This window comes from Panulirus ornatus, chromosome 7, assembly GCF_036320965.1.
Source record: "Panulirus ornatus isolate Po-2019 chromosome 7, ASM3632096v1, whole genome shotgun sequence".
Taxonomy (NCBI): domain Eukaryota; kingdom Metazoa; phylum Arthropoda; class Malacostraca; order Decapoda; family Palinuridae; genus Panulirus; species Panulirus ornatus.
This window is the reverse complement of record NC_092230.1, coordinates 43,412,685-43,556,863: the sequence shown is the minus strand read 5'-3', so window position 1 is coordinate 43,556,863 and position 144,179 is coordinate 43,412,685. Positions and strand designations below refer to the sequence as shown.

General features: G+C 37.8%; 5 protein-coding genes across 11 annotated transcripts in view; 2 read left to right on the top strand and 3 right to left on the bottom strand.

The window, feature by feature from the left end:
- LOC139749573 (protein FAM151B) overlaps positions 1–3,117 on the bottom strand; it is a 14,266-nt gene extending 11,149 nt beyond the window's left edge. The window contains exons 1-2 of one of the 4 annotated variants that reach the window (XM_071663636.1): positions 2,992–3,117; positions 317–468 (exon numbers count right to left, since the gene is read on the bottom strand). In XM_071663636.1, coding sequence (XP_071519737.1) covers positions 317–468; positions 2,992–3,005 — 166 coding nt within the window. In that variant the 5' untranslated portion in view covers positions 3,006–3,117. Of the gene's footprint in view, positions 1–316; positions 469–1,369; positions 1,411–1,948; positions 2,107–2,991 lie in introns of those variants that run through there. The other 3 variants (XM_071663633.1, XM_071663635.1, XM_071663634.1) reach the window with 3 other exon arrangements.
- Positions 3,118–33,349: 30,232 nt separating this feature from the next.
- Positions 33,350–74,416, bottom strand: LOC139749572 (cartilage acidic protein 1-like). 4 transcript variants are annotated; one of them, XM_071663630.1, is made up of 14 exons: positions 74,315–74,416; positions 72,924–73,009; positions 69,674–69,766; positions 66,421–66,641; positions 65,186–65,285; positions 60,806–60,951; positions 58,205–58,342; positions 55,749–55,900; positions 45,497–45,580; positions 43,758–43,896; positions 41,842–41,948; positions 39,476–39,663; positions 35,466–35,602; positions 33,350–34,031 (listed from the first exon to the last, which is right to left on the bottom strand). In XM_071663630.1, exons 2-13 carry the CDS (start codon positions 72,953–72,955, stop codon positions 35,509–35,511), a joined length of 1,494 nt encoding a protein of 497 aa, XP_071519731.1. In that variant the 5' UTR covers positions 72,956–73,009; positions 74,315–74,416; the 3' UTR covers positions 33,350–34,031; positions 35,466–35,508. The 4 variants fall into 4 exon arrangements, with proteins under 4 accessions (XP_071519731.1, XP_071519733.1, XP_071519730.1 ...); XM_071663632.1 differs by having other exon boundaries at positions 39,476–39,660; positions 74,315–74,378; XM_071663629.1 differs by having other exon boundaries at positions 74,221–74,375.
- Positions 74,417–80,675: 6,259 nt separating this feature from the next.
- Positions 80,676–88,719, bottom strand: LOC139749571 (xylose isomerase-like). Its single transcript, XM_071663627.1, has 5 exons — positions 88,438–88,719; positions 86,004–86,145; positions 85,137–85,823; positions 84,743–84,913; positions 80,676–83,358 (listed from the first exon to the last, which is right to left on the bottom strand). Exons 1-5 carry the CDS (start codon positions 88,596–88,598, stop codon positions 83,188–83,190), a joined length of 1,332 nt encoding a protein of 443 aa, XP_071519728.1. The 5' UTR covers positions 88,599–88,719; the 3' UTR covers positions 80,676–83,187.
- Positions 88,720–104,020: 15,301 nt separating this feature from the next.
- On the top strand, positions 104,021–111,534 carry LOC139749570 (uncharacterized). Its single transcript, XM_071663626.1, has 5 exons — positions 104,021–104,273; positions 107,508–107,649; positions 107,770–108,456; positions 109,274–109,444; positions 109,769–111,534. Exons 1-5 carry the CDS (start codon positions 104,113–104,115, stop codon positions 109,940–109,942), a joined length of 1,335 nt encoding a protein of 444 aa, XP_071519727.1. The 5' UTR covers positions 104,021–104,112; the 3' UTR covers positions 109,943–111,534.
- Positions 111,535–117,137: 5,603 nt separating this feature from the next.
- Positions 117,138–129,570, top strand: mus201 (rad2 superfamily protein mus201). Its single transcript, XM_071663600.1, has 2 exons — positions 117,138–117,211; positions 120,343–129,570. Exon 2 carries the CDS (start codon positions 120,525–120,527, stop codon positions 124,605–124,607), a length of 4,083 nt encoding a protein of 1,360 aa, XP_071519701.1. The 5' UTR covers positions 117,138–117,211; positions 120,343–120,524; the 3' UTR covers positions 124,608–129,570.
- The last annotated feature ends 14,609 nt before the right edge of the window (positions 129,571–144,179 follow it).

Genomic DNA, 144,179 nt, shown 5'->3' with positions numbered 1-144,179 from the left:
TTCTCCTGCATGTTCAGGCGCTTTACAGATATCACAAAGAGAGAAGAGCACAGTTTATGTCAACGATACCACATTTGCCAATTTCTGCTAACAATGTGCCTGTGTGAATGTTACCAATAGAGTTATTACTTACATATCCTTACGAGTATTTTTTTCATAAAGGAATAAGAGGATAATGACAATTACTGCATCAACACATAATGTAGAAAAAAAATCAGTATCAAGACATACAAGAAAGCAACACTGTCCACTCTAGCCTTTATGTAAATATAATCATATATACAAATGTTCTGCCTACTTGTCTGTTATACCATACCTATCATTTTCTCCAAGAGCTCCTTTCTGTTGACAGCATGACCCGATTTGACCTTACTTAAGTCATCACCAACTTCGGGGAAGAAGTCCACGACATCTACAATTTCTCCCTTCATACTTGCAGTAGCCACAATCAAACTTGCAACTGTAAAACTGTAAACATTATGTCAACAACACATCTTAAAGAAACATACCACAATTTACACTGAAAATGGTACGAATGCAACAACTGTAAAAGAAAAAGTCTGTTAAATATACCAGGAAAAGTGTGTGATAATGTTAATCAATTGACTAACAGAAGTGATTGAATGCTGAATAAGTGAGAAGCAAGGGGGTTATAGGAAAGGTAATGGATGTTTGGATCAGATTTTTGCAGTGGGAATGATCATAGAAAAGTATATAGGAATGGGTAAGAAGCTGTTTGAAGTTTTTAGGGACCTGGAAAATGTGTACAACAGCGTTGAATTAAATGCATGCTAAACATAAACTTATATGTCAGTTTGGAAGATCAAGAGAATTATTCCTCTTATATCTGAACAAATTCGTAAAGAAGTCAAGTGCAAGATGTTCAGAAAATGTCAAAGCTGTATACTACAATCTTACCGTGTAAACAGTAGGTAGAAATTAGAAAAAAAATATAGAACCTATGAGGACCTCACCTACCTTCCCTAACAATCCATAGATTCATTATTTCCCCAAATTACAGCTTTATATAATTCACAATTACATATGGTTCCATTGACATTAGATACCTAAAACTCAGAACAGCTCAATATACAACTTAGGTGTTCCTGAACTTTGCAAGTGGTGACACCAAGAGCAGGAAATGGTCTTAGACGAGCAAAAGTGTGAGGAATTCACCACTTTGCTGAAAATCTTCCTGCCATAAAAAGGAGACCACATTACCCTGCTCCTTTGTGAAGTATACAGTCCAGCGAGCTGGAGAGCCCCATACAATAGTTCCCGGCCGAGATACATGACTGTATCTCATGAGAGTTATGGTAACCACCCAATACTGATGTAATACCATAAAGAACACCTAAGAAGACTTTACCTTTCGTAATGCTCGAATATTTCCATTTTGTTCACATATAAACTACTCCCATTAAGTCAAATAATTTGCTACGGTGTTGCCTGTAAGGATGGAAACTGATAAATTTCTTATTTATTTGGATAGATGTTACTAGTTCCAAGATAAAACTAAGGTGGAAACATCAGATAACACATTTTCAAGCCACTCTCAAGGAAATGTCCACTTGAACCTTATGTAACAAGCAGTTTATGATGATGCGAGTCCTTATGGATTTTCCATCCGTGACACGCCTTCTTACACGTAATATGTTCATTAACAAGTCGTTTATCCACGTTTCACTGACACCTAACAAGTGTAGACATGTACGAACAGACGTAATTAAGTTTCTGAAATACAACAGCACTAGTGGTGGTGCCCCATTAGGGACCATCAGTGATCTAACAATGTCTTCTCCTATGACAAGGAAGAAGTGGCACCTGTCACGTCCCTAATTACCCCACACCATGTTCCTCTACCCCCACACACACAATATATGCCACACAACAAGTGTCATATCTTCAAGAATGAACACCTGTCACAATGGACAATACAGAGTCGTACCTACATGTTGGTGAACGTGCGTCGCAACATGGACGTGACGTGACGCCCACTATGGCCACACCCAGACCGCCGCCCACCCTTAACACCCACCCATCCTTATTGACCTCAATTTAACCATTGCCTCTATCCTCATGAGATTAATAACCCATTAAATTTCTATATATCACAGTGATGTTAAAATACATCAGTTCCTCGACTGTATTGATGGTTTCCGACATCTCGCCCAAATTATGAGGTTAGAGAGAATTTAAGAACTAATGTGATACAGAATTGAATTTTAGAGATGATGTCAACATATTTTAAAACTTCTTCCTTAAGTATATCACTATCTAATTACAGTACCGGCTACCACGCACCGGACACAAGTTATGCTATATATATACATGAATCATCAGAGGATGAAAGTTATATCCTCATGTGGTAATACTGTTTCTTTGTTTACATTTTCTGACAGAAAACGTCGTATGTATTCATGGTAAACTTAGTTTAGTCTCAGGAAAAGTTCTCTTCAGCAGTATATAGTCAAAAGGTGATTTAGAAAAGACATATAAAAGATTAAAAAGTTAAAACCACTTCACAGTTAGTCTTTGAGGTTATTGGGTAAAGTCGTATCGTTGCTGATGATTTCAATTTGCTTAAAATTCCATCGGTTTACAGTATTCCACTTTTACAGATAATCTTGCCAAGTAAACGCATATATATATATATATATATATATATATATATATATATATATATATATATATATATATATATATATTTATTTATTTTGCTTTGTCGCTGTCTCCCACGTTAGCGAGGTAGCGCAAGGAAACAGACGAAAGAATGGCCCAACACACCCATATACACATGTATATACATACACGTCACACACGCAATATATATATATATATATATATATATATATATATATATATATATATATATATATATATATATATATATACATCTCAACATATACGTGTGTGTGTGTGTGGAAATGCAAATGTAAAGTAAATGACGTGTAAAGAATCCTGGGGTAGGACAATAGGAGAGGGACAGACCTCAGTATTCTCATGTTGGAGATGCTCGGGGTAGCTTGGGAGAAGCTGGTTCGAGAGATGCTGGTACAAACACGCCTCACGCGGACATTGAAAGGCCAAGTGAGCAGGGAAACGAGGACACATGTGGTAGAAAGGCTGCCTTCCACTGGTGCCTGACTCAGGGTGATTGTAGAGTGAAATTAAGTGACGCACATTGTCTAAGGGGCTGTTGATCAAGGTGCTATTGTCCAACTGTCATAGAAAATGTGCTGGAATAAATATTGGTATTCAAGGACGCCTCGTTATTATCCGGGGTTTGTACTAACTGGTAACCCCCAAGACAGGTTAACTTTCATTTACATTTTATTCTTATTAACTTGATCGCCGTGGATATATATATATATATATATATATATATATATATATATATATATATATATATATATATATATATTCTTTTTTTTTTCTTTTCATACTATTCGCCAATTCCCGCGTCAGCGAGGTAGCGTTAAGAACAGAGGACTGGGCCTCTGAGGAAACATCCTCATCCAGCCCCCTTCTCTGTTCCTTCCTTTGGAAAAAAAAAAAAAAGAGAGGGGAGGATTTCCAGTCCCCCGCTCCCTTCCCTTTTAGTCACCTTCTACGACACGCAGGGAATACGTGGGAAGTATTCTTTCTCCCCTATCCCCAGGGAAAAGTATACATATATATATATATATATATATATATATATATATATATATATATATATATATATATATATATATATATATATTCTTTTTCTTTCATACTTTTCGCTACTTCCCGCGATAGCGAGGTAGCGTTAAGAACAGAGGACTGGGCCTTTGAGGGAATATCCTCACCTGGCCCCCTTCTCTGTTCCTTCTTTTGGAGAACTAAAAAAAAAAAAAGAAAGAGAGAGGAGAGGATTTCCAGCTCCCCGCTCCCTTCCCTTTTAGTCGCCTTCTACGACACGCAGGGAATACGTGGGCAGTTCTTTCTCCCCTATCCCCAGGGATATATATATATATATATATATATATATATATATATATATATATATATATATATATATATATATATATATATATCCCCTTTGCCTTTGTACAATGGCACTATGCACGCATTCCGCCAATCCTCAGGCACCTCACCATGAGTCATACATACATTAAATAACCTTACCAACCAGTCAACAATACAGTCACCCCCTTTTTTAATAAATTCCACTGCAATACCATCCAAACCTGCTGCCTTGCCGGCTTTCATCTTCCGCAAAGCTTTTACTACCTCTTCTCTGTTTACCAACTCATTTTCCCTAACCCTCGCACTTTGCACACCACCTCGACCAAAACACCCTATATCTGCCACTCTATCATCAAACACATTCAACATTGGGTGAGTGCTCAAATTACAGAGGTATAAGTTTGTTGAGTATTCCTGGCAAATTATATGGGAGGGTATTGATTGAGAGGGTGAAGGCATGTACAGAGCATCAGATTGGGGAAGAGCAGTGTGGTTTCAGAAGTGGTAGAGGATGTGTGGATCAGGTGTTTGCTTTGAAGAATGTATGTGAGAAATACTTAGAAAAGCAAATGGATTTGTATGTAGCATTTATGGATCTGGAGAAGGCATATGATAGAGTTGATAGAGATGCTCTGTGGAAGGTATTAAGAATATATGGTGTGGGAGGCAAGTTGTTAGAAGCAGTGAAAAGTTTTTATCGAGGATGTAAGGCATGTGTACGTGTAGGAAGAGAGGAAAGTGATTGGTTCTCAGTGAATGTAGGTTTGCGGCAGGGGTGTGTGATGTCTCCATGGTTGTTTAATTTGTTTATGGATGGGGTTGTTAGGGAGGTGAATGCAAGAGTTTTGGAAAGAGGGGCAAGTATGAAGTCTGTTGGGGATGAGAGAGCTTGGGAAGTGAGTCAGTTGTTGTTCGCTGATGATACAGCGCTGGTGGCTGATTCATGTGAGAAACTGCAGAAGCTGGTGACTGAGTTTGGTAAAGTGTGTGAAAGAAGAAAGTTAAGAGTAAATGTGAATAAGAGCAAGGTTATTAGGTACAGTAGGGTTGAGGGTCAAGTCAATTGAGAGGTGAGTTTGAATGGAGAAAAACTGGAGGAAGTGAAGTGTTTTAGATATCTGGGAGTGGATCTGGCAACAGATGGAACCATGGAAGCGGAAGTGGATCATAGGGTGGGGGAGGGGGCGAAAATTCTGGGAGCCTTGAAGAATGTGTGGAAGTCGAGAACATTATCTCGGAAAGCAAAAATGGGTATGTTTGAAGGAATAGTGGTTCCAACAATGTTGTATGGTTGCGAGGCGTGGACTATGGATAGAGTTGTGCGCAGGAGGATGGATGTGCTGGAAATGAGATGTTTGAGGACAATGTGTGGTGTGAGGTGGTTTGATCGAGTAAGTAACGTAAGGGTAAGAGAGATGTGTGGAAATAAAAAGAGCGTGGTTGAGAGAGCAGAAGAGGGTGTTTTGAAATGGTATGGTCACATGGAGAGAATGAGTGAGGAAAGATTGACCAAGAGGATATATGTGTCGGAGGTGGAGGGAACGAGGAGAAGAGGGAGACCAAATTGGAGGTGGAAAGATGGAGTGAAAAAGATTTTATGTGATCGGGGCCTGAACATGCAGGAGGGTGAAAGGAGGGCAAGGAATAGAGTGAATTGGAGCGATGTGGTATACCGGGGTTGACGTGCTGTCAGTGGATTGAATCAAGGCATGTGTATGGGGGTGGGTTGTGCCATTTCTTTCGTCTGTTTCCTTGCGCTACCTCGCAAACGCGGGAGACAGCGACAAAGCAAAAATATATATATATATATATATATATATATATATATATATATATATATATATATATATATATATATATATATATATATATATATATATATATATATATAAGGCCCGCCAATAAGGTTGATGCAAGGGAGTTAAGGCAAAACCATTAAGGATATACATGAAAGGAAGTCAATTTAAGAATATTATCTGATCAAGAGAATCATCTCTACTGGGTATGTATCATTATTTTCGAATAATGTGATATATTTTCAATGTTTTTTGAGCGAAAATAAACCCTAAACTACTACCTGCAAATTTTGGTGCTTTTCTCCAAAATAATAGAATTCCTCTAAAACCTCATCATTAGCAGCTTTTTCATGCTGAATAAAACCTACTGCTAAAATATCATTATATCATCTTTATGACCTTTAATTCAGGTATCAAAAGAAATCAATTTAAGAACATCATCTAATCAATTGCATCGTCTGTACTGGGTATGTATCATTTATCTTGGCATATTGTGATACATTTTCCATGATTATTTGAAGTATGGAAGTAGTTGAATATGTTATATTTCAATTATGAAACAAAAAGTTTTTTGAGCAAAAACATACCCTGCAATTTTGGGCACTTTTATGAAAAAAATAGATTTCCTTTGAAACCTCATTATTAGCAGTATTCTTCATGCTGAATACAAATCTGCTTTTGAAATATCACTAAATCATCTTTTTGACCTTTAATTCAGGTATTGAATGAAGTCAATTCAAGAAAATTATCTGATAATTTGCCTCGCCTCTACTGGGTATGGATCACTATCTTGGAATATTGAGATATATTTTCCATGATTATTTGAAGTATGGAAGTGTTTGAATATGTTGTTTTTCAATTTTGAAACAAAAAGTTTTTTGACGAAAAATATACCCTGCAATTTTGGGCACTTTTATGAAAAAAATAGATTTCCTTTGAAACCTCATTATTAGCAGTATTCTTCATGCTGAATACAAATCTGCTTTTGAAATATCACTAAATCATATTTTTGACCTTTAATTCAGGTATTGAATGAAGTCAATTCAAGAAAATTATCTGATAATTTGCCTCGCCTCTACTGGGTATGGATCACTATCTTGGAATATTGAGATATATTTTCCATGATTATTTGAAGTATGGAAGTGTTTGAATATGTTGTTTTTCAATTTTGAAACAAAAAGTTTTTTGAGGAAAAATATAGCCTGAACTATTACCTGTAATTTTGGGCACTTTTATGAAAAAAATAGATTTCCTTTGAAACCTCAATATAAGCAGTATTTTTCATGCTAAATACAAATATATAATTGAAACATGATTAAATCATCTTTTTGACCTTTGATTCAGGTATCCAAATGAAGTCAATTTAAAAACATCTAATCAATTGCACTGTGTCTCCTAGGAATGTATCATTTATCTTGGCATATTGTGATATAATTTCCATTATTATTTGAAGCATAGAAGTGGTTGAATATGATACTTTTCAATTTTGAAACAAAAAGTTTTTTGAGGAAAAATATAGCCTGGACTAAAATATAACCTGCAATTTTGGGCACTTTTATGAAAAAAATAGATTTCCTTTGAAACCTCATTATTAGCAGTATTCTTCATGCTGAATACAAATCTGCTTTTGAAATATCACTAAATCATCTTTTTGACCTTTAATTCAGGTATTGAATGAAGTCAATTCAAGAAAATTATCTGATAATTTGCCTCGTCTCTACTGGTATGGATCACTATCTTGGAATATTGAGATATATTTTCCATGATTATTTGAAGTATGGAAGTGTTTGAATATGTTGTTTTTCAATTTTGAAACAAAAAGTTTTTTGAGCAAAAATATACCCTGGACTATTACCTGCAATTTTGGGCACTTTTATGAAAAAAATAGATTTCCTTTGAAACCTCATTACTAGCAGTATTCTACATGCTGAATACAAATCTGCTTTTGAAATATCACTAAATCATCTTTTTGACCTTTAATTCAGGTATTGAATGAAGTCAATTCAAGAAAATTATCTGATAATTTGCCTCGCCTCTACTGGGTATGGATCACTATCTTGGAATATTGAGATATATTTTCCATGATTATTTGAAGTATGGAAGTGTTTGAATATGTTGTTTTTCAATTTTGAAACAAAAAGTTTTTTGAGCAAAAATATACCCTGGAGCAATTTTGGGCACTTTTATGAAAAAAATAGATTTCCTTTGAAACCTCATTATTAACAGTATTCTTCATGCTGAATACAAATCTGCTTTTGAAATATCACTAAATCATCTTTTTGACCTTTAATTCAGGTATTGAATGAAGTCAATTCAAGAAAATTATCTGATAATTTGCCTCGCCTCTACTGGGTATGAATATTGAGATATATCTTCCATGATTATTTGAAGTATGGAAGTGTTTGAATATGTTGTTTTTCAATTTTGAAACAAAAAGTTTTTTGAGGAAAAATATAGCCTGAACTATTACCTGTAATTTTTGGGACTTTTATGAAAAAAATAGATTTACTTTGAAACCTCAATATAAGCAGTATTTTTCATGCTAAATACAAATATATAATTGAAACATGATTAAATCATCTTTTTGACCTTTAATTCAGGTATCCAAATGAAGTCAATTTAAAAACATCTAATCAATTGCACTGTGTCTGCTAGGTATGTATCATTTATCTTGGCATATTGTGATATAATTTCCATTATTATTTGAAGCATAGAAGTGGTTGTATATGTTATTTTTCAATTTTGAGACAAAAAGTTTTTTGAGGAAAAATATAGCCTGGACTATTACCTGCAATTTTGGGCAATTTTATGAAAAAAATAGATTTCCTTTGAAACCTCATTATTAGCAGTATTTTTCATGCTTAATAGAAATCTGCTTTTGAAATATCATTAAATCATCTTTTTGACCTTTAATTCAGATATTGAATGAAGTCAATTCAAGAAAATTATATAAAAATTTGCGTTGTTTCCACTGGGTATGTATGATTATCTTGGAATATTGTGATACAGTTTCCATGATTATTTGAAGTATGGAAGTGTTTGAATATGTTGTTTTTTAATTTTGAAACAAAAAGTTTTTTGAGCAAAAATATAGCCTGGACTATTACCTGCAATTTTGGGCAATTTTATGAAAAACATAGATTTGCTTTGAAACCTCATTATTAGCAGTATTCTTCATGCTGAATACAAATCTGCTTTTGAAATATCACTAAATCATCTTTTTGACCTTTAATTCAGGTATTGAATGAAGTCAATTCAAGAAAATTATCTGATAATTTGCCTCGTCTATACTGGGTATGGATCACTATCTTGGAATATTGAGATATATTTTCCATGATTATTTGAAGTATGGAAGTGCTTGAATATGTTGTTTTACAATTTTGAAGCAAAAAGATTTTTGAGGAAAAATATAGCCTGAACTATTACCTGTAATTTTGGGCACTTTTATGAAAAAAGTAGATTTCCTTTGAAACCTCAATATAAGCAGTATTTTTCATGCTAAATACAAATATATAATTGAAACATGATTAAATCATCTTTTTGACCTTTAATTCAGGTATCCAAATGAACTCAATTTAAAAACATCTAATCAATTGCACTGTGTCTGCTAGGTATGTATCATTTATCTAGGTATATTGTGATATAATTTCTATTATTATTTGAAGCATAGAAGTGGTTGAATATGTTATTTTTCAATTTTGAAACAAAAAGTTTTTTGAGGAAAAATATAGCCTGGACGATTACCTGCAATTTTGGGCAATTTTATGAAAGAAATAGATTTCCTGTGAAACCTCATTATTAGCAGTATTCTTCATGCTTAATAGAAATCTGCTTTTGAAATATCATTAAATCATCTTTTTGATCTTTAATTCAGATATTGAATGAAGTCAATTCAAGAAAATTATATGAAAATTTGTGTTGTTTCCACTGGGTATGTATGATTATCTTGGAATATTGTGATTCAGTTTCCATGATTATTTGAAGTATGGAAGTGTTTGAATATGTTGTTTTTAATTTTGAAACAAAAATTTTTTATGATCAAAAATATAGCCTGGACTATTACCTGCAATTTTGGGCAATTTTATGAAAAAAACATAGATTTGCTTTGAAACCTCATTATTAGCAGTATTCTTCATGCTGAATACAAATCTGCTTTTGAAATATCACTAAATCATCTTTTTGACCTTTAATTCAGGTATTGAATGAAGTCAATTCAAGAAAATTATCTGATAATTTGCCTCGCCTCTACTGGGTATGGATCACTATCTTGGAATATTGAGATATATTTTCCATGATTATTTGAAGTATGGAAGTGTTTGAATATGTTGTTTTTCAATTTTGAAACAAAAAGTTTTTTGAGGAAAAATATAGCCTGTAATTTTTGGGACTTTTATGAAAAAAATAGATTTCCTTTGAAACCTCAATATAAGCAGTATTTTTCATGCTAAATACAAATATATAATTGAAACATGATTAAATCATCTTTTTGACCTTTAATTCAGGTATCCAAATGAAGTCAATTTAAAAACATCTAATCAATTGCACTGTGTCTGCTAGGTATGTATCATTTATCTTGGCATATTGTGATATAATTTCCATTATTATTTGAAGCATAGAAGTGGTTGTATATGTTATTTTTCAATTTTGAGACAAAAAGTTTTTTGAGGAAAAATATAGCCTGGACTATTACCTGCAATTTTGGGCAATTTTATGAAAAAAATAGATTTCCTTTGAAACCTCATTATTAGCAGTATTCTTCATGCTGAATAGAAATCTTCTTTTGAAATATCATTAAATCATCTTTTTGACCTTTAATTCAGATATTGAATGAAGTCAATATAAGAAAGTTATATGATAATTTGCGTCGTTTCCACTGGGTATGTATGAATATCTTGGAATATTGTGATACATTTTCCATGATTATTTGAAGTATGGAAGTGTTTGAATATGTTGTTTTTCAATTATGAAACAAAAAGTTTTTTGAGCAAAAATATACCCTGGACTATTACCTGCAATTTTGGGCAATTTTATGAAAAAAATAGATTTCCTTTGAAACCTCATTATTAGCAGTATTCTTCATGCTGAATACAAATCTGCTTTTGAAATATCACTAAATCATCTTTTTGACCTTTAATTCATGTACTGAATGAAGTCAATTCAAGAAAATTATCTGATAATTTGCCTCGCCTCTACTGGGTATGGATCACTATTTTGGAATATTGAGATATATTTTCCATGATTATTTGAAGTATGGAAGTGTTTGAATATGTTGTTTTTCAATTTTGAAACAAAAAGTTTTTTGAGGAAAAATATAGCCTGAACTATTACCTGTAATTTTTGGGACTTTTATGAAAAAAATAGATTTCCTTTGAAACCTCAATATAAGCAGTATTTTTCATGCTAAATACAAATATATAATTGAAACATGATTAAATCATCTTTTTGACCTTTAATTCAGGTATCCAAATGAAGTCAATTTAAAAACATCTAATCAATTGCACTGTGTCTGCTAGGTATGTATCATTTATCTTGGCATATTGTGATATAATTTCCATTATTATTTGAAGCATAGAAGTGGTTGTATATGTTATTTTTCAATTTTGAAACAAAAAGTTTTTTGAGGAAAAATATAGCCTGGACTATTACCTGCAATTTTGGGCAATTTTATGAAAGAAATAGATTTCCTTTGAAACCTCATTATTAGCAGTATTCTTCATACTTAATAGAAATCTGCTTTTGAAATATCATTAAATCATCTTTTTGACCTTTAATTCAGATATTGAATGAAGTCAATTCAAGAAAATTATATAAAAATTTGCGTTGTTTCCACTGGGTATGTATATACGATTATCTTCGAATATTGTGATACAGTTTCCATGATTATTTGAAGTATGGAAGTATTTGAATATGTTGTTTTTTAATTTTGAAACAAAAATTTTTTCTGAGCAAAAATATAGCCTGCAATTTTGGGCAATTTTATGAAAAACATAGATTTGCTTTGAAACCTCATTATTAGCAGTATTCTTCATGCTGAATACAAATCTGCTTTTGAAATATCACTAAATCATCTTTTTGACCTTTAATTCAGGTATTGAATGAAGTCAATTCAAGAAAATCATCTGATAATTTGCCTCGTCTATACTGGGTATGGATCACTATCTTGGAATATTGAGATATATTTTCCATGATTATTTGAAGTATGGAAGTGTTTGATTATGTTGTTTTACAATTTTGAAGCAAAAAGATTTTTGAGGAAAAATAAGGCCTGTAATTTTGGGCACTTTTGTGAAAAAAATAGATTTCCTTTGAAACCTCAATATAAGCAGTATTTTTCATGCTAAATACAAATATATAATTGAAACATGATTAAATCATCTTTTTGACCTTTAATTCAGGTATCCAAATGAAGTCAATTTAAAAACATCTAATCAATTGCACTGTGTCTGCTAGGTATGTATCATTTATCTTGGTATATTGTGATATAATTTCCATTATTATTTGAAGCATAGAAGTGGTTGAATATGTTATTTTTCATTTTTGAAACAAAAAGTTTTTTGAAGAAAAATATAGAATGCAATTTTGGGCAATTTTATAAAAAAAATAGATTTCCTTTGAATCCTCATTATTAGCAGTATTCTTCATGCTGAATAGAAATCTTCTTTTGAAATATCATTAAATCATCTTTTTGACCTTTAATTCAGATACTGAATGAAATCAATTCAATAAAGTTACATGATAATTTGCGTCGTTTCCACTGGGTATGTATGATTATCTTGGAATATTGTGATACATTTTCCATGATTATTTGAAGTACGGAAGTGTTTGAATATGTTGTTTTTCAATTATGAAACAAAAAGTTTTTTGAACAAAAATATAGCCTGGACTATTACCTGCAATTTTGGGCAATTTTATGAAAAAAATAGATTTCCTTTGAAACCTCATTATTAGCAGTATTCTTCATGCTGAATACAAATCTGCTTTTGAAATATCACTGAATCATCTTTTTGACCTTTTATTCAGGCACTGAATGAAGTCAATTGAAGAAAATTATCTGATAATTTGCCTCGCCTCTACTGGGTATGGATCACTATCTTCGAATATTGAGAATATTTTCCATGATTATTTGAAGTATGGAAGTGTTTGAATATGTTGTTTTTCAATTTTGAAACAAAAAGTTTTTTGATGAAAAATATAGCCTGAACCTGTAATTTTTGGGACTTTTATGAAAAAAATAGATTTCCTTTGAAACCTCAATATAAGCAGTATTTTTCATGCTAAATACAAATATATAATTGAAACATGATTAAATCATCTTTTTGACCTTTAATTCAGGTATCCAAATGAAGTCAATTTAAAAACATCTAATCAATTGCACTGTGTCTGCTAGGTATGTATCATTTATCTTGGCATATTGTGATATAATTTCCATTATTATTTGAAGCATAGAAGTGGTTGTATATGTTATTTTTCAATTTTGAGACAAAAAGTTTTTTGAGTAAAAATATATCCTGGACTATTACCTGCAATTTTGGGCAATTTTATGAAAAAAATAGATTTCCTTTGAAACCTCATTATTAGCAGTATTCTTCATGCTGAATACAAATCTGCTTTTGAAATATCACTAAATCATCTTTTTGACCTTTAATTCAGGTATTGAATGAAGTCAATTCAAGAAAATTATCTGATAATTTGCCTCGTCTATACTGGGTATGGATCACTATCTTGGAATATTGAGATATATTTTCCATGATTATTTGATGTATGGAAGTGTTTGAATATGTTGTTTTACAATTTTGAAGCAAAAACATTTTTGATGAAAAATATAGCCTGAACTATTACCTGTAATTTTGGGCACTTTTGTGAAAAAAATAGATTTCCTTTGAAACCTCAATATAAGCAGTATTTTTCATGCTAAATACAAATATATAATTGAAACATGATTAAATCATCTTTTTGACCTTTAATTCAGGTATCCAAATGAAGTCAATTTAAAAACATCTAATCAATTGCACTGTGTCTGCTAGGTATGTATCATTTATCTTGGCATATTGTGATATAATTTCCATTATTATTTGAAGCATAGAAGTGGTTGTATATGTTATTTTTCAATTTTGAGACAAAAAGTTTTTTGAGTAAAAATATATCCTGGACTATTACCTGCAATTTTGGGCAATTTTATGAAAAAAATAGATTTCCTTTGAAACCTCATTATTAGCAGTATTCTTCATGCTGAATAGAAATCTTCTTTTGAAATATCATTAAATCATCTTTTTGACCTTTAATTCAGATATTGAATGAAGTCAATTCAAGAAAAGTTATATGAAAATTTGCGTCGTTTCCACTGGGTATGTATGATTATCTTGGAATATTGTGATACATTTTCCATGATTATTTGAAGTATGGAAGTGTTTGAATATGTTGTTTTTAATTTTGAAACAAAAAGTTTTTTGAGCAAAAATATAGCCTGGACTATTACCTGCAATTTTGGGCAATTTTATGAAAAACATAGATTTGCTTTGAAACCTCATTATTAGCAGTATTCTTCATGCTGAATACAAATCTGCTTTTGAAATATCACTAAATCATCTTTTTGACCTTTAATTCAGGTATTGAATGAAGTCAATTCAAGAAAATTATCTGATAATTTGCCTCGCCTCTACTGGGTATGGATCACTATCTTGGAATATTGAGATATATTTTCCATGATTATTTGAAGTATGGAAGTGTTTGAATATGTTGTTTTTCAATTTTGAAACAAAAAGTTTTTTGAGGAAAAATATAGCCTGAACTATTACCTGTAATTTTTGGGACTTTTATGAAAAAAATAGATTTCCTTTGAAACCTCAATATAAGCAGTATTTTTCATGCTAAATACAAATATATAATTGAAACATGATTAAATCATCTTTTTGACCTTTAATTCAGGTATCCAAATGAAGTCAATTTAAAAACATCTAATCAATTGCACTGTGTCTGCTAGGTATGTATCATTTATCTTGGCATATTGTGATATAATTTCCATTATTATTTGAAGCATAGAAGTGGTTGTATATGTTATTTTTCAATTTTGAGACAAAAAGTTTTTTGAGGAAAATATAGCCTGGACTATTACCTGCAATTTTGGGCAATTTTATGAAAAAAATAGATTTCCTTTGAAACCTCATTATTAGCAGTATTCTTCATGCTTAATAGAAATCTGCTTTTGAAATATCATTAAATCATCTTTTTGACCTTTAATTCAGATATTGAATGAAGTCAATTCAAGAAAATTATATGATAATTTGCGTTGTTTCCACTGGGTATGTATGATTATCTTGGAATATTGTGATACATTTTCCATGATTATTTGAAGTATGGAAGTGTTTGAATATGTTGTTTTTTAATTTTGAAACAAAAAGTTTTTTGAGCAAAAATATAGCCTGGACTATTACCTGCAATTTTGGGCAATTTTATGAAAAACATAGATTTGCTTTGAAACCTCATTATTAGCAGTATTCTTCATGCTGAATACAAATCTGCTTTTGAAATATCACTAAATCATCTTTTTGACCTTTAATTCAGGTATTGAATGAAGTCAATTCAAGAAAATTATCTGATAATTTGCCTCGCCTCTACTGGGTATGGATCACTATCTTGGAATATTGAGATATATTTTCCATGATTATTTGAAGTATGGAAGTGTTTGAATATGTTGTTTTTCAATTATGAAACAAAAAGTTTTTGAGGAAAAATATAGCCTGAACTATTACCTGTAATTTTTGGGACTTTTATGAAAAAAATAGATTTCCTTTGAAACCTCAATATAAGCAGTATTTTTCATGCTAAATACAAATATATAATTGAAACATGATTAAATCATCTTTTTGACCTTTAATTCAGGTATCCAAATGAAGTCAATTTAAAAACATCTAATCAATTGCACTGTGTCTGCTAGGTATGTATCATTTATCTTGGCATATTGTGATATAATTTCCATTATTATTTCAAGCATAGAAGTGGTTGTATATGTTATTTTTCAATTTTGAAACAAAAAGTTTTTTGAGGAAAAATATAGCCTGGACTATTACCTGCAATTTTGGGCAATTTTATGAAAAAAATAGATTTCCTGTGAAACCTCATTATTAGCAGTATTCTTCATGCTTAATAGAAATCTGCTTTTGAAATATCATTAAATCATCTTTTTGATCTTTAATTCAGATATTGAATGAAGTCAATTCAAGAAAATTATATGAAAATTTGCGTTGTTTCCACTGGGTATGTATGATTATCTTGGAATATTGTGATTCAGTTTCCATGATTATTTGAAGTATAGAAGTGTTTGAATATGTTGTTTTTTAATTTTGAAACAAAAATTTTTTATGATCAAAAATATAGCCTGGACTATTACCTGCAATTTTGGGCAATTTTATGAAAAACATAGATTTGCTTTGAAACCTCATTATTATCAGTATTCTTCATGCTGAATACAAATCTGCTTTTGAAATATCACTAAATCATCTTTTTGACCTTTAATTCAGGTATTTAATGAAGTCAATTCAAGAAAATTATCTGATAATTTGCCTCACCTCTACTGGGTATGGATCACTATCTTGGAATATTAAGATATATTTTCCATGATTATTTGAAGTATGGAAGTGTTTGAATATGTTGTTTTTCAATTTTGAAACAAAAAGTTTTTTGAGGAAAAATATAGCCTGAACTATTACCTGTAATTTTTGGGACTTTTATGAAAAAAATAGATTTCCTTTGAATCCTCAATATAAGCAGTATTTTTCATGCTAAATACAAATATATGTTTTGGGAGCAGCTAAATGAGTGTGTTAGCGGTTTTGATGCACGAGACCGGGTTATAGTGATGGGTGATTTGAATGCAAAGGTGAGTAATGTGGCAGTTGAGGGAATAATTGGTATGCATGGGGTGTTCAGTGTTGTAAATGGAAATGGTGAAGAGCTTGTAGATTTATGTGCTGAAAAAGGACTGATGATTGGGAATACCTGGTTTAAAAAGCGAGATATACATAAGTATACTTATGTAAGTAGGAGAGATGGCCAGAGAGCGTTATTGGATTACGTGTTAATTGACAGGCGCGCGAAAGAGAGACTTTTGGATGTTAATGTGCTGAGAGGTGCAACTGGAGGGATGTCTGATCATTATCTTGTGGAGGCTAAGGTGAAGATTAGTATGGGTTTTCAGAAAAGAGGAGTGAATGTTGGGGTGAAGAAGGTGGTGAGAGTAAGTGAGCTTGGGAAGGAGACCTGTGTGGGGAAGTACCAGGAGAGACTGTGTACAGAATGGAAAAAGGTGAGAACAATGGAAGTAAGGGGAGTGGGGGAGGAATGGGATGTATTTAGGGAATCAGTGATGGATTGCGCAAAAGATGCTTGTGGCATGAGAAGAGTGGGAGGTGGGCTGTTTAGAAAGGGTAGTGAGTGGTGGGATGAAGAAGTAAGAGTATTAGTGAAAGAGAAGAGAGAGGCATTTGGACGATTTTTGCAGGGAAAAAATGCAATTGAGTGGGAGAAGTATAAAAGAAAGAGACAGGAGGTCAAGAGAAAGGTGCAAGAGGTGAAAAAAAGGGCAAATGAGAGTTGGGGTGAGAGACTATCAGTAAATTTTAGGGAGAATAAAAAGATGTTCTGGAAGGAGGTAAATAGGGTGCGTAAGACAAGGGAGCAAATGGGAACTTCAGTGAAGGGCGCAAATGGGGAGGTGATAACAAGTAGCGGTGATGTGAGAAGGAGATGGAATGAGTATTTTGAAGGTTTGTTGAATGTGTCTGATGACAGAGTGGCAGATATAGGGTGTTTGGGTCGAGGTGGTGTGCAAAGTGAGAGGGTTAGGGAAAATGATTTGGTAAACAGAGAAGAGGTAGTAAAAGCTTTGCGGAAGATGAAAGCCGGCAAGGCAGCGGGTTTGGATGGTATTGCAGTGGAATTTATTAAAAAAGGGGGTGACTGTATTGTTGACTGGTTGGTAAGGTTATTTAATGTATGTATGACTCATGGTGAGGTGCCTGAGGATTGGCGGAATGCGTGCATAGTGCCATTGTACAAAGGCAAAGGGGATAAGAGTGAGTGCTCAAATTACAGAGGTATAAGTTTGTTGAGTATTCCTGGTAAATTATATGGGAGGGTATTGATCGAGAGGGTGAAGGCATGTACAGAGCATCAGATTGGGGAAGAGCAGTGCGGTTTCAGAAGTGGTAGAGGATGTGTGGATCAGGTGTTTGCTTTGAAGAATGTATGTGAGAAATACTTAGAAAAGCAAATGGATTTGTATGTAGCATTTATGGATCTGGAGAAGGCATATGATAGAGTTGATAGAGATGCTCTGTGGAAGGTATTAAGAATATATGGTGTGGGAGGCAAGTTGTTAGAAGCAGTGAAAAGTTTTTATCGAGGATGTAAGGCATGTGTACGTGTAGGAAGAGAGGAAAGTGATTGGTTCTCAGTGAATGTAGGTTTGCGGCAGGGGTGTGTGATGTCTCCATGGTTGTTTAATTTGTTTATGGATGGGGTTGTAAGGGAGGTAAATGCAAGAGTCCTGGAAAGAGGGGCAAGTATGAAGTCTGTTGGGGATGAGAGAGCTTGGGAAGTGAGTCAGTTGTTGTTCGCTGATGATACAGCGCTGGTGGCTGATTCATGTGAGAAACTGCAGAAGCTGGTGACTGAGTTTGGTAAAGTGTGTGGAAGAAGAAAGTTGAGAGTAAATGTGAATAAGAGCAAGGTTATTAGGTGCAGTAGGGGTGAGGGTCAAGTCAATTGGGAGGTGAGTTTGAGTGGAGAAAGGCTGGAGGAAGTGAAGTGTTTTAGATATCTGGGAGTGGATCTGTCAGCGGATGGAACCATGGAAGCGGAAGTGGATCATAGGGTGGGGGAGGGGGCGAAAATTTTGGGAGCCTTGAAAAATGTGTGGAAGTCGAGAACATTATCTCGGAAAGCGAAAATGGGTATGTTTGAGGGAATAGTGGTTCCAACAATGTTGTATGGTTGCGAGGCGTGGGCTATGGATAGAGATGTGCGCAGGAGGATGGATGTGCTGGAAATGAGATGTTTGAGGACAATGTGTGGTGTGAGGTGGTTTGATCGAGTAAGTAACGTAAGGGTAAGAGAGATGTGTGGAAATAAAAAGAGCGTGGTTGAGAGAGCAGAAGAGGGTGTTTTGAAATGGTTTGGGCACATGGAGAGAATGAGTGAGGAGAGATTGACCAAGAGGATATATGTGTCGGAGGTGGAGGGAACGAGGAGAAGAGGGAGACCAAATTGGAGGTGGAAAGATGGAGTGAAAAAGATTTTGTGTGATCGGGGCCTGAACATGCAGGAGGGTGAAAGGAGGGCAAGGAATAGAGTGAATTGGAGTCATGTGGTATACAGGGGTTGACGTGCTGTCAGTGGATTGAATCAAGGCATGTGAAGCGTCTGGGGTAAACCATGGAAAGCTGTGTAGGTATGTATATTTGCGTGTGTGGACGTGTGTATGTACATGTGTATGGGGTGGGGTTGGGCCATTTCTTTCGTCTGTTTCCTTGCGCTACCTCGCAAACGCGGGAGACAGCGACAAAGTATAAAAAAAAAAAAAAAAAAAAAAAAAAATAATTGAAACATGATTAAATCATCTTTTTGACCTTTAATTCAGGTATCCAAATGAAGTCAATTTAAAAACATCTAATCGATTGCACTGTGTCTGCTAGGTATGTATCATTTATCTTGGCATATTGTGATATATTTTCCATTATCATTTGAAGCATAGAAGTGGTTGTATATGTTATTTTTCAATTTTGAGACAAAAAGTTTTTTGAGTAAAAATATATCCTGGACTATTACCTGCAATTTTGGGCAATTTTATGAAAAAAATAGATTTCCTTTGAAACCTCATTATTAGCAGTATTCTTCATGCTGAATAGAAATCTTCTTTTGAAATATCATTAAATCATCTTTTTGACCTTTAATTCAGATATTGAATGAAGTCAATATAAGAAAGTTATATGATAATTTGCGTCGTTTCCACTGGGTATGTATGAATATCTTGGAATATTGTGATACATTTTCCATGATTATTTGAAGTATGGAAGTGTTTGAATATGTTGTTTTTCAATTATGAAACAAAAAGTTTTTTGAGCAAAAATATAGCCTGGACTATTACCTGCAATTTTGGGCAATTTTATGAAAAAAATAGATTTCCTTTGAAACCTCATTATTAGCAGTATTCTTCATGCTGAATACAAATCTGCTTTTGAAATATCACTAAATCATCTTTTTGACCTTTAATTCATGTACTGAATGAAGTCAATTCAAGAAAATTATCTGATAATTTGCCTCGCCTCTACTGGGTATGGATCACTATTTTGGAATATTGAGATATATTTTCCATGATTATTTGAAGTATGGAAGTGTTTGAATATGTTGTTTTTCAATTTAGAAACAAAAAATTTTGAAACCTGTAATTTTTGGGACTTTTATGAAAAAAATAGATTTCCTTTGAAACCTCAATATAAGCAGTATTTTTCATGCTAAATACAAATATATAATTGAAACATGATTAAATCATCTTTTTGACCTTTAATTCAAGTATCCAAATGAAGTCAATTTAAAAACATCTAATCAATTGACTGTGTCTGCTAGGTATGTATCATTTATCTTGGCATATTGTGATATAATTTCCATTATTATTTGAAGCATAGAAGTGGTTGTATATGTTATTTTTCAATTTTGAAACAAAAAGTTTTTTGAGGAAAAATATAACCTGCAATTTTGGGCAATTTTATGAAAGAAATAGATTTCCTTTGAAACCTCATTATTAGCAGTATTCTTCATGCTTAATAGAAATCTGCTTTTGAAATATCATTAAATCATCTTTTTGACCTTTAATTCAGATATTGAATGAAGTCAATTCAAGAAAATTATATAAAAATTTGCGTTGTTTCCACTGGGTATGTATGATTATCTTGGAATATTGTGATACAGTTTCCATAATTATTTGATGTATGGAAGTGTTTGAATATGTTGTTTTTTAATTTTGAAACAAAAAGTTTTTTGAGCAATTTTGGGCAATTTTATGAAAAACATAGATTTGCTTTGAAACCTCATTATTAGCAGTATTCTTCATGCTGAATACAAATCTGCTTTTGAAATATCACTAAATCATCTTTTTGACCTTTAATTCAGGTATTGAATGAAGTCAATTCAAGAAAATTATCTGATAATTTGCCTCGTCTATACTGGGTATGGATCACTATCTTGGAATATTGAGATATATTTTCCATGATTATTTGAAGTATGGAAGTGTTTGAATATGTTGTTTTACAATTTTGAAGCAAAAAGATTTTTGATGAAAAATATAGCCTGAACTATTACCTGTAATTTTGGGCACTTTTGTGAAAAAAATAGATTTCCTTTGAAACCTAAATATAAGCAGTATTTTTCATGCTAAATACAAATATATAATTGAAACATGATTAAATCATGTTTTTGACCTTTAATACAGGTATCCAAATGAAGTCAATTTAAAAACATCTAATCAATTGCACTGTGTCTGCTAGGTATGTATCATTTATCTAGGTATATTGTGATATAATTTCTATTATTATTTGAAGCATAGAAGTGGTTGAATATGTTATTTTTCAATTTTGAAACAAAAAGTTTTTTGAGGAAAAATATTTTATGAAAAAAATAGATTTCCTGTGAAACCTCATTATTAGCAGTATTCTTCATGCTTAATAGAAATCTGCTTTTGAAATATCATTAAATCATCTTTTTGATCTTTAATTCAGATATTGAATGAAGTCAATTCAAGAAAATTATATGAAAATTTGCGTTGTTTCCACTGGGTATGTATGATTATCTTGGAATATTGTGATACATTTTCCATGATTATTTGAAGTATGGAAGTGTTTCAATATGTTGTTTTTCAATTTTGAAACAAAAAGTTTTTTGAGCAAAATTATATGAAAAAAATAGATTTGCTTTGAAACCTCATTATTAGCAGTATTCTTCATGCTGAATATAAATCTGCTTTTGAAATATCACTAAATCATCTTTTTGACCTTTAATTCAGGTACTGAATGAAGTCAATTCAAGAAAATTATCTGATAATTTGCCTCGCCTCTACTGGGTATGGATCACTATCTTGGAATATTGAGATATATTTTCCATGTTTTTTTGAAGTATGTAAGTGTTTGAATATGTTGTTTTACAATTTTGAAACAAAAAGTTTTTTGAGGAAAAATATAGCCTGAAATATAACCTGTAATTTTGGGCACTTTTGTGAAAAAATAGATTTCCTTTGAAACCTCAATATAAGCAGTATTTTTCATGCTAAATACAAATATATAATTGAAACATGATTAAATCATCTTTTTGACCTTTAATTCAGGTATCCAAATGAAGTCAATTTAAAAACATCTAATCAATTGCACTGTGTCTGCTAGGTATGTATCATTTATCTTGGCATATTGTGATATAATTTCCATTATTATTTGAAGCATAGAAGTGGTTGTATATGTTATTTTTCAATTTTGAAACAAAAAGTTTTTTGAGGAAAAATATAGCCTGGACTATTACCTGCAATTTTGGGCAATTTTATGAAAAAAATAGATTTCCTTTGAAACCTCATTATTAGCAGTATTCTTCATGCTGAATAGAAATCTTCTTTTGAAATATCATTAAATCATCTTTTTGACCTTTAATTCAGATATTGAATGAAGTCAATTCAAGAAAGTTATATGATAATTTGCGTCGTTTCCACTGGGTATGTATGATTATCTTGGAATATTGTGATACATTTTCCATGATTATTTGAAGTATGGAAGTGTTTGAATATGTTGTTTTTCAATTATGAAACAAAAAGTTTTTTGAGCAAAAATATAGCCTGGACTATTACCTGCAATTTTGGGCAATTTTATGAAAAAAATAGATTTCCTTTGAAACCTCATTATTAGCAGTATTCTTCATGCTGAATACAAATCTGCTTTTGAAATATCACTAAATCATCTTTTTGACCTTTAATTCAGGTACTGAATGAAGTCAATTCAAGAAAATTATCTGATAATTTGCCTCGCCTCTACTGGGTATGGATCACTATCTTGGAATATTGAGATATATTTTCCATGATTATTTGAAGTATGGAAGTGTTTGAATATGTTGTTTTTCAATTTTGAAACAAAAAGTTTTTTGAGGAAAAATATAGCCTGAACTATTACCTGTAATTTTTGGGACTTTTATGAAAAAAATAGATTTCCTTTGAAACCTCAATATAAGCAGTATTTTTCATGCTAAATACAAATATATAATTGAAACATGATTAAATCATCTTTTTGACCTTTAATTCAGGTATCCAAATGAAGTCAATTTAAAAACATCTAATCAATTGCACTGTGTCTGCTAGGTATGTATCATTTATCTTGGCATATTGTGATATAATTTCCATTATTATTTGAAGCATAGAAGTGGTTGAATATGTTATTTTTCAATTTTGAGACAAAAAGTTTTTTGAGGAAAAATATAGCCTGGACTATTACCTGCATAGAAGTGGTTGATATGTTATTTTTCAATTTTGAGACAAAAGTTTTTTGAGGAAAAATATTACCTGGATCTCAATTTTGGGCAATTTTATGAAAAAATAGATTTCCTTTGAAACCTCATTATTAGCAGTATTCTTCATGCTTAATAGAAATCTACTTTTGAAATATCATTAAATCATCTTTTTGACCTTTAATTCAGATATTGCATGAAGTCAATTCAAGAAAATTATATGAAAATTTGCGTTGTTTCCACTGGGTATGTATGATTATCTTGGAATATTGTGATACAATTTCCATGATTATTTGAAGTATGGAAGTGTTTGCATATGTTGTTTTTCAATTATGAAACAAAAAGTTTTTTGAGCAAAAATATAGCCTGGACTATTACCTGCAATTTTGGGCAATTTTATGAAAAACATAGATTTCCTTTGAAACCTCATTATTAGCAGTATTCTTCATGCTGAATACAAATCTGCTTTTGACATATCACTGAATCATCTTTTTGACCTTTAATTCAGGTACTGAATGAAGTCAACTCAAGAAAATTATCTGATAATTTGCCTCTTCTCTACTGGGTATGGATCACTATCTTCGAATATTGAGATATATTTTCCATGATTATTTGAAGTATGGAAGTGTTTGAATATGTTGTTTTTCAATTTTGAAACAAAAAGTTTTTCGAGGAAAAATATAGCCTGAACTATTACCTGTAATTTTTGGGACTTTTATGAAAAAAATAGATTTCCTTTGAAACCTCAATATAAGCAGTATTTTTCATGCTAAATAGAAATATATAATTGAAACATGATTAAATAATCTTTTTGACCTTTAATTCAGGTATCCAAATGAAGTCAATTTAAAAACATCTAATCAATTGCACTGTGTCTGCTAGGTATGTATCATTTATCTTGGCATATTGTGATATAATTTCCATTATTATTTGAAGCATAGAAGTGGTTGTATATGTTATTTTTCAATTTTGAAACAAAAAGTTTTTTGAGGAAAAATATAGCCTGGACTATTACCTGCAATTTTGGGCAATTTTATGAAAAAAATAGATTTCCTTTGAAACCTCATTATTAGCAGTATTCTTCATGCTTAATAGAAATCTGCTTTTGAAATATCATTAAATCATCTTTTTGACCTTTAATTCAGATATTGAATGAAGTCAATTCAAGAAAATTATATGAAAATTTGCGTTGTTTCCACTGGGTATGTATGATTATCTTGGAATATTGTGATACAGTTTCCATGATTATTTGAAGTATGGAAGTGTTTGAATATGTTGTTTTTTAATTTTGAAACAAAAAGTTTTTTGAGCAAAAATATAGCCTGGACTATTACCTGCAATTTTGGGCAATTTTATGAAAAACATAGATTTCCTTTGAAACCTCATTATTAGCAGTATTCTTCATGCTGAATACAAATCTGCTTTTGAAATATCACTAAATCATCTTTTTGACCTTTAATGCAGGTATTGAATGAAGTCAATTCAAGAAAATCATCTGATAATTTGCCTCGTCTATACTGCGTATGGATCGCTATCTTGGAATATTGAGATATATTTTCCATGATTATTTGAAGTATGGAAGTGTTTGAATATGTTGTTTTTCAATTATGAAACAAAAAGTTTTTTGAGCAAAAATATAGCCTGGACTATTACCTGCAATTTTGGGCAATTTTATGAAAAAAACAGATTTCCTTTGAAACCTCATTATTAGCAGTATTCTTCATGCTGAATACAAATCTGCTTTTGACATATCACTGAATCATCTTTTTGACCTTTTATTCAGGCACTGAATGAAGTCAATTCAAGAAAATTATCTGATAATTTGCCTCGCCTCTACTGGGTATGGATCACTATCTTCGAATATTGAGATATATTTTCCATGATCATTTGAAGTATGGAAGTGTTTGAATATGTTGTTTTTCAATTTTGAAACAAAAAGTTTTTTGAGGAAAAATATAGCCTGAACCTGTAATTTTTGGGACTTTTATGAAAAAAATAGATTTCCTCTGAAACCTCAATATAAGCAGTACTTTTCATGCTAAATACAAATATATAATTGAAACATGATTAAATCATCTTTTTGACCTTTAATTCAGGTATCCAAATGAAGTCAATTTAAAAACATCTAATCAATTGCACTGTGTCTGCTAGGTATGTATCATTTATCTTGGCATATTGTGATATAATTTCCATTATTATTTGAAGCATAGAAGTGGTTGAATATATTATTTTTCAAATTTGAAACAAAAAGTTTTTTGAGGAAAAATATAGCCTGGACTATTATTACCTGCAATTTTGGGCAATTTTATGAAAAAAATAGATTTCCTTTGAAACCTCATTATTAGCAGTATTCTTCATGCTGAATAGAAATCTGATTTTGAAGTATCATTAAATCATCTTTTTGACCTTTAATTCAGATATTGAATGAAGTCAATATAAGAAAATTATACGATAATTTGCGTTGTTTCCACTGAGTATGTATGATTATCTTGGAATATTGTGATACATTTTCCATGATTATTTCAAGTATGGAAGTGTTTGAATAAGTTGTTTTTCAATTATGAAACAAAAAGTTTTTTGAGCAAAAATTTTGGGCAATTTTATGAAAAAAATAGATTTCCTTTGAAACCTCATTATTAGCAGTATTCTTCATACTGAATACAAATCTGCTTTTGAAATATCACTGAATCATCTTTTTGACCTTTAATTCATGTACTGAATGAAGTCAATTCAAGAAAATTATCTGATAATTTGCCTCGCCTCTACTGGGTATGGATCACTATCTTGGAATATTGAGATATATTTTCCATGATCATTTGAAGTATGGAAGTGTTTGAATATGTTGTTTTTCAATTTTGAAACAAAAAGTTTTCTGAGGAAAAATATAGCCTGAACTATTACCTGTAATTTTTGGGACTTTTATGAAAAAAATAGATTTCCTTTGAAACCTCAATATAAGCAGTATTTTTCATGCTAAATACAAATATATAATTGAAACATGATTAAATCATCTTTTTGACCTTTAATTCAGGTATCCAAATGAAGACAATTTAAAAACATCTAATCAATTGCACTGTGTCTGCTAGGTATGTATCATTTATCTTGGCATATTGTGATATAATTTCCATTATTATTTCAAGCATAGAAGTGGTTGTATATGTTATTTTTCAATTTTGAAACAAAAAGTTTTTTGAGGAAAAATATAGTCTGGACTATTATCAGTAATTTTGGGCAATTTTATGAAAAAATAGATTTCCTTTGAAACCTCATTATTAGCAGTATTCTTCATGCTTAATAGAAATCTGCTTTTGAAATATCATTAAATCATATTTTTGATCTTTAATTCAGATATTGAATGAAGTCAATTCAAGAAAATTATATGAAAATTTGCGTTGTTTCCACTGGGTATGTATGATTATCTTGGAATATTGTGATACATTTTCCATGATTATTTGAAGTATGGAAGTGTTTGAATATGTTGTTTTTCAATTTTGAAACAAAAAGTTTTTTGAGCAAAAATATAGCCTGGACTATTACCTGCAATTTTGGGCAATTATATGAAAAAAATAGATTTGCTTTGAAACCTCATTATTAGCAGTATTCTTCATGCTGAATATAAATCTGCTTTTGAAATATCACTAAATCATCTTTTTGACCTTTAATTCAGGTACTGAATGAAGTCAATTCAAGAAAATTATCTGATAATTTGCCTCGCCTCTACTGGGTATGGATCACTATCTTGGAATATTGAGATATATTTTCCATGATTTTTTGAAGTATGTAAGTGTTTGAATATGTTGTTTTACAATTTTGAAACAAAAAGTTTTTTGAGGAAAAATATAGCCTGAAATATAACCTGTAATTTTGGGCACTTTTGTGAAAAAATAGATTTCCTTTGAAACCTCAATATAAGCAGTATTTTTCATGCTAAATACAAATATATAATTGAAACATGATTAAATCATCTTTTTGACCTTTAATTCAAGTATCCAAATGAAGTCAATTTAAAAACATCTAATCAATTGCACTGTGTCTGCCAGGTATTTATCATTTATCTTGGCATATTGTGATATAATTTCCATTATTATTTTTAGCATAGAAGTGGTTGAATATGTTATTTATCAATTTTGAAACAAAAAGTTTTTTGAGGAAAAATATAGCCTCGACTATTTTGGTCAATTTTATGAAAAAAATAATTTCCTTTGAAACCTCATTATTAGCAGTATTCTTCATGCTGAATAGAAATCTTCTTTTGAAATATCATTAAATCATCCTTTTGATCTTTAATTCAGATATTGAATGAAGTCAATTCAAGAAAGTTATATGATAATTTGCGTCGTTTCCACTGGGTATGTATGATTACCTTGGAATATTGTGATACATTTTCCATGATTATTTGAAGTATGGAAGTGTTTGAATATGTTGTTTTTCAGTTATGAAACAAAAAGTTTTTTGAGCAAAAATATAGCCTGGACTATTAATAACCTGCAATTTTGGGCAATTTTATGAAAAAAATAGATTTGCTTTGAAACCTCATTATTATCAGTATTCTTCATGCTGAATACAAATCTGCTTTTGAATTATCACTGAATCATCTTTTTGACCCTTAATTCAGGTACTGAATGAAGTCAATTCAAGAAAATTATCTGATAATTTGCCTCGCCTCTACTGGGTATGGATCACTATCTTGGAATATTGAGATATATTTTCCATGATTATTTGAAGTATGGAAGTGTTTGAATATGTTGTTTTTCAATTTTGAAACAAAAAGTTTTTTCAGGAAAAATATAGCCTGAACTATTACCTGTAATTTTTGGGATTTTTATGAAAAAAATAGATTTCCTTTGAAACCTCAATATAAGCAGTATTCATCATGCTAAATACAAATATATAATTGAAACATGATTAAATCATCTTTTTGACCTTTAATTCAGGTATCCAAATGAAGTCAATTTAAAAACATCTAATCAATTGCACTGTGTCTGCTAGGTATGTATCATTTATCTTGGCATATTGTGATATAATTTCCATTATTATTTCAAGCATAGAAGTGGTTGAATATGTTATTTTTCAATTTTGAGACAAAAAGTTTTTTGAGGAAAAATATAGCCTGGACTATTACCTGCAATTTTGGGCAATTTTATGAAAAAATAGATTTCCTTTGAAACCTCATTATTAGCAGTATTCTTCATGCTTAATAGAAATCTACTTTTGAAATATCATTAAATCATCTTTTTGACCTTTAATTCAGATATTGCATGAAGTCAATTCAAGAAAATTATATGAAAATTTGCGTTGTTTCCACTGGGTATGTATGATTATCTTGGAATATTGTGATACAATTTCCATGATTATTTGAAGTATGGAAGTGTTTGCATATGTTGTTTTTCAATTATGAAACAAAAAGTTTTTTGAGCAAAAATATAGCCTGGACTATTACCTGCAATTTTGGGCAATTTTATGAAAAACATAGATTTCCTTTGAAACCTCATTATTAGCAGTATTCTTCATGCTGAATACAAATCTGCTTTTGAAATATCACTAAATCATCTTTTTGACCTTTAATTCAGGAACTGAATGAAGTCAATTCAAGAAAATTATCTGATAATTTGCCTCGCCTCTACTGGGTATGGATCACTATCTTGGAATATTGAGATATATTTTCCATGATTATTTGAAGTATGGAAGTGTTTGAATATGTTGTTTTTCAATTTTGAAACAAAAAGTTTTTTGAGGAAAAATATAGCCTGAACTATTACCTGTAATTTTGGGCACTTTTATGAAAAAAAATAGATTTCCTTTGAAACCTTAATATAAGCAGTATTTTTCATGTTAAATACAAATATATAATTGAAACATGATTAAATCATCTTTTTGACCTTTGATTCAGGTATCCAAATGAAGTCAATTTAGAAACATCTAATCAATTGCACTGTGTCTGCTAGGTATGTATCATTTATCTTGGCATATTGTGATACAATTTCCATTATTATTTGAAGCATAGAAGTGGTTGAATATGTTATTTTTCAATTTTGAAACAAAAAGTTTTTTGAGGAAAAATATAGCCTGGACTATTACCTGCAATTTTGGGCAATTTTAAGAAAAAAATAGATTTCCTTTGAAACCTCATTATTAGCAGTATTCTTCATGCTTAATAGAAATCTGCTTTTGAAATATCATTAGATCATCTTTTTGACCTTTAATTCAGATATTGAATGAAGTCAATTCAAGAAAGTTATATGATAATTTGCGTCGTTTCCACTGGGTATATTGGAATATTGTGATACATTTTCCATGATTATTTGAAGTATGGAAGTGTTTGAATATGTTGTTTTTCAATTATGAAACAAAAAGTTTTTTGAGCAAAAATATACCCTGGACTATTACCTGCAATTTTGGGCAATTTTATGAAAAAAATAGATTTCCTTTGAAACCTCATTATTAGCAGTATTCTTCATGCTGAATACAAATCTTCTTTTGAAATATCATTAAATCATCTTTTTGACCTTTAATTCAGGTATTGAATGAAGTCAATTCAAGAAAATTATCTGATAATTTGCCTCGCCTCTACTGGGTATGGATCACTATCTTGGAATATTGAGATATATTTTCCATGATTATTTGAAGTATGGAAGTGTTTGAATATGTTGTTTTTCAATTTTGAAACAAAAAGTTTTTTGAGGAAAAATATAGCCTGAACTATTACCTGTAATTTTGGGGACTTTTATGAAAAAAATAGAATTCCTTTGAAACCTCAATATAAGCAGTATTTTTCATGCTAAATACAAATATATAATTGAAACATGATTAAATCATCTTTTAGACCTTTAATTCAGGTATCCAAATGAAGTCAATTTAAAAACATCTAATCAATTGCACTGTGTCTGCTAGGTATGTATCATTTATCTTGGCATATTGTGATATAATTTCCATTATTATTTGAAGCATAGAAGTGGTTGAATATGTTATTTTTCAAATTTGAAACAAAAAGTTTTTTGAGGAAAAATATAGCCTGGACTATTACCTGCAATTTTGGACAATTTTATGAAAAAAATAGATTTCCTTTGAAACCTCATTATTAGCAGTATTCTTCATGCTTAATAGAAATCTGCTTTTGAAATATCATTAAATCATCTTTTTGACATTTAATTCAGATATTGAATGAAGTCAATTCAAGAAAATTATATGATAATTTGCGTTGTTTCCACTGGGTATGTATGATTATCTTGGAATATTGTGATACATTTTCTATGATTATTTGCAGTATGGAAGTGTTTGAATATGTTGTTTTTCAATTTTGAAACAAAAGTTTTTTGAGCAAAAATATACCCTGGACTATTACCTGCAATTTTGGGCAATTTTATGAAAAAAATAGATTTGCTTTGAAACCTCATTATTAGCAGTATTCTTCATGCTGAATACAAATCTGCTTTTGAAATATCACTAAATCATCTTTTTGACCTTTAATTCAGGTATTGAATGAGGTCAAGAAAATTATCTGATAACTTGCCTCGCCTCTACTGGGTATGAATCATTATCTTGGAATAATGTGATATATTTTTAATGATTATCTGAAGTATGGAAGTGTTTGAATATGTTGTTTTTCAATTTTGAAACAAAAAGTTTTTTGAGGAAAAGTATAGCCTGAACTATTACCTGTAATTTTGGGCAATTTTATGAAAAAAATAGATTTCCTTTGAAACCTCAATATAAGCAGTATTTTTCATGCTAGATAGAAATATATAATTGAAACATGATTAATTCATCTTTTTGACCTTTAATTCAGGTATCCAAATGAAGTCAATTTAAAAACATCTAATCAATTGCACTGTGTCTGCTAGGTATATATCATTTATCTTGGCATATTGTGATATATTTTCCATGATTATTTGAAGCATAGAAGTGTTTGAATACGTTATTTTTCAATTTTGAAACAAAAAGTTTTTTGAGGAAAAATATAGCCTGAACTACTACCTGCAATTTTGGGCAATTTTATGAAAAAAATAGATTTCCTTTGAAACCACATTATTAGCAGTATTCTTCATGCTTAATAGAAATCTGCTTTTGAAATATCATTAAATCATCTTTTTGACCTTTAATTCAGATACTGAATGAAGTCAATTGAAGAAATTATATGACAATTTGCGTCGTTTCCACTGGGTATGTATGATTATCTTGGAACATTGTGATACATTTTCCGTGATTATTTGAAGTATGGAAGTGTTTGAATGTGTTGTTTTTCAATTTTGAAACAAAAAGTTTTTTGAGCAAAAATATACCCTGGACTATTACCTGCAATTTTGGGCAATTTTATGAAAAAAAATAGATTTGCTTTGAAACCTCATTATTAGCAGTATTCTTCATGCTGAATGCAAATCTGCTTTTGAAATATTACTAAATCATCTTTTTGACCTTTAATTCAGGTATTGAATGAAGTCAATTCAAGAAAATTATCTGATAATTTGCCTCGCCTCTACTGGGTATGGATCACTATCTTGGAATATTGTGATATATTTTCCATGATTATTTGAAGTATGGAAGTGTTTGAATATGTTGTTTTTCAATTTTGAAACAAAATGTTTTTTCAGGAAAAATATAACCTGCAATTTTGGCACTTTTATGAAAAATATAGACTTCCCTTGAAACTTCAATATTAGCAGTATTTCTCATGGGAAATACAAATATACTATTAAAATATGATTAAACCATCTTTTTGACCTTTAATTCAGGTATCCAAATGAAGTCAATTTAAAAACATCTAATCAATTGCACTGTGTCTGCTAGGTATGTAAAATTTATCTCGGCATATTGTGATATATTTTCCATGATTATTTGAAGCATAGAAGTGTTTGAATATGTTAATTTTCAATTTTGAAACAAAAAGTTTTTGAGGAAAAATATAGCCTGAACTCTTACCTGCAATTTTGAGCAAATTCATGAAAAAAACAGATTTGCTTTGAAACCTCATAATTAGCAGTATTCTTCATGCTTAATAGAAATCTAGTTTTGAAATATGATTATATCATCTTTTTGACCTTTAATTCATATATTGAATGAAGTCAATTGAAGAAAATCATATGATAATTTGCGTCGTTTCCAATGGGTATGTAATTATCTTGGAATATTTTGATACATTTTCCATGATTGTTTGAAGTATGTACGTGTTTGAATATGTTGTTTTTCAATTTTGAAACAAAAAGTTGTTTGAGCAAAAATATAGCCTGTAATTTCTGGTACTTTTCTCCGAAAAATAGATTTTCTTTAAAACTTCACCATTAGCATTTTTTTCATGCTGAATACAAATATGCTGTTAAAATACCATTAATCATCTTATGACCTTTAATTCAGTTGTTAAACGAAGTCAATTTAAGAATATTATCTGATCATTTGCATCATCTCTACCGGGTATGCACCATTATCTTTGTATAATGTGATATATTTTCCATGATTATTTGAAGTATAGAAGTATTTGAATATGTTGTTTTTCAATTTGAAGCAAAAAGGTTTTTGAGCAAAAATATAGCCTGCAATTTTTGGTACTTATCTCAAAAAACTAGAATTCCTTTAAAATCTCATAATTAGTAATACCAGCATTTTCCATGCTGAATACAAATCTGCTGTTAAAATATTGTTAAATTGTCTTCATGACATTTAATTCAGGTGCTAAATGAAGTGAGCTAAAATATACCCTGAACTATTACCTGCAAATTTTGGTATTTCTATATTAATTATCACCTCCTCGCACAAGGTATGAACATTTGTTGTCAACAAAATGAATAACTCACAGGAGTCAAAGAAAGTAGTCATGAAGCATTAAATTTCCAAAAATTGGCATCTTGTATATATCACCTATTGTCCTATAGCCACTCACAAGTAACAGTATAATCACTACATAGAAGAAAATATGCATTTCATCCTCGCTTGCAAATGGAGGAAATGTTTCCCTGAGATACTGATAACATCCATTTGTTTCCTCCACAATCTTTTCCATTAGTTCTGTGTCAATAAACTATAGAAAAAAAAAGTTCCACTTAACAAGTAATCTTTAATTTCTGAATTTGAGGAATGAAATGATGCCTGCTCCATCCCCACTAACCATACACCATGTTCGTTCTGGAGACAGTGCAAGTGGATAATCACCATCTCCCCAAGAAATCAATATACCATATCTTCATTTGATTGACATTCATCTCTTATTAAAACACTAAGGCAATCAGAACCATGTCCAGCAAGAATAATTAGAGGGGTTGGAAAGGTGTGGCAGCAGCCTGCAGTTGTTGTACTACTCTCTTTGCCATGGTCAAGCACATTGACTCATGCAATTTGGAAAAAAAAAAGCCCATATCTTATAGCATAATTATGAATTATGCCAGTTAAGTCTCCTATCAACCTGAGAGTTTTGAATGCAGAAACCACATATGTACCAGCAGCAGTGAACCTTCGTTCTTCTAAGAGACCACATATTTACCAATCACAGTGAATGGGTTAAAAAGTTGCATGGTAGCACAAAAATTTTAAGAGACTGGGCCCCAAAAGTTATAACTTCCTAGCTTTAATGAACAAACAGCTAACACCAATATTTCATCTCATATTTATGACTCAAAAAAACAGCTATTTCCACATGTGTTATAATAACTATGAATTTCACTTCACATCTTGATATTCTTATATTGGAAAATGCCTTCACAAAGTTGTATCCTCCCTTCGAACTCTCTGTAAAAAAAAAAAAATAAGCACACAAACAAATCAGTGTGATTATGAACAGCGTTATATGCATAAACAACACAGCCCATTCACTGAAAACAAAAAGCTTTGTAATTAATCACCTAGGTTTCAACTTCTGTGATATAAAAATACCAGCAAAAAGTGAGAGCATGTGCATACAAGGTAACTGAGCAGAAATTATTAGGTTGATGTCATGAAGGCATTAAGATAAAAATAACTGAAACATAACTGCACTGAACACTGATGTAATCATGAGACAAGCAGTTATGATGCTTCCTTGGAAAAAATGTGGTCATGGGAGTTTAATGATCAACCCAATTTAAAAAGGCATCCTTAATTTTTTCATTTACAAAGAGCTTGTATAGGGGTGTGAAAATGGATGAAAGTTCAAGTGAATAAAAATAACATTCCACTTTTATACCAGCAATGAAGTGCCTTTCTTGCATTGGAAAGGTAACATCAGAAATAACAAACAATGGCCTCAGTTTGTATACAACCACTCTTTAGCAGCCATGTATAATGTTCCAAAACCAGCATTTACCATTCACAACTAAGCCCCACAGGCTATTCCATGGTTTAGACTGATTATCTCCAATGCCCTGGTTCAGCTAGCAGCATATGTCCCAATATTCCACATCAAGCCATCCTATTTCACCCTCCTGAGTGTTCAAGCTCCAGTACCTCAAAGCCTCTTTTACACCAACCTTCTGTCTCATTCTTGGTCTCCCCCTCACCCTTGCTCTCTCCATTTTTGAACACAGACCCTCTAAGTCAGCCTTTCTTCACTCATTTTCTCCATGCATATGAACCATTTCAGCATACCCTGATTAGTTCCCTCAATCAGACTGCACTAACTACCACTCCTCTCTCTCACACAATCAGCCCACCTCATTTCAACTATGCTAACTCTCTTCCTTTCCTTTGCATTCAAGGTCTGTGACTTCCATCCATACAGCAATGCTGGGAAACCTATACCCATTTTTGCCCTGGACCATGAACTCTCCTTCAACATATATGTATGTGGTTCAAAACTATCATTTATTCATAATACATATAAAATACTGTGAGCATAATATAAATCTACACATGCTACTCATATAATAGAACTAAAGGGACTGAGTAGCATCCCTCAAAGAGACGCTACACCATGTGGGTACAGTCCAACTCAAAAAGCAGATTAAGGAAGCACTGTGAAGAGTGGTCAAATGTGTGTTTGTTCCTTGTGGCCCATATATAACCAAAGTATGTAAAAAAAAATCATAGGACTGATACAAATATAAACATGATGATCATTCAATCATAAGGATCAAATACAAAAATAATCATGAACCGACTGTTTTTACCATAATCAATACACGTGGCAATGATAAACTAGAAGAATTTTTTAATATAAATTAAAAGGTGCATAAAGTATGCACTTACCTTAAATACTAGGCAGTATGACAGGGGAAGTGGACTGCTTGTCTCACCCAGGATGGGTGACAATCATTTCAGAGTTAACATCTGCAGCACTAAGATTAATCACTTTCAGTTTTGTATCTGGCCATAAAACCTCCAACCTGAAGACACAAAATAAAAACTTGAAGACATTCAGTGTAATCATTCAGACATTAAAGGAAGAACCAATAACAAACTCATACCTTTCTTACGTATCAGTGCAAAAACAAAATTAACATGTCTATCCTATTCCTTTATTTGGATCTAAGGTCCAAGAATCACATCTATACAACACCGATGGCACTACAGTGCCTCCAAATATACTGAATTTTCCCTAACAGACAGACTTCAACTACAAGCCCCTCAAAGCACTCAAGTATACCCCTATCTGACTATACTTGAGGACAATATGTGCTGTGATGAAGGATGATCTATCTATCTATCTATTTATCTATCTATCTATCTATCTATTTATCTATCTATATCTCTGAAAACTGTTCCAACTGGAAATCCCTTAAGGGGGTGGCCATGGAAATAGAGATTCCATAGCTAGTGAACTCTAGTGCCACTTCTTAGCCTTTAATGCCTCACCCTTAACAGGCCATTGGCAGAGAGCATCTCTGCAGGAAAATCTAGTAATGAAGATTGACCTGTTTGGGTTAAACGTTGTCAAGTGTTATGTGTAACAAGGAGAGACTGTATGTTTGTGGACAGAATGCCAGTAGTCCATGTGTGGGTAAGGCAGAAAGGAAAGGCAGCAACCTGGGTCAGAGGAGCGCAACATGACAACCACTGAAGTGTTGGCTCACTACACAACTGTCACTAACCCTTCTGATACCCAGGCAGGCAGTACTGGTACTATACCTCCATGGTTGTTGGCTGCCTACCAACTTCGTCAAACTAATATCTCAGTTTTAAGTCAGATTTTATGATCCAGCTTTTGTGTTCTCTTTCACCAGTCAAACTCAAACATTACATGAGCTCTTCTTTCAATAATTTCATTATGTATCCCTAGAAATGTGATTGTGGCACATTTAAAAAAAAAACATGATGGTGAACACTAAATTGAAATTCCATTATGCAACTTTCATTATGTAATGGGCACTTTGATTATTTTCAATCAATTTTTGTTATCAGGATACAATACAGGTAGATATCTTGTTTAAATCCCGTAGGAACAAGTGATAATTGGATTTTGGATATTTTCAGATTAGTTCGTACTGTACTGATCTTTGTGGTAGCTTTTTTTTTTTTTTTTTAGGTTTTTGATTTTATTTGTTGTGTAGATGACCATGTACAAAATAACAACAACCGAATAAGGTGTCGTAGGAGGCATGCTCTGATTGGGAGAGCTGACATGGGTGTCCTGAAATGGTCTGAAATGGAAAGAATGAGAGAGAGAGAAAGAAAAAAAAGACAAGCTTAGAGGATCCATGCATTAGAAGTGGAGGGAGCAAGTAAAGAGAGGGTGACTAAGAAGATGGAAGGCTCGCCAAACCATTTCAGTACACCCTCTTCTTTTCTCTCAACCAAACTCTTTTTAGTACCACACTTCTCTCTTACCCATTCATTACTTGCTCAATCAATCCAACTCACATCACATACTGTCCTCACACATTTTATTTCCAACACATCCACCCTCCTCTGCACAGCTTTATCTATATACCATGCCTTGCATCCATGTAATATTGCTAGGGCAACTATTCCTTCAAACATACCCAATTTGCCCTCCCAGATTACATTATCTCCACACATTCTTAAGTGTTCCGAGAACCTTTGCCCCCTTCCCCACCATATGCCTCATTTCCACTTTCATGGGGCACTTCCTCCAGTTTTTATCCATTCAAACTTACACCTCAACTAATTTGTCCCTCCACCCTGCTAAACCTAATAACCTTGCTTATATTTACATTCACTCTCAAATTTCTCCTTTCACACATTCTTCCATATTCAGCTCCCAACTTTTGCAGTTTCTCACTCAAATCTACCAAGAGCACTGTATTATCAGCAAATAACAACAGACTCACTTCCCAGGCCTTCTCATTCCCCACAGACTTCAGGCTCTCTCCTTTCTCCAAGACTCTCATATTTACCTCCCACACCACACATAAACAAATTGAACAACCATGGTGACATCACACACTCCTGTCACAGACAAACCTTCACATGGAACCATTCAATCTCCTCTCTTCCTACTCATATGCAAGCTTTACACCCTTGATAAAAACTTTTCTGCTTCTGGCAGCTTTCCTGTTAGTATATCACATACACACATGAAGCACTGATATGAGTATGCCTGCTGAAAAAATAAATATAGAAGCTGTGTTTATTTTTCCAGTGAGTTTACTCATATAATGCACCAAAACCATAGCTCCCCATCCAATGTTAATTTGAGTTTGAATGGAGAAAAATTGTAATTGCAATGTTTCATATACCTGCGAGTGGACATGGCAGTGAGCAAAACCATGGAAGCAGAAGTGTGTCACAGGGCTGGTGAAGAGGTAAAGGTTATGGGAGCACTGAAAATGGTGCAGGAGGAGGAGGTCATTATCTGGAAGGGCAAAAATAGTTTGCAGATATAATAGTCTCAACAATGTTGTATGGATGCGAGGCATTAGTTATAGATGAGGATGTGTGGGGGAGGGTGGATGAGTTGGAAATAATATGTGGTGTGAGATGCTTTGATAAAGTAAGTAATAAATGGGTAAGAGATAGGTGTGGTAACGAGAAGAGTGTGCTTGAGAGAGGTGAAGAGGGTAGGCTGAAATGGTTTGGGCATATGGAGAGAACTAGTAAGGAGAGTTTGGCAAAGATGTAGATGGGGCAAAGAGAATGGAGAGACCATACCGGAGAAGGAAGGATGGTGTGAAAAATGTTTTGAGAAGTCAGGGCCTGAATATGCCGGAGTGGGAAAGGCATAAAGGAAAGAGGGAACAAGAATGATGTGATATAAAGGGGCACCACGCTGTCAATGGAGTGAACCAAGGTATGTGAAGCAGATGGGGGAAACCATGGAAAAGTCCGTGAGGCCTGGTTTTGGTGCATTGTACATGATAGCTAGATAATACATGTGAGATATTGTTGCCTTTCTTCCTATGTTCTTGTAGTAACTTGATAACATGGGAAATGGCATTTAAGTATGAAAGAAAATAAAGAAAATATAAGCAACATATAAATGAAAATGCAAAGTCAACATTACTAAAGAAAGATTGCTTCTACTGATGCCAACTTCCTCACACACAAAAGAGAGAAACAAAACATAGGAATGATAAAATCACCCAGAAGTGCTAAAGTGCACCAGAAAGTAAGATAATATCATAAACATATGTTTCATGATAAAGAAAAGATTACAAACTGTACATCACCAATGTAAAATTGATCTACAATGGAACCATGGATGTAGACATAATCCTCAATAGTGAAGAAAAAAATTTAAGACTCAAAAGAAGTATGAAAGAACATCTTTCCACACTTCTAGATACTTTTCAAAAACTTTCCTGAGTGAAAGAACAAAGCACAGTACTTGGTTATGAATATGAAATTAATGATCAATCATTACCTAAGGAACAAACTTTTACAACTGACACACTTGACTAAACTCCTTTATAAGAAAAATAATGAAGCAATTCTTTATGCACTGAGAAGGCCAAAATATCAACTGTGCACCAAAGGGTTGAACCACTTTTCCTTATCTAGATAAAACATGAATATAATTTGAAGAATCCTGTAACACTATTTTCAATGTGAGGGAAAGATACTAGAAAGACTTTCTCCCAGTTTTAAGTGATTCATTTTTTCTTTCGTTTTTGCATAACACACACCGCATATTTATAACATTCTTCCAGTATCAATACTCTCTCTCTCTGTCATCAACCTTGATTCTTCTTATATCTATGCCACTCTCTGTCAAACATAATCTATGGTCATTAAATTCAAGAGTACAGGCAATAAAAGCAGTCAAGATGAAATAAGTAAATATGATATTCATGACTTGCCTTAAGGGAATGTCGTGATCAAGGCCAAAGTGCGCAACAGGTTCCATCTGACAAAGATATCCTGAGCCAGCATCAATTGCTCGAGTCTGTCTTCCTGTTTTAGCGTGAAGGGTGACCTTGGCCCCTCTGGCTGGGGCTCCATAGCGAGTCATGACCCGCACACGGAACCACCCTCGCTCTGATGCCTTCTGGAGCAATATCAAAAGAAGTGAATGAATAATTTGATTATTTATGAAAGTTGCCAAGTTGCTTCACCTAACAAATAGATACATATTAAGGCTACAACATATATACACGCCAGCCAAAGTCCATATGTGTAATACGTAATCACTTAACATGAATTACTTGAAGGCAGATGTATGAAAATACACCAAAACTATCACCATGACAAAAGACACCTGCACTGCCTAATGTACAACGAGTTGCCAAAAACTTTGCAATTCTATATGTCGCTGTCTATTACATTAAATACAAGTGCTTTTCTAACCTAAGCAAGGTAGCATCAAGGATAGATGAGTACTGCCTAATAACCATAGATTACAAACTTGAAATTCCCATCAATCAGCACTCCTGCCTTATACAACTTGCAAGAAGTAATTTTCCTAATTCATACACAACTATATGCAACTGCATGCCCCCAAATCTAAAACTGTTTACCAACAATACAAAAATGTGTCCAAGACAGACAGATGCATGGGAGATAGCAACACGAGCCATCTTTACTTTTGAAGCAGCAGTACATAAAAATGTAATATTCGCCTCAAAAAATTCTTGTAAAACCCTTCCCAAATATTTCCACTTATGCTTTTAAAATCAAAAACTTAAAAATGCATAATTCTGAATAATCAACTTTATTTACCTAACAATGTTGGTAGTAGTTAGTAGGCAGCCAATGACCATGGAGTTATATTACCAGTACAACCTGCTTGGGGTATCAAGAGGGTTAGTGACAGCAGCATTGTTAGCCATCACTTTGGTGGTTGTCAAGTTGTACTCCTCTGACCAAGGTAGATGACCTATCTTTCTGCCTCACCCACAAGTGGACTAATGGCAGTCTGTCCACAAACATATAACCCACAAGTAGACTAACGGCATTCTCTCCACAAACATGTAATCTCTCACTGTCAAACATAACATCTGACAACACTTAACTCACACAGCTCAATCTTCGTAATTCTAGATTTTCCTGTGGTGAGCACTATGTGCTAGTCCTGCCTTTTGGTAAAATCACGGGAGCAACAGATAGAAGTTGTAAGTATGAACATTTACTTAGGAGCTTTAGGTAGAAACATTAGGTAGAAGTAGTAATAGGTAGAAACATTAGCCAGGAGCACTAGGTAGAAGTAGTCAGTAAGAGCATTAGGTAGGGGCCTCCGCAAACAATGCACTAGACTTGCCCTCTGCCAGTGGTCTGTTAAGGGTAAGGCACTTCAGGCAAAAAAGTGGCGCTGGAGCTCAACATTTATGGACACTCTATTGCCATGGCCACCCCTTGAGGGAGTTCCAGAGCAGAACAGGCATTAGAGATACAGACAGACAGATTTAACTAAAGAATGGCTGAAGCTGCTATACTGCACTAAAATTTCTAACAAGTACAAGATCACCTCTCTTAACTTTTTCTATCTTTTGGAGGTACCATACTATTAAAAAGAATGAAATTAAGGTAGGAAATGTGCTATCATGGATTGGTGTTACTCCTGAAGTTTGCCAACTGTTCTGGCTAGCTTCAGCCTAGCAACTTGACTGCACATTGCTGGTTATGAGATGTCTTTGTTTAAACAATTAGGTAGAAGGAAGTAAATGCCTACAAAGATCTCAAGGGCTATATATGACAGTTAGATGGTCTCAGCTATTCATGGAAGCACTACAGGTAAATAAAGTACACAATATTTCTTAGCAGCTGAATTCTTTTGATAAAGCTAAGTTACTAACATTATGTCTTCACAAGCACCAATATCATACTCATGCTTTTGCTCTATCAATGGTTCACTCTGTTCAAGTTGTATTCTGTTGGCTTTTCACAGAACTATTTTCCTCTTCAATTATGCTACATGAATGGATAAAAAGCAATTCCACACATACATGAAGCAACACTTCTGCTTACCACTGCTAACAGAATACAGTTTGATGTTACTCTTATTATAATAAACAAGTCAACAGGAGAATACATTATATAGCAAAATCTTGGAACAATGAAAGATGTCTTTTGATGTGATGATAGATTCTTATTTGCAGCAAATTCTATACTATATGTTTCTAATGATTCTCCATGTGCCCCCCACCACCACCACCTATAAAGAAAATGAATAAAGTCTGACTTCATAACTGAGCAAGATTTAAATAGTAATATCTCTTTAAACATTAACCTCATCTGGAAGAAATCTGAAGATGCTGATTGGCTGTGCTGATGACTCCCCATGAGAAAGTATCACCTCTAGTATCCCATCCCCATTTAGGTCTGCTATGGTGCATCCTGGAAAAAAATAATCATCTTTCTCATGCTGTTGTACACATTGCAAACCAAACAGGTAGATGTTCATGAACATACATCTAGCTAAAGTAGTGAACACATTTTGGCAGTCTCAAAAAGCTGAAAAGTGGCATTCTACTTTTATGAGCAAGGTTGGATTACCTTGCTTTGACATTCTAACGTAAGAGGTCACCAGATCCTTGCATTCTACACTAAAAATCACCCTAGCAGCATCACCTGGTTCTAGGTTTAAGATTGGGTCTCAGGTTAGGATAGCACTGCACAGTCTTGGTTCAATCATTTTGATTACACGACTTAAAAGGCTTCCATAAAGACGTCAGTTGTTGACCAAATAATGTGTTATTATCATCGCTTTATCTTTCTTATAATGCAAGTATAAGTAACGAAAGGGTAAGAGAGATGTGTGGTAATAAAAAAATTGTGGTTGAAAGAGCAGAAGAGGGTGTATTGAAATGGTTTGGTCACATGGAGAGAATGAGTGAGGAAAGATTGACAAAGAGGATATATGTGTCAGAGGTGGAGGGAATGAGGAGAAGTGGGAGACCAAATTGGAGGTGGAAGGATGGAGTGAGAGATTTTGAGCAATCGAGGCCTGAACATACAGGAGGGTGAAAAGCGTGCAAGGAATAGAGTGAATTGGAACGATGTGGTATATCGGGGTTGACATGCAGTCATTGGATTGAACCATGGCATGGGAAGCGTCTGGGGTAATTCATGGAAAGTTTTGTGGGGCCTGGATGTGGAAAGGGAGCTGTGGTTTCGGTGCATTACACATGACAGCTAGAGACTGAGTGTGAACGAATGTAGTCTTTGTTGTCTTTTCCTAGTGCTACCTCGCACGTACGGTGTGTGTGTGTGTGTGTGTGTGTGTGTGTGTGTGTGTGTGTGTGTGTGTGTGTGGTAGTGGTGGTGGCAGAGTCATTTCATGTGCGGCAGGGTGGCGGCTGGAATGGATGAAGGCAGCATGTATGAATATGTTTATTTTATTTTTATTTTTTTGTATATTATACTTTGTCGCTGTCTCCCGCATTAGTGAGGTAGCGCACAGAAACAGACGAAAGAATGGCCAACCCACTCACATACACGTGTATATACATACATGTCCACATACGCACATATACATACCCAAAATCTTTTTCACTCCATCCTTCCACCTCCAATCTGGTCTCCCACTTCTCCTCGTTCCCTCCACCTCTGACACATATATGGTTTTGGATAGGGAGCTGTGGTTTCAGTGCATTATACTTGGCATCTAGAGAATGGGTGTGAATGAATGAGGCCTTTCTCTGGCTGTTCCTGGCACTAGCTCACTAATACAGGAAACAGCAATCAAGTGTGAAAGAAAGAAATGAAATACTTAATTCCTCTAAACACTGAACATTTATATGATAATAAAAATAAAGCTGCATTTTTCTATAAACTGAAAATCAATACAAAAGGTTTCTCTCAAGCAATGAAAAACTGTTACGATACTAGAAATCAGGAAAATAAGACATATTATCTATATCAGGAATAACTCTCTAATAATATCACAAATGGAATACAACAATGAGCTGAAGCATTCTTTACAATGTAGTTGTCTTAGCTATCACCAGAGTATCAAAGAGGGAGCTTGGGGCACGGTTCCAAACTGAAGTACACTTTTAGTCAAAGTTAGCTCCATAATAAGCAACATATCTTTTTTTACTAAAGTTGTCCTTGGCATCATGAGGGTGAATATAACCAAGAAATAATCAGCAATTATGAAACTAAGAAGCAATAAAAAGAATTTAAAACAGATTCAGTGTTTACCTGCAACCTGGCCATAAGGTTCCAGTGCATCACCTATACTCATCTCTTTGATGGTAGGGTCCTGCCCATTTACACCAGGCAGTACTTGAAATAGTCGATTGGGAGCTGGGCCACGGTACGAAATACTGTTCATCAAGACCTGTTTAAATACAAATGTTTTGTTCTTGATCAATCACAAACAAAATTGTTAAAGTTATAATGAAGTTCTATTCACCAGAAAGAGTTCTCACAGATGTTAGGCCTTGAACAAAATAAAAAACAAGGACAAAAGAAATAAAAAGTGAAAGATTAACATATAAGAAATTTTTGAGGGACTCAAAATCTTACCTTTTCAAAAGGCGTAGGTCATAGCTGTTACAAATGACAGAAGGGAAGGAGTTCCTCAGCTTAGCAGAATGGGAAGAGAAACATTCTTCCCAGTACCTACCTCTAAGCTACCAATGTCCACACAACAATCATGAGAAACTGTGGCTTACAAAAGATTGCATGGTTTAGCTAATGGTGGAGGCATGAAAGTAGCCAGCTCTTGGAAACAAAAAGCTAAGGAAAATCCATAAAGTAAGTCAGACTGGGAGAGTAAGTTGAACTGCTTTAGACCTGACTTTAAATTATATATGTACATCAGGAATTGCCCCAGGTGTGAGAGAACTCCATAAAACAGTAAATCAATCACTTACATAAATTAAAGTAATTGCTTATAAGAGAAAGATAAAATTTTGGTATCAACAAGTTTTTTAAGGGAAGACATACCAATTTTTTGTCAAGAGGTGTTTTCAAGATAAAAAAATACTACAGTGATACCATGCATGTGGCATTATAGAGCTATCAAAGGAGATGGGAGAGCCACAAAAAGTTTTAACACTGAAAAATAAGAATGAACTGAGTGTTAGATGTATTTATGCAACTACCTATGGGTGGTATTTTTCTCAGGTGCAATTCATATTCATATCTGAGTTTACAAAGTAGTTGTAATGAGATATAGATAGAGCAAAAGAAGATGGAGCAGATTCAAAAGAAATGAAAGGATGCAGGCTAAGTTGTGCTAAGTTCGTCCTTGGTAAGTGGGGTTGTGAATATTTCTTAGAAAAGCTGGGTGTCTTGGGAGCAGTTAATGCTGGTACTGCCTGAGACCTTTACATTAGCAGCAGAATAATACTGTCACTACATTCCAAATCAAAGTAATGTATTCAGAAGAAGCTCTGGATCATGTCATGCTAATAAATCTACCAAATAATACACTTCCTTTCTAAACTAAAACAAAACTTGTCATACATTTTACTTGACTGAAGTTTATCATGTAAAAAACAATGTAAAGAAGCCTCAAAAGAGTTCTGAAGATAATGAAGTGCAAATATCAATAAATATTTAGTGACACAATATAACATATAATATGATATTCCAACAAGGAAGATTATATAAATCAATCAATGGTATACAATACTTGAGTAATGCAAAATCAGGGAAACAACAACAAGTGATGTACATGACTTACTAGTTACTTTATACACCTAATGAGACAGTCTTCTTCTGTAAAACACGCAGTGTATTGTAAATCTTCAATAAACCATTAGAACTCATACTGAAGTGTAATTATCCTTACAGAGAAGTTACTGTTCATAAATATACTTTTGCATTTCATGGAGAAAGTGTGGAAAAAACAAATGTAACTTAAGGGAAGACTGAAAATCAGCAGAAAGGGTGCTGCTGAGGATAAAACACAAATCCACATTCTACTTTACCTCTATATTGCCATCATTGTTGAAATCGGCAGCAACCACTGTTCGAATAGGTGAAGACTCAGCAAATTCATCAGTTGCAATGTTCTGTAACAACATGATCTTATGCAAACTTAAATCTTCCAAAGAACTTGCTATGAATATCTTGAATGACAAAACATGTTTCAGTTGCACTGGTCTCCCTCGTTTTATACTAGGAGTTGTATTCCTATAAAAGTTTTGACGAAAAATCCAGCGTGTAAAATTCTCACTTGGAGTTGTGTTTCTTTAAAAGTTTTGATAAAAATCTTAACATAATAAGTCTTCAGGTACATAATAAAAACAATTTTATAACAAAGTACTGTAAATACTAATGAATAATCCATAATCAAGGAGTATACCTCACTTTGTAACACATTCTGTTTTTTTCTGCAAGACGAGAGGCTATCATCAGGCATATGTATAAAAAAAAAAATGTGGATATATATATATATATATATATATATATATTTTTTTTTTTTTTTTTTTTTTTATACTTTGTCGCTGTCTCCCGCGTTTGCGAGGTAGCGCAAGGAAACAGACGAAAGAAATGGCCCAACCCCCCCCCCCATACACATGTACATACACACGTCCACACACGCAAATATACATACCTACACAGCTTTCCATGGTTTACCCCAGACGCTTCACATGCCTTGATTCAATCCACTGACAGCACGTCAAACCCTGTATACCACATCGCTCCAATTCACTCTATTCCTTGCCCTCCTTTCACCCTCCTGCATGTTCAGGCCCCGATCACACAAAATCTTTTTCACTCCATCTTTCCACCTCCAATTTGGTCTCCCTCTTCTCCTCGTTCCCTCCACCTCCGACACATATATCCTCTTGGTCAATCTTTCCTCACTCATTCTCTCCATGTGCCCAAACCATTTCAAAACACCCTCTTCTGCTCTCTCAACCACGCTCTTTTTATTTCCACACATCTCTCTTACCCTTACGTTACTTACTCGATCAAACCACCTCACACCACACATTGTCCTCAAACATCTCATTTCCAGCACATCCATCCTCCTGCGCACAACTCTATCCATAGCCCACGCCTCGCAACCATACAACATTGTTGGAACCACTATTCCTTCAAACATACCCATTTTTGCTTTCCGAGATAATGTTCTCGACTTCCACACATTTTTCAAGGCTCCCAAAATTTTCGCCCCCTCCCCCACCCTATGATCCACTTCCGCTTCCATGGTTCCATCCGCTGACAGATCCACTCCCAGATATCTAAAACACTTCACTTCCTCCAGTTTTTCTATATATATATATATATATATATATATATATATATTTTTTTTTTTTTTCTTTTTTTTTCATACTATTTGCTATTTCCCGCGATAGCGAGGTAGCGTTAAGAACAGAGGACTGGGCCTTTGAGGGAATATCCTCACCTGGCCCTCTTCTCTGTTCCTTCTTTTGGAAAATTAAAAAAAAAAAATAAAAAAACGAGAGGGGAGGATTTCCAGCCCCCCGCTCCCTTCCCTTTTAGTCGCCTTCTACGACACACAGGGAATACGTGGGAAGTATTCTTTCTCCCCTATCCCCTATCATATATATATATATATATATATATATATATATATATATATATTCTTTTCTTTTTTTAAACTATTTGCCATTTCCCGCGCTAGCGAGGTAGCGTTAAGAACAGAGGACTGGGCCTTTTTTGGAATATCCTCACCTGGCCCCCTCTGTTCCTTCTTTTGGAATATATATATATATATATATATATATATATATATATATATATATATATATATATATATATATATATATATATATCGAGGATGTAAGGCATGTGTACGTGTAGGAAGAGAGGAAAGTGATTGGTTCTCAGTGAATGTAGGTTTGCGGCAGGGGTGTGTGATGTCTCCATGGTTGTTTAATTTGTTCATGGATGGGGTTGTTAGGGAGGTGAATGCAAGAGTTTTGGAAAGAGGGGCAAGTATGAGGTCTGTTGGGGAGAGAGAGCTTGGGAAGTGAGTCAGTTGTTGTTCGCTGATGATACAGCGCTGGTGGCTGATTCATGTGAGAAACTGCAGAAGCTGGTGACTGAGTTTGGTAAAGTGTGTGAAAGGAGAAAGTTAAGAGTAAATGTGAATAGGAGCAAGGTAATTAGGTACAGTAGGGTTGAGGGTCAAGTCAATTGGGAGGTAAATTTGAATGGAGAAAAACTGGAGGAAGTAAAGTGCTTTAGATATCTGGGAGTGGATCTGGCAGCGGATGGAAACATGGAAGCGGAAGTGGTTCATAGGGTGGAGGAGGGGGCGAAAATCCTGGGAGCCTTGAAGAATGTCTGGAAGTCGAGAACATTATCTCGGAAAGCAAAAATGGGTATGTTTGAAGGAATAGTGATTCCAACAATGTTGTATGGTTGCGAGGCGTGGGCTATGGATAGAGTTGTGCGCAGGAGGATGGATGTGCTGGAAATGAGATGTTTGAGGACAATGTGTGGTGTGAGGTGGTTTGATCGAGTAAGTAACATAAGGGTAAGAGAGATGTGTAGAAATAAAAAGAGCGTGGTTGAGAGAGCAGAAGAGGGTGTTTTGAAATGGTTTGGGCACATGGAGAGAATGAGTGAGGAAAGATTGACCAAGAGGATATATGTGTCGGAGGTGGAGGGAACGAGGAGAAGTGGGAGACCAAATTGGAGGTGGAAAGATGGAGTGAAAAAGATTTTGTGTGATCGGGGCCTGAATATGCAGGAGGGTGAAAGGAGGGCAAGGAATAGAGTGAATTGGATCGATGTGGTATACCGGGGTTGACGTGCTGTCAGTGGATTGAATCAGGACATGTGAAGCGTCTGGAGTAAACCATGGAAAGCTGTGTAGGTATGTATATTTGCGTGTGTGGACGTGTGTATGTACATGTGTATGGGGGGGGGTTGGGCCATTTCTTTCGTCTGTTTCCTTGCGCTACCTCGCAAACGCGGGAGACAGCGACAAAGTATAAAAAAAAAAAAAAAAAAAAAAAAAATATATATATATATATATATATATATATATATATATATATATATTCTTTCTTTCAAACTATTCGCCATTTCCCGCATTAGCAAGGTAGCGTTAAGAACAGAGGACTGGGCCTCTGAGGGAATATCCTCACCTGGCCTCTTTCTCTGTTCCTTCTTTTGGAAAACTAAAAAAAAAAAAAAAAAAAAAAAACCGAGAGGGGAGGATTTCCAGCCCCCCGCTCCCTCCCCTTTTAGTCGCCTTCTACAACAAACAGGGAATACGTGGGAAGTATTCTTTCTCCCCTATCCCCATATAAGAGTGAGTGCTCAAATTACAGAGGTATAAGTTTGTTGAGTATTCCTGGTAAATTATATGGGAGGGTATTGATTGAGAGGGTGAAGGCATGTACAGAGCATCAGATTGGGGAAGAGCAGTGTGGTTTCAGAAGTGGTAGAGGATGTGTGGATCAGGTGTTTGCTTTGAAGAATGTATGTGAGAAATACTTAGAAAAGCAAATGGATTTGTATGTAGCATTTATGGATCTGGAGAAGGCATATGATAGAGTTGATAGAGATGCTCTGTGGAAGGTATTAAGAATATATGGTGTGGGAGGCAAGTTGTTAGAAGCAGTGAAAAGTTTTTATCGAGGATGTAAGGCATGTGTACGTGTACAAAGAGAGGAAAGTGATTGGTTCTCAGTGAATGTAGGTTTGTGGCAGGGGTGTGTGATGTCTCCATGGTTGTTTAATTTGTTTATGGATGGGGTTGTTAGGGAGGTGAATGCAAGAGTTTTGGAAAGAGGGGCAAGTATGAAGTCTGTTGGGGATGAGAGAGCTTGGGAAGTGAGTCAGTTGTTGTTCGCTGATGATACAGCGCTGGTGGCTGATTCATGTGAGAAACTGCTGAAGCTGGTGACTGAGTTTGGTAAAGTGTGTGAAAGAAGAAAGTTAAGAGTAAATGTGAATAAGAGCAAGGTAATTAGGTACAGTAGGGTTGAGGGTCAAGTCAATTGGGAGGTAAGTTTGAATGGAGAAAAACTGGAGGAAGTAAAGTGTTTTAGATATCTGGGAGTGGATCTGGCAGCGGATGGAACCATGGAAGCGGAAGTGGATCATAGGGTGTGGGAGGGGGCGAAAATTCTGGGAGCCTTGAAGAATGTGTGGAAGTCGAGAACATTATCTCGGAAAGCAAAAATGGGTATGTTTGAAGGAATAGTGGTTCCAACAATGTTGTATGGTTGCGAGGCGTGGGCTATGGATAGAGTTGTGCGCAGGAGGATGGATGTGCTGGAAATGAGATGTTTGAGGACAATGTGTGGTGTGAGGTGGTTTGATCGAGTAAGTAACGTAAGGGTAAGAGAGATGTGTGGAAATGAAAAGAGCGTGGTTGAGAGAGCAGAAGAGGGTGTTTTGAAATGGTTTGGGGACATGGAGAGAATGAGTGAGGAAAGATTGACCAAGAGGATATATGTGTCGGAGGTGGAGGGAACGAGAAGTGGGAGACCAAATTGGAGGTGGAAAGATGGAGTGAAAAAGATTTTGTGTGATCGGGGCATGAACATGCAGGAGGGTGAAAGGAGGGCAAAGAATAGAGTGAATTGGAGCGATGTGGTATACCGGGGTTGACGTGCTGTCAGTGGATTGAATCAAGGCATGTGTATGGGGGTGGGTTGGGCCATTTCTTTCGTCTGTTTCCTTGCGCTACCTCGCAAACGCGGGAGACAGCGACAAAGCAAAAAAAAAAAAAAAATATATATATTTTTTCATACTATTCGCCATTTCCCGCATTAGCGAGGTAGCATTAAGAACAGAGGACTGGGCCTTTGAGGGAATATCCTCACATGGCCCCCTTCTCTGTTCCTTCTTTTGGAAAAATAAAAAAAAAAAAATGAGAGGGGAGGATTTCCAGCCCCCGCTCCCTTCCCTTTTAGTCACCTTCTACGACATGCAGGGAATACGAGGGAAGTATTCTTTCTCACCATTCTACGTTTTCTTTTCACTTGTAAATTCAGCCTGTTTTTACAGTTTTCCCGCAAAAAGTTTTCAGGAAAAAATTGACCTTTGAACAATGTTAAAATATATAAATATCAGAAATGAAAAACATACTTTTTCTGCAGCCATAGTTCCTCTAACACCTAAACTAAGGACCTGGTCCAGAAATTCCATCATGGTATGCACTAAAAAAGACGTGGCTTCCTTTCTCAAATGAGACAGCAGCATGCAAAAGTAAGGAAAAATACAGTGAAAGTTAAACTGATATATTTGTGCTAGCCTAATACAGAGGGTGTGGATGATAAATCTAACAGCTTCTAGTACGACAGGAGGGTCACCTCATATGTATGACCCACAGGTTAACAGTGAAGCACCTATAATGGCAGGTGTAGAAGTAATGAGTACTGAGGAGAGTAGAATTATTTCCTGCACCTTCCAAGTGATGGAAAACATCTCTATAGCTAATAATCATAAAATAATTCAGTCACATATTAAAACAAAGGCAGGAAAAGCCAGCACCCACACTGATATTTCCTTTCTAGTGTAATGGTGAGAGCCAATCTGTTTTACCAGCACCTCCATATGCTGACAGTATGTACTGTTACTCAGGCTTCCTTGCTCCCTTCACATTAATGCCACACTGTTAATATAAGGTACTAAATATTTGTTTATCTATCATATACTGAAACAAAATTACATTCAGACTTTTTCTAGCTCATTCACATTAATGAATTTTCAGTGTGACAGTCTTTGAAAAAATTTTCAAAGCATATTCTAAGATAAAATATGAGACAGTCAATTTGTACAGTAACACTATATCAAAAAGGACGTTCAAACTATGCACAAACATTCGTTTGTATTCTTCATTCTCTGCCTCTGTTCCATTATATCCTTATATATAACATCACACTAAATTATACAATGTTTACATAATTTTGAAATGAACATTCATGGTATGGGGGGTGAAGGTTCTTGGAGCAATGAGGAATGTTTAGAAAGAGAGGTTCTCTAGGATGGCAAAAATGGGTATGTTTCATCAAGGTATTGTAATCCCCATGGTGTTGTATAGATGTAAGGCATAGGCTACAGACAAGAATGGAAGAGTGTAAATGTGTAGGAAGTGAAATGTCTGAGAAAATTGGTGTGAGGACATGGTAAGAGGGAGGCATGGTAATAAGATGAGTATGGTTCAGAAAGCTGAAAAGGGTATGCTGAAATGGTTTAGACTTATAGAGAAAATGAGGGAGGAGAAGATGACAAAGATGAATATTGTGTCATAAGTGGACATGACAAGGAGGAAGACTGAACTGAAGACAGAGGGAGGAAGTGAGCTTTTGAGCACTTGGAACTCGAACATGCAGGAGGTTGAAACATGTGCACAGGATAGAGTGAACTGGAGTGGTGTGGTATACAGGAGGACTGAACCAGGGTATATGAAGCAACTGAGGGGAAACCACAAAGGTCTGAGGTTTGGTTGTGGATGGCAGCTGTGGTTTCAGTGCATTACATATAACAGCCAGAGAATGGATGTGAGCTAATAAATGAGGCCTTTTCTTTTGTGCTACCTCACTGATGTGGTAAATGGTGAATAAGTTGATCCACTTGCCCTACGCCACAATTTTGGTTCACTTTCCCACTTCTATAGGTATCACTTTGGTTTTTGCTCCCAAGGGCTTGTGTGCCTTCACTACTAGCTACACCACTCAAATGCTTGGTAAGCTACTGTGTAACATGATTACCATGTAATTGCTGGCAACCCAAGGGTGGGCAATTTTGATAGCTGTTTATCTCCTTTAACCTTTAGAACTCTCTGCCCTTTCATGTATTTCCTAATAACAATGACCTGGCACTTTTTAAATGACAGGTTTTACACTTCCTCTAAAATCTGTGAATACTTTTCCATGTATGTTCTATTTTCCAATCATTAACCTCAATATTTCAATTTAGGTCTGGCCCTAATGCTGACTTTCTTCCATGACTAGAGCTTCCAATATAAAGAAAAAATAAGAAAAGAAAATTAAAAGTCTTCAAATGCTCATTAACTTAAAAAAAGAGAATATTGTAATGTGATGGAGCAACTGTTCAGAGGAAAAGAAATTTCAACATCTAAGTGGATCATCCAGTTTCTTAGAGGCAGACTTTGCTATTTCCATATTGTGGGGTTTCCAAGATAGAGTGAATGTTACAATAAAGTCAAGCATATTCATTGAGTCATGAGATGGAATTACATAACCTTCAAAAGCAACAAGAAAGTTGTAAGGAATTTTCAATACAGAGATGCGAAGAAGCTAGGTTCTGGAGGCACTGAACCTAAACAAATTTTGTCTACTCCACATAGATATCCTCTCTTGAGTTTATTTAGGAATTTGTGTTGAGATGAGATGTAGAAAGAAAACCATGGAAATAGATCAACCATAGAGGAAGATAGAAATCAGGCAGTAAAATGAGGGAGAGAAGCCAAAAGAGGGGAGCTAAGAAATGAGACCCGGATGCAATACCCTGTTAAAAGCCTTGGATACGTCAATGGCAACTACACGATTCCCCAAAATCTTTCAGGGATGATGACCAGATATTAGTAAGTTAGGAAAGAATATCTCTAGTGGATCTTGCCTTATGGAAGCTATACCAGTGATCAGAGAGAAGACTGTGAGATTCAAGATGTCTGATGATATAGATAATTGAAGAGGGATGCAAAGACTTTGAAAATGGCAAATGTCAAAGCAACAGGACGATAGTTAGAGGGGTTAGAATGGCAACCCTTCTTGAGAATGGGTGTACATGTGCATACTTCCGAGAAGAAGGAAAAGTTCTGGTTTTTAAACAGAAATGTTCAGAGGCACACTCTTTCAGTACACAGATGGATGCTATCATGAAAGAGATTACAGAAAGGGGCACAAAATTAGTAAAAGGAGCATCAGAGAGTGATTTTTTTTCCTAATGTTGAAGGCTCCAGTCATGAAAAAGAGTCCACATTAAGGCTAGCCCTTAACTGAAATACACAGGGAATTATGAAACAGTAAAAGAAAAAAAGGAAAAGTATTTAAGAATTTTTCAAATGTGTCAGGTCACAGTTATTAGAAAAAGCATGAGAATGTAGAGAGTGCCAAAGCTTCAACATGTAGGGAAAGAAGTAGGTTTCAAAATGGCCCACTCTTGAGTTGCTGCTAGCCACATAATAATCATGTGACGCAACAGTTTGCTGAGTATTGTGTAGCCAGCTCTTGGGAACAAAAACCAAAGTAATACCTATGGGAGAGGGAAAGTGAACCAGCATTGTGGTGTAGGGCAAGGGGGTCAAGTTTGGAAATTAGCCTGGGACAGTTCATAAGTCAGACTGCTTACAACTCAACTCTGTCAAGTAAGGATACAGAGATAGAACCACCCCAAATGTGAGAGCAGTACCCCATAGAAGGACGAATCAATCCCTTGTACAAATGGAGCAACCGTTCAGAAAAGAAGTAGTTCTGACATCTAAACAGGACACAGTTTCTCAAAGGAAGACTTAGCTATTCCTGTAATGTGGGGTTTCCAAGAAAGAGTGGATGCCACACAAAATACTAAGTATGTTCATTGTGTCAAGAGGTGAAATTACAGAGATTTCAAAGTAGAGATGAGAGTTGTAAAGAGTTTTTGTTTTTATCCAAAGTAGAATTAGAAGAGAAATGGGAGAGACAGCTGTACTACTGTCAAAACAGAAAAGTGAAGGAAAGGATGAGTGACAGAAGTTGTTAGAGATGCCCTAAGCTAAAGACCAGAAAGACCTATCAGTGGATAATGAAGATATGTCATCACACTTCTTCCTCTGAATAGAGGGACACTTTGCCTCATGGATAATGTACTTGAAATGATTATGGTGAGTGATAAATGATGAATGGGTTAGAGGAAGGAAAGTTTTCTAAGCCCGATATGCCCGATCCCTTGACTGGATGACCTCAGAACAGGAATGGTTGAAGGATGGATTGGAAGGAGACATCTTAGAGGAAGCGAGGGATAAATGCTTCCATTCTAAATACAAAAGACTATGCCAGGCATTTGATGGAGACAGAAGCATCACCATATAAGACATAATAATTTACCCAAGGAGGGTCAGAAAAGAATTTTCATAAGTTATTCCAGTCAGCTTTGTTGAGGTTCCAATATTTACATTCACAAGGGGCTGCTTGGGGAGGAAGGGCCATTAAAATAGATACATTTATGACTGTGATAATATTAACCCACTGGGAACTAGACAGATAGTGTTCAACAGAAGAAAGGTTACAAGAGATCACAAATGTTGGTAAAATGAATGGAAAAAGAGGAACATCTATCAGAGATGGAAAGGTCATGGAAGAGGCTGGTACTACTACTGTCTAAGATCTCTCTCTTATTGTCAGTAGAGTCAGGCAAAAACCTGGAGATTCTTAGCAACCCATGATGCTAAGGATATGGGGCCATAAGTTTGTTGGACTCTATCAAGATTATTTTTAAAGAATGATTGGCGAGACAACTTATGAGAAGAAATTAAGAAACTATGAGAGGTTTGAGTAGGTGTATGGTGCTTGTAAGAAGATAGCAGGACAAGCCTAGTAGTCTTGTTTTGATAAGACAGAATGCAAGAACAGCAATCCAAACACTGAGGGAGTAAGATGATTTTGGGCACCATTTTGACGTTCCTCAGTCAGGATACAGAGCTAACAACAGTCTATCACCTAATGGACTGCTTCAAGGGTAGGGGATGGGATACTCCTTGCATTAACTGGGGTGTTGGAAAGGCCAATAATCTTCCACCTGAGCCCTCCCTCTCGCTGGCAATAGTCACAAGAGAGTGTAGTTCTAACATATTAATCAAGTTATGCAAATAATCAAACTATAAATATGCACCATTTGGTGCCAATTATCAAGCAAATTTCTTCGAAGCAGGTTTCTTTCCATCAAATCTGAGATTCATTAGTACCATGTTTTATCTATCATTCTATTTTTAGTAGCAATATCTCTGTTATCACTTTCAGACAAATGTACAACAAATGTTTATTCTTTTCATATGTATGTTAGTAATGTCAAAACACATAAATGAGAATCCTGGTTAAGTAAAAAGAAATTTTGGGTCAATAAAGGTAAATCGCATGTGTGCAATTTTAGCTCTTGTGAATTTGGTATATATGAGGGAGACAGGCACAAAATTCCTGTACATCAGTACTAAATTCTTTTCTTTGATACCAAATATATTCATAAATATGCAAGATATTTTTCTATGATAATAAAATAAATGTATAGATATCAAGTATTACTCACCCTAAACCTGGGCTGACCCTCATCATCAGCTGTCTGAAGAAAGATCTTATGAGGGCCATTCCAGTTGCCATAAACGATATCCAATTTACCATCACCATCAAAATCAGTCAACATCACTCCACCACCACCATGCTCATAGGCATCAGAAATACCTACAGTGTGAAATAATAATCCTATCAAAATCCTATATATATACACATACAAATTAAAAACAAGGGAAGCAATGGGAGTGGATGAAGAATGGGAGGTGTTTAGGGAAGCAGTGCTGGCATGTGCAAGAGATGGATGTGGCATGCAAAAGGTGGGAGGTGGGCAGATTAGAAAGGGTAGTAAGTGATGATGTGAAGAAGTAAAGTGGCTAGTGAAAGGAAGAGTGCAAATGAATGGGGGATGTATATGAGAAAGCGGTAGGAGGTCAAGAAAGGTTTTTATCAAGGGTGTAAGGCATGTGTACGAGCAGGGAGAGAGGAGAGTGAATGGTTCCAAGTGAAGGTTGATCAGCAGCAGGGGTGTATGATGTCACCATGGTTGCTTGATTTGTTCATGGATGGGGTGGGGGTGGTGAGGGAGGTAAATATGAATGTCTGGGAGAAAGGGGTGAGTATGCAGCCTGTAGTGGGATGACAAGGCCTAGAAGGTGAGTCACATGTTATTTGCCAATGATACAGCACTGGACAGGTTAGCTGGGGTGTGAGTTTGAATGGAGCAAAACTGGAAGAAGTGAAGTGTTTTAGAAACATGCGAGCAGACATGGCAGCAAATGGAACCATGGAAGCGAAAGTGAGTCATAGAGGGAGTGAGGGGGTTAAGTTTCTGGGAGCACTGAAGAATGTGTGGAAAGAGATACTGTGATCTGGGAGGGCAAAAATGGATATGTTTGAAGGTATATTAGTTCCAACATTATTATATGGATGCAAGGGATGGGCTATAGATAAGACTGTGCAGTGGTGGGTGCGTGTGTTGGAATAAAATATCTGAGGACAATATGTAAGATAGTTTGATCGAGTAAATAATGAAAGGGTGAGAAAGAGGCATGGTAATAAAAAGAATGCAGATGAGAGAACAGAAGAGGGTGTGCTGAAATTATTTGGACACATGGAGAAAATAAGTAAAGAAAGGTTGACAAAGAGGATATATGTGTCAGAAGCAGAGGGAACAAAAGGAACAGGGAGACCAAACTGGAGATGGAAGGATGGAGTGAAAAAGATTTTGAAGGATTGGGGCCTGAACATGCAGGAGGGTGAAATGCATGCACAGGATAAAGTGAATTGGAACAAAGTGGCATACATGAGTTGATGTGCTGTCAATGGACTGAAACAGGACATGTGAGGTAAACCATGGAAAGGTCTGTGGGGCCTGATTGTTGATAGTGAGCTGTGGTCTCAGTGCAATACATATGACAGCTAGAGAATGGATGCGAGCAGATGTGGTTTTTCTTCATATGTTCCTGGCGCTTCCTTGCTATCACAGGATATGGCAATCAAGTATGAAAAAATCAATAACATAAGAAATCACCCAGACAGAGATAGCAAGATATCGATCACAAAAAAATCTGTATGTATGCTACAATAAACTAAAGAAATATCCAAGAAGCATCACATGAAACTGGGTTTGAATATGGGAACATGACCATCATGCAGTTTAAGGCAGAATGATACTAACCATAGATAAACATGAACAAAGAAATCAGCACAGAGGTGATCAGTGGAGTATGGTGTGCCGAAGATGAAGCTACTGACGATTTAAAAAATGACATTCTCTTTAATGTTTCAGCAGAAAATTATCAACGGTAATTAATTCATAAGAATGAGGTAAGACGTTTTCAGAATTCTATCAAAGCTGTGTTGGCTACAGATACCACAACATTAAGAGGGATCTAAATATTTTCACTATGGGTACTGTGGGATGACAGGTTACTGTTATTTGGTGAAATTCACTATAATACAATGGGTGCATCCACAAGTACAGCAAATCAGTGAGATTTTATCATGCTGTAAGAGAAAACGAGGACAAGAATTATTGGTGTATCAGTTCCTCTGATTCTTAGGTGCTTAATGACTTGGCCATATACTACATAATTCAGTATTTATGTATGCATGTACTTGTTTACATACATAAAAGCATATATATGTTTTAACTGATAGAGTGGTGCTGCCAGACTCCTGTTAGTGGTTACACCTCAGGTGAGGGGTTACCTTCGACAAGGCTGGGTTATCATAAGTTAGCAAAAGGAGGTGGAGCCTTGTTGTGAAGCCTCTTATTCCAACCAAGTCCATCATTTCCCTGCTTCTAACTGCAATGCAGCCTTGAAGCTGCAAGAGCCCATTTAATGGGGTTCTGGGGCTATAAAAAAAAATATACAATAACAGCTAAATGATCTTCAAAGAATATTTTTATCTACCCATTCCAACATAGCATGAAACAGCATATCACACAGAGAAAAAAAATTTTCTTACCTGATTCAGCTGCCACATCAGTGAAAGTTCCATTTCCATTGTTCTTGAATAAAAAATTTGGGCCATGCTCATTATTGCAGAAGATATCACTTCGTCCATCCTTATTCAGAATTGGCCCAACTGTAACTCCACGTCCGCCTGAAAAAAAAAAGTGAGCCTTTTATACTCACAGTGTTTCTTTCAACAGCTAAATTTCATCACTTTTAATTGTGGCTTATGAATGAACACTGCATGAAAATTTTTTAGCAATGAAACTAGTCATTCCATATCTCTAAAAACTTCTTTGCAATGACATTTCCCTCTCTCAAATCCCTATTTTGCTCTCCTACTTTTATTTTGGTATTTTGTCACACTGAGTTAAGCTGAACTCTTAAAGTGCATTCTCTTGGTTATTCTCCCCACATCATTTTCCTTTTAATCTCACAAAGACTTTTTTAAAGATTCCTTTAAGAAGGATCATTACCAATAAGTTTAAAGCACTGTGATTATGTTGAGGATATTTCTTTTTTAATTTCTTTTTTTTTTCCAAAAGAAGGAACAGAGAAGGGGGCCAGGTGAGGGTATTCCCTCAGAGGCCCAGTCCTCTGTTCTTAAAGCTACCTTGCTAATGCAGGAAATGGTGAATAGTTTGAAAAAAAAAAAAAAAATATATATATATATATATAATTTATTTATATTTTATTTATTTTGCTTTTTTGCTATTCATACATGCTGCCTTCATCCATTCTTGCTGCCACCCCGCCACATGTGAAAAAACAGCACCCCCTCCCCCCGCGTGTGAATGAGATAGCGCCAGGAAACAACAACAAAGGTTACATTCGTTCACACTCAATCTCTAGCTGTCATGTGTAATGCATCGAAATCACAGCTCCCTTTCCACATCCAGGCCCCACAAAACTTTCCATGGTTTACCCCAGATACTTCACGTGCCCTGGTTCGATCCATTAACAGCACATCCATCCCGGTATACCACATCGTTCCAATTCACTCTATTCCTTGCACGCCTTTCACCCTCCATCTTTCCAACTCCAATTTAGTCTCCCACTTCTCCATCTCTACCCCGCCCTGCAGGAAAACAGCATTGCTATCCCCTGCTTCAGCGAGGTAGCTCCAGGAATACAGACAAAAAGGCCACATTCGTTCACACTCAGTCTCTAGCTGTCATGTGAAATGTACCGAAACCACAGCTCCCTATCCATATCTGGTATACCTATTTCTTTTCAGTGGCTGATCCAACCACAACTGTTTCCATGTGATTCATCAGGAGAAAAATCAGTATACATATAGGCAAAATACATTTAACCACTCAAATTGGAAATCATGAACTTAGTGCAGGAGCACCACCAAATTTCCAGCAACTGATGGTTCGGCACCTCCTTTAGTCCGGACAAAATTATGTGAGGGAACTTGAAATTACTGCGGCCACCAGACTAGTTTACTGGGTGGCCACAGAAGGCGTTGTATGTAGGGTGCGCTTATTCACATTCTTTACACTGCACTTGTTGGTGGTGATACCACAATTCTGTGAGATTCTTAGCTTATTTTGCTTAAATTCAACCCTAGCTATAGCTTCAAAGGCAAATGAAAGTGTCAGTCGTGGTGTCAAACATAAACATCAGTTCATATCAATCCAAGATAAAGTAAAACTGTTGAAAAAATGGACTGTGGTGTTTCGGTGCGTAAGCTGTATGACATCAACAGAACTGGTTCATCAACTGTTTATGATATACAGAAGGAAAGGGAATAAATATTGAAATTCTATGCAGACAGTGATTCTAAGAAGCAAATGACAAATAGAGAAACTATGAAAGAGCATGATTGAGTGATGATGGAATGGTTTTGACAGCGTCGAAGTGATGGAGTGGGGTTGTCAGGTAGCACAATAATGGACCACGATAAGTTGTTCCATAAAGAACTTAAAATTACAACATGAGCATGACTATAGTGACTATGTGAAGGATGGCTTCAAAGATGCATGAAGCATCATGGAATCTCCATGATAAAGTGTGCGGAGAAAAGCGTTCTGCAAACTACGGAGCTGCCGAGTATACGGACAAATTTGCAAAACTCGTAGCTAATGAGCACCCCAGTCCTGAGATGTATAATGCAGATGAAACTGCATTATTCTGGTGATGCACACCTAAGAAAACACTAGCAACAGAAGATGCAGAAGACCCCACAGGATTCAAACAATCTAAGGACAGATTTACCATCTTAGGGTGCTCAAACATCTAATATTTGTTTAATTTAAATTTCTAGCAGTCCATGGTATACTTTAGACACATGGGAGATGTATAATTAGTAGGTTAGAGGTGTGTTGGTGAATTATCATTACGTGATCACGGTTGGTTTGGCAAAACGGTTAATCTTGTAAGGCTTTGGAACCAAAAATGCACCTGTAGTATGGAAAACTGTTCATCAAGATACATTCACAAAGGTTGTAAGATGATGTACTTGATTAATTCTGTCTACCTTTACATGAAAAAGGGTTTACAGCTAGCAGTCACAGATAAACATCAAATATGCATCATGAAAAGTTATATATATGACATAATAGTTACAATCAACTTCCATTATCATTATGAAAAAGTGGAGCCTTACCTATCCACTTTGCAATGCCAGCCTCCTGCGCAACTTCTCTGAGTGCCACGACACCACTGGTTACTTCACTGCGACTTTCATCCAACTCAATAAGAGAATGAGCACCAATTACCCCTCTTGAATAATTAGCAAGGTAGATAGAATACCTATAAAAGAAATATCATTGCTTTTCTACTACAAATTCTTCTCAGCATTGATATACATCACATATATATATATTCTTTAATCCATATCTTTTTTTTTATTTTTTTACTTTCCAGTTGGAACATACTGGTTAGCCTTAACTCTTAACATAGACATTAATATAACAAAAGTTCATAGGCTGAGCTCTATTATGCACTTAAGTTTCTTTTCCTTGGAATGCATTCACAAAGCAACAGCATTTGCTGCACTGCAGCACATTTTTACACTAAATAGTATCCTTCAAACACTGTTATCTCCTCCTTATAATGTTACCCTTAGACTTTAAAAGAAATGCATGGATACTGATGATTATCTTGATCTGTCATTACATACATATAATCTTTTTTATTGATAATTATCAATTTCCTCTACGTATAAGCAATGTCTTTAAGATTCTTAGTCTGGAGCCAACATAAAGGACAGAAAATGCCATCTTTATGCATAAAACATCTCAAACTGCAAGCTCTAGAGTACACTCACTTGTTATTCTTAGTGAATGTTTCATAGACATCATAATCAAGTGAACCTGAATTTCTAGATGCTGCAATGGAGCCCAAGACAATGCCAAGTCTCCATAAGCAAGAGATTTTACTACATTTCTCATGCAACCCTGGAGTGCGTGAGTAATAACTTGCCCTTAAATATGAATGAAAGGACCTGAATCCCACATGCTTTGTGTTTAGAGTAGCTCCACACTTTTTTTTTTTTTTTTTTTTAATACTTTGTCGCTGTCTCCCGCGTTTGCGAGGTAGCGCAAGGAAACAGACGAAAGAAATGGTCCAACCCCCCCCCATACACATGTATATACATACGTCCACACACGCAAATATACATACCTACACAGCTTTCCATGGTTTACCCCAGACGCTTCACATGCCTTGATTCAATCCACTGACAGCACGTCAGCCCCGGTATACCACATCGCTCCAATTCACTCTATTCCTTGCCCTCCTTTCACCCTCCTGCATGTTCAGGCCCCGATCACGCAAAATCTTTTTCACTCCATCTTTCCACCTCCAATTTGGTCTCCCTCTTCTCCTTGTTCCCTCCACCTCCGACACATATATCCTCTTGGTCAATCTTTCCTCACTCATCCTCTCCATGTGCCCAAACCACTTCAAAACACCCTCTTCTGCTCTCTCAACCACGCTCTTTTTATTTCCACACATCTCTCTTACCCTTACGTTACTCACTCGATCAAACCACCTCACACCACACATTGTCCTCAAACATCTCATTTCCAGCACATCCATCCTCCTGCGCACAACTCTATCCATAGCCCACGCCTCGCAACCATACAACATTGTTGGAACAACTATTCCTTCAAACATACCAATTTTTGCTTTCCGAGATAATGTTCTCGACTTTCACACATTCTTCAAGGCTCCCAGAATTTTCGCCCCCTCCCCCACCCTATGATCCACTTCCACTTCCATGGTTCCATCCGCTCCACACTTATCATCTCTTTTTGTGCACTTACTCATGCAGTCTTTTTCTTCCTGCAATTAAATGTTCAAGTATGCTCACCATTTTAGCAATAAACTGAGCACATTTTGAGACCAAGAGGGTCATGTTGCTCATGAGAGTTGTATAAATAGATCATAAGGCAAAAAACATTACTTGTCCTAGTCACACAACACACACACTGCTCATTAGGATAAATGAGCTGCAAAAATGCAAAAACCTTTCACTACTAATACAGTAACATTTCAATAATCTAAAGGCCTCATAACTTAAGTAATATCAGTATCATAGAGCACACTGTGGAAAACCTGGGAACAATCTAAAGGGAGAGAGTACAAAGGTGAAAAGACAGAGTTATTTTGGAAGTCCAAAGTGAGTTCCATAACCAAAGGAAAGTCAGCACAGAGAAATATGTAGTCCTCTTGTTTTAAAAGCCTCAAATTATTGACTGTATGGAGAGTTAGTTTTCAGGAACGCTGAATGACATTATATGCCTTAGTTGTGATGGGACTGGAAACCGCCTGAAAATCCCCTTCACTTATACTTCAAATTCTAAAAGATGGAACAGAATACAGAGCCAAAGAGGGAGTGTTTTTCCTCCTCAAAGGCTCAGGCTGGGGTGTCTAAATGTGTGTGGATGCATATGTGTGGATGTAAACAAGATGAAAAGAGAGGATAGATAGATAGTATGTTTAAGGAAAGGACCTTGGATGTTCTGGCACAGAGTGAAACAAAGCTCAAAGGTAAAGGGGAAGAATAGTGTGGAAAATTCTTATGAGTGAAGTCAGGGGTTGATGAGAGGAAGAGAGCTAAGGAAGGAGTAGCACTATTCCTGAAGCATGAGCTGTGGGAGTGTGTGAAAGAGTATAAGGAAGTTAATTCTCTAGACTGATGTGGGCAAGAATGAAAGTGGATGATGAGAGATGGGTAATCATTAGTGCTTACACACTTCACCATGAGAAGAAAGCTCAGGAAACACAAGTGTTTTGGGAGCTGCTGAGTGTGTCTGCAATATTAATGTAAAAGACTGGGTGTTGGTGATGAGTGATTTGAAGGCAAAGGTAAATAATGCGGCAATTAAGGGTATAACTAGGGGGCATGGGGTATTCACTATCATAAATGGAAATGGTGAACAGCATGTGATGAAAAAGTGGGCAGATTAGAATGGGTAGTGAGTACTGGGATGAAAAGGTAAATCTGCTGGTGAAAGAGAAAAGCGAGGTATTTAGGTGGTACTTACCGGGAAAGAGTGCAAATGATTAGGGGATATATATGGGAAAGCAGCAGGAGGTCAGAGGAAGGTGCAGGTGTCAAAAAAGAGGGCAAATGAGAGTGGGGGGTGAGCAAATATCGGTATACTTTAAGGAAAATAAGATGTTTTGGAAGAAGGTCATTAATGTACAAAAAATAAGAGAACAAATAAGAACATCAGTGAAGGGGGCAAAATGGGAGGTTATAACAGATAGTGATGAAGTAAGATGGAGTGAGGATTTTGAAGGACTGCTGATGTGTTTGATGATAGGGTGGCACATACAGGGCGTTTGGGTTGAGGTGGTATGCAAAGTGAAAGAGTCGTGGAGCGTGGTTTGGTGAAGGGAGAAGAGGTGGTGAAAGTCTAATGTAAGATTTGTTGAAAATGAAATGTTTGAGGACATTATGCGGAGCGAGATGGTTTGATCAAGTAAGAAATGAAAGGGTAAGAGAGATGTGTATTATCAAAAAGAGTGTGGTTGAGAAAGTTGAAGAGGGTGTGCTGAAATTCTTTAGACACATGGAGAGAACAAATGGAGAAAGGTCGAAAAAGTGGACGTGTCAAAAGTGGTGGAAACAAGGAGAGCAGGGAGACCAAAAAGGAGATGATAGGATGGAGTAAAAAAGATTTTGAGTGAGCAGGATCTGAACATGCAAGAGGGTGAAAGGCATGCAAGAAAGAAAGTGAACTGGAACGATGTTGTATACTGGGGTTGATGTGCTGTCAATGGACTTGATCAGGGAATGCAAAGCAGCTGGGGTAAACCATGGAGTGCTCTGTGGGGCCTGGTTGTGGATAGGAAGCTCTGATTTTTGGTGCATTACACATGACAGCTAGAAAAAGGATGTGAATGGATGTGGCCTTTCTTCATCTGTTCTCAGTGATACCTCAAAAATGCAGGAAACAGCAGTCATAGAAAAAAGGAAAGGAATAACTCCCACACCCACAAAAGTTTCGATCCTCCCCATGATGAAATTCTAGAATTAATACTTCAAATTGATCCTAAAAATGTGACGATACAGGTGCTCTTGGATAGTAACCCCAGGTTATTCTATAAATGAACATTGTGCAGCTGCCATAGAAATGAGTGACATATCGCTACCTCGCAAATGCGGGAGACAGCAACAAAGCAAAAAGAAAAAAAAAAAATCTCTTCAGAATGCAACATCCTTCATCCAGCCCAAAGATCTGGGGATAAAGTTACACATTGATTTACAAAAAGCAGCAGCTGAAGATTAATAAAAAAAACTCACAAATAGCTTTCTGAATGTGTTGAGGTGTAATACAGAAAGATCTTGGAAGTGTCACTAACCACAGCCCATTTGATGGCTCTTCAAAGAACAGATAACTTTATTTCCTTGGAAGACTTTCTTAGGCAAAAGCATGGGAATATGAATTATCAGTAATGGATACAGTCTCACAGGAAACTCCATTTACTTATCTCAAGAACAGGCTCATGTGACACCTTCATAAGAACTCACCTTCCAGTGCCATTACGATCGATGCACCCAACTGACAACCCAATTAACTGACTTGCAATATTCTGATTTACCTCATCAGAGAGAATATCTTCATAGCGACCTGAGAAAAATCACATATTTGAGCTAAAAAGGGCTGGTTTGCATAAGACAGACACAGAATTACAGGCAAAGGAATACTTTTTATCTAACTCTATTACACCACTGAATATGGTAAATATAACACCTCAGTTGCCTAAGAAAACACTAAAATGGATGACCTTACACTGCATATCAGATCTCTCAACACTACAACATTTTATACTGTATATCAATCACTGTCTTCTTTAAAAAAAAAATCTTTATATCCTGTTCCTCTAAATCTAATGTAATTCATAAAAAAATAAATCTTGAAATAATTTTGTATTTACCAGTCTACTGTTACATATCCTTGTTCTGCATCCATTCTTTCATCAATCTCCCCAATCTCTCAAGGACACCAGCCTTACATATTCGGTTCATGGTGGATGGACCACAGATGTATAAATATCCTCTTCCAGTATAATGATAAAGATATTAAATACAAATGGTGTACGTGCAATAAACTACAAAACAAATAGCAGGAACTCACTTGACAATCAGGTCTTATTCCCACACTTTTCAGTGCACTGCATTGAAATATCTAGAAAACTACACATTAGCAAAGTGATAGCATTACACAACAAGAACAAATACCGAAGAAATAACTGATAAAAGCATGGATACATCTTTCTGGATAATGGATATTCAAACTGAAGACCTAAATACTTTGAAACTTTGTTGATTCTGCTGTTTATCAGTGGATCATCTGAATATACCAATATTTCTTAATTTATCTTTTTGAAAAAAAAAAAAAATCAGTCATCAGAGACATCAATACCCACGACAATACATCTGGTTTGTTGAAAAAAGTCATCAATATTCAAGTGAAAAAGGCAGAAGAAGGTCAATCCTCGAGTTTCTAATTCTTAAACTCCTAAACTTAGCTTTACATCCTTATCATTACATTAAAATACCTAAATATTTTCCTTTAAACAATGGAACTCAATATCAAGTGCTTCCATAAAGTTATGTTTTCTAGGAATCCCTTTCCAACATAAAGTGGGTACTATTTGCACCAGGAAAAATACAATGAAAGCAGTGTTTGCCAGAGATTATACATGAAAAACAATGTCACATCAGAGTACAGCATATCAGATATACTTGAGTAAGGAACCCACCATTCCTGAATTTGAAGAGTTTATGTGAATAAACCTGATTGGTGTTAAGGAAATATATTTCCTCACGTCCATCACCATCCACGTCGCATGCACACACATCAATGGCATTTACTGCCTCATCCCTTAAAGCATAGTATGGGCTTGATGGGTCATCAACAGCCAGATTTTCCAGACGATCCTCTGATTGGTTGTACTTTAGCACCAAATTTGGTCCATTGAATCTGAAACATTATTATTTTTCTTATAATATGTCTTTTATATCTATGCATGTTGGCAACCTTCCACATGAACAAGGTAGCATCAAGAACAGAAAAAACCTTGCTTCGCTCCTTTCTCTGTTCCTTCATATGGAAAATAATACAAGAGAGATAGAGGATTTCCATACCCCTGCTCCTATCAGTCACCTTCCACAACATGCAATGCATATGTGGGCAGGAGGGTGTGAAGCATGCGTGAGATAATGCAAGGTGGGGCAATGTGGCATACAGGGGCTGAAATGCTATCAATGGGCTGAATTAGGGCATATGAAGTAGTCAAGGGAAACCACAGAGAGGTCTGAGGGGCTTGGCTGTGGATGAAGGAACTCAGGTTTCAGTGTATTATGCATGATAGGTAATGATTGGATGTGTGCATATAAGGTCACTTCTTCATCTATTTCTGGCCTTACCTTGATATGCAGGAAAAAGCACACAATTATGAAAAAATACCATTATCATAAGTGTATTTTACTAATCTATGATACCAGCTTGATAACCTGTACATAGAAATGAAAAAATTACGATAAACATGCATAACCATTTTGTTAGTACAAGAAAATACGTTTTGCTAAAAACATTTTCTCTATCATTTAGATGGTGGCTGCTTCTTAACATGTCTGAAAGGTAGAAGCAGTGGAATGACTGTACATGTTAAGTGGATAAAATCTTTTTGATCTGTAAAGACTTTTTTTCAGTGAAAACTAGACAAACCAAGTACAGTACTATGTATCTATCCACTACCTGCTCAGACCTACATTTGTTGAATCATATATCCCTGGGGATAGAGGAGAAAGAAAATTCCCATGTATTCCCAGCATGTCATAGAAAGTGACTGAAGAAGGTAGTAGCTTAGGGGGCTGGAAACCTTCCCCTCCTTGTATTCTAATTTCTAAAAGTTGGAACAGAAGATGGAAGTAAGCAAGGAGTGCTCATCCTTCTTGAAAGCTCAGGCTGGGGTGTTTAAATGTGTGTGCAGGTAACCAAGATAACAAGAAGGGTGAAACAGGTAGTATGTTTGAGGAGAGAAACATGGTTGTTCTGAATGAAACAAAACTAAAATACTGGGGGTCTGAACATGCAGGAGGGTGGAAGGTGTGGATAAGAGAGAGTAAACTGATGAGATGTGGTACAGCATATGGATGGCAATGTGGTTTCAATAGACTGAACCAGGGCATATGAAAAGGTCTGAGGAAACCATGGAAAGGTCTGTGGGTCTAGATGTGGATCAGAGGCTGTGGTTTCAGTTCATTATGGATGACAGCTAGAGACTAGATGTAAACAATTTAGGCAACATCTCTGTCTGTTCGCAGTGCTACCTTACTAATGAGGGAAACAGCGAGCAGGATGAAAAACAATCATTCATAAATACCAATTCTAATAATGCAATATCCCTAACATCAAGCATTATTTCAACATATAATCAATTAATCACATTACTCCAGGACTTCTATTATGTAACATCAAGCATTATTTCAACATATAATCAATTAATCATATTACTCCAGGACTTCTATAATGGGGCTGCAGTAAAAACAACTGAACGAAAATGCACGACTCCTTTGGAATGAGATATTCTTCAAGGAGATTTTACCCCTTTTAATCTGTGTTGATAAAAGGACCTTACTTAAAAAGACTTTTCACTTGCATTGTAACCATGTGCAGGCAGTCCAGTAATGCCATATCAATTCATGTTTCAGTGCGGACTAAGGATACATCCTCCCTGCAAATAATAGTTTAGCAATAGTCAAAAATGAATGTTGTATCAAAAAGTAACAACAATGATCCATTAATGGCCACCAGTGTCAAAGGCAGATTTCAATAAGAAATAAACAGTGTTTGGGACATCGCCTCTTGTGTCCCACATTCAGGGCCTCTTGTGCCCCACACTCAGGGGCTCTCACAAAAGTCAACCATATTTTCACCTTCATGGCTAAATGTTATATAGAAAATGACTTTTCCATTAGCAGATAGTAAGTTCCACTGAAGGACTTTCCTTAATTTTTTCATTAGTTTACCTGCATCTAATGGAAAACCCTTAAACAATGAGCATGAAAAAAATCCATCACAGTAAGCAATAAGAAATAAATCAATGATTATATAAACAAAAAATTCATCTATAAATTGATAGACTAGCATTCAAAAGTAACATAAAATACACAATACATTTCTACATTTGTTTCAGCCGGTGATAAGTGAGCACCCAGAGAAGGTGTGAAAGACAGGTTTGACAGCTGATATGACAGATGATTTTTCTGTTTCTACTGAATTTATTTTCCAGTGGAACTCTAGTTTCACTTGCTGTAACAACATTACTAGTAAATAACAAGAATATACTTAGAAATAGCACATCTTCCACACTAAAGTCAGGGTGAGGGAAAATTGGTTGGCAAGGGTGGGGAGGATAGTGAAGGACATGTTTCTTTCTTTATACCTACTCAAGTCTCATACAGACTCTTAATCAAAGTTCCCCACTACCTTGGGATTACAATGACACAATTAGGTGTTGTAGTTATTACACTATTTCTTCCATAATTGTGAATTCAGTATGGATCCCTCTCTTGCAGATCCACCTCCACCTTCTTTCCATTAAAATTGCCCGGTAAATCACATTTCTTCAAGTTTCTCATGTTATTTTTCTTCACTTTCCTCACCAAATCATAATCAAAATAGATGTTCCTACTAATGGCTTGAATCATCCAACAATGATTGTCATTCCTCCTAATGACATGAATCATCCAACAATCTAAAGTACATATCATCTGTAGGATCACTGTATACATACTACCTTTGGATAGACAGCAATGTACCTACAACGGTGATTCTTGAGGTACTTATACTCATTGTTTTTTTTATCTTGTGGGAATTCAAGTTCATCTAGCCCTCTGCATGGATGTCCTGGATGTTTTAAGGTGATCATCATTCATACAGAGAAGTTAAGAAACAAAAGGTTTCACACTACAGTTGGAATTTAGCCTATGCAGATATATGTGACTCACCCAGCAACAATGAGTTCCAGTTGGCCATCATTGTCCACATCTGTGACTGCCAGCCCATAACTGAGATGAAGTGGTTTATTTTCTGGTCTCTGCCTATAAGAGAAAATTATGGGGTTATACAATGACACTTTAATCTCATAATAGTACTTTGATACTTCAATAACACCAAAAACCTCTAATTCCTAAGAACTGTCTTCCAAAATAATCAAATTACAAAACACATGAAGCAAAGTGTTTCCCTTTCTAATAACATGACCTGCTTTTAAATTATCTAGTGCAGCTACACTGCCTACATATATATGCAGTATGTATATATCATCCCTTTCTGTACAACATGATGACCCCTTCAAATTTCAAACATATCACAACCAACCAAAAAGTCATTTCATGGGGATATGGATGGGCTTGTCTCTGAAGATATTGCATATGGTCTGCATATTCTGTGACAAGGATTCATACATACTGTACTTTCATAAAACTGTAAGACAGATAATTCCTTTCCATCACAGATTTGGAAAAAAAGGACAATGACCCATTGTGCATAACCAGTTTAGCATATCCATGCATCACCACATCAAAAAGGGCTTTTGAGTCTACTAATTTATGCTGTAAGAACTTGTATGTATGATGGTGCACTGCATAAATAAGCACAGCACATAAAAGAAAGGTTAAGTTCAAGTGATGTTACTGTGGAGTCTGGTGACAGTGAAACTGCACTTGCGTAATGCATGCCTTACTTTTCATGCTTTCCCACTCAAGTCTTGGAACCTCAATTACTCTATTTAGTAGTCAAAAGTCTGCTGTTCACCTTGGTCAATCAAACACAATATTACAATACATATGTGAGATCAGATGGTACTTGAGTCCATACAGGGTAAAAAAATAAAAAAATTCATACACAAACTTGATTATCCATGTTTTAATTACCACTTCCTCAGCGTGAAAATCCAACTGCAATATTCAGTCTATTCAGAATCACTTGAGAATCATCCAAGCTGTGTTGAATCTTTGTTATATTTCTCCATTCTCCATTTGCAGGTTTTCATGCTGTTATGTATTAGATGTACAAGGACCTCTTGATTTATTCATATCTAATTTATGCCATTTTTTAGAATACCATGCATTGTCCATTAACACCTTTTCCTAATCTACACAAGATTATGTATGGAATAACACGATCATCATTAAACTAACACTGTGGTGGCATGGCATTGCCAGCACTGTGCAAGAAGCAGATGTGAGCATTATATGGACAGTCTATAGTGATGGAGTGCTACAGTATACTCTATATTGCATGTGTTTTGCCCCTTGCATCATGCCACCAAAGCATCTTTTTAAGTTCTCCTGGTACCTGGTACCACTGGAGCTAAGAAGTGCAAGGCCATTCCCAAAAAGGTTAAGACAGATGTGCTCAAATGTTATGACAAAGAACTGATATCAAGCATGCTCATGGACTTAGCAAATCTACTTTACAGACTTTTCATGATAGTACAGAGATCAAGGAGGGTGCCGAGAGCAAAACAGCAATCAGTTCATCTAAGGACTCGTACTTATAAATTTGATTATGGAGTGAATGAAACGAATGTTAAGCACAAGAATCGAACCCAAAGCAATGAAAATGTTTTCATCAGCATGCTTGCATTACTAGAATAGACCCAGAATATACATGAAGACTTTGCAGCAGAAGAGGGAGCAGCAAAGATAATTTCTGCAAGTCCTAGTTGGTCTGAAAATTTAGGAAAACCTACAATAACCACACCAAGGTAACTGGTGAGGCTGCTTCTATTGATGTCGATGCTAATGAAAATTTCCCAGGAACCCCCAAGATCATTATCAATGAAGGCGGTTATTCTCCTAACCAGATTTTTAATGTCAACAAGACTAGATGATTTTGAATGATAATGCCTTCAAGAATATACATTTTCCATGAAGAGAAGACTGCACCAGGATTCAAAGACTGCTATTATCTGCTTCTATTAATAAAATTCATTTTACAATTTGTATATCATAGTGTTTTATATTTCCTGGTAAATGTGCATAGTAGTTTTTTGCTGATATAATACTCAACTGTCTTATAAATAATGAAACCCCCTAACCTCCATTATTCAATTTATTTGATTTACCAACAATTTTCAGAAATGTAACTATCACCTAAATTGAGAGGGCCCTGTATAATGAAACAGAAAATAAAAGTTTATACTGTTGAACTTAAAATGTAGAATGGAGCAGAAGGTAATAGTGTATAAGGCACATCATGTGAAAAGGCAACAGCAGCAATTATGTAGTCACTAGCTTGTCCCTTAGGATATGAAGAATGCCAGTCTGAATATTCCAGCATTTTCTTTGAAATGGAAAGATCTGGCTGGGAATAAAATGGGATGTGTTCAGATTGATGATAAAACCTACAAGGACTTTAAGCCCTTGTCTAGCATAGCACAAATCTCCTTGTAAGTAAAATTACCCATAAAAAGTAATATCATTAAGCAAAAACTATTTCTTTAAAGAATGTCACTTTGAGAGAAGGGCCCAAAAACTTAAATTTTCTTAGGATTATGCATAAACCATATGGCATCCCCTTCAAATGTCAGGTCTGTGTACCAAAACTTACTCAATATGAGGCATGGGACGAGGGTATGTATGATTAATTTGATAGGCTGTATAAAGTGACCAAGCCTAAAATAAGGGAACAGGGTTAATGATGACATATGACAGATAGACAGAAACAGGGCATGACATCTACTCATCCTACACTTATGCAATTTCCTGAAAATAAATTTCTGTATACTGATAATGGATCTATGTCTACAGGATTTATAACTTATGCAGAGCAAGGCCTTCTGCTATGCTTTCTGTCATCTACACTACTGCCAATGTTTTAGGTTACACTAAGGAAAGGAAAAAAAAATCATTCAGAAGAATTATCTATACAACAAAACTCATGATGTTCAACACATCTAATAATTACAAAATATCACTTTCTTGCATATCTTCTCATTCAAATCGTTACTTCAAATAGTTGTTTATCATATTTCTAAAGCATGAGGTAAAATATTCAAAATTATATGCAATGGAATACAACAAAGGTAACACGGATCAACTAATTCCAAATCACTGAATTCTTAAACAAAATCTGAAAACTTTCATAAAATATTATCATTACTTTTTTTCTGGTTTATATGTTTCTAAATTCATGTGAATATTCTTCACTAGAAACTCCCTCACCAAACAAAAATACTAAATTTACACTGACCTAAACAGTTGTTGAGTTATGTCCAGGAACATCGTGAGGCACAGCTTCTAGTAACTTCAGTGTGTTGGTAAATCCAAAGGAATCCTCTGTAGAAGAAAACAGATTCAATTACCGTAAACAATTCTGCCAAAACATTCCAGTAGTGGCTACGACAGAGCAAAGGGTGTTAAAAAGTGATCACTGCCCTGAATTCTATACATATTCGCTGATGATGGTTTTATATCAATGATGACCCCTACCTATAAAGAATGCTTGCAGTAAGATTACAAAGGATGGACAAAACGTCTGGGATACACACACATAGATGGAGCAAGTGGAGAGGATGGGATACAGTGATAAAAGAAGGCCTTAGTAAGAATAGTACCATGTGAGAAATAAACTATTCTGTACGTGAAAGAGGTCTATGATTCACTACTAAGCTAACCTGAGGCCAAAATTGTTAAGAAGGCAAAGTTTCTACTGGCAGATATTTGAAGTGCATTTAAGTATATGGAAAAGGAAATATGCGGTAAACTATACAGAACATACTTGAAAAAAATCTGCATTATGCACAGGTAAGATTTTCATAGTTTCTCTTGATTTCTAGAAGTTTGTTGTTTGTTGTAGTTAACATATACAAATAATGGGTAAGAACATAATAATTTTCTTGTACTTTACTTTGTTTCCCACCTGTTACAAAAGTAAATAAGGAAAAATGGAGGCAATCAGGCATTTCATGAGTGTTTGGTAGTGCATGATAGAGTGGGTGTTAATATCTAAAGCAATAAAGATAATCATTGCCTTATTCATTTCATAAAAAAAAACGAATTTACAAGTTTCTTGAAAACATCGTTCGTTTAACATTATATAAGTTACAGTGGAAAGTTATTCCATTAAACTATACGAACTCTATACATTTCTATGAATCATAATTTGGAAGAACTTTCCTGTACAACGAATAGTTGATACATCCAGTTATAAAGTCAAATAAAGGCCATTATACAATGTCGGCATTTGACCTGTCAGTGCCAAAACCAATGTATATCTTTAGTTTCGAACATCCAGTGAATTTAAGGTTAGATTTGGTTTGGATGAAGTTGTTTTTGATGTCTTCTGAATGAATCTATCCTTCATTTCTATCGCAAATCACTACTTTATGTGATTTCACCCACCTAAAACTCCGGTTTCCAGGTGGATGTCCGAAACTATAATTTCACTCCAAAATGTTGCTGCAAATAGGCTTCGGGTAAGAGAAAAGCAATAACTCCCGGTCTAGCTTCTGTACAGATGATAAAAGGAGTAAAAAAAAAAATCCTACCTGATCTAAATGAACTTAGCGAAATTAGGGTTGCTATGGGATGTGGCCAGCCACCCATAGACTGACATATTGAGGATAAGTCCTTTTTTCTCACTTTAATTTGAGGAACCAACAGAGATCCAGACAACCATTTGTTTACATTATGGATGCGGTGTAAGGCGAGCGCACCTTCCCTGACATCACCACACCAACGAACAAACCTAATTGGGAACACAATTTCTCTGGCGAACATAAAAAGGGGAAATATTTAGAATATACCTCATGCTGTCACTGACAAATATTTTTTTCCAATTGATTGAATGTGAATTTCTTAAATCTTATAATTCAAAGCAATTTAGCCAATACCGAGAAAGAAAATGTATATCTAGACCTTCTTTCAGTACTTACTTGGGAACACAATTTCTCTGGCGAACATAAAAGGGGAAATATTTAGAATATACCTTATGCTGATACTGACAGATATCTTTTTTTTTTTTTCCAATTGATTGAATTTGAATTTCTTAAATCTTATAATTCAAAGCAATGTAGCGAACACCGAGAAAGAAAATGTCTACTTAAACCTTTCAGTACTGGTGATGAATACAGTAATTTCTTTGTATTAAAAGCTATAAAAGGACCTATGTATTATATCTAATATCCTTATATGTGTGATGGAAAGCAATATTTATGTGGACCACTCTAAAAACTACCTCCTTTACAACTATTCCTTAGTGGTATGATAAACTAGTTATCATATTCATCAGCCCCTAATTCTCAATACCAACTACTAGTTTTGGAGATTCCTTGCTACTGCCATTTTGCAGTGTACACAGAACGTTTCATATTTGTGAGATCTCATCCCTTGAACTTTTTGTACCATCAAGTAACTCTTACATATATTATGTATACTGCCAGCATTCACAGTTTGTTTATTCCAGTCACCCACCACTGGAGTCTTCACCTCCATTCCAAAAGGCTTCTTGCTTAGCTTTTTGTTATGTCTTTAGGTTGTTCTGCTATTAAATTTCGCCTATTTCTGATCACTCTTGACGTCATGAGAATGATTTAGAATTTTGAAGGTACTTCTTTACATCATTTCTTAACATATCCATTGTTAAATTTCTTGTTAAGCTCTTTACTTGTTCTGCCTTAGCACCTTTCAAAAAAACTTAACTGTCATCATGCTGGTTTTAAACACTAGAGGTTTTAAACCAATTTACGTTGTACTCTTCTCAATATGGGTTTATTTCATGAACTTTGAAATCCTCTGTAATTCAACTCTCTTAATTCTACAACTGTGTTCTATTTCTTGGTCTCCTATGGATCCTCTTTATTAATTTCAATATATTTTTAAGCACAATGTGTTGACCTGACAAGTATGTTCTATTTCTGGCTAACATATAAAGTGAGCAGTTTCCTGACTAATCTTTTACACCTGTAGAAAAAAAAGTACATTTCTATCAGTTGCATGTATACATTTTGTCTCATGCAATTGTTCTCTTAAGGTGGAACTCTTGCGATGGGTTGATTCTTGGTCCTTTAGGAAATCATGGCTGTGAACAGCATATTTAGAAAAAAATCTGACGTCCATATGGTTGGCTAACACTTCCTTGATCAGGAAATGGCTTCAGAGTCCACATACCTGGTCCTACATTCTGCACAAGCATGAGTTTAAACCTCCCAGGTATACAAAGATGGCTAATTGAATATCTCATGCCACCATTACATCAATTTATCTATCTGTTTATTCCTTTTTCAGTGTCTAAACTGTATTTTTGTTAAATAAGAACCTAGAAGGTTCTGGACATGCTAAGTTAAAGGTCCAAAACAACGAATGCATTTTTTTTTTCATATTTGTTCGCCTTTTTTCCCGTGTTTGCGAGGTAACTTCAAGAACGACTCGCCTATTATTATGCTAATCAACCTAACATTTTCCTTCCTTCTCCCACCTTTGGACTTGTTTACTGTCGTATTATATAAGAAAATAAAAGAATATGAATTACTTCTTGCAGGTTTTATGCTAATGACAATGAACTAACACTGTAAAGCATAATAACATTCCTTAGCCTAATTCCCTGTGACCCTAGACTGAATGATAGTCCATTGTAGATACAGTGACGTCATGTGACCCTGTACCTCTGACGTTTTCTGTAGTGACGTCATGTGACCCTGTATCTCTGACGTTTTCTGTAGTGACGTCATGTGACCCTGTACCTCTGACGTTTTCTTTACATATCATGTTCACTGTACGTACTGTCAAGTACCCTCGGGGACAGTGGCACATACAGACAGTACACGAGAGGTGATTGGAAGTGCGTGAAATGGAATCATCAGCATAAAAGTGAACAGGTTTAGAAGTAGAAGAGAAAATATATCTAGAAAAAAAAAGAGCAGATGAGTGTGCAACTTTGAGGACTTACACTGCCTTTGACAGGGAGGTGAAGGAGGTATTTACACCGTACCCGGGCACAGGGGTCCAAAAGGAGGCTTGGGAATATATATATATATATATATATATATATATATATATATATATATATATATATATATATATATATATATATATTTTTTTTTTTTTTTCTTTTTGCTTTGTCGCTGTCTCCCGCGTTTGCGAGGTAGCGCAAGGAAACAGACGAAAGAAATGGCCCAACCCACCCCCATACACATGTATATACATACGTCTACACACGCAAATATACATACCTACACAGCTTTCCATGGTTTACCCCAGACGCTTCACATGCCCTGATTCAATCTACTGACAGCACGTCAACCCCGGTATACCACATCGATCCAATTCACTCTATTCCTTGCCCTCCTTTCACCCTCCTGCATGTTCAGGCCCCGATCACACAAAATCTTTTTCACTCCATCTTTCCACCTCCAATTTGGTCTCCCACTTCTCCTCGTTCCCTCCACCTCCGACACATATATCCTCTTGCTCAATCTTTCCTCACTCATTCTCTCCATGTGCCCAAACCATTTCAAAACACCCTCTTCTGCTCTCTCAACCACGCTCTTTTTATTTCCACACATCTCTCTTACCCTTACGTTACTTACTCGATCAAACCACCTCACACCACACATTGTCCTCAAACATCTCATTTCCAGCACATCCATCCTGCGCACAACTCTATCCATAGCCCACGCCTCGCAACCATACAACATTGTTGGAGCCACTATTCCTTCAAACATACCCATTTTTACTTTCCGAGATAATGTTCTCGACTTCCACACATTCTTCAAGGCTCCCAGAATTTTCGCCCCCTCCCCCACTCTATGATCCATTTCCGCTTCCATGGTTCCATCCGCTGCCAGATCCACTCCCAGATATCTAAAACACTTTACTTCCTCCAGTTTTTCTCCATTCAAACTTACCTCCCAATTGACTTGACCCTCAACCCTACTGTACCTAATAACCTTGCTCTTATTCACATTTACTCTTAACTTTCTTCTTTCACACACTTTACCAAACTCAGTCACCAGCTTCTGCAGTTTCTCACATGAATCAGCCACCAGCACTGTATCATCAGCGAACAACAACTGACTCACTTCCCAAGCTCTCTCATCCCCAACAGACTTCATACTTGCCCCTCTTTCCAAAACTCTTGCATTCACCTCCCTAACAACCCCATCCATAAACAAATTAAACAACCATGGAGACATCACACACCCCTGCCGCAAATCTACATTCACTGAGAACCAATCACTTTCCTCTCTTCCTACACGTGCACATGCCTAACATCCTCGATAAAAACTTTTCACTGCTTCTAACAACTTGCCTCCCACACCATATATTCTTAATACCTTCCACAGAGCATCTCTATCAACTCTATCATATGCCTTCTCCAGATCCATAAATGCTACATACAAATCCATTTGCTTTTCTAAGTATTTCTCACATACATTCTTCAAAGCAAACACCTGATCCACACATCCTCTACCACTTCTGAAACCACACTGCTCTTCCCCAATCTGAAGCTCTGTACATGCCTTCACCCTCTCAATCAATACCCTCCCATATAATTTACCAGGAATACTCAACAAACTTATACCTCTGTAATTTGAGCACTCACTCTTATCCCCTTTGCCTTTGTACAATGGCACTATGCACGCATTCCGCCAATCCTCAGGCACCTCACCATGAGTCATACATACATTAACCAGTCATACATACCAACCAGTCAACAATACAGTCACCCCCTTTTTTAATAAATATATATATATATTTGTTTATATCTATCATGGAGGGCGTATAGGAGCATAGGGACCTCAAATGCAGAAAATTCAACAGAGCACTCCATTCCACCCCTCTCTCATCTTCCATACCCGTTTTGGCCTGACAGCCCATGACATAGAACCGTAGTAGATAAAAACAGGATAACTAATGAAGAAGAGAAGGGGACCCGGAAGAAACTTTGTAACCCCCTGATAGAATTCCACACAGGGTCCCTGTTGAGTAACCACTACTGAGAGGGTACGAAGGGGATCTCGCTTCGTCAGCGACTGCTGCAGTAGAACAGTCAGAGAAGCTTTGCAATTGGGAGCAGAGAGAAGCAGAGAAACCAGTGAGGTAATAGAGTCTCTTATGTTTTTTTGCCATATCTTGTCAGAATCCATAGAGAGATGGACCAGAGGTGAGACCCATAGGAAAAATAACCAGTAGAAATCCATATTGGTGATTAGAACAAAGGAATGGTATTCTGTGTTTAAAAAAATTGAGTTTTAAAGGCTTTGAGGACAGTAGAAGTGAGAGCAATTGGGTCAACAGTTGGAGGGGTTAGAGCAGTGTTTTTAAGAAGTGCTTTTAGACGAAGGCGAAATAGGCGAGCAAGGATTGGATCCATTAAGACTCCGAGGGAAAAGAAAAGAGACTGCATAGATGTACAGGATAATTTCATTGGGCACTTGTCCGACCACTGCAGCATTTCTTTCAAGTTTTGGAATCATTGAACAACGCATTTATCAACATCCTTAGATATTTATAAGCCATGTTTGGGGTATTTTCAGAAAAAAAAAAATGTAACAATACCGGGGTCAGTCTTGTTCGGTATCTAAATGTCCTTTTTTTTTTTGAAGAATGTAATGGTGTGTATTTACAATGGTTTCTCTGTTAAGTAGAAGAGTTCTCTGGTAAGTGTTGGTAGTGTTCTTTTTAAGTGGAAATGTTCAGCAACTGTGTTTATGAAGATTGTCGCGTTACGAGCCAATGCCTTTGACAAGTGTTTCCTGACAAGTAGAAGTATTTCTTCATAAATGGCAGTGTTCTGTGATAAGTAGTAGTGTTATCTGGTAAGTGGCAGTGTTATGTGATGGGTGGCAGTGTTGTCTGAAAAGTGGGAGTGTTATCTAGTAAGTGGTAGTGTTGTCTCATAAGTGGAATTGTCATTTAGTAAGTGGCAGTGTCGTCTGTTAAGTAGAAGTGTTAACTAACGAGCGACTGAGTTACCCGTTGAGTAAAGTATTAACTGATAAGTAGCCTGTCTGAGAAGTAGAAGTGTTATGTGATAAGTATAAGTTTTATCTGGTAAGTGGCAGTGTTGTCTGATTACCAGAAAAGGTATCCGGTAAGTGGCAGTGTTGTCTGATCATTAGAAAAGGTGTCTGGTAAGTTGCAGTGTTGTCTGAAAATTAGAAAAGGTATCGAGTAAGTGGCAGTGTTGTCTGAAAATTAGAAAATGTATGTGGTAAGTGGCAGTGTTGTCTGATCATTAGAAAAGGTATCTGGTAAGTGGCAGTGTTGTCTGATCATTAGAAAAGGTATCTGGTAAGTGGCAGTGTTGTCTGATCATTAGAAAAGGTATCTGGTAAGTGGCAGTGTTGTCTGATCATTAGAAAAGATATCTGGTAAGTGGCAGTGTTGTCTGATCATTAGAAAAGGTATCTGGTAAGTGGCAGTGTTGTCTGATCATTAGAAAAGGTATCTGGTAAGTGGCAGTGTTGTCTGATCATTAGGAAAGGTATCTGATAAGTGGCAGTGTTGTCTGATCATTAGAAAAGATATCTGGTAAGTGGCAGTGTTGTCTGATCATTAGAAAAGGTATCTGGTAAGTGGCAGTGTTGTCTGATCATTAGAAAAGATATCTGGTAAGTGGCAGTGTTGTCTGATCATTAGGAAAGGTATCTGGTAAGTGGCAGTGTTGTCTGAAAATTAGAAAATGTATGTGGTAAGTGGCAGTGTTGTCTGATCATTAGAAAAGGTATCTGGTAAGTGGCAGTGTTGTTTGATCATTAGAAAAGGTATCTGGTAAGTGGCAGTGTTGTCTGATCATTAGAAAATGTATTTGGTAAGTGTTCTTCGAAAAGTATATCAAGCGACTGTGTTCTAAGAAGCAACAGTGTCTGATAACCATCAAGTGTTCTCGGTCAATGGTTATCAAGGGTCTCTGATATGTACAAGTGTACTCGCACAAGGACCTGTGATTTCTCTTAAATATCTATGTTCTAGGTTAAATTCGTGTAGGTTAGGAATAAGATTTATATATATTTTTCCTGAAATTTATTGCCAGAATACAAGCTTGATTAACTGTGTTACCTAAGATCTTTTTTATCTTTTTTTTTTCTCCATAGATGGTATATGGATCAGCAGGTAAGGTAATGGTTCCTGGGAACATGACAAGTGTGAGGGTAGTGATTGGCAAGCTTGGCTTGGCACTGGGTTTCCATCTTCTGTTAACAGGTTTGCAGAGCCTTGGCTAGCTAGGCTATGGTATGCTCCTTGTACCAGCCCAAGATCACTGTACTGTTATTCTTTCCATACCAGATCTCCGTCTGTGTTTCTTAATCACATTCCATGTCTTAATATTCTTTTTTGGTATAGTGACCGACATGCCTCAGTCAAAGGCCATCACGGGTGAAAGGAAAAAAGAGGGGGAAAAAATAGAGGGAATGGCAAAGGAATTAGAAATTAAGCATGGCTCCGCAGGCGTTTGTAGACCTGACTTAAAGATAGAAACATCACGAGGAAAGGGATAAACGAAAGGAGTAAGAGAATTCCACAGCTTACCTCTCTGAGGAAAGAAGTGGCCATCATAACGGTCATTCCCCAAATGGCGGAGCTCTACACAGAAACTGTGTGAAGCAGCCGCCAAACGCTTATCTCTGATCTGCAAGTGTCATTGTCCCGCCTGGATTGCAAGGACATGTGCAAACACCTCACCAGAGGTGTGGCTAAATTGGCACCTTTAGAAGAGGGAGAAGTCAGCAACATTGCAAAGAACAATGATTGTGTTGGAAGTATTATTATTGTCGCTAATAGAATTGGAGGAAGTAATGTAAGAGGCACTTCATACTAAAACGAGTAAAAACCCGTGTTAGATATGAAATACCAGCTCGCGAGAGAAATAGACCTATACGGGACCTATACAATACCCTCCCCAAAAATAAATTTGGGGAAGTAGACATGTTTCATGTTAATTGTAACGTTAGTTATGGGGAAGATATGGTTATGCCTATATGTTAATGTTTATGTTATTACATGGTTAAATTGTGGTGTTTTGAAACGACAGAGGGAAACAAGTGTCAATTAGATAGGGACGTAGGGAGAAATAGCCTTTTAACATTATTGAATTTCACTTTGTTGCTGCTTTCCCAGTCGAGATGTTGCATGGGTCCGAAATGAGAGAAAATATATATATATATATATATATATATATATATATATATATATATATATATATATATATATATATATATATATATAGTGCAAAAATAAAGAACGAATGTTAGAAGTAGGGGAAGGGTAATTGGAATGTCTCAAGTGGAATCATCAGCATAAGAATGAACATGGTAAGATGAAAACAGATCATATACGAAGAGAAGAAAGATAGAAGGCGATAGAACAAAACCCTGAGGGACACCGCTGCTGTTAAGTCGCTCCATCAATGACTGCTTCAGTGGAACGGCCGCAGAGGAATCTATGCATTAGGGAACAGACAGAAGCAGGAAAACCAATGGAAGGACGTTTAGAAAGGAAAACCTAAGACATGTCAAATGCTCTGGAGATGACGAAGACCACTACAAATGTTTTACCACAGTCCCTGAGGGAGGAGGACCACAGGAGAGAACTCATTAGATCATTCACTGCGAAGCCGTTTTGGTGATGGAAAAAAGTGGATGAGGTTCTGAGTGCTTGATAGAATGTTTTAAGGGGATTTTCATAGGCTTTGGGGACAGCGTAAGTGAACGCACTAGGGTTAGAACGTTATCTCTGAAGGATAGGCTATCCCCAAGGCTAATATTATGATAAGGAAAAGTCTGGGTTTGTAGAGAGAGACAGAACAGGCGAGCAAGTATCGGAACTAGCTCACAGGCACAATCTCTAAGTACACATTCCCTAAACATGACTATGCTCATTCAAATCAGATTTTTACTTCGTACCAGTTTGACAGTTGGGATACTCCTCTATAGACCTTGATGCACATATATGAGTTTCCCTTGGACGATCGAATAGCATCAGATGTCAGCGATAACTAGTAGCTCAAACTGTTTGACAATATAGCCGTAATTTTCACCTTCAACGAACAATGTCAAACTCTGGTATGTAACTATCTTTAAATTATCGCCACAGACCGTCCCCCCCCCCCAACTTCCGAACCAAAGTCCTGGACTTATTGGACTTACAGATGCGAACAGCATATAGACGTCCATTAGAAAAGTGTTTATATCCAAAGGACATCAACCTTGAAGCACAATGAATGTTTCTGACCATGGCAGGAGGAAGCATATGACCATGTTGGAAGACCTCTGTCACTGGAAGTGTCAAGGATTCTCAGAGTGACTCATAAAATCTGTAAATACGATACGAAATAAGAATCTTGATCGGCATGAGAACACCTGTAAACAAAAAGACCCTCGATCTTGTGTAGTGAGAAGCAAGAAATGCAACAAGAAATATATATAAAAATTACGAGCCAATGTCTTTTTTTTGGGGAGGAATTGCGACGTGGTGACCTAAAAATGTGGGCAGCCATTTGGGGTAGGTGGCGCCTACTGACGTGGAGGGTAAACATAGTAGTTGAACATGTTATTGAAATGCTCATGGCGGCTAGACTGGTGCTGCGGCTCGCCGTTCCTGCGCACGTAGTCTTCACATTCTTCCAGGGAGGAAGAGCTCTTCTCTACATGCTCTCCCAGGCCAGACTTGTAGGAGATATAGCGCTGTTGAGACAAGATCTGGATATAGTGAAAGCAGATATGAAGGTTGATATGAATATATCCTCTCTTGAACACGATATGAAGGGTGATATGAATATATCCTATCTTGAACACAGATCTTTAAGGGCTTACGTAAAACCTACTACAGTTTAAAGGAAAATTTGGGCGTAGACATATGATGGAATGGAGCTATTACCAAGTTTTATGCAGCTGTGACAATAGTTAGTTTAAGTCAAACTATTTACCAAATGATGCGAAAAACTTGAGTGTAAATATCTAAGGTACAAGATTACAATTGAATGGATACCCTGTCACTACTTATACCTTTTTCTCTATGAAATATTCCTACCAGAAGGCTATTAGAAATAAAATTCTCTCACTTTCAGGGGCAGCATTTTGGAAATGTTATCTCTCTTCATTTTGAAGTAGGATGTTTTGATATGACGCATCAGTTCCAAACACCTAAGGCAAAAACTACTGCAGGCATGTGAGTATAGCTTTTTCTACAATGTAATTCTGGTGATTTCTTTTTCTCTAAAGTATCTGAAGCATCTCCAAAATATCTTAGATAATTGAACGATATAGAGTGCAGTACTAGACGAGGCGTGACGTACGGAAATGTAATTGCAAGTCGGAGAGTCTAAGTAGGTTTAGTGAGGAACATGTTGGTGTCTAAGGGGAAGGTTATTACTATTGGTAAAGGAACTGGTCATATTGGAAAAACTGTTGTTACCAGTGCTAGTTTTGATGAGTTGCCGATAATTTTGGTCAATGGCCGTACTTGATTTGATCAACAGAGCGCTGGTTGTAGTAGTGCAAGGTGGGGAAACAAAGCTTGAAATTAGCCATTTCGTAAATCCAGTTCAGCGGAAACTATACAATTCTGCCTAGTTTATCATAAAACGTTAGATTTCACTGTAAAGTACTGTTACAACCTCAGACTTTCGCAAAACATTCCAAGTGCCAGTTAGCAAATTATTTGCCATTCGATGTCATACCTAGGATTTCATAGACGCTTAGGCTTTTATATTAATGGACGCTAATGGCTGTAGACGTCTTTAAAGTTGTCCTCAGTGAATTTGGCGGCAAATGTTAGTCTGAAAGGGACTTGTCGAAAGTAAAAGGATACGTGCTAATTTTAGTGAACGTGACTCCACTTGGTAGAATACTACTATTAAATGCATACAAATTTTCTTATATAGTCTCGTACTTGTTTCCCAAATGTCTGTTTTGTCACTGTTAAGCTTTTCTAAAAGGTTTTATTTTAAAACATAAAAAAAAAGAGAAGCGCCTATATAAACAATGCGTTCCAGAGAAATAGCCTTCGTTCAATAACCTGATAACCAGTACCATCACCTTCTGATAGGGCATGTCCATTCCTTCTTACCTGCTGGATGCTGTGGGCGAAGCATCCGTCGGAGATCATGCGGGCGGCGTTCCTGAGGGCCCGGGCGAAGGTGTCCATGGCCAGAATGTGTCCGTGGAAGAGGTCGCGGGGCTCCACGGACTCCCGACGGACGCGCCCGCCCAAGGTGAAGCCACCGTCTTGCAAGCCACCCTGTAAAATTCGCCAATAGATTATGCTACTTTATCATCCATTATTTAATTGATAGTTATCCTACCAAGTTTATATTTACTACTTTATCATCCATTATTTAATTAATAGTTATCCTACCAAGTTTATTATATTTTTTGACTGAATATTATTGTTCAAAACCAGTGTACTGATGAATATGATGCACGATTGGGAGTAGCTTGGCGCCAATCTGCCTTTTGTTTACCTGCTCAAGGATACACTTCATGATGAAAGTAGCGTCGGCCACATTCTTGGCACAGAGGTCTGAGGTTCCATGGACCTCTGGGTAATTGCCGGAGGCATCGACACAGCCTAGCATGTTGAAGGCGGCCGCGACGTTCACATCATGTTCGTAGGGGCGTCCCAAGAGGCGTGAGAAAGCAGGCTTGATGTACAGTTTGTATTGGGTGTCGAGGCCAAAGTAGCGAAGCATATGCATGGTAGACATGGCGTCAGACTCGTACTGGTGACGGCGTGGGTCGGATGGTTTGGGCTGGATGAGGAGTTGACCCTTGAAGCCGATCTTATCCTTGTACTGGGCCGCCATGCGATACAGCTGCGCCATGTGTGACATGTCACGGAAGATCTGGCGCTGGAGAAGACTTTGGTAGCCATCGCGAGGGTTGAAGAAGACGAAGTTGTCTGCGCCCAAACGCTTGGCAGCCTCCAGGCTACGCTTGACTTGGGCACAGGCGTAAGCGAAGACGTGGGCGTCCGGGTTGGCACCAGCGCCGTTCATGTAGCGCGGGTGGGTGAAGAGGTCGGCGCTGTAGTACAGCGGTTTGATGCCGGTCTGCCGCTGGAGGTCGGCGGCAAGCGTCACCATCTCCTCCAGGTAGGTGTTGGTCTCGTCAAAGTTCTCTCCCTCAGGGGCCATGTCGCGATCGCTGACCTGTGGGTTGAGACACACAAACGCTGAGGTAAAAGCTAATATCAATCGGGTTTTTTTTTTTATCCATTTATTATTTCGTCAGGAATGAAGGAAGTAATCATTTATATTAGAACCAATGCCATAACTCCTCCAGGAGGTGGTCGGTAAGAGCCACCAGGGGGAAATGTCCATGTCCCCTACCGAATAGTACTTGACCCCCAGCTTGTGGCAGAACTCGAAGGCTGCCAACATACGACGCTTGTAGTTGTCCAGTGTACGAGACCCATCCTCCCAGGCTCGCTGGTGTGCCCGGTCACCGTAGTAGTCGTCTGAGCCCAGGTACCTGAGGCCAACAAATTCAACAGTCGTTATATACTGTACTTTTCCCTCATGAGTCACTGCTGGTCACGTAAAGGGAGGGTGTAAGTCGATTTCTTCTTGGTTAAACCTTGCTAAAACAACGAAGAATATCTAGAATAAGCAATACTTGTACTACTATAAGATGTATTCATTGAAAATCCTTATAATAGATTGATTTATCATACTAACATTATCTAGAAATATCGTACGTGTGCTGAATTTGTCTAAAATGATGGTAGATGTATGAGCTAAGTTGTTCTGGTACAAATGGCAGATTTATGAGTTAAGTGTTCTGGTACAAATGGCAGATTTATGAGTTAAGTGTTCTGGTACAATCCAACATGACTGGACCCTTACTTATTATATCTGGTGAAAACTACCACACTGGAGTTTATACTTATCTATGCAAACGCTATACATAAATTCCTTTTCTCACCTTCATTCACTTTATTCATTTTTTTCATACAAGGGCTGAGCTTGATGAGTTCAGTCCGAAGAAGCCTAGTTGTTAAGACGGAAAGCCTTTGAATAGAAGATGAATAAAGTGAAAATGCAATGCAGAACCACTTGACAGCCCTTCTTGAAATACTGTTCAGGATGGCACTGGAGAAGGACAGAGTGACAAGGGAGTAGAAAATGGGTAAACATCATCCCCATTTGTAAGAAAGGAGACTAGGAAGAAGCGCTGAAATAGATAGGATTCACGAGTGTCGTGTGCACGGTGCTGAAAAACATATCAGAAAGAAAATGGAAGACTTCTGCAGGAGAGGCACTACTTTAGTGAAAGACAACTCTTTAAGGGAAAAAAAGATCACGAACGAAACCCTCAGATTTCTACGAGTGAGCAAGCTGTTGAAAGATAAAGGAAGACTGGGTAGATTGCATTTGAACTCAGAAAGCATTTGACACTGTACAACATAAGAAGCTGGATCAGCAGACAAGAATAAGGGAAAGACTCCTTCGACGGACAGAAAATCATCATCGTGGAAAGGAACAAAGGACGCATTTTAGGGAAGCCTACTCGAAATGGATTGTTAGGTCACAAGAAGATAAACCACAGGATTTTTCTCTGAATTATTACTCCAATGGATCTATGTAAACAAGTTCCCAAAAGGCGTGGACTCCTACCTAAATATGTGAGTAGATGATCCAAAGGTGAGGGAAGTGAAAAGCAAGGAGGATTGCATCAACTTACAAGGGGACTTAAACAGACGCCGAAATTGGTCTGGTACATAAGTGGTGAGATTTGAGGATGGGCCACTAGATGAAGGTCTCGATGGAAATATCAATTAGCTGGAACTAAACTGCAGAAGTCTCTGAAGGAGGAAAGAATTTAGAGTCGTCCCTAACCTTTTGCTAAGGTCTCACCTTAGGAGAACAGTTAAGGAGACCATCTGTCTGCTAGCAAATATCAGAGTAGCATGCATGTCCACAGGCTAGAAATTATTTGGACAGGGTGGATAACCAGGCAGGTGAGGCGTGATTTAGAGTGGAGCAGATGAATTGTTTGTAAAGAATACGAAGGGATTCTTTATCTTAACCAAATCTGGTACTAAAATGTAACTGAAGGCTTTTCGTTGTTGATGGCATTTGTATAGGTGATTGTGGTGGGGGAAGTTGATGTCATGTGTGTGTGTGTGTGTGTGTGTGTGTGTCGTACGTAATGCATGGCATGACTAGATCTGTTGGGTGTGGAAGTGGTTGACTTACTAGCCAGGTAGAGCTGCATGTATGTTGATTCTTGGGTAATGTCAGGTTATTGTGATGTGACCGTGAGGTCATCTGTATAGGAATGGACTACTTCAGATGACGCAGTTTCTTCTGACGTAGAAAATCCTCATAGAGAGCACTAGCATTAAGGGTGGCAGTGGGTGCTGGCACTACGGTAAGCAAGGGATTCAAACACTCTGGTTGGCAATGGGTGCTGGCACATGAGGTGGCAATGGATGCTGTCGCTTTGCGTGGTTACTGAATGCTTACACTAAGGGTGGCAATGAGTGCTGGTGGTAGAGATGACACTGAATGTTGGCACTGGGGGATGACACTTCAGTGCTGGTACTAGAGATGATACTTGGTGCTGCCTTTGCCGTTGGCACTTGGGGTTGGACTAAGTGCTCTTGGCATTGTATTATGGCACTGAGAGGTGACACTAGTCAGTCTGTTGACACTAAGGATAACACAGTGCCGGCAGTCGGAGTAACACGTCGCTGGCACTAAGGTTAGCAATGAATGCTGGCACTGTCGCCTAGGGTATGCTGGTGACAAGAGAACTCACCTGAAGGTGTTGAAGTAGCAGACGGAGAACCTGAGCCATTCCTCCATGGAGCGGCCGTGGACGGTCTCGCCAGGGTTGTAGTGGCGGAAGACGAGGGTGTCCTCCGGGCCAGCATCGGGCCGGTATTCGATACGACCGATACCTGGGAAGTACTTGTTCATGCTGGCGGCTGACGGTGTGGGATGGGCGGGTCGGGCGGCGGGGTGGCTGGCTCCTCTTTCTACCTGCTGCTGACGGAGAGGCTGGTTTACTGCCTGGTCTACCTGCTGCGCCTGGCACTTTTCCCCCCCGACGTATATATACCCTGAGGGCGTTCACCAGACCGACTCGCCCCTCCCCCCTCCCGACACCCGAGACCGACGACACGCCTTCCGACCACCGACCGGATTCTATCCCCCCTCCCTCCTCCTCACAACCCGACACCACCCTTCGCTCCTCTTAGGCCCTGTGTATGGTCTATGGCAGGGAGGCGCGGGGGGGCGGGCGCATACACCCCACCCTCCCAGTGTCGCATGAAGACTCATCACTATGGCCCGCCTCTTGACTCTGGGTCTGGCTGGCTGGATACAAGGCCAAATTACCCAGCCTCATGTAAACAAGGATCCTTTGCCTTCTCCATCTCGTGTCCGGTTTCTGTCGTCTTTTGTTTCGGCTGCCTTCAGAGAGAGAGAGAAAGAGAGACACACACACATGGGGTCTTTCACGTCTCCTCCGTGTCTTTCTGATAATCAGATGGTGTAAGCTCTGTCATAATCAGATGATGGTGTAAGCTCTGTCATAATCAGATGGTGTAAGCTCTGTCACAATCAGATGGTGTAAGCTCTGTCATAATCAGATGATGGTGTAAGCTGTCATAATCAGATGGGGTAAGCTCTTTCATAATCAGATGGGGTAAGCTCTGTCATAATCAGATGATGGTGTAAGCTCTGTCATAATCAGATGGGGTAAGCTCTGTCATAATCAGATGGGGTAAGCTCTGTCATAATCAGATGGGGTAAGCTCTGTCATAATCAGATGGGGTAAGCTACAGTCTATTATTGTGTGGCGTGCGTAAGCAATGCACTACTCTGGGCTTCATATGGCGTGGGGTACATATTATCCCATGAACACCGCACGGAGAGAGAGAGAGAGAGAGAGAGAGAGATTTCAAACTAGTTGCCCCGTTGTCTTAACCTTGTATATAAATAAGTCTTTATTCCTCTGTATCTATACACATTGCACACACATGCACACCCTAGCCTATGACAGGTACCTATTCTATCGACCAGCCTCCCCCACCACCTTTGGGGAGGATGAACAGCTGGGTGGGACTGTGGCCATGCTGAGCTACAGCTCTTTATTCTTGTATCATCTTTGTTGTCCACCTCTGGACCTTTTTTTTATTATTTGCTCTTTGTGTTTCGTCAGATGCGGTGACCAAACCTGAGAAGCATATTCTTGTTTGGGCCTTATGTAGGATATGAACAGCAGGCTGAACATTTCCTTATCCATGTACCTGAATGCCAGAAGACTGTTTGTGACTTTCATCTTGCCCCGCGTCTCCATAACTCTAACGATGTCACAGTTCTGCAAGTCTTGTGTTTCTCTATGGGTCTCCATTCTTCTGTTTTAATGTAAGGTTCTGGCCACAGGTCAGGGACAATGTCGACTCCCAAGTCCTTCGCACACAGAATCCTGAAGCTTATTTACTAACTGGATGATAATGATATTGAAATTTTGTTTCCGTCTGTTCCATCTTCTCTTACTTTACATTTGATCGCATTAGATTGGACCATCTGTGTATAAAACCAACTTTACTGTGGTCTGTTTAGGTCACCGTGCCAGTTGATGCATTCGACCTTACTTTCCACTTCCCCTCATAACTATAGCATATTCTGCAAACCTAATTAGTCATTCACGAAGATCAAGAGGAGTAGCGGTTCCAAAATAGCACCCTCCTGTACGCCTGTGGTGGCATCAACCTATTTGGAGAAGTGCTCCTCTGACATGTGTCCTTTTTGTATCCCTTCTACCAAGATATAGTCTGTCCATCTGGTGGGAAAGTCGTCCGTCCCCCCTTAATCCTCCTCCCTTCTGTTGAACCCTGTTTCTTGATCCTCCTCCCATGTCGTACTGTACACAATGATTCCGGCAGTCAAGAACGCATTCTTCCGTGGAAAGCTAAGATATTCGATGCACATGATCTTCTCTCCACCTAAAACGATGTTGTTTCTCAGGTTCATTTCTCTTCAGTAAAAGGGCATCCGTAAAAAGTCATCTGTTTGCTTTCTGATTGTCCTTTCTCAGTGCCTTACAGACCACACACTCGTCAAGGAGACTTATGGGTCTGTAGGTTGGAGCACATCTTTTCGTGGTCTCTTTTGTTTCCAATGGGCATGATGTTTACCTCCTTCTATTCCTTAGGTACATCACTTTTTTTTCTTTTTAACGACATTTTGACGTCCACTGTATCTGCACAAATCTTCTTCGGCATATATGGTGGAATACCATCAGGACCATGAGCCTTAACTGGGTCAAGAGTCTTCAGTATTATGTTATCGTCTTTTGTTTATGAATTCATAAACTCCCTCCCCGTCGCATCTCATTATTGATGCTACAGCGCCTTCCACAGTGAAAACACTGTCGAACTTGTTATCCACTCCCTCACATATCCTTTTACATCATCCTTTGTACCTCTTCCCTCTTGAATCCCTTAGCCTGAATAATTGTTCTTTCACTGACAATTTACCCCAGATGGATTTATGGAAAAGTTGTGGATTCTTTTTTATTTCCGCTTTGTCCACAATATTCTTTTCGAAGTTTCTCTGTTTCTCCCCTTTCTTATTCTGTTGCTCTTTTGTACATTGCAAATGTTAGGTGGCTGGAACTTCTCGAAGCTCCTTTGCACTTTGACATCTTTTTTTTATTAAACTGCTCTTTGCACTTTGACATTTTTTTTCTTTTTATTAGATTGCTCTTTCCTCTTTCTTAACATTCCCTCTGTAGTGAGGGTACTATTAACGTCTTCTGCATATATGACCGACTAGAATATCTTGTATATGTCTTGGATCATCTTGATTTACCCGTTACAAATTCTGTATTTCTTAAATTGATAACATTATGTATATAAGACTGTATATTTCGGTTTAATGGAGGATATTATGCTCATAAGTTTGGTATGACGGTGGGTAAACCCCTCTTTCACCAGTGTATGACGGTGGGTAAACCCCTCTTTCCCCAGTGTATGACGATGAGTAAACTCTTTCCCCAGTGTATGACGATGGGTAAACCCTCTTTCACAAGTGTATGACGATGAGTAAACCACTCTTTCACCAGTGTATGACGATGAGTAAACTCTTTCCCCAGTGTATGACGATGGGTAAACCCTCTTTCACAAGTGTATGACGATGAGTAAACCACTCTTTCACCAGTGTATGACGATGGGTAAACCCTCTTTCCCCAGTGTATGACGATGGGTAAACCCTCTTTCCCCAGTGTATGACAATGGGTAAACCCTCTTTCCCCAGTGCATGACGATGGGTAAACCCTCTTTCCCCAGTGTATGACAATGGGTAAACCCTCTTTCCCCAGTGTATGACGATGGGTAAACCCTCTTTCCCCAGTGTATGACAATGGGTAAACCCTCTTTCCCCAGTGTATGACGGTGGGTAAACCCTCTTTCACCAGTGTATGACGGTGGGTAAACCCTCTTTCCCCAGTGTATGACGATGGGTAAACCCTCTTTCACCAGTGTATGACGGTGGGTAAACCCTCTTTCCCCAGTGTATGACGGTGGGTAAACCCTCTTTCACCAGTGTATGACGGTGGGTAAACCCTCTTTCCCCAGTGTTGTGTAATTCATGGTTGTCTGAATTTACATCATGATTTATAGTTTGTTTTGCTTTTCCAGTACGCTTGCCGGGCAAGGTTCACCCACATCTCTCCCAATGCTTTTAACTGGTTCCCCCAAAACAGCAGTCAGACTCTGGTATATTCACACCTGTTCATGTCTTTAGTGCTTCACATGCGCCAGGATCGAATTCCGTTTAGTATTTGTCCGACCACTTTGTGCGATTATTACACTCCCTGTTACTCCGCTTATAGTCTTAGCATCGTCCGCAATCATAATCAGGAATTATTTCATTTTTTCCTAAGACCTATATTTAGATGATAGATGGTAGTGGTCTTTGCAACGAGCCTTGAGGAACCCCAAACAGTAAGAGAAGAGAAATATCGTTTTCTATGAGAAATTCGTCGTCTTTGACACCCATCTGGACATCCACACGGTTCATGGATACACAAGTTCCCGCTTAAACCTTTCATTTTCTGTGCAATGTTGTCAGATGTCTGATAAGGACCCAATAGACTCGTTGTATGAAGTAATTCTTTGAGTCTATATTGCCTCTTATTTCAGTAGTTTCCAAAAGCCAAGATAGCTTGGTTGAGTCGGTCAATCTCCTTGGTCGAGGTTGGGTCATCTCCCTATCACCTCTTCTAAATATTGGCACGACATGAGATCTTCGTTCCACTGGAACACCATCGTAGGCGGTACGAGGTCGTAAACAACACCCCCTATTGGATTGTTTGAGCTCTACACACACACACACACACGCCTGTCCGCCAACTTAATCCCTTAGGCCTAAGTTTTGTTACAGATCTTCAAGAGTAACGAGATCCTCGCTTTGTATACCACCGTTGCACCTGTGCTGCCCCCGACACTCTCCTTCCTCCGCTGCGAGTCCCTCTCCATGACAACTTTCAAAGTACACAGGTTTCGAGGCGCTCCACACACACAGACGAGAGGCACCACACCTTTACCTACTGCCGTTCCCTTCCCTCTTCTTCCTCCTCCCCACACTGACACCCCCTTCTGTAATGGGGGAACACCCGACTGTATGATTCATCAACGACCAAAAGATGTAAATCATTCGTACATGATCAAATCAGGTAGAAATTCTCGTTAGAAGTTCATGGTCTTGGATGATAGCATGCATGTGTGTGTGAGGTGCTTGATGACACAGTGTCAAAGTCTTGTGTTTACCTTCGACTGTTTTGGAAACTTCGAAGCTGTCGGAGCGGGAGGGCGCGAGGCTCGCAAGAAGAGTATATAATGAAAAGTTCGGAAGTCAGAAGGCTGACGCAGGAGCTGGGCCTGCGCAAGACTCATGTACCATATACTATAGTCACTCTGTGCTTATGGTGTGTGTGTGTGTGTGTGTGTGTGTGTGTGTAAAGTCCTCTTCGTCTCCTTGTCTTGAAGAGTGAGGGTAGCTTTTGAATTTTTTGCCAGGTGACCTAAGGGATCTTCTTGCCAGGTGACCTTTCTCGGGTGACCTTCCTGCCATATGACCTTTCCTTGGGGGTATTCCTGCCACGTGACCTTCCCCTGGGGACTTTCCAGCCAGGAGAGCTTCTTACCAAGTGACCTTTCTTCGTGCGACCTTTCTGTAAGCTGACCATCCCCTTGGTGACCTATTAGATGACCTTGCTTAAGCGATCTGAGGCGACCGCTAGCTGACCTTTCCCCCCCTATCCCCTCCCCCGGTGACCTCTCCTCGGTGACCTTTCCCAGGGGACCTTCCCCTCGGTGACCTTTCCTCAATGGTTGCCTCAGGGTGAGTGGCTGGTAGTGGCAGCTGTCAACCTGGCCTAGCAACCGGTTCGCTCCCGGGTTGAATGGTGTGTTAGGGTGGGGGTAGCGGTGGGTTTGGTGGGGGGTGAGTATTGTGAGGGAGGAGCAAGTTGAGACTGGAGTGGGTTGGGGGGTGTGTGAAGCAGGTGTGAGGGAATGGGTGAGACGGATTGGGGGGTGTGGGGTGTAATGTCATAAAGCTAAATACAGCAACAGGTTGTGCTGGTAGACTCACAGACACCAACCTCCCTCACCACTACCCCTCCCATATATATATATATATATATATATATATATATATATATATATATATATATATATATATATATATATATATATTCTTCATACATATTCTCCATTTCCCGCATTTGCGAGCTAGCGTTAAGAACAGAGGACTGAGCCTTTGGAGGGAATATTCTCACTTGGCCCCCTTCTCTGTTCCTTCTCTTGGAAAACTAAAAAAAAAAACGAGAGAGGAGGATATGTATGACTTGCAGACAGTGTATTTATCTATTACCGAGTATTCTTAGATGTATATTTATTTACTGGAGGTAACTTTGCGCTCTGAGGTAAGGATCCGGCTGCTTTAAAAATAAATCCCGCCATTTGGTGTTTTAACATCCAGCGCAATCCCATGTTTTGGACCCGCCCGCTGTAGTTACATTATGTTGCTTTTAGCTGCCTAGGGCTAAGCATTCGGATAGGAGTGGATGGATTTACGCTTTGCACAGGTGTAATATGGTTTTTTGGTATTTGCCTAAAGTAATTGTCACAGTCCAACTAGGTCGTTTGTTGCTGGATGGCTTAACTGTTGATGTGTGTTTGTGTGGCACAAGACCGTGTGGTTGATGTTGGCTAGGATTTTGGGGTAGGCGGCTGAACGGGCACTGGAGGAAAGGCTAAATGGTGAGGTAAGGTCTACTGGATTCCTTTATTGGGACTTTTCTGGGTGAGCTGTGATCCGCCACTTGAGCTCCCAGTGGGAGATGTGATCGATCTCAACTTTGGCTTTACAGGAGAGGTAAAAATGATAAATAAAACTGCCACGCACCAGGAGTCTCGCCTTGTCGGCAGCGTTTGAGTAGCGGGTATGAGTGTCACGGTGTATTGCGTAGTGCGTGGCATTTACGTACACGGTGCACAGTATTGGTAAGAGAACGGAGCCCCTAGGATTTCGAAAGGATGGCTGTAGGATGTGATATGATATCCTCCTGTTATGTAGCAAAGTTGCAGAGGCGTTTTATGTGGGTCGTGGTACGTTCGATTGATTGAGGAGGAAGAGGTAGGATGTGCCTGGAGAAGATGGCTTTCGCTGATGATGCTAGTCACTGTTGAATGTCACAGCCTTTGTAGGGTTTAGGTGATGAGAAGGCATTTAGAATTCTATTTGCTTCTTTAATATATGGGATTAAGGTAGTTTCTTTAGGTGCCTATTGAAGAGATTTGGGTTGTCTCTCCCGATGAGATAACTGAAGACTAGCTAGTATCTTTGATCGAGTCATGGTGGAGCTCAAAACGTTCCAATAGCCTATCAGAAAGTATTTCCTTCCTTTTCTTTAATGTTAAAGGTTCCAGTCACGCACTAAAGTCCACATCAATGCCAGGGCTTAACTGAAATATAGGCTTATGAAACGGAAAAAGAAAAGACAAGGGAAAATATTTACGAATTTTGGAGGAAGTGAAACAAAGCAACAAAGGATGGTGCAGCAACAAAGGATGGTGTAGTAACAAAGGATGATGTAGCGAAGGATGGATGTAGTAACAAAGGATGGTGTAGTAACAAAGGATGATGTAGCGAAGGATGGATGTAGTAACAAAGGATGGTGTAGCAACAAAGGATGGTGTAGTAACGAAGGATGGATGTAGTAACAAAGGATGGTGTAGTAACAAAGGATGGTGTAGCAACAAAGGATGGATGTAGTAACAAAGGATGGTGTAGCAACAAAGGATGATGTAGCAACAAAGGATGATGTAGCAACAAAGGATGATGTAGCAACAAAGGATGATGTAGCAACAAAGGATGGTGTAGCAACAAAGGATGATGTAGCAACAAAGGATGATGTAGCAACAAAGGATGGTGTAGCAACAAAGGATGGTGTAGCAACAAAGGTTGATGTAGCAACAAAGGATGGTGTAGTAACAAAGGATGATGTAGCAACAAAGGATGATGTAGCAACAAAGGATGATGTAGCAACAAAGGATGATGTAGTAACAAAGGATGGTGTAGTAACAAAGGATGGTGTAGTAACAAAGGATGGTGTAGTAACAAAGGGTGGTGTAGTAACAAAGGATGGTGTAGTAACAAAGGATGATGTAGCAACAAAGGATGATGTAGTAACAAAGGATGGTGTAGTAACAAAGGGTGGTGTAGTAACAAAGGATGGTGTAGCAACAAAGGATGGTGTAGTAACAAAGGATGATGTAGCAACAAAGGATGGTGTAGTAACAAAGGATGATGTAGCAACAAAGGATGGTGTAGTAGTAACAAAGGATGGTGTAGTAACAAAGGATGATGTAGTAACAAAGGATGGTGTAGTAACAAAGGATGATATAGCAACAAAGGATGATGTAGCAACAAAGGATGGTGTAGTAACAAAGGATGGTGTAGTAACAAAGGATGATGTAGCAACAAAGGATGGTGTAGTAACAAAGGATGATGTAGCAACAAAGGATGGTGTAGTAACAAAGGATGATGTAGCAACAAAGGATGGTGTAGTAACAAAGGATGATGTAGCAACAAAGGATGGTGTAGTAACAAAGGATGGTGTAGTAGTAACAAAGGATGGTGTAGTAACAAAGGATGATGTAGTAACAAAGGGTGGTGTAGTAACAAAGGATGATGTAGCAACAAAGGATGGTGTAGTAACAAAGGATGATGTAGCAACAAAGGATGGTGTAGTAACAAAGGATGGTGTAGTAGTAACAAAGGATGGTGTAGTAACAAAGGATGATGTAGTAACAAAGGGTGGTGTAGTAACAAAGGATGATGTAGCAACAAAGGATGGTGTAGTAACAAAGGATGGTGTAGTAGTAACAAAGGATGGTGTAGTAACAAAGGATGATGTAGTAACAAAGGGTGGTGTAGTAACAAAGGATGATGTAGCAACAAAGGATGGTGTAGTAACAAAGGATGATGTAGCAACAAAGGATGGTGTAGTAACAAAGGATGATGTAGCAACAAAGGATGGTGTAGTAACAAAGGATGATGTAGCAACAAAGGATGGTGTAGTAACAAAGGATGATGTAGTAACAAAGGATGATGTAGCAACAAAGGATGGTGTAGTAACAAAGGATGATGTAGCAACAAAGGATGGTGTAGCAACAAAGGATGATGTAGCAACAAAGGATGATGTAGCAACAAAGGATGATGTAGCAACAAAGGATGGTGTAGTAACAAAGGATGATGTAGCAACAAAGGATGGTGTAGTAACAAAGGATGATGTAGCAACAAAGGATGGTGTAGTAACAAAGGATGATGTAGCAACAAAGGATGGTGTAGCAACAAAGGATGATGTAGCAACAAAGGATGATGTAGCAACAAAGGATGATGTAGCAACAAAGGATGATGTAGTAACAAAGGATGATGTAGCAACAAAGGATGATGTAGCAACAAAGGATGATGTAGCAACAAAGGATGATGTAGCAACAAAGGATGATGTAGCAACAAAGGATGGTGTAGTAACAAAGGATGGTGTAGCAACAAAGGATGATGTAGCAACAAAGGATGGTGTAGTAACAAAGGATGATGTAGCAACAAAGGATGATGTAGCAACAAAGGATGATGTAGTAACAAAGGATGATGTAGCAACAAAGGATGATGTAGTAACAAAGGATGGTGTAGTAACAAAGGATGGTGTAGTAACAAAGGATGGTGTAGTAACAAAGGATGATGTAGTAACAAAGGATGGTGTAGTAACAAAGGATGGTGTAGTAGTAACAAAGGATGATGTAGTAACAAAGGATGGTGTAGTAACAAAGGATGATGTAGTAACAAAGGATGGTGTAGTAACAAAGGATGGTGTAGTAACAAAGGATGGTGTAGTAACAAAGGATGGTGTAGTAACAAAGGATGGTGTAGTAGTAACAAAGGATGATGTAGTAACAAAGGATGGTGTAGTAACAAAGGATGATGTAGCAACAAAGGATGGTGTAGTAACAAAGGATGATGTAGTAACAAAGGATGGTGTAGTAGTAACAAAGGATGATGTAGTAACAAAGGATGGTGTAGTAGTAACAAAGGATGATGTAGTAACAAAGGATGGTGTAGTAACAAAGGATGATGTAGCAACAAAGGATGGTGTAGTAACAAAGGATGATGTAGCAACAAAGGATGGTGTAGTAACAAAGGATGATGTAGCAACAAAGGATGGTGTAGTAACAAAGGATGATGTAGCAACAAAGGATGGTGTAGTAACAAAGGATGATGTAGTAACAAAGGATGATGTAGTAACAAAGGATGGTGTAGTAACAAAGGATGGTGTAGTAGTAACAAAGGATGGTGTAGTAACAAAGGATGGTGTAGTAACAAAGGATGATGTAGCAACAAAGGATGGTGTAGTAACAAAGGATGATGTAGTAACAAAGGATGATGTAGTAGTAACAAAGGATGATGTAGTAACAAAGGATGGTGTAGTAACAAAGGATGGTGTAGTAACAAAGGATGATGTAGCAACAAAGGATGGTGTAGTAACAAAGGATGATGTAGTAACAAAGGATGATGTAGCAACAAAGGATGATGTAATAACAAAGGATGGTGTAGCAACAAAGGATGGTGTAGTAACAAAGGATGATGTAATAACAAAGGATGATGTAGTAACAAAGGATGATGTAGTAACAAAGGATGATGCAGCAACAAAGGATGATGTAGTAACAAAGGATGGTGTAGTAACAAAGGATGATGTAGTAACAAAGGATGGTGTAGTAACAAAGGATGGTGTAGTAACAAAGGATGGTGTAGCAACAAAGGATGATGTAGCAACAAAGGATGATGTAGTAACAAAGGATGGTGCAGCAACAAAGGATGATGTAGTAACAAAGGATGGTGTAGTAACAAAGGATGGTGTAGTAACAAAGGATGATGTAGTAACAAAGGATGATGTAGCAACAAAGGATGATGTAGTAACAAAGGATGATGTAGCAACAAAGGATGATGTAGTAACAAAGGATGGTCTAGTAACAGCCAAGGCAAGATAGGAGACCTGCCAGTCCGTGTGACACCTGCACCTGGGTGTACACCGTGACGGAAACACAACACACCCGAGTACATGATGTGGGGTGTGTGGGGGGGTTATGTGTGCTTGACGACCAGCTTGGCCCCGGGGTAAGGCACCAGGGGTGCGCCAAGAACAGAGGACGGAGCCTTAGAGAGAATATCCTCACTTGGCCCCCTTTTCTGTTCCTTCTTTTGGGAAATTAAAAAAAACAGGAGGGGAGGATTTCCAGCCCCCCGCTCCCTCCCCTTTTAGTCACCTTCTACGACACGCAGGGAATACGTGGGCGGTATTCTTTCTCCTCTATCCTCATGTATAAATATATATATATATATATATATCTTTCTTTTTCTTTCAAACTATTCGCCATTTCCCGCGTTAGCGAGGTAGCGTTAAGAACAGAGAACTGGGCCTTTGAGGGAATATCCTCACCTGGCCCCCCTTTATATATATATATATATATATATATATATATATATATATATATATATATATATATATATATATATATATATATATATAAACTCGTGTATCAGACAAACTTCGGAGGCTGTTTAGTTTAATTCTTCTTGTAAGATGATGCCGGTTCTCCTTCCTTCATGACCTTGGCATCATCCGCAAACATATCCAGGTACGAAGTCCAGTCCTTCTAGCAAGTCATGTATGTAGGTCAAGAAGAGCAATGACCCCCAAAACCCAAGTCCTGCAGAACTCCACTGGTGACCACAGCCCATTCCAAACACACATTCCGTTGCTACTAAGGTCATTTTCTGTCCATTGCCCTTTTGTGGTGGGCATTTTCTATCACTTACAGACATTGTATTCCAAGAGTACTTCTCCTTTCCATCCAACTGCAGTTAGAACTATACTATTCTTCACTGTAACAACAGCTTCGAACTTGTTATTCACACCTCTTCACACATTTCTGCATCATCCCTTAGAACTCGTACCTCTGACTCTTCATTTCGATTTGCTGCTCTTTGGATAGACAATCTACTCCTTAGAAATTCATGGAATCTATGGTAAAGCTTTTAGTTTTTTGCCCTACCTCGATTACAATGTTCTTTTCAGAATTTCTCTACCTCACCTTCGTTGCCTTAACCCTCTTCTACTTTTCAACTGCTGGGTCACTGTGGTACCACTTACATCTTCCACAGTACATTCGTTTTGCGTCTCTCATCTTTTCTCTCCCTTTCTTAGTTGCAGTCAGAGGCACCCATGTTTCTAACTCTTACACCTAAGCCTTCAAGGAAAGGTATGATAATGATCTATATCAAAACTATAGCACTCTTATTTCCCTAATCTATGTTCTTATAGAAATGGCTTTACTTTGTGTACAGTATTTCCCGTAATTACACCTTTTTGAGTCTGGTTTCCTTAATGAGCACATAATAAGATTTATGCTTTCCATGCTCACATTCCCCAGTGGGTGTCTCATACACGATATTCTCTTTCCATGCCACTGCAGGTGTTCTGAGCACATTTTGAGCCACTAATCATATTGTGAGCAATATGTGAGCCACTGACGGTGTTGTGAGTCATGTGTGTGTGATCCGCTGATGGTGTTTGGGAAAACCATATGAGCAATGTGAGCTATTGATAGTAGTGTAGAGGACTCTGTCAGTCCCTGTTGGTGTTTTGAGCACTATGTTAGCCAATGATGGTATTGTGAGCGATGCGTGGGTCCCTGGTGGTATTATGAGCAATGTGAGCCGCGATTGGTGTTTTGAATCGGCACTTTGAGCCAATTATGGTATTCTTAGATCTGCAGAAGTTGTTGATGGTGCTATGAGCGCTCTGTGAATCATTGGTGGTGTAGTGAGCACAAAGGGAATCTGTGGTGCTCTCATCTCTTTGTGAGCTCTTTATGGTGTGAGTATTAAGACATGATGGCGGTCTTGTGAGCACTTTATAAGCCAATGGTAGAGTTCTGAGCACTGTGGGAGCCATTGGTCTTGTTTTTTTGAGCACTTTATGAGGTATTATGTGATCCTATGAACACGGTAGGAACCACTTGTGGCGTTTTTTGTATGTTAGCCATATTGTTGTTTACAGTGTGTGAGCCAGAGGTACTTTGAGTCAGTAGTGTGTGAGCTAGTGATATTGTAAGTCAGCAGTGTGTGAGCTAGTGATATTGTAAGTCAGCAGTGTGTGAGCTAGTGATATTGTAAGTCAGCAGTGTGTGAGCTAGTGATACTGTAAGTCAGCAGTGTGTGAACTAGTGGTACCGTAAGTCACCAGTGTTTGAGGTAGTGGTTCTGTAAATCAGCAGTGTGTGAGCCAGTGGTAATGTGTGAACTAGTGGTACTGTAAGTCAGCAGTGTGTGAGCCAGTGATATTGTAAGTCAGCAGCGTGTGAGCTAGTGATATTGTAAGTCAGCAGGGTGTGAGTTAATGGTTATATCATTAATCCTATGGAATCACCGATTTATAACCATCTATTTGTACTGCAAAGGGAAGGAGCTGTACGCTCATGAGGGCCCCATCTCTTGACATTTTCCATCTACCAGACAACTTCTTAAAACTTTTTTAGTGTGCTGTTCGCACTAAAAGTTCACTCTCTCACTTTATTCTGTTCATCGTTTCGTTTATTTCAAAAGTACTGCTTAACATATTTTCTAACAAGTGATTTGAACTTGATTTGAAGATGTGTCCTTTCTGGTTGCTCTGTCCTTGCATCTTTTGAAGACTTAGTTTCTGTGTACGTCATCAAAATTGATTAAAAGAATTCAATTTTGTAGTTGGGTCACCCCTCACTCTTCTCTCTTCCATGGTAGACAAATTCAAGGCCTGTAGCCTTTCCTTGTAATTCATCCCTCTTAATTCTGGTATCGTCTTTGTTGCCTTCCTCAGACCTTGTATATTAGTTCTTATTGCTACTTTAGATCCTTCTCACACACATTCACACAGTACGTTTCCTGCTCGAAATAATATTCATATCGCGGCCTTCCCCTAGTGGGTCAGCTCACTTTTCCTCCCTTTTCACCTCCCTTTCGAATCCGACCTCATCTGCTAACACTTTCAGGTGGGGAAAACAGGCAAAAATTGATGAAAAACTAGCGGTCCAGGACAGAACCTTGCGGCACGCCCCTCTGATATGTGACCTTTCTTCCCACGCCCCTGAGATGAAGTAGTCTTCACCCCCCACCTTATTTCTGCCTGAAAATCCAGCGCCTTCACTAACCTCCTGTGTCGTTCGGTGTCAAATGCTTTCTAACAGTCCGGATACAGACAATGCACTTAGTCTTCTCTCGTCTAAATAACTTATTATCCCATAGTAATCTTTGAGGTTCGTTGGACATGATCTTCCCCAGAAACCGTGATGTCTCAACTGATTTCTCCTTTGTCATCCATCATCCATTTGCTTTCTGATTATCATTCTTGCATTTCTCTACAGGGAGACCGGTTTGTGAGCACCGTGAAATCACAGGAGACATTGTGAGTCGGTACTTTAATCCACTGCTCAGGGTGCTCAAAGGCTGGGTGTTTGTATGGCATGAGCCAGCTGTTGTCTTATGAGGACTTTTGAGATCACGGTTTGCTTGTGAGCGGCTGGGTGTTTGTATGGCATGAGCCAGCTGTTGTCTTATGAGTCCTTTTGGGATCACGGTTTGCTTGTGAGCAGCTGGGTGTTTGTATGGCATGAGCCAGCTGTTGTCTTATGAGTCCTTTTGAGATCACGGTTTGCTTGTGAGCGGCTGGGTGTTTGTATGGCATGAGCCAGCTGTTGTCTTATGAGTCCTTTTGGGATCACGTTTTGCTTGTGAGCAGCCTTACTTAGGATCGCTCGTGGTGTGAAAGCCATGTGATTCCATGTTGGTACTGTATGAGAGAAAGAGTTTTTCATTCTTAGGGCCACTCATCGCTAGCCTTCTTTATTATCACACATTGGAAAACGTCTGTATGTTGTCCACAATCATGATCTCATGACTACGATGTTCATTTCATCCATCCATTACTCTGAAACTATGAAATTACATTTTTACATTTTTTTTTTTTAATATTTTTCTCACTTCACGTATAGCGTCAAGTTCTTGAGTCTCTACAACTTTGAATCTTTCGCAGAATTTGTGGTGAGCATTGTTTGAACAGTAGTTCATAACAACAAAAAATATGACTAAAAGTATTATATCTTGAAAACGATAAATGAATGGCTACCACTGAGGTAAATAATGGAAAGAGTGAATGGGTGGGCGGAGCCGTGTGACGTCGAAGGAGACAAGATCCACGATTGGTAAGCCAGGCCCTATGGCGCTGCCGTCGCCCATACATGAGGGGTGCGTGGCAGATTCAAATTCAATTCAAAACTTGACATCATTTGAGTGACAAGCTCGCTGTTGATGTGTGGGTGTTGGCCCACCCTTGCAAATCAACTTTGAGCCCAGCGTCACTATGATGAATTAGTAATATAAATGAATGATTTAACGACCATACAGTTCTATATCGATCAGGTAACGATGAATAAGGTAAGCCACTGACATTTGCTGCAAATAGTAGCATGTTTTCGCATCCCTGGAGGTTGTGAAGATCATGTAAGGCACAACCGGGCTATATAGATCGCTCACTGTCACCATTTATCCATTCTTTATGACATTTAATTACCCAATCTTATTCGTAAGGTTGGTAACAGCGTCGTCGTGGCGCGTGTCCAAAAAGCTCGGGAGTCCGAGTGCATGTCTGGGGTCAGCGGCGTGTCCGGTGTCAGGTGTCGGAACCGGCGGCGTCGCGGTTAGCGGAGCGCAGCGTCAGGTATATTAGTATGTGTGTGAGGAGCTGGACCCAGGGTGAAGAGGAAGCAGCAGTGTTACCCAGCCACACCTCTCCGTCAGCATCGCCGTCGCCGCCGCCGCCAGCATGAACAAGTACTTCCCAGGTATCGGTCGTATCGAATACCGGCCCGATGCTGGCCCGGAGGACACCCTCGTCTTCCGCCACTACAACCCTGGCGAGACCATCCACGGCCGCACTATGGAAGACTGGCTTAGGTTCTCCGTCTGCTACTTCAACACCTTCAGGTGAGTGCTGGCATACAGTAACACCTGTTGTGTCTACCCTCAGTGCCCCCTGGTACTGGAAACTCATTGCTAACTTAATGGTGGCACATAGTATCATCCTAATGCTAGCATTGTGCCATACACACACACATAGCACCAACACTCATAGCGGCAGTACATATTATCACCCTAAGAACCAGGAGCCACTGCCACCGTTTAAGTATTAAAGGCTGGATATACGAATAGGCCAACTTGGCCATAGCCTAGGTAGGCAGCTCAAATGTTTTTAGCTGTATACTTTTAACATAAACAATGAAGTAAAGAAAATTATAAACTTACGTAGAAACAATCAATTAACAAAATTATAAACCAACGAAGTAATTAATTTCTTCGGGTGTTGATCAACAACATGGAGCTAGCATAAGGTACCATCCCATAGCTTCTTACATTTACTGGTGCTGTTTTGCACCCACATATAGTGTGCCAACATCTATCCTCAGCCTAGTGGCAAACTTTGACCTAAAACATAATGGCAACACAACCTAACTCACAACACCTTGCCCTAAACACATTGCTAATACCTTTACCCAAAATGGTGCTAAACACCCTTACCTGATCAGTACTTCCCAACCTCTTGACCAAACACCTGGTTGCATGCCCTAATATTACAAGTCCCTGGAGTAAAATTAAGTGTTTGACAAACAAATTTCGAGTCTCTATAGCACCAAGATTGCATATCTCCAGGAGGTAGACTGGAACTCTCTCTGGTGTAGGTTTCAAGCCTCTGAATTTCAGATTCTTAGGCGATTTCAGGTTTGTAGATTTTACATAAGAACTCTCATGGTCCAAGACACAGAGAAAGGGTAATTTCTTAGAAGAAAATCAACTCATTTCATGGACTACAGTTAGACTTGCATCAAAATCCGCGATAGACCTGCATCGAAATCCTCAATAGACCTGCATCGAAATCCTCAATAGACCTGCATCAAAATCCTCAATAGACCTGCAACAAAATCCGCAATAGACTTGCATTAAAATCCGCAATAGACCCATCAAAATCCTCAATAGACCTGCATCAAAATCCGCAATAGACTTGCATTAAAATCCACAATAGATGCATCAAAATCCGCAAAACCTACATTCCATGGACTGCAGTTAGACTTGCATTAAAATCCACAATAGACGCATCAAAATCCACAAAACCTACATTTCATGGACTACAGTTAGACTTGCATTAAAATCCACAATAGACGCATCAAAATCCACAAAACCTACATTTCATGGACTACAGTTAGACTTGCATTAAAATCAACAATAGACGCATCAAAATCCACAAAACCTAGCACTGTCAAATGCATCATCAGGACCTTCGCTTACGCGGTAGGCTTGGTCAACAGGGCTTCGTTGCAGTTTACATGAAGCCAAGACAATTGAGCAGCGCCTTATTTCTGGGTAGAAATGTTTTTTGCGTTGGTCGTCTTGGATTTAACTGTTATGTACCCTTCTGGTTACTTATATTTATCCTCTGCGTGTGATAAATGCTCAAAGAGAAATTCACGCTTCCATCACAACCCGGAAATACATATTTTTTTTTCTTTTATGCCGTTCTCATCATAATTCTGCTTGACAAGAAGAAACAGCATTATTTTACAAGTGAAGTATATAAACATAAATAATATGCAGTGTGCCCTGGTTAACATTGTCATGGAATCGTCGCCAAACCTGATTGACCGGCTAAAAAATCATAGAAACCATCTCATTGACAGTCTGGGGTTTCAATGTCTCATACCTGCCACTGGGATGTGAGAAAGACACTTTGTGACTTCTACTGCTTTTTCGCTAGTGCTCACATAATGAACACTGGTGCACAGCAATTTCGCCACTTCCTTCCAGTTCCGAAAACAAGTACGAAACTTTACTTACGTTGTGATGGTTTCTAGTTAACAGAATCAATCAGTTATCATAATGGTTTCTTTCCTTTTTTGTATTGCTTATCACTAACTTGTTTTCCAAATTTGTTTACCAACATACATCTAGAATATAATTTTTACGGAATGAATTCCATGACCTAACGTTGACGGTGTTACTTAACGTGGAGGAATGTATAAATTATATTGTACATCATTCCTAAGCTTGAAAATATATTCATATTCTCATTTACGTTCGAAAGCTTCAAAGATCAACACCATGTACCATCTGATTAAGCTTTAGCGCAACGCCAGCTTCTTACACTGATGTTGGTATGTTGTTAAGCCTTCTCTGGGCTGTCCATTCTGTCCTAAGATACAAGTTTTATAATATTCATAACTTACATTACTTCAGCTTTGAACCACACTATTAACAGGAACTTCGTCTTCGGCGTGTACGCTTAAATATGTCTATAATAGCTGAATAGACAGGTATCCATTGTATATGGCTCTCTTTGATCAGCAATCAGTAGTTAATTAATATAACGAGGTAGAATTTCTTACCTTATAGTTTTATGTCCATTGCGGCGCAAATTTACGTGTATATGATGAATGTGATGAAAACTCTGTTTTTACACGAGCGAGTTGCAACATCCATTCTTTTTTGTGTAGATTTAATAGATTTAATTGTTTTCGACTCCTTAAAGGTCTTGAAACCAAAGATAGTGAACGTCAAATGCCCTTAAGTTCAAATTTTACTAATATTTCCTTCTACATAGTCACTTGCCTCGTCAACGGAGTACGTTATTTCACTCTTGGTGTCATATGTTCAGCACTTGAGAAATGAAGACCTTTTTATTCAAGAGTCTTAGCGCAGTTAGAACATAAAAGGTTTTAGAGTTGTGTTGAGCACCTGAAGATGTTCAAGATCTTTGATGGATGGGTATAAGTTTACGTAGATGATCTAAATAACTTAGGTAGGCCTCAATCCTCAGTATCTAACCACCCAGTTATTATTTCCACGTTTTCTTTAGATTTCACTTCTGTCCTATTTTTTCCCCTGTAGATACGAAGACGAATAAAAGCGTACAGTGAAAGTTATCCTTATTCATTATGAGCCTTATGTACCCAACGTGTGCTGTGGGATCCTTTTTTTTTTTATATTTTCGTTTTGTCAAAGATTTGCGTATGGGCACATTGTCCTAAAGGGGCCTCTTCTCTGTGACTCATATTTCTTATGGTTTAGAGTACTGATTACTTATACGATATTAGTATCAGATTACTCATACGATGTTAGTTTCATCCTCTTTCTTCATGTTCCGTATTGGTGAGGGATTTCCTGTTGCAGGTACTGTGGCTCCGATGATCACTATGGCGAACGCGCCCACCAGCGTCAGTGGGAGGATGGGACTCGCTCTCTCGACAACTATAAGCGACGCATGATGGCCGCCTTCGAGTTCTTCCACAAGCTCAACATCAAATACTATTCGGTCTCTTACAATTGTATTCTAATTCCCTAATAAGATAAATATATAAGTGTGTGTCATAATTGGTGTCCTTACGATCGCTTTCGAGTGTGACTGACTGATGCTTTTTTGTTTTTTCTGTAGGTAAGCGACCGAGACATGGCCCCAGAAGGAGATAGCTTCGAGGAGACGAACAGCTACTTGGACGAGATGGTGACTCTGGCTTGCGATCTCCAGAGACAAACTGGCGTCCGCCCTCTCTACTACAGCGCCGACCTCTTCAGCCACCCGCGCTACATGAACGGCGCTGGTGCAAACCCCGACGCCCACGTCTTCGCTTACGCCTGTGCCCAAGTCAAGCGTAGCCTGGAGGCTGCCAAGCGCTTGGGCGCAGACAACTTCGTCTTCTTCAACCCTCGCGACGGCTACCAGAGCGTCCTTCAGCGCCAGATCTTCCGTGACATGTCGCATATGGCTCAGTTGTATCGTATGGCTGTCCAGTACAAGGATAAGATTGGCTTCAAGGGTCAGTTCCTGATCCAGCCCAAACCGGCCGACCCTCGCCGTCACCAGTACGAGTCTGACGCCATGTCTGCCATGCATATGCTGCGCCACTTCAGTCTCGACAAGCAGTTCAAACTTTACATCAAGCCCGCCTTCTCACGCCTGATGGGCCGACCTTACGAGCATGATGTGTACATCGCTGCGGCCTTCAACATGCTAGGCTGCGTTGACGCATCCGACAGCTTCCCCGAGGTGGAGGCCACGTCCGACATCTGTGCCCAGAATATTCACGACGCCACGATCATTATGAAGTGTGTCCTTGAGCAGGTGAGGTGTTCGCTTGGCAGGTGGCTCTGCCACTCTAGATTAGTATCAGTAGGTGAATTAGGTGGCCTTAGTATGAGTAGGTGAATTAGGTGGCCTTAGTATGAGCTGGTGAATTAGGTGGCTTTAGTATGAGTAGGTGAATTAGGTGGCCTTAATATCAGTAGGTGAATTAGGTGGCCTTAGTATGAGTAGGTGAATTAGGTGGCCTTAATATCAGTAGGTGAATTAGGTGGCCGTAGTATGAGTAGGTGAATTAGGTGGCCATTCATATTTTCTGTTTGAAACGTCCAAGAATAAATAGCAAGTGTGTAGATATCATAGATGCTGGTACAAAAGTTTCGAAAACTTGCCCTATACCCAACTAACTTGTCAGCTTAAGCTATCTGCTTTGATGATAGCGGTGGTTTTTCTGGACTGCAGTAGCCTTCATAAGACTGCCTTTTGTGAACTGGTTGTTCTCAAGGCAAAAATGTCCGCTTTGGTACGGTGGAATATCAGACTAGAGGGAATAACAACAGAGTACTTAGTTATTTACCAGCTTGATGCACAGCCAGGGTTTCTGACACCTCTCCCCTCCCCCTTCATATCTCTTCTGTTCCTTTGTCTTTGTGTAGATTTAATTATTTCAGTGATAACTTCACAGAGGAAGGTTTTAGAAGCTCGGTTGAACATGCAATTTCTCTTAAGATACTTCGTTTTGTGTCTAGATCAGTGCTATATATTCCAGCGAAAAAGGACAACTAGCTAGTGTGTGGAGGGGATCTGTGAGGTTTGAAGGGTTGCCGCCATATCTCACTTGCATCCTTCTTCCCTTTAGAGCGGCGTGCAACCTGGCGGCTTCACCTTGGGCGGGCGCGTCCGTCGGGAGTCCGTGGAGCCCCGCGATCTCTTCCACGGACACATTCTGGCCATGGACACCTTCGCCCGGGCCCTCAGGAACGCCGCCCGCATGATTTCCGACGGATGCTTCGCCCGCAGCATCCAGCAGGTGGGTGGGTCCTCCTCATCCTTGTTCTCTGACATTGACTGCTGCCGCTGAATGTGCAGGGGCGTCTCAAAAGTCAGGTCCCGGGCGGAACTCGTATTTTAACTTTGGCTCAACGAATTTTCACATTGCATGGCATGAACTTTGCTCACTTCGTACCATGCACTTCGAACATTTGCTGAACGAAAGCTAAATGGTAAATTCAAGCCTGTCAGACCGAAATTTTGAGACACCATGTATCTAAGATACTTCTATTTTTCTTCTTCTTCTTCTTAGTTGTAAGATTGTGGTAATCGTGTTTACGTGTCTCGATCTCCGGCCCCACAGCGCTACACCTCCTATAAGTCAGGCATCGGCGAGCGTATCGAGAAGGGCGCCGCCACCCTGGAGGAGTGTGAGGAGTACATCCGCAAGTGTGGCGAGCCGCAGCAGCAGTCCGCCCGCTACGAACACTACGAAAACATGTTCAACTACTACGTCTACCCACCACGCCAGATGTAGACGACCTCCTCCTCCTCCTCCTCCTCCCATCCTACCTACCCTCCTCCTCTGTACCACCGCCACCAGCAGTAGCAACTTCGGGCGCCGCCGCCACCACCACGACCCTGTACTACTACTACTGCTGAGGGAGCTTCCTCACAAGCACCTGGTGGGTAGTAGCACCAATCACCACTATCGGCCAAGCTTCCTGCAGTAGAACATGAGAGATGAGCCCCATCCCCCCCTCCAAGTGATCAACAACCCCCCCCTTCCCTTTGCCAGCCAGCCAACATCTTGGCCCTCCTGCCAGTCATAGACAGGGGGGGTGTGAGTGGCCAACACCATTGTTATGGAGGGACTGTTCTCTTGTGATGAGGGTCAGGCTTGCACCCTCCCATCCCCCTTCTCCCAAAGTTGACAACCCGGAGGGGCGCCCCTTAACCTGGTTCTCCCTACCTTTGAGGGGAGAATGGGTGACACCCTCAGTCTGGCTAACCCCAGGTCTGAGCGGGAAGGGGTTTAACTCCCTCATCATGGCTCTCCCCAGCTTTGAGGGAGGCGAGACCTTCGTCTGGTTCTCCCCAACTCAGAGGGAGGAACAAGACGCCTCACCCTGGCTCTCCCCAGCACGAACGGGGGCTTGGCCCTATTATTGCCTCTCCCCAGTTCTCAGGGGGACGAGTTCCTCATCCTGGTTCTCCTCAGCTCTGAGGGAAGGGCCAACCCCTCATCCAAACTCCCCATTTCTGAGGTGAGCCAAACCCTCATCCTGACTCTCCCCAGCTCTGAGAGGGGCGAGACCTTCATCCTATATCTCCCCAGCTCTGAGAGGGGCGAGACCTTCATCCTATATCTCCCCAACTCTGAGAGGGGGCGAGACCCTCATCCTATCTCTCCCCAGCTCTGAGAAGGGCGAGACCCTCATCCTATCTCTCCCCAGCTCTGAGAGGGGCGAGACCTTCATCCTATATCTCCCCAGCTCTGAGAGGGTGGGGAGATCCTCATCCTATCTCTCCCCAGCTCTGAGAGGGGCGAAGCCTTCTTCTTATATCTCCCCAGCTCTGAGAGTGGCGAGACCTTCATCCTATCTCTCCCTAACTCTGAGGGGGAAGGGGGCGGGCAAGGCTCTCACCCTAGCGACAGTCCTACACTCCCACTCACATTCAACACAAGTTCAAAATGACACAAGATCACCAAACAAAAAAAGTGCGTGAAAACAAACAAGGAGCCTCCATAAACATAAAATAGTAATAAAGCAGCGCCAAAAAAAGAGAAAAAAAAATTTAATCCTCCATTGGCTTTGATATTGCATTAGCCTCGGTTGATCCATCAAAACATCAGTTCATTTCAGACAAAGGCCGCGAGAGCGACGCGCGAGTCCCCAACCCATAGAAGACTTCCAGGTTGGGAGGGTCGGCAGCCCCGGGCGGCGGCAGAAGACACGAGACGACCGACCGACCCAACGAACGCTAGCCTCGCTCCGTCATGACCCCCATTTATTTACCATGGATGTTTACCATTGGCTTATTGTCCTGTAACAAATGTATCACTGTTTTAGCTACTAATCACTTTATCTGTGCTTTAGACGCAAATAAAAATATAAAAAAAACTAAGTCCTTTGTTTTTCTATTCATCTTATTTCCGGTACAGAGTTCTTAAAAGCAATGGCCTAACCTATTCCATTATGGGTTCTTCCAAGGGAAAAAGGATGAGTTTAAATTTTGAATTGCCAGTTCTAGTTCTCAAGATTGCATCAATAACTTCCCGTTCTTCACGTACTATAGGTCGATCAAGTACGTCTCCATAAGAGGGATAATACAGTATTATCCTTTTTCCTTCTAACTCAATAACCTGTTTTAAGTTATCATCTAAAGCGGATATTAAAGGAAGATGATGAGGGTGTAGCGAACTTGCGATTCTCAAGGGTGAAGCGAAAATGCGGTTGTAATAGGTACTGTAAACATTTGTTTATCTTGAGTCTTGTGTAGGTAGGAACACCTAAGGGCGCTTCCTCATTAACGATGGTGTTGTGGTTATACTTCGTATTCTACCAGGGCTGGTAAAGGATAAGGCGTCCAGTTATCCACCAGGGACTGGCAAGAGTCAGGGACGTCCAATTAGCCCTCCTCTTGCTCCATTTTGAACTCCTGTCTGTCTGCCTTGTCACAGACAAATCATCTCAATTTGCATTTCCATGTGTTCGTGAAAGCAACTTTCTTTGCTCCATATTTACCTTCGGTTCGTCTTCGGTATGTGGGTGAGGGAAGCTGGGACAATGAGTCTTGTTGTTTGCAAATCCAGAAATTCGAGTCCGAGTTTGTGAAAGGAAAACGGCAGAACGTTAATAAATTGTGGCTTGGTGTTTAGAACTAGAGGAGTCCAGTGATAGAGGTACCTGGGAGTGGTGGGTGTGACAGCAGGTGGATCCATTAGCTGATGAGGAAGCATAGAGGGAAAAGGGGGGGTCAAGAAAAAGATGTAAGGCTCAAGAAAAAAAAAAATTGAGAAGGGGGCCAAGTGAGGATATTCCCTCAAAGACTCAGGCCTTTGTTCTTAACGCTACCTTGCTAACGGGGGAAAGGCGAGTATATATATATATATATATATATATATATATATATATATATATATATATATATATATATATATAGTGCCATTGTACAAAGGCAAAGGGGATAAGAGTGAGTGCTCAAATTACAGAGGTATAAGTTTGTTGAGTATTCCTGGTAAATTATATGGGAGGGTATTGATTGAGAGGGTGAAGGCATGTACAGAGCATCAGATTGGGGAAGAGCAGTGCGGTTTCAGAAGTGGTAGAGGATGTGTGGATCAGGTGTTTGCTTTGAAGAATGTATGTGAGAAATACTTAGAAAAGCAAATGGATTTGTATGTAGCATTTATGGATCTGGAGAAGGCATATGATAGAGTTGATAGAGATGCTCTGTGGAAGGTATTAAGAATATATGGTGTGGGAGGCAAGTTGTTAGAAGCAGTGAAAAGTTTTTATCGAGGATGTAAGGCATGTGTACGTGTAGGAAGAGAGGAAAGTGATTGGTTCTCAGTGAATGTAGGTTTGCGGCAGGGGTGTGTGATGTCTCCATGGTTGTTTAATTTGTTTATGGATGGGGTTGTTAGGGAGGTAAATGCAAGAGTCCTGGAAAGAGGGGCAAGTATGAAGTCTGTTGGGGATGAGAGAGCTTGGGAAGTGAGTCAGTTGTTGTTCGCTGATGATACAGCGCTGGTGGCTGATTCATGTGAGAAACTGCAGAAGCTGGTGACTGAGTTTGGTAAAGTGTGTGGAAGAAGAAAGTTAAGAGTAAATGTGAATAAGAGCAAGGTTATTAGGTACAGTAGGGTTGAGGGTCAAGTCAATTGGGAGGTGAGTTTGAATGGAGAAAAACTGGAGGAAGTGAAGTGTTTTAGATATCTGGGAGTGGATCTGTCAGCGGATGGAACCATGGAAGCGGAAGTGGATCATAGGGTGGGGGAGGGGGCGAAAATTTTGGGAGCCTTGAAAAATGTGTGGAAGTCGAGAACATTATCTCGGAAAGCAAAAATGGGTATGTTTGAAGGAATAGTGGTTCCAACAATGTTGTATGGTTGCGAGGCGTGGGCTATGGATAGAGTTGTGCGCAGGAGGATGGATGTGCTGGAAATGAGATGTTTGAGGACAATGTGTGGTGTGAGGTGGTTTGATCGAGTAAGTAACGTAAGGGTAAGAGAGATGTGTGGAAATAAAAAGAGCGTGGTTGAGAGAGCAGAAGAGGGTGTTTTGAAATGGTTTGGGCACATGGAGAAAATGAGTGAGGAAAGATTGACCAAGAGGATATATGTGTCGGAGGTGGAGGGAACGAGGAGAAGAGGGAGACCAAATTGGAGGTGGAAAGATGGAGTGAAAAAGATTTTGTGTGATCGGGGCCTGAACATGCAGGAGGGTGAAAGGAGGGCAAGGAATAGAGTGAATTGGAGCGATGTGGTATACAGGGGTTGACGTGCTGTCAGTGGATTGAATCAAGGCATGTGAAGCGTCTGGGGTAAACCATGGAAAGCTGTGTAGGTATGTATATTTGCGTGTGTGGACGTGTGTATGTACATGTGTATGGGGGGGGGTTGGGCCATTTCTTTCGTCTGTTTCCTTGCGCTACCTCGCAAACGCGGGAGACAGCGACAAAGTATAAAAAAAAAAAAAAAAAAATATATATATATATATATATATATATATATATATATATATATATATATATATATATATATATATATATATATATATATATATATAAATGAAAACATCTTATTGACTGGTCCAGAGCTTCTTCAATCATAAAGTGTAAAAGTTTTATAAATAGGAATTTGAATCTGCTCTTACACACCTGACTGATAGTAAGAATATGAATGTTAGTAGAGGATTATTTAAGTTAGACAACGTCATCTCACATATATTTTGCAGTGACTTGTGTAAGAGAGCTGATGACCTGAGTAGTAAGGTCGGGTTTGTTACCTGAGTGTCCACCGACTCCACTGGGTTTCCCATACTGCCCTCATTGCCTATTTCAATACCGTGTAAGATGTGATCTTGTTAACATCTACTGGTGTGTATGTATATTTTCCTTCATCTGTGATTTGTTACTATCTACTTCTGAAGATGTGTTGAAATACACGAAAGCGCTTAAGCAAATTTTCCTGCTTTGATTTTCCCTGGTGGTCTATAAGTTCAACTGTATATATATATATATATATATATATATATATATATATATATATATATATATATATATATATATACTTCAAACATGTACACATGATATCTGAAGTAAACTATTTACCACTTATAACCCGAGAATCGAACCCTGGTCCATCTGGTAAAATCATTCATATATACATATATATTGCAAAAGGTCAGTGGTGCGCATGATCTAATATATGCTGATAATCACGAGGAAAATGAAACACGGTAAGTGCACTTTCGTGTAATGATCACATCGTCAGGAAAGATACAAGAATGAGACAGAAGGAAGACGTAAACAGTCAGTTGATACAAGGATGAGACACAGGAGAGCCACTAGCCAATAGACATATGTCTACCTGGCCTTACCTCGATAGCATGTGTCCTAAATCCCATGCAGAGTCCAGCTTGTAGCTTGTAGGTGTCCCCACCAGCGGTGCCAAACCAAGCGTATGACCCAAACCTTTTTCTTGCACATTCACAAGCGTTTTTGTTTCACGTGGGGGAATGATACCCCAGTAATCATACCCCAGCTGATGAATTAAATCGGCGACATTATCCTCCAACCATGAATGACCAAACTACATCCTCATGCCAAAGCCATAACCGTTCCTCACCAGAAAGCAATAATCTTAAACCCAAAAATTATCAGCGCACAAACATGCAATTCGCGCATGAAACACTTCTCGAAAATCAGCCACAGTCTTAAACAAGTCTTGAGACTTAAGAACGTAATCATTCGCTCTTCCAGTTGCAAATAATCATCTAGTAATAAGCTGCGATGCATGTATGGTTCGGCAAATGAAACCCGAGGGAACATTTGCTAGTCCACACACTTTCTCCAACACCATCTCGAAGCCATCAAGGTGAGCATGGCCCTCATATTGAGTGATGCTGACCACTACTAAGTCATATACTTTTGATTGGTTGGTAGGTGTGTTGGGCTCTTCTTTTAAGGCCAAATAGGTGTCAGGGTCATCAAAGCGGTCTATGTTACGATCAAGTGACCAAAATGTTTATCCCTCTGTCACCCCAGGAACCTCAGGAGAAGCGAAAATGGCCCGAGTATGGAGAAAAATAGTGTATATATCACTATTTAGCGAAACTGTGACCAGTAAACCATATGCCTGCGTGTAATCTTGGCTGTTGGAATGCATACCAAAGTAGATACGGAAGGTCCAATGTGATATTACACTATGAATAGCTTTGTCGTTACTGGCCCGTAAGATGAGTACCATCTATAAAGCCAACCAATGCACTCTCCTCACGTAATTTCCTATATTTTCATATATCAAACAACAAATAAGTAACTTTACAGCCATATTCTTATATTGAGGATCTGTGGGGACTGCTTTTTTTTTTTTCTCTCTCTGCTGTCTCACAGTCTGATTATTTTCTTTTTTTCATTATGTAACAGTTGTCCCGATTTTAACTTCAGAACCTCTGGCTACTTTAAATTACTATAACCAACGTCAGAAATTTATCTAACGCCATTCTCAAGTGTTAAAGACATTCCTAAAGACACGCATACACCAATTATATGGCTCATGGGACTTGATTCATTAATTACACATTTATTGTGTCATTTAAAACTCCAGACTTAGATGTTCTTCATCACTATAAGAATGGGATCCCACCTTCAACAGACATGCTTCTGTTACATGAGACTCTTAACTGAAAAAAAACACTAATGGTAATATCTGGCCCAAATTTAACCGAGTACTGAATCTACGAGAATGATCATGAGGTTAATGGGGACATGTAACAGTTCATTATATTGAATTTGACTGAAAGATACATTTATCACTAGTATCTTCTCTTGTCTGAGGTTGTACTATACTAAGGGGTTTTGTTTCTTGCCAAAAAAAATTATAATCTTTCAGTTATGATGGACACGTTATTGTGTCGTTCATTCTCTTTTTACCATATAAAAGTATAGAAGCATACATCATATTCTTTCACTGGATGGGTAGAGATTATCAATGGGCTTTTTGTAGCAATTAGTCCAACGAAAGAAGAAACTCATTGTAAACTTATGTAAGACTTTATTATTTGCTGATTTATCGTACTCGGTTTAGAAATGACATTCTTAGCAGCCATATTGATTGGTTATCTGAGCTTTAGGCCAATCAGCTTCATGATTATCAAGGTCATTAAGTGCCAAGATATAAAACCTTACGAATTTGTTTGAACACATTGATGTCTTTCAGACATTCATTCTAAGACCGTGTACGTTATGTGTACAACTCTTGTACGAAGTCGAATCCGCGGCGAACGATATTCTTATTTCGTCTTGATCCACGGTTTGATCTTGGCTTCGAACTAATAAGAATACATAATCTTTCCACAAATGTAGATTCTTTTCCATAAAAATAAATCCATAAATTCAATGTATTCACTTTTAATATTACTTACATCAGATATGAGGATAAGACATGAAAATTATGAAAAAATATATGTCTAGTTATTATACGCCGATCCTGCTAAACCCGTCGAAGGTGCATCATAACAAGACAAGGAATGGTGTAAGAGGTCTTGGAACTTCTAGCACTAACATAATATATAAGGTAAGAAATTGTTCGGCATGACAATTTTTTGGACAGAATTCACTTAGAAGATGAATGGTAATTATTGGCATATCTGGGCATTGATTTAGAAATCGGCGAACTTTGGTTCAGAGGGTTCAAAGTCATGCTTTCATGACAAGACGTTTTCGCCACCTATGAATTGCCTACGACAAGAGCTCCTTCATTTCATGGAAAGATTGAAGGCAAACTTGCTTAAAAGGAAGTTGACTTAATTTTTAGTGTAGAGGCACCGCAGGAGAAATTGCAACTCTACTTCATTTAATCCCCCCCCCCCCACTCAAAACCTTTTCGTCCCTCCGTTGATGTAAAGTATCTAGGGAGAACTAGAATTGCTCAAAAATTATATATGTACAAAAATTATGAACAATTGTATAAAACTTATGAAGAACCATGAAAAGATAGAAGTGTTAAAAAAGATATACAAATAGATTTACATTTTTCCGTACATGTTTGCTGTTAGGTGTTTCAAGTGAATTTGTATCAAGAACAGATATATGGGCTGTCTGTTTTAAGTGAATTAGTATCAAGAACAGATATATATGGGCTGTGGAAGAAAAAAAAATCTGTCCTTGCTTCTTTCGTGTGTTCCTTCCTTTGGAAAGTAACGTAGGTAGGGAGGAGTTACCATCCCCTGGTCCTGCCCCTTTTACCCTTTTCTTTATGTTGAAGGCTCCAGTCACGGACAAAAGTCCACATCAAGGCCAGACCATGATTGAAATAAAGAGAGAATTATGATGCGAAAAAAATAAAGGCACAGGAGAGTATTTGTAAATTTTAGAGGAAGTGAAAAAACCTGTCTTTTGAAATGTTCCGGGTCATAGGTATTGGGAAAGACATGAGAGGGAAGAGGGTTCCAGAGCTTTAACACGTAGGAAAGAAGCAGGTACCAAAATGGTCTACCCTTGAGATGGCAATAGCCACACTGTAATCATGAGAGGCAGCAGTCTGCTGAGTGTTGCACGGTCTGCCTACTGGTGGGGACACAAACAGCCAGCTCCCGGGTGCAAGAACCAAAGTAATACCTATAGAAGAGGGAAAGTGAACCTACATTGCAGTGTAGGGTAAAAGGGTCAAGTTTGGAATTTGGTCTAGGAGAGTTTATAAGTCAAACTGCTTTCGACTCGACTCTGTCAAGTAAGGATGCAGAGCTAGAACCACCCCAGATGTAAGAGCAGTACGCCATACGAGGATGAATTAATCCTTTGTAGAAATGGAGCAACTTCTGAAGAAAAAGGTTACAACATCTAAATGACATTCAGATTATCAGAGGCGTAGTTAGCTATTCCTGTAATGTGGAGTTTCCAAGAAAGAGTGGATGTTACAGCTTTATTATAAAACAGTTATTTTTTTCTTTTGTGTGATAATAAGTTGATAGTGATAGAACTATGAATATCAGGGAGAGCTGGGGTTTACTAAATGTTAAAGCTCATAAGATAATTCCAGGAATCAACAGAACTTTGGAAAATCTCATCAAGCTTCCCCTATTTACCTTACAGTTGCTGTTAACTAAAAGTGTGTGATTGTTATGGTCTCTTCTCATGTTTAAGTACTACATGTTATCCCCATTTGTGTCGATGCATACTTAAGCACATGTTATCTTCTAGCAGACAAGAAAGAATGAGTGGTACATTGTATTTCAATCATTGCATTGAAATTCAAGGTAAATCTGGCTTTGCAGGAGAGGTCATTATAGGTTCTCTTGATTTTCAGGAATGTATTAGTTACTAATATGTTGAATAACCCTTCATTTTGCCTGATCTTCATAACCTTGTGTGCATTCCTGTACGTTACGACTGATTTAGTAGCACGCAAACAGTAGCCTGCAGCTGCTTTTAACGAGGAGACCCAAGTCAACAATTTTTCCGATAACATGAAAAATAAAGTGAATATATCAACACTAGCAGAAGATTTGCTTCTGTCAACAAAGGTAGGAATGATCATTATAGATTTTGTTAAGATTAGAGTATTTTCAGTAACTGCAGTTGCTGTACTTATTACTCTACTGATTAAGAGTGGATTTATGAGTATCCTATAAAGTATGGAGAAAGCAGTGACTTTATTTGAAATTTGATGAAAGATTCTGGAGAAAGTTCAACACTGGAGTCTTTATTTACCTATATTTTAGTTGTATGATGTGTCATTATTGTTTTTGTAATAATTTGTAAAAGATTTTGGCCATGTTTGTCCACAAGATATGTATTAGATTTGTTTTCCAAGGACTCAGCCCCTGTCTACAAAATTACATGAGTGGGAAAATCTAATTTGATTAGAGTACCTTTTCCAAAATAGCATTGGTGACGTTAATCAAGGACTTCCATACTGACTTTTCCATAGGAGAAAGGGAAAATAACTACATTTGATCTTTTGTTTTGTGTTGTATTTTCAGATCAGGGAAAACATGTATTTGCTTAAAATTAGTTGTAGAGTACATGTAAAATTCATGCTGCTCGCAAAAGTGTCAAGACTTGCAAAAGGCACGAAAGTTTCTCTTCCTTTGTGAGATCTGTAAAAGGCTTGTAAATTTCCCTTGCTTTGTATGTTCATGTTTTCCTTCACAATACCATGCATTGTACATTGCTGTGTTACTTCTCATCTTCAAAATAAGCAGGAAATTGGTTTTCCTGTTGTCAGTCATTTTGTTTCAGTGACTCATTTATATTTTCTCATCTGCATTTTGCTTCCCTTATTGTAAACATTTATGATATTAATCCCAGGTGATACTGGGCTGTGAATTTTTTCCTCTGTAATTTTGAAATTTGCTACTTTATTGGTAAGGTTTTTTCATATAATTCTTGATTCTCACTGATTCCGTAGATAAAGAGATATAGTAAATGAAAGAGAATATCAAACCAAGATGGGCTGTTGGGGAAAAGATCAATAAGTATAACCTGTGTATGCATTAATAGAGTATTCTTTCAACAAAATCATTGAGTTTAAAGTCTGATCTCATCATTATATCCTTGATGATTATACTCATGGTATAACTTTTTCCTGGTATGGGACATAAAAGATAAGATTAGGATAAGTTGTACGGTAAAGTAAGTTTCATATGATGTTTGTTTTGACTGTTGGTCATTTCCCCAAGATCTCATGCTCAGCTTTGGTTCCAGGTGGGGTATATTGCTTCGCATCGCTGGATTGTTATGAGAAGTACACGGGGATCTACTATAGGGAAGACTGTACAAGATCTAATAAAGCTACAAGACAGTCAATTCTAATGTGTGATTGGTTGTTGAGAAAAGATTGTTCAACAAAAGTTTTGCAGTTTGATAGTGAATAAGTGTGGTTAATTATGGGAGTGAAAGGTCTTTGGAAATTGATAGAAAATGCTGGAGTGCCAGTTCCTCTTGAAACTTTAGAGCATAAGATATTAACTGTTGATGTTTCCATATGGTTACATCAGGCTGTGCGAGGCTTCAGAGGGCCAGGAGGAGCTACTGTCGCTAATGCTCATCTCCTGACACTGTTTCATCGAATCTGTAAATTACTTTTTTATCGGATAAGACCAGTATTTGTATTTGATGGTGGTGTTCCACATCTGAAGAAGCAAACCTTAGCTTCTCGGAGACTTAGACGAGATATTGCTGCAAGCAGAGCTAAGGTGGTGAGAGAACGGCTTCTTCAAAATCTTTTAAAAAGTCAGGCTGTCCGTAGAGCATTAGGAAAGACTGGCCCAGCTCCAAGTCTTGCCCATGTATCAAGAGTTCAAAAGAGAGAAAAAGATATGTTTGAGCTTCCACCTCTTCCTGAAACAGAAAACAGTGATTCCTTAGCATCTCAGAAGTCTGAAGATTCTGAGGATGAAGACAAATATATTTTGAGAAATCTGAAATTACCAAACCTTCATAATTTCGAATTCGAAAGTGATGAATTTAAATCTTTGGCTGTTGAGACACAACATGAAATCCTTAGTGAACTACAAGACACACGCAAACAGAATTCTTGGAACTCTATCAATGAAATGCCACAAGAATCAGAAAATTTTGCTGAATTTCAGATGGGAAGGCTGATAAAAAGACGTAATTTTCAAGCTACCTTGGACTCGACTCGGGAAGAAATCCAGAAGATAAAAGTTGCGGAAATGGAGTCAGAAATGTTTGGGGAGTTGGAGAAGCATGTTACTTTGTCACAACGGATTATTTCTGAAGATGCTGCCCACTCTATTCTTGTGAAGAAGGTGAAAGATAGTGATGAAAAAATAGAAGAGAATAAAATTATTGTAAAGGAAGACAAAGGAAAATCCCCTTTGAAAAGGAAACGAGAAGTCTTTGAAAAAGACTTTTTGACGGAATTAGCAAAGCAGGGAATTGTTGGGGCACGTCACCATTCTGATTCAGATTCTGACTCGGAAGGTTCTCTCTTTCAGTATGGAAACATGGATGAAGGCAACATATGTGCAAATGAGAAGAAGAGGCAGAATCCAGCTCAAGTTGAAGAAGAGAGTTTTCTGGAAGTTGTTGGGACACTCATGGAGAATAGTGGCTTAACTCAAGATGAGATTCTTGCCCTTATTAAGCAAGAAAACAACAAACAGGATCAGCTCAAAAACGAATCTGGAAGTGAAGATGGACCATCAACCTCAGAAAATGCATCTGGTTTTGTCTTCAATCCTGATGCAGATTCGTCAGATGATGATGGAGACTTTGTAGAAGTTTCAGAGACTTCAGATCAATGTCTTCCTCAGCCTTTGATCCAAGAAGATGCAGAAGATGCAAGTAAAGAACATGTAGAAGCAAATAATGTAGATAAGTTGTTAAAGACAAAGACTGACAGCCTGTGGATGAAAATTGTTCAGCAGAAATTGGATGATATGGTACACACGAATGTACTAAAACCTTCCCCCAAAAAGGCCATTCTCGATAGTCGAAAACTTGGTTTTAAGGATGTTAAGAAAGAAAATAAAAAATTATCTGGAGAAGAGGTTTTAAAACCTGTTAAGATATCTTTGGATTTTGAAGTTAAACCTTTGAAAATGGAAGATGATATCTTTGCTGACATCTTTACTGATATTAATTACTGTGGGCTGGCATCAAAATCTGTGTTGACACCTAAGAAAAATTTTTGTGAAAAATCTTCAGAAAAACAACAGATGAAGCAAGGTAACCTTAACAGCACTGAAAGCAACAATAAGGATGACATGAAACCAGAAAATGATAACCAGGCTCATAATATTGCAGTTAACTTGGCTAAAAGTGGAAACAGTAATGAAACGTTGACTGCATGTAAGTCAGGAATAAAAGCAAAGGTAGATAACACACCTACTGATGGCCATAAGTCCATAAAGGTCGATGAGGCATTGCAGAACAAAATAAATGAACTTGTTAAAGTGCAGGTTGAAAAATTTGTTAACTCTGCATCTGAAGAGAACGAGCCAGGGCTCAATAAGGTTCACAAGATTGAAGAAAAACAAGACCCGGATGTCGTAGAAATTATGAGTTCCAGTGATGACAGTGATTCTGATGAATTTTTCACTAGTAAATGTGAGCCAGGATCAAGTAAAACTCGTACCATTGCACCAATAGCAGACCCCTCACCAGCATCACATTCCTCAGATAGTGATGCAAATGAAAATGATTTCACGGAAATGAAAGAGAACAATTCTTATTTGACTGGCACTGACGCTGATTGCACAGTGAATCGAGGTAACAGCGATTTACATCATGAAGATAACAAAAGCTTGGAATCTGATATGGAACAGCAACTGAATTACTGCAATTTCCCAAAAGTTAAAGAAATGCAAAATGGAGATTTTGCCACTGAGAGAGAAATTGTTAAGGAAATGCTTAATACTGAGAGTAGTGAAACTGTTGCTATTGAAGAAATTAAGGAACTGATTGATACTGAAGGTGGTGAGGGACCTAGTATCAGTCAAGAATTAGAGAGGTCTAATTCAAGAGCTTTCGAGCATCAAGAAAGAGATTTGCCCGAGGATGCAGCAGAAAGTGAGTCTATAGAGGATGTTGAAAGACCCGTAGATTTCACGGAGGATGAACTCAAACGCTTAGAGGGAGAGCTTGCTACAGAGCAACAAACTCTAGTGGCTCAGGCTCAGAAAACAGACAGAATTGCTGCAAATTTAAATGATCAAATGTATGGTGAGGCACAGCAACTTTTACAGCTCTTTGGCATTCCCTATCTTGTAGCCCCCATGGAAGCAGAAGCACAGTGTGCTTTTCTTGATGCTGAAAATCTTTCTTCTGGAACTATTACAGATGATTCTGATATATTTCTCTTTGGTGGTACCAGAGTCTACAAAAATTTCTTCAATCAAACCAAACATGTTGAATTCTTCAAGATAGAGAATATTCGGGGTAACTTTGGATTGGATAGACAGAAAATGATTACCTTGGCTTTGCTTACAGGGAGTGATTATACTGAAGGTGTGGAATCAGTTGGGAATGTGGCAGCTATGGAAGTCCTTGCTGAATTTCCTGGTGAAGGTATTGAATGTCTTCGCAATCTTAAAAAGTGGTGGACCTCTGCTCACAGAAATGTTTCATCCCTCTATACTTCTAAAGTAAAGCAAAAGATGCGTCAGGTAATGCTCATGGATTCCTTTCCAAATGAAAAAGTTTATGAAGCTTATATGAGTCCAGAGGTAGATGAATCAAAAGAAAAGTTTACTTGGGCTGTCCCAAATGTTGATGCTCTACGTGCATTCACATCGGAAAAATTTGGTTGGAACTCTTCCAAGGCTGATGAGATCTTGACACCTGTGATGAAGAAGTTAGGAATTAAAACATCTCAAACAAGGATTGATTCATTCTTCACAAATATTAAACTCGTAAAAGAATCCAAGATCACTAGCAAAAGAGTTCAAGATGCTATTGCAAAGACAAAGGGGGAGAAACCGCCAAGTGCTGAAGTTTCATCTCTGAAAAATAAACGCAAGTACCTCAGCAATAACAGGTCTCAAAAGAAGAAAAGAAAAGTGGAAGATTTAGACAATTCTGATGGTACAGATGACAGTAAGCACAGTTGCATGGAGGATGTTCCGAGTGCTTCTGGAAAAAGCACTTCCTCAAATTCTTCACGAACAAAATTGATAGACCCATCAGAGAGTAGCAGCTGTGTATCTAAACCATCTAAGCCAAGGAGAACGGGTAAAACGAAGTCTCAGAATATGAAAGCAACACCCCAAAAGAATTCTCAGGACTTGGAAGCAAAATCCTCTCAGCTGTCCTCTGCCATGGGTGATATTGATGATGATCAGCCTCCAAGGAAACTAACTAAGGAGATTATGTACAAAGCTCTTTTAGAAAAGGAGATTATTAGTCAGAGAGAGTCTGATAAGAAGAAGATGGAAGAGAAAAAACTAGCAGCTGCACAGATACTGAAGAAACAGCTTGAATTAAGGAGGGCACACAGAAGATGAATACTGTACAGCACAGACTCTTTTCAGATGAAATTGAAAATATGATATAAGTGTGGAGTCATAGCATTGGTTCTTGACTGTGATTTCTTGGAAAAATACATGTATTTATATATTTATTTATGTATTTGATTTGACTGAAAACACAAGGTTAGAGAAGAATGCAGTTCCTCTGGTTTATTCTTCTCTGTATGAAAGATTTAAAGTATTATTATCATTCCAGTTTTCTTTGTTGGAAACTTTGAGTACTGAAGACTTTACCAAAAGGTAAAGAATGTTAGAGAACGTGCTAATGTTTTTATAAGGTGATTATTTGTATTATGATTTTAAGTTTAATCGTTTGTCACTGTGGTTATTGCTGTTACGTGAGAGTTATATTGTATGTGTTCATTTTAATAAGAGAGAGGAATTAATGATGATAGATAGTGAATAGAGTAGTTTATTATGGAGATAATGGTCACTTTGGTTATACCTTAATAGATGGAAACCATAGGATTTTAAAGCAATAGAAATCGTTCATTGATTAAATGTTTTTTTAGATTAAATGTTTACAAGTAGTCATGAATAATAGTGATTAAGCCTACCATCTGAATGTGTTTTAGTATGTGTAAATTGAAATTCAGTTTTATAATCAAAGCTTGTACTCACTCATTGTATTAGAGAGTACTGTATACTTTGAAAATTCTTGAGACTTGACTAATGATTCCTGTACAAAACAAGTATGCACTACTGGTATATTACTCTTATAAAGTGTTTCACTTGTTTGAAAATTCCCATATATTTTGTTCATGAACCTGAAGTACTCAGAAAAGGATGTTTTTGTATACAAGAAGGACATACATCAATAATCATCCTGATTGAGACTTTTCTGAAAGTAGTATCTGTAGAAGAGGAAACACTTTTGTCTGTGAAGCTTTTACACGTGTAATCTTTCAGTGATGGTAAGTGCTCAATATAGAGATGAATGACAAAGTAGAGGAAACAGTTTTGACTATGATGTATTTACTTCTGGTAAAACTTTCATTAAGAATAAATGCCCAGTATAGAGAGAATAACAGCAGAAAGGGATATTGTAATCTCAGGCTAAATCATATCCACCTCCTGCAGCCAGGTACTTCACTGCTAGACACCCTCTTGGCTGATGTGTAGCCAGGCTCTGTAGAATCATCAGTAGGATATGGCTCCTTGCCCTCTGGGTAGGGGTAAACTTAATCATTTTTAAGTCTTCTGACACCCTGAGTTAGGTTACAGTTTTAAAGAAGTTGTGCTGTTGTTAGAATTCTTGTTTGTATAATTTTTGATGTGGATGTGTTTTATTATTTTTTTGTCAGTCATGATATAAGCATTGAACCTGCCATGCTTGCATTTAAAACCTTTTGTACCATGTTGCTTTTATGAAGATTGGTAACAAATGGCCTATGAGGAGTCACAGATTACAGAAACTGACATGGATGTAGAATATATTTTTTCTTAGTACAGAACTGTGGTGTTTGAGTGGTGATGCATTGTTATAGGGTCCTTACATTTATGAATGGCAATAGCAATGGTCTTTGGAGTTAGAGGATTGACTATCCCTTTCACGTATTAACATGAATATCAGATCTCAGCCGTCCATGTCCTCTTGTGACACTGGGTGCTTCTGACAATTGTCTTTTACTTCATTAATTACTGTTATATCATTTTTGATGACCGGCACTTGAGTTAGGCTACAGTTTTGAATATGTTGTGCTGATGCTAGAATTCTTGTCCATGCAATTTGTAGTGTGGATAGGTGCTATTGTTGTTTCCTGTCAGTTGTGGTGTAAACATGGAACTTGCAATGTTTGTTTTTCTTTGAGAGCATTTTGTGCTTTATTGCTTTTATGAAGATTGGTTATAAATGCCCTTTGGAAGTCTGTAAATTACATTTCTTTCAGGTATTGACATGGATGTAGCATATCATATTTTTTCTTAGTACTGTGGTGTGTGAGTGGTGATACATTGTTATAGGGTCCTCACATTTATGAATGGTATTAGCTGTGGTCTTTGGAGTCACAGAGGATTGACCATCCCTCTCACATATTAATGTGAATATCAGATCTCAACTGGCCTTGGTTGTTTATAATGATAGTCCTCAAGAATTGCAGATTACCAAATGTCTGTTTCACGTATTGGTGTGCATGTGATTTATATCCTTGGGGGAAATGATTTGCTCATCCATCACATGTTTGGTGCCAAAGTCTGGACTCTGTTTGTCGTCTTGTGATGCTGGGTTCTAACAATTATCCTTTATTTCATTTCTTACTGTTATGTCATTTTTGATGTGCCACTTTCATTGTAGGGTTGGAGGAATCTTGATAGTAATAGGTGTTACTATTTACTTTTTAACTCTTTCAATGTGCAGGTGATTTCTGGTCTTCTAGGTGAACCAAATATGGGGATATGATTTTTTCTTTCCATGAAAAGTTGCTCAGAAATTCCTTGTGTACGAAAAACGGATTATTTACCAGCTGTCTTAAGTATGATAAAAGTTTTATAACTTTTTATTTATACTATTATGTTAACAGAAAATTATCGAACCATAAATATCATGGGTTAAGAGTTGATTATGCTGAGTTTAGGAAATACACATTATTTATTGGATTTGCCAATCCTAGGTATGGGTGACGTGGGTTTTTTGATGGTTGTTGACACTGCAGCTGCTGTGATTTCCTAGGAAAAGCAGGCAACTATCAACTGAGGTCATTAGCAGGTTACTAGGGCTTCCAGGTAGTTCAGTAACTCATTTTTGGTTTGGATTGCCATCTGTGGCCAGACAGCAAAGCCTACATCGTTCATGGAAAGAGTCCACTTACCCTGTTCTTACATGCCTCCCTTACATACACCATTCCATGCATTTTTCCACTATTTCTCTCACTCTGGTATTCCTCAACCCTATTTGCCCATGTCACAGGTGGTCTTCCACTCACAGCAACTCCTTTAATTGTACTATCATACTCTCATTGTAAACTCCTAGTCTTGCATTCTTTCCACTTTCCCAAACCACCACAAAGTATTATGTTTCACACTGTCTACCACTCCCTAGTTTACTCCCTTTGCATTCCCTGCTGTACCACATCTCTCATACACCCTTTCCTTTCTTCATTCCATCTAGTCACATTACATGCTTCTCTCAAATAGCTCATTTTTACAGTTTGGATTCGTTACCTATATGCTTCATTTCATGTCCATGCTTCGGCTGCATAGCTCAGGGTTGGAAGGACTGTGCTGTCCCTTAATCCTCTCTTCACTTCCATACTTACACCTTTACCCTTCATTATTCTATTAAGGGACCGAATGACTCCTCTACCCTGTACTGCTCTCTCCCTTATCTCTCTTCCCATATCACCTCACTTACCCAAGACAGCTTCCAGTTACTTAAATTCCCTCACTTCTTCCAGTCTTTTTTCCCCCATATCTACAGCACAATGTAGTACACTTTCTTCTCTCACTTTGTATGGTTTTTACAAAATCTATACTTTCACTCTGTTTCCTTTCAAACGCCATTACTTTACTTTAACGTGCATTTGCCTTCAGTCACCTGTGCTTACACACATCATAAAACACTTACAACCTTCTGCAACTCCTCTTCACTCTAAGCAAACAACACAGTCATGGGCATAACATATGTCTGAAAGGGGCATTTGGTTATGGTGTGGGAGGTAAGCTGCTAGAAGCATTGAGAAGTATTTATCAAGGGTGTAAGGCATGTGTACGAGTAGGAAGAGAGGAGAGTGATTGGTTCTCAGTGAAGGTCGGTCTGCGGCAGGAGATTGTAATGTCTCCATGGTTGTTTAATTTCTTTATGAATGGGGTGGTTAGGGAGGTAGATGCAAGAGTTTTAGAGAGAGGGGCAAGTATGCAGTCTGTTGGGGATGAGAGTGCCTGGAAGGTGAGTCAGTTGTTGTTGTTCGAGTGAGACACTGCAGAAGTTTGTGACTGAGTTTGGAAAGATGTGTAAAAGGAGAAAGCTGAGAGCAAATGTGAATAAGAGCAAGGTTATTAGCTTCAGTGGGGTTGAGGGACATGTTAGTTGGGATGCGAGTTTGAGTAGAGGAAAATTGGAGGTGAAGTGTTTTACATCCACCCTGGCTTGGTGAGTGTCCTTGAAACAGAGGAATGAAACATGATACATAAATTTACATCTAGGGGAGTTACCCTGTTCATGTAATCATCTGTCTAGAGGAGTTATGGGGTTAAAGATGTATAAATGAGATGCTTAGCAAAGCTGCGATAAAACCAGCTTCCAGAAAGAAAAGATTTGATTATGGATTTTGTGCAGTTTATGAAGATAAACCTCAAGAATGGTGACACTAAGCATGTCTCATACCTTTATATTTTTGTATGCTGATACTTGAAGATGATGACTGTTTTATGAGCCATGGAAGTAATTCATAACAATTTGTAAATTGTCTCGTTGATTTAAAACTTTCGATGCACCATAGATTTCAAGGTCATTCTTTAAAACTGCAATTTCAGCATGAGAAATGAAATTAGTTTTCAATTTTTTCTCTGCAATACAAACTCAAGAAAAGGATAGGGTTTGAATTTGAATTTGGTATTTGAATTTCTAGGTCTGTATACTAATTATTGAAAAAAGATTGTATAAAAGATTTTGAAAAGAAAATGGAAAATAATAGTACACCTGTGACTTAGGTGCCAAAACTGATTTAAAAGTATGATTGCATCATAATGAATAATTTCTAGTGATGTAATTATGAATGTTGGCACAGTAGCTTTTTTACATTCTGAGGTGAAATTTCATGTGAAATGTGGATTAGTATAAATTATGTTAGGTTTGCTGTGACTTGTTTGTAGTTAAAAGGACACCATTTTAGCTAAGTTGAAGTTATTTTTACAAAAAAGTTACAAAAATATACAAGTATCATGTCTTATTGAAATGTACAAAAATGTAAATAGAAATATATTCCTAACTATGATTCACTTACCACTTTGTTTCACTTACCCATTATTTTGTTGAAGTGTGGTACTCCTCAAACAAAGGATCATACACAAGTTGGTGAGGGAGGGAGGATAATTTTTGACTTTTTACAAAAGGATGAAGTTCACTTTCTTGGCACAAACAGTTCCCTTTCATTATACAATGAGATAGCAGTATACTACATACAGTAAAGTATGACAGTCTCCTCAGCTTTTAGCCATTTCTTACTGTGTTTCATTGCATTCTTTAAAGAACTGTTCAAAAATTCAACATACATCATGTGATGTTAGCTCTTGAGGATCTGCAATATACATTATCTGAGACAAAATTTTCCCCATTGTCTTAAATACATATTGCATACCAAAATCAGTACTCCACTCACTCCTTGCTCCTCCCTCTTCGTTAGACTTGTCTCTCTCTTCTTGCTCCTCCTGAATCCACTATTATGCACTGAGATGCCAACTGGGCAGCCTCCTGATGCTCACTTCAGCCTTCCCCATGGCAAAACACTTTTAGTGGTAGACACGTTTTCTTGTAGTTACAGCTTAAGGGATAATCATATTTGCCAAAATGTGACCGTCGCAAAAAACACATTTAGGCATGTTCGTAAGTGTTTCCGCAATTTCAAAATTTATTGGTATTCAGAGTTGTTCACCTAGTATTCAAGGTCAATGCCATGCCTTTTGGCCTCAGCATCACTCCCTGGATGTTTGTGAATTTGGTATATTAGGATAAGAAAGAAGTAAAAAAGAAACGTTGAAAAGAATACTGGGATAATGTAGAGGAAAATACAATTTTTTTCCATGAATTTATCGAGTAATTTTTCAGTTAAAGAGCAGTTATTCAGGCTAAGGTATTCAAGGGAAGAATTGTAGAGGATGATGTAGGGATATATGAGAAACTGAGTACATTATAGCCCCAACACCAGTGAGATGGAATGGGAATATTGTAGAAAGCATTAATATCTCTAGAAAAGACATTACAAAAATGCTAAAAGGTCTCTACTTTAAAGCTTATGGTCTCAACGAAATTTCACCATATGTGCTGAAGATGTGTGCAGATACACAGATAAATTTCTTGAGATGCTGTTCAAGATTTCACTGTAGATAGGCAAAATGACAAGGAAACAAAAGGATATAAATACATAGATACAAGAAAGGAGACAGAGAACAGGCGTTGAACTACAGACTGGCCTTGTTAATGGTTTTGGTCTGTAAGGCCATAAAAAAATCATTAGAAAGCATTCGGATGACTTTCTACTGAGGAGAAATTATCCAAGTGAAAAACATCACAGTTTTACGGAAAGGTGGTAACAAACTTAGATTTCTGCTAGAGGGTGAACTCTGTCTTAAACAAAAGGGAAAGTTGGGTGGATAGTTTGTAACTGGACTACCACAAAACATTTGATACTGTACTGCATGGGAGGCTGTTCTTCTCAAAAAGCTGGATCACTAGACACAGATGAGGGGGGAAACACATTTAGTGGTTAGAAGATTATCTCAGTGGAAGGGAACAAAAGGTGCATGTGAATGGAGCCCTCTCCAGATTGGTCGAGTTTACTAGTGGAGTGCCACAGTGTTCTGTTGTAGGACCATTTTTCTTTTCGATCTATATAAAGGACTTGCCTGAAGGTATAGAGTCATATATAAATGTGTTAGTTGATAATGCAAAGGTCATAAGGGAAGTGGAAAGTGAAGAGGATTGCATCAACGTATAAGGGAACATAAACTCCAAATTTGGTGTGATACATGGTTGATGAACACGTGAGCAAATGTAGAGTAATGAGATGGGACGGATTGAAAGGCTTTAATATGGTTATTATATGGTTGGAAAAGAGGTTGATGATTCTGTCTGAGAATGACTTGTGAGTCAGCATCATCCCTAACCTGTTGCCTGAGTCCTAAGTTTGGAGAATAGTTAAGAAGATTACCTGTCTTTTGCCAAAAATAAGAATGGCTTTAAAGTTTTGATATGGAAGTGTTTAACAAGCTGTCCATATCTTACATAAAGTCAGAATTGAAATGTGCTTTCCGAGTTTGGTCAGTAAGCTTAAAGAAGTACAGATAGTTAATAAACAAGGTCTAGAGGAGGACAACAAAACTGGTCCTAGAAATAAGAAAACTGAATTACAGGGAAAAGCTAGGATCCTTGTATTTGCCCACCTTGAATGATAAAAGTGACAGAAGACTTGATCAAGACCTCTTAAGCTTAAATGTAAACCAGGTTGATGACATAGTGACTATAGATCTTTGAGATGTAGGGATAAGACAACTGGAGGACATGACATGAACTATTATCAGGTTTTACTACTCTTAACACATTCACCCTCTTCCATACTTTTTTATCTGGCTTATGCGTTGCATCCATATAACATTGGTGGGAATGATTTTTTTTTTTTTTTTTTTTTTGCTTTGTCGCTGTCTCCCGCGTTTGCGAGGTAGCGCAAGGAAACAGACGAAAGAAATGGCCCAACCCACCCCCATACACATGTATATACATACGTCCACACACGCAAATATACATACCTACACAGCTTTCCATGGTTTACCCCAGACGCTTCACATGCCCCGATTCAATCCACTGACAGCACGTCAACCCCGGTATACCACATCGCTCCAATTCACTCTATTCCTTGCCCTCCTTTCACCCTCCTGCATGTTCAGGCCCCAATCACACAAAATCTTTTTCACTCCATCTTTCCACCTCCAATTTGGTCTCCCTCTTCTCCTCGTTCCCTCCACCTCCGACACATATATCCTCTTGGTCAATCTTTCCTCACTCATTCTCTCCATGTGCCCAAACCACTTCAAAACACCCTCTTCTGCTCTCTCAACCACGCTCTTTTTATTTCCACACATCTCTCTTACCCTTACGTTACTTACTCGATCAAACCACCTCACACCACACATTGTCCTCAAACATCTCATTTCCAGCACATCCATCCTCCTGCGCACAACTCTATCCATAGCCCACGCCTCGCAACCATACAACATTGTTGGAACCACTATTCCTTCAAACATACCCATTTTTGCTTTCCGAGATAATGTTCTCGACTTCCACACATTCTTCAAGGCTCCCAGAATTTTCGCCTCCTCCCCCACCCTATGATCCACTTCCGCTTCCATGGTTCCATCCGCTGCCAGATCCACTCCCAGATATCTAAAACACTTCACTTCCTCCAGTTTTTCTCCATTCAAACTCACCTCCCAATTGACTTGACCCTCAACCCTACTGTACCTAATAACCTTGCTCTTATTCACATTTACTCTTAACTTTCTTCTTTCACACACTTTACCAAACTCAGTCACCAGCTTCTGCAGTTTCTCACATGAATCAGCCACCAGCGCTGTATCATCAGCGAACAACAACTGACTCACTTCCCAAGCTCTCTCATCCCCAACAGACTTCATACTTGCCCCTCTTTCCAAAACTCTTGCATTCACCTCCCTAACAACCCCATCCATAAACAAATTAAACAACCATGGAGACATCACACACCCCTGCCGCAAACCTACATTCACTGAGAACCAATCACTTTCCTCTCTTCCTACACGTACACATGCCTTACATCCTCGATAAATACTTTTCACTGCTTCTAACAACTTGCCTCCCACACCATATATTCTTAATACCTTCCACAGAGCATCTCTATCAACTCTATCATATGCCTTCTCCAGATCCATAAATGCTACATACAGATCCATTTGCTTTTCTAAGTATTTCTCACATACATTCTTCAAAGCAAACACCTGATCCACACATCCTCTACCACTTCTGAAACCATACTGCTCTTCCCCAATCTGATGCTCTGTACATGCCTTCACCCTCTCAATCAATACCCTCCCATATAATTTACCAGGAATACTCAACAAACTTATACCTCTGTAATTTGAGCACTCACTCTTATCCCCTTTGCCTTTGTACAATGGCACTATGCACGCATTCCGCCAATCCTCAGGCACCTCACCGTGAGTCATACATACATTAAATAACCTTACCAACCAGTCAACAATACAGTCACCCCCTTTTTTAATAAATTCCACTGCAATACCATCCAAACCTGCTGCCTTGCCGGCTTTCATCTTCCGCAAAGCTTTTACTACCTCTTCTCTGTTTACCAAATCATTTTCCCTAACCCTCTCACTTTGCACACCACCTCGACCAAAACACCCTATATCTGCCACTCTATCATCAAACACATTCAACAAACCTTCAAAATACTCACTCCATCTCCTTCTCACATCACCACTACTTGTTATCACCTCCCCATTTGTGTCCTTCACTGAAGTTCCCATTTGCTCCCTTGTCTTACGCACTTTATTTACCTCCTTCCAGAACATCTTTTTATTCTCCCTAAAATTTAATGATACTCTCTCACCCCAACTCTCATTTGCCCTTTTTTTCACCTCTTGCACCTTTCTCTTGACCTCCTGTCTCTTTCTTTTATACGTCTCCCACTCAACTGCATTTTTTCCCTGCAAAAATCGTCACAAATTAGAAAGGGTAGTGAGTGGTGGGATGAAGAAGTTAGAGTATTAGGTGGGAATGATATACTATCAAATACTTATCTTTGGTGTCATCGAAGTGACTTTTCTTTCCACCCATCCCTCATTGCACTGAGACCCTGAGCCCTTTCACCCACCCTTTGGCTTACTTCAGCTTCCATGATTCCATCTGCTGCCATATCCTCTTACAGGTATATAAAGCAATCCACTTCCTTCAGGTTCTCTATTCAAACTCAAACCCCAATCAGCAAATAGTATCAGACCCACCTCCTAGCCCCCCCACCCACCCAATAGGCTGTTGACCTGTTCCTCTCTCCAAGGCCCTCATATTTATCCCCAAACCACCCCATATATAAACAGACGTATGTAGCCATGGTGGTAGAGGATGTGTGGATCAGGTGTTTGCTTTGAAGAATGTATGTGAGAAATACTTAGAAAAGCAAATGGATTTGTATGTAGCATTTATGGATCTGGAGAAGGCATATGATAGAGTTGATAGAGATGCTCTGTGGAAGGTATTAAGAATATATGGTGTGGGAGGAAAGTTGTTAGAAGCAGTGAAAAGTTTTTATCGAGGATGTAAGGCATGTGTACGTGTAGGAAGAGAGGAAAGTGATTGGTTCTCAGTGAATGTAGGTTTGCGGCAGGGGTGTGTGATGTCTCCATGGTTGTTTAATTTGTTTATGGATGGGGTTGTTAGGGAGGTAAATGCAAGAGTTTTGGAAAGAGGGGCAAGTATGAAGTCTGTTGGGGATGAGAGAGCTTGGGAAGTGAGTCAGTTGTTGTTTGCTGATGATACAGCGCTGGTGGCTGATTCATGTGAGAAACTGCAGAAGCTGGTGACTGAGTTTGGTAAAGTGTGTGGAAGAAGAAAGTTAAGAGTAAATGTGAATAAGAGCAAGGTTATTAGGTACAGTAGGGTTGAGGGTCAAGTCAATTGGGAGGTGAGTTTGAATGGAGAAAAACTGGAGGAAGTGAAGTGTTTTAGATATCTGGGAGTGGATCTGGCAGCAGATGGAACCATGGAAGCGGAAGTGGATCATAGGGTGGGGGAGGGGGCGAAAATTCTGGGGGCCTTGAAGAATGTGTGGAAGTCGAGAACATTATCTCGGAAAGCAAAAATGGGTATGTTTGAAGGAATAGTGGTTCCAACAATGTTGTATGGTTGCGAGGCGTGGGCTATGGATAGAGTTGTGCGCAGGAGGATGGATGTGCTGGAAATGAGATGTTTGAGGACAATGTGTGGTGTGAGGTGGTTTGATCGAGTGAGTAATATAAGGGTAAGAGAGATGTGTGGAAATAAAAAGAGCGTGGTTGAGAGAGCAGAAGAGGGTGTTTTGAAGTGGTTTGGGCACATGGAGAGGATGAGTGAGGAAAGATTGACCAAGAGGATATATGTGTCGGAGGTGGAGGGAACGAGGAGAAGAGGGAGACCAAATTGGAGGTGGAAAGATGGAGTGAAAAAGATTTTGTGTGATCGGGGCCTGAACATGCAGGAGGGTGAAAGGAGGGCAAGGAATAGAGTGAATTGGAGCGATGTGGTATACCGGGGTTGACGTGCTGTCAGTGGATTGAATCAAGGCATGTGAAGCGTCTGGGGTAAACCATGGAAAGCTGTGTAGGTATGTATATTTGCGTGTGTGGACGTATGTATATACATGTGTATGGGGGGGGGTTGGGCCATTTCTTTCGTCTGTTTCCTTGCGCTACCTCGCAAACGCGGGAGACAGCGACAAAGTATAATAAAAAAAAAAAAAAGATGTAGCCATGGTGACATTACACACCTTTGTCACAGAATTCACCTTCACCTGGAACCTCTCACCCTTCACTTTTCCTACCCACACATACGCCTTACTTTCTTGATAGAAACTCGTCACTGCTTCTGATAAAAGCTTTCCTCCCACACCATACCTTTTAGTGGTGGGAATGCATTCCTAGTTAAAGAAAAACTGAGAAAAGTGATTAGCAGGGCTGGTATAACATGGTTTTATGGAGATGCATCCCAACAGCACCATTGGTCACCTATTAGTCCTGTGTAAGGGCTTCATTGGGATTACGTAAATGATGTTTTTGCTCACATGATGAATGTTTTGAATGACTTTATAGATAACAATAACTTTTGATGACAAAAATATGATAAAGAGTTACTAACAATTCCAGTCAGTCACATGAATGTAAGTTAAACCCCATCTGTGTGCCTTTTAACCTTATTTTTTGATTCACACTGTTGCTTTTCCTTGAATTCTTGCCCAGATTGAAAACACTAACACTGTCAGGTCTTTTTCCAGACCTTGTGGATCTCTTGCATGTACAGAGGTAGGATAAAACCTGATAAAGCCTCTTGAGCAGAAGTAGGGCCGCCCTTTTATGAAGAACCACCTTCATGACAGACTTCTGATGATTCTTCACAGCAGAAACAAAACACTTATAGAATCACTTCAAAAATATATCTGTGAACCATAGGCTTTTGTTGATGTAGTAGTATAGTATTGGTAGACAGTTTGTGTAATTGTTGAGGCACGAGTGTTCTTACATATAACCCACAGTAACATATTAGGTGATGGAGCCCATATATATTGGCACAGAGTGGTAAAGAAAATGCTCCTTACTTTTTCTCTTGGCCTTAGGTGCTAGACATGCTTATGTGGGCTGTGCTACTCCATTGGAGGGATTGCCAATGGACACATCACATCCCTAGTATACAGGTGGAATTGCTTCAGGCTACTGCTTTTGATTTCCCAGAGCTTTCAGCAGAATGGCTTCACAGTATGTTTGTTGGTAATCATAATATTGTCTTACTTTATTGTCTGTTAGGCTGTGATGATTGCAGAAATGGTGGAATGGACTAGCTTGGAATGACTGGTCAGTCAAGCCCAGTAGGGTAGCAAAATGAAGATCCATGCCACGTATTGGAACATCCAGCACAGTGCTCACAAATTCTTGATGCTTGCCCTACTTCATAGATTTTCTAGGAGAGGAGGGAACACTGTTCTGCACACTAGCAGATTTCTATGGTATATCCTTGGCCTTGATAATGAAGATGTACATAGGAACATTAGGTATGAGCATCTGTAAAAACTGCTGTAGATTTGTTCCCTACCAGTGGCCTGTTAAGGGTTAGGCACTAAAGGCTAAGAAGCAACACTGGAATTCACTAGTTATGGAGACTCTTTTGCTATGGCCACCCCCTTGAGGGAGTTCCTGGTGGGAACAGGCATCAGAGATATAAATAGATAGATAGATTAGTAATGGCACAAAGTGTGTTTTTACTGAGCTCATAGTCTTGCATGAGGCATGAGCTACTCTTCCCACTGATGAGAATCATTATTTATTTTCAGTTTCTCAACAATGGTAAGATGTTCCTTGGACCTCTTACCATTGATAGTACTTGTATATGCCATGATGTAAACAAAAAGATAGCCTCTATACCACAAAAAACACTGCCATTGTGTGAGAACATGAGCACTTAGTTAAGTCTTGACTAAAGAAGGAGTATCTTAGACTGGCAGGCAGTGCCTGACTGAGGGTTTTTTCTATTGAAATTTGTAATGAAATATATGAAGTATTTATCTTTATATGTCTAAAGGTCCCTGGGGATAGGGGAGAAAGAATACTTCCCATGTATTCCCTGCGTGTCGTGGAAGGCGACTAAAAGGGGAGGGAGCGGGGGGCTGGAAATCCTCCCCTCTCAATTTTTTTTAATTTTCCAAAAGAAGGAACAGAGAAGGGGGCCAGGTGAGGATATTCCCTCAGTGGCCCAGTTCTCTGTTCTTAACGCTACCTCGCTAACGCTGGAAATGGCGAATAGTTTGAAAAAAAAAAAAAAAAGAAAGTCTAAAGGTACAAAATATATTATTTTCCACCATGAAACTAATGGAAATTAGTGTAGAACTAGAAGTGTGCTTGCATAGAGAACAATTTATTTGAATGATCAGAGGAAGAACATGCACTGAGATTACACGCTGCAGGCTGTCACATGTTCCCTTGACATTTGCTGTCGTTGACTGATACTTGGAACTAACAGAATGTTTAGTCACATCACAAATTCATTCCAATGGGTACAACCTTATCAGACACAATTTTCAGTATAACAAAGTTTCGTGGACAGTTCTGTTACTTTCAAATTTTAGTCAGATGGGATCCAAAAGGCCTCTTAGTTAGAATGGGGTTTCACTGAATGCATGAATAATACTTGTGGTGCTATGGCACGTTTGGAATTATTTGGAATTTACTTTTACTCTCAATATGTCAATATGAACTAGGGCATGTGAAACGTTTGGCATAAACCATCAAAAGGTCTGTGGGGCCTGGATGTGGATTGGGAGCTGTGGTTTCGGTGCATTAGGCATGACAGCTACAGACTGAGTGTGAACAAATGTGGCCATTTTTGTCTGTTTTTATGGTGCTTCCTTGCTGAAGCTGGGGGTAGCAATGCTGTTTCCTGTGGGATGAGGTAGCACATCGACCCCGGTATAACACATCGTTCCAGTTCACTTATTCCTTGTACATGTCATTACACATGACAGCTTGAGACTGAGTGTGAATGAATGTAGCCTTTTTTGTCTGTTTTCCTGGGGCTACCTTGCTGAAGCAGGGTGTAGCGATGCTGTTTCCTGTGGTGCGGGGTAGCATGTTGACCCCAGTATACCACATCGTTCCAATTCACTCTATTTCTTGCATGCCTCTCACCCTCCTGTATGTTCAGGCCCCGATCACTCAAAATCTTCTTCCCTCCATCCTTCACCTCCAATTTGGTCTCCCACTTCTTTTTCCCTCCAAATTGTTTATGGAGAATGTACAGTATTATATAATATTGATTGGAGTCTAGATTTGTATCAGCATAGCTTATTATATGTTAATGATTATAACGCCATTGTTAGAAAAAGAAAAAGTAAGTGATTGATATTGCAGGTTGCTATGGCATCAATGCTAGATGACTCTTTGGAAACCCTGAAAGCATTTGATGCTAATATTCAAGAGCAACATGCATCAGTGAAGTCTCAAGTATTTGCTAAGTTGATCAACGGAATTCACACTGACTTTGCTGTCATTGTTTACAGGTGAGACTGAAGTTAGATCATAACTTATAATGGACTGTATTGAATTGGTTAAGTTAGAAAAAAAGATTCCTGAATACAAATGTGTAAGCATCCCTACATAATGTTTTTCATTTATTTTTGTTATTGCATAATCTTGTTTTACTTTGTCTTTATTCAAGTTTTCTTCTGTCAGTTATTAAGCATTTGATGTGCCTGCTGTGTTCCCAGCGTTCCCTTATACAGAAGAATTCGCATAAATTCAGGACTCAAAAACCTGGTTCCACATGAAAACCAGCTATTTTTGCTGTTGAAATGTGATTTGATAAAACAAGAATGTGTAGGGATACCCTTAGGAATGGCAGCTTCAGTTGTTTGTCACTCTGGACCCCAGTGTTTACATTGGCATATTGCATAATTTGCAGGCTTGTGGCTCATTGTATTTTATACTATTTGCCTCACGTTTGCCATTACAATGTTATCAAAAAGACCAGCAAATAGCCTTCTTTTCTCGTGATGCAAAATGCAAACACAATTTACTTTGAATTGAAATAAACATTGAATTATTACAAAGACTTTAACAAGGTACAGCCATGAGTTAGCATAGTGATGATCTTGGTCTCAGAACATGATTTATGTTTATGTTTTCAGGAAACAGAAAGAGAAAGTTATTTTTTTTTTTTTTTGCACAGTGATTCACCCAAGCATATGAGTATGCATAAAACTTTCCATCCCAACTCTTCGTTTGCTTTCACTTTTTGTCATTCTACACTCAATCTTTCCTAGTATTCCTTCACACACGTCTCCTTTCCAAGCTCTTTTACTCTCACCACTCTCTTCTCTGTGACATTGTCTCCTCTTTTTTGAAAATCTTTACAGATCTTCAACCTTGCCTCCACAAATAGATCAGACATCCCACCAACTGCCTCTCTCAGCACATGTTCATCCAAAAGTCTCTTTTTTAAGTACCTGTCTATTAATATGTAATCTGATAATGCCTTTTGACCATCTCTTCTACTCACATATGTATACTTGTGTATGTCTCTTTTTAAATCAGGTATTCCCAATTATCAATCTTTTTTTCAGTATGTTATTCCACAAGCGCTTCACCATTTCCATTTATAACACTGGATACCCTATGCACACCAATTATACCCTCAACTGCCACCATACTTACCTTTGCATTTAAATCACCCATCACTAATACCTGGTCTCGTGCTCCAAAACTGCCGACGCATTCAGGTGCTCCCAAACCACATGCCTCTCATGATCTTTCTTCTCATGGCCAGGTGCACAAACACCAATAATCACCCATTTCTTGCTATCCACTTTCAGTTTTACTTCCTTACACTCTGTCACACGGTCCTACATCTCCTGCTTTAGGAGTAGCAGTACTACTTTCTCAGCTTTTGTCTTCTCACCAACCCTTGACTTAAGTCCCAAGACATTTCCAAACCATTTTTCCCCTTTAACCTTAAGCTTCATTTCACTCAGAGCCAGAACATCCAGGTTTCTTTCCATAAACATTTTACTTATCTCTTTTTTCTTGTCATCTGGGTTACATCCACACACACTCAAGACACCCTAATCTGATCCTTCTCGGAGGATGAGCACTCCCCACTTGGCTCCTTCTGCTTCCTCTTTTAGAAATTGAAATACAGGTGAGTTGACTGAAAAAGTTGAATGGATAGCACTTTTGATGTGAGTAGGAATTTACATGGATGCCTTTGAGAAAGGAGGGGAATTCCATACACTTATGGAGATGAGGAAACATAGAGACGTGTCTCATATTCTGATCATTACCCATATCAGTATTAAGGAATAATTAGCAATGAAGAGTGCCCTTAAGGAGTTATTCACATTGATATATTTATTTTTGAACAACTTGTCAGTGATGTCATGTTTTAAAAAAGGAGGTTGGCTAGCTCAAAATCTCTCTAACTTTTGATCTGTTGAGTATTAAAAAGAGAGATATGTTTTTGGTAGTGCCCCACATAGAAGGATCCCAGAATATTGTAGGGGATGTTTTGTCTTAAATAAATCTAGTGTAGATGGAGTAAACTTTGGAATGGATCTTTTGCGAAAGGATTTATTTGTTAGATTTGTCTGCATAGAGGGCTTATCGAGAATTGCCAGTTTATATTTCTCATGGATTCATTTGTAGGTACAGTAGATTTGCTTTGGTTTTGGAGTCAACAAGGATGTTTCCAACTGTTTCTTAGATATACAGAGCCTTCTTTTGGTTGTTTTGAGCAAACTGGACCTTAACTCTGGTGAGCTGATGCCAATAGCTCCATGCCAAAGAATTTGTGGTTCTTGAAGTTGTTTGGGATATATGAAAATTCATTGGAGATTCCCATTTCAGAGCTCTTTTAGGTCGTTGGGTAATGTCCATGAGGTAGTTGCTAAGGTCTTGGGTATCTCACATTTTGATGTTTTGAGAAATCTTTATTCGTCATAGATTTTGTTCTCAGGGATCTAATTCGTTGATTCATTACAACAAGGGATCACTCTCGTGAGTTTATATGAGATGCCATGGACATTGTTCAGATGATTTGTGGCCTGAAAACAAACTTCTCACATATTCAGTGGCTGTCCATTAGCTATTTTTTCTTGTTTTTTCTTTCTTCAGTTTTTTAATGGAAGGTTAAACAATCATGGATGGATGTCCTCCCTGAGGCCAGGGTTAAATAAAGTATATATATATATATATATATATATATATATTTTTTTTTTTTTTTGCCGCTGTCTCCTGCGTTTGCGAGGTAGCGCAAGGAAACAGATGAAAGAAATGGCTCAACCCACCCCCATACACATGTATATACATACACGTCCACACATGCAAATATACACACCTATATATCTCAATGTACACATATATATACACACACAGACACATACATATATACCCATGCACACAATTCACACTGTCTGCCTTTATTCATTCCCATCGCCACCTTGCCACACATGGAGTATATAAAGTATATAAAGTATACATAAAGTATATAAAGGGCTTAAAAGATAGAGAAGTAAGGCAAGAAGAGATAAGATAATCTCAGAGTTTTAACAGAAGTGGAAATCTTGTCTTTTAAAAAGGGGAAGATTGTAGATGTTAGTAAAGATACATAGAAGTAATGAGCTTCACTACTTAGAAGTGCATGCAAAGAAGCAAACATCACAATAGCCAACCTTTGAGTTTTTAGTGGCTTATCAGAAAGCTTCTGGCTGGGGCACACAAGCAGTCAGCAATTTGGAGCAAGCATTTATATATATATGCAAGTTGGCCCTGGTAGAGCTAGAAAAGTTGGGATTTGATATCTGTTTATCTGGAGATGCTTTTTTTCATTTTGAGGTGGCTGTCTGTGGCATTTTCTCATTTGAGATAAAACTGCTTGGATGAAACTGGTTTGGGATTTGGATAAGGAAATGGGTTTGTTGCTGGCAAGGAGGTTTTGCAAGTATCATAGTTTTGGAAGATTCAGCATAGAAGACTTTCTTTGCAGGCCTGGTTACAAGGAAAAGGGTCAACAAGTTACATCTTAGGGGAGATAAATGCTTTTGTAAAATTTAAGTAGGAATAGATAACTTGTTAAGTTTTACCTCCAATTCATCATTTAAAAAAATGAAAAACTGACATTGTGTTATTAATGGGAAGGCCTTTTAAGATGGTGGCATGGAAGTTTTCGTTGGGGAGACATCATTTTCTTTGTCTTGTTTTGACGTTATGGCAGTATTTGAAGTACTGTGTATAGCTAAAGGTATGACTGAAAACTTTTTAACTAGCCTTGTGTTCTATTTTCAGAGGCAAGAATTTCACATGGAGTTCATAGAATTCAGGACTGTCCACAACTAGGAATTTACTGTTGAATGTTTTACATGAGGAAGTATCCTAAAATACTATTTATCATGTACATCTTTTAAAAACCATTGAATAGCAAGGTTAATCAGGACTTTTTCCAATAAATACTATATAGATTCTCTCTGCAGGAATATGGTGCCATGGGAAGATTAAGGCTTGATAAGACCTCAGCAAGAGAAGAGTCACTTAAATGTTTCTCTTAATGAGATGAGTGGCTTGGTGATACATTTGTTTTACAGACAGAGGCCTCAAATATTTTTCCTGGAAAGCAGATCTTCCTTTTATGTAGATGACTTTGGGAAGACTACGTTATGAAGGGAAAATGAGAATGTTTGTTTTAAAAATTAGCTTCATGTCTGTGAAAGGCATAATTAGACACTCACTTTTTCCTTAACCCATCATCAAATCAACCTTCCTTCGTAGAGGTTAGGTCACTTTATGATGGCTTTTACTGTTTGAGACTAACAATGTGGCAACTGGTTTGAGGGGATTTTGCTGGCTGTGCATTGATCATGATGTGTCCCAATTAAGTTTATATGTTCCTCTGATCAATCAAACTTGATCTGATAACTTAGGGGAAACACATGGTGAAATGCAAGTGAGAGAATTTGATTAAGGACATTTATAGACTCAATACAGAATAGTTTTGTGAAGAAATGTGTAGATTTTCATAATCCATGTTATTTCAGATGAACCTATTATATTTATAAAAAATATGCCCACTGCAGATTAATGACTGATGATTCATTGTCTTTCAGGAACCGCATGTTTGTGGTAGTCACTCAGTGTGGGAAGATCGGCAACTTATATAGTGTTTGTCGGGAATCTATGCAGAAGAACGGTATTATTTCTGCAAGCTCTCTATTCATATTTGACATCAAGTGAGTCATAAAATAATTTTAGTCTGATTTTACATTGTTTATGTGTATATATATATATATATATATATATATATATTCCGCCAATCCTCATACATACATTAAATAACCTTACCAACCAGTCAACAATACAGTCACCCCCTTTTTTAATAAATTCCACTGCAATACCATCCAAACCTGCTGCCTTGCCGGCTTTCATCTTCCGCAAAGCTTTTACTACCTCTTCTCTGTTTACCAAATCATTTTCCCTAACCCTCTCACTTTGCACACCACCTCGACCCAAACACCCTATATCTGCTACTCTGTCATCAGACACATTCAACAAACCTTTAAAATA

Bases quoted from the DNA above. Each gene is read 5' to 3' on its own strand.
- LOC139749572 (XM_071663630.1), bottom strand. From the start codon at position 72,955: ATGTTCCTGGACATAACTCAACAACTGTTTAG. The intron at 69,767-72,923 runs GTCAGTGTAAAT...TTTCTCTTATAG, and splicing joins ATAACTCAACAACTGTTTAG to GCAGAGACCAGAAAATAAAC. The intron at 58,343-60,805 runs GTAAGGCTCCAC...TTTTTTTTTCAG, and splicing joins TGGCATTGCAAAGTGGATAG to GCGGACGTGGAGTTACAGTT.
- LOC139749571 (XM_071663627.1), bottom strand. From the start codon at position 88,598: ATGAACAAGTACTTCCCAGGTATCGGTCGTATCGAATACCGGCCCGAT. The intron at 86,146-88,437 runs GTGAGTTCTCTT...TGTTGGCCTCAG, and splicing joins TGCTACTTCAACACCTTCAG to GTACCTGGGCTCAGACGACT. The intron at 84,914-85,136 runs GTAAACAAAAGG...CGAATTTTACAG, and splicing joins TGAAGTGTATCCTTGAGCAG to GGTGGCTTGCAAGACGGTGG.
- LOC139749570 (XM_071663626.1), top strand. From the start codon at position 104,113: ATGAACAAGTACTTCCCAGGTATCGGTCGTATCGAATACCGGCCCGAT. The intron at 104,274-107,507 runs GTGAGTGCTGGC...TTCCTGTTGCAG, and splicing joins TGCTACTTCAACACCTTCAG to GTACTGTGGCTCCGATGATC. The intron at 108,457-109,273 runs GTGAGGTGTTCG...TCTTCCCTTTAG, and splicing joins TGAAGTGTGTCCTTGAGCAG to AGCGGCGTGCAACCTGGCGG.
- mus201 (XM_071663600.1), top strand. From the start codon at position 120,525: ATGGGAGTGAAAGGTCTTTGGAAATTGATAGAAAATGCTGGAGTGCCA.